The 120,269-nt window shown below is 35.2% G+C and overlaps 2 protein-coding genes across 8 annotated transcripts; both read right to left on the bottom strand.

The window, feature by feature from the left end:
* Window positions 1–3,561: 3,561 nt before the first annotated feature.
* Window positions 3,562–19,471, bottom strand: LOC120414123 (ribosome biogenesis protein BOP1 homolog). The gene is made up of 5 exons (XM_039575151.2): window positions 19,172–19,471; window positions 18,244–19,059; window positions 4,706–5,381; window positions 3,863–4,646; window positions 3,562–3,807 (listed from the first exon to the last, which is right to left on the bottom strand). The coding sequence occupies exons 1-5, from the start codon at window positions 19,325–19,327 to the stop codon at window positions 3,654–3,656; spliced, it is 2,586 nt and encodes an 861-aa protein (XP_039431085.1). The 5' UTR covers window positions 19,328–19,471; the 3' UTR covers window positions 3,562–3,653.
* A 7,066-nt stretch (window positions 19,472–26,537) lies between these two features.
* On the bottom strand, window positions 26,538–113,781 carry LOC120414139 (uncharacterized). 7 transcript variants are annotated; one of them, XM_052710183.1, is made up of 9 exons: window positions 113,778–113,781; window positions 62,880–63,057; window positions 48,612–48,954; window positions 48,206–48,552; window positions 48,070–48,147; window positions 47,729–47,776; window positions 31,228–31,365; window positions 27,335–27,431; window positions 26,538–27,237 (listed from the first exon to the last, which is right to left on the bottom strand). In XM_052710183.1, the coding sequence occupies exons 2-9, from the start codon at window positions 63,049–63,051 to the stop codon at window positions 27,084–27,086; spliced, it is 1,377 nt and encodes a 458-aa protein (XP_052566143.1). In that variant the 5' UTR covers window positions 63,052–63,057; window positions 113,778–113,781; the 3' UTR covers window positions 26,538–27,083. The 7 variants fall into 7 exon arrangements, with proteins under 7 accessions (XP_052566143.1, XP_039431109.1, XP_039431108.1 ...); XM_039575175.2 differs by lacking the exon at window positions 113,778–113,781 and adding an exon at window positions 89,250–89,394 and having other exon boundaries at window positions 62,880–63,509; XM_039575174.2 differs by lacking the exon at window positions 113,778–113,781 and adding an exon at window positions 63,948–64,169 and having other exon boundaries at window positions 62,880–63,574.
* Between the last annotated feature and the right edge of the window lie 6,488 nt (window positions 113,782–120,269).

The raw sequence follows: 120,269 nt of genomic DNA, 5'->3' as shown, positions 1-120,269 counted from the left end.
GATCCGGACATAGTTTACATGCATTTAAGTGAGATCCGGCATCAAAAAGTACATAAATATCACTTAAGTGGTCATAACTTGAGACAGGGTTGCCAGATCTTCAATCATTTGGACTCATTGGAAAGGTCTTTTGATTACCTATCCGAATCCGATGGGTTGAATGATGGATCCGGACATAGTTTACATACATTTAAGAGCGAGTCCACGAACAGGGCATACCCCTTTGTATGGGACGTCGTTTGGACCTCACCAATCTGCCTGAAATTTTCAGGGGTTGTTTGTACATATAAAACTAGCATCTGGCCAAAATATGAGCACTCTAGGTCAACGGGAAGTGGGGCAAATCGGGACACAAAGTTTGAAGGTTCAAAAACGTAAAAAATCTTAAAAAGGCTATAACTTAGGCAAAATTCAATTTAATTTCGAAATTCAAAATGCATCTTAAAGGGCTTTAAAAATGCAACAAAATGCAGGATAGAGCATTCCAATTGGTTAATTCTAATAGGAGTTATTGGCATTTTAGTGAAAAAAATAGCATAATTTTCAAACTCAAATAAAAAAGTGTTCCATCCAGATATCAACTCGGATCGACCTGCTGCTTGTAGGGGACATCTGGAACTACCATCTGAGACTGAGACCGGGTTGGGTAAGGCAGTTTAACATATTGAATAGACACTTTTACTTTTTGTGAATTTTTTGCTCGGGGCACCCCTTAGATCCCATTTTATGGTGATAATTTTATCATATTCGTGTTCCTGAGACAATTTCACAATAGAAAAATACTTAAAAATGTATATTATCATCCATTTTAACCCATTAAAAAATGAAAGATAAAAAAAATTATGAAGCTGCTTTTTTTTGGTGTCATCTAGTATCCTTGGAAACGAACTTGATTTTCAATAAATGTGAATCAAAGTTTTTTTTTAACTTTCATTTTTTAAAGAGTTAAAATGGATGAAAACAAACATTTTTATGCATGTTTCTAATGTGAAATTGTCTCAGGAACACGATTATGATAAAATTATCACCAGAAAATGGGATCTAAGGGGTCCCCCGAGCAAAAATTTACTACCAAAAAATTCACTAAAAGTAAAAGTGTCTATTTGATATGTTAAACTGCCTTACCCAAAGCGGTCTCAGTCTCAGATGGTAGTCCCAGATGTCCCCTACAAGCAGCAGGTCGATCCGAGTTGATATCTGGATGGAACACTTTTTTATTTGAGTTTGAAAATTATGCTATTTTTTCACTAAAATGCCAATAACTCCTATTAGAATTAACCAATTGGAATGCTCTATCCTGCATTTTGTTGCATTTTTGAAGCCCTTTAAGATGCATTTTGAATTTTGAACTTAAATTGAATTTTGCCTAAGTTATAGCCTTTTTAAGATTTTTTACGTTTTTGAACCTTCAAACTTTGTGTCCCGATTTGCCCCACTTCCCGTTGACCTAGAGTGCTCATATTTTGGCTAGATACTAGTTTTATATGTACAAACAACCCCTGAAAATTTCAGGCAGATTGGTGAGGTCGATGCGAGATGGGTATGCTTTGCTCGTGGACTCGCTCTTAAGTGAGATCCGGCATTCAAAAAGTACATCAATATCACTTAAGTGGTCATAACTTGAGACAGGGTTGCCAGAACTTCAATGTTTTGGACTCGTTGGAAAGGTCTTTTGATAACCTAACCAACGATGGGTTGGGTGATGGATCTGGACAAAGTTTACATGCATTTACGTGAGATCCGATTCGCAACTCTGACACTTTTTTATACGTAACTTTTGAACTACTTATCGGATCTTCAAACAATTCAATAGTGCAGTATGGGACACCATACCGGATCGAATGAAACTTATTTGACTCAAATCGGATCAGCCAGTGCCGAGAAAACTTGGCAAGAATTTTGAGCACCAAGGGGAATACGCACACACATACACACACACACACACACACACAGACATTTGTTCAGTTTTCGATTCTGAGTCGATAGGTATACGTGAATATAGGTCTACGAGCTGTTTTTCAAAAGTTCATTTTTCGAGCAGGATTATAGCCTTACCTCAGTGAGGAAGGCAAAACAGGAAAATTTATGTTTTCTAATTCTCACCAAAACGACCCACCATTTTCTAATGTCGATATTTCAGCAACTAATGGTCCGATTTTCAATGTTAATGTAAGGTATGCACTTCGGAAGAAACCGGTCAAGAAAAAAAATCAAATGGGCAGCAGCGGTAGCGAAAGCAAGCCAGAGAGGGTGAAGAAAAGCCTCAAGAAAACGTTCCCTCTCTTTTGTCCTGCCGTTCGTAAAGCTGTTTCTTGACCCCTTTCCTTCCGATCTGCAGACTAGCCTTAAAATATGAAACGTTCGTGAAATTCAAGAATAACATTTCAAAAGGGCCAAGCATTCAATATTACGCATTTTTGAAATTTGAATCTTGATTAAAACAAATTAAATTATTCAATTTTCCTGTTTTTAAATCTTTGCATGGCAATATCTCAGCAACAAAATGTCGCATCAACATAAAAGTTAAATTTTCTCAACTATTCAAAAATATTTTGTTTCGAAAGTGAGCGAAAATGGGCGATAAATTTTAAAAAAAGAATAACTACGACTTTTTTCAAAAAAGCCTTAAATGGCCAATTCGATTTTACATCGAAAAAAAAAAGTTGAACATTTTTTGCGACCGATATTTTGATTGTTTGACAAAAAAAAATTGCCTCCTGATTTTTTGGGTTAACTTTAAAGGAAAGGGGCCGACATAAATTTGAAAAATATTGGCAACGGCCCAATGATTGAAAAAGTCATAACTCGGTCAATGTTTTTTTTTGCCCGTTCTGGAAATTTCGGAAAAGTTGACATTTGATTTCCCCTAAAACATATCAGAAAATGAAAAAAAAAAATGAAAATTGAGTTTTATTGACAAAAAACTAAAAATCAAAAATCACCAACATTTTTCTACCGTGTATCATTTTTTTTAGTGTAGTCCATATCCATACCTACAACTTTGCCGGAGACACCAAATCGATCAAAAAATTTATTCAGAAGCTACAAATTTATATATGGGTATGGACAGCTACCAAATTTGTATGGACAAACTAATTATGCAAGATGGCTTCTTTGGGCATACCGAAAGCACAAAAAAAATCAGCCGGATTAAAAAATACAAAAAAAATTAATTGCAAAAAAGACCGATTTCGTAGAGAATTGCTCATTTACAACTTTATTCTTTCGCATGAAATCCACTAAAAACAAATTCTGACGATTGAAGCATGTTCAGGGAGCAAACATAAATAATACTTTGACGAAACTAAAGCGTTTACGGACATCAACTTCAAAAATGTCGAGTTGTGTTGAAGAGAAAATGTTCTAATTTGAACTAAATTCATTCAAAAAAAAATCCCCGGTTTCACCGTCTTTTCCACGACCTTCTTCCTCACTCAGTCGTCGAAAAACTTACGGACCACCATCACTTTACGTTATTCAGTTCTCATCCAAGAAACATACACTTCTGCTTTGCCCATCGGGATTGATTTCTCCAAGCAATACAAACACATTTTGACCTTTCTTTAAATGAATATATTTTTTCAAACATTTTATTTGAACCACCTTAATAATCTTCCTCTCTACACCAAACATTCGCGTAGACTGTGCCCACCTTACGTGTACAACCGCACCGTATTGTCTGCCCCGGACGAAAACAGCCACGGCTGCGTCGGGTGAAACACCACATCGAACGCACCAAAATCGTTGACCCGCTCGTGGTTCTCCAGCCGCCGCAACGGCACAATCAGCGCGTTCTGCATCAGGTCACTGTGGAAATTGATCGGATTAATAAAGATTTCGAAATGATGGTAGGTGAACTCACTTGTAAACCATTCCGTGGGACACGATCACGCTGCGATCGTCGCTGGCCGATGCGAACAGTGGGTAGCGCTGGTGGAAGGCCACGTTCCGGATGGCGGAAAAGTGCAGCTTGAGCTGTTGGTAGGGTCGCGTCGACAGGTCCAGATCGAACCACATCATCTTCTTCTCGTAGGTGGCGACCAGGAGGTTGTCGCCTTTCGGGTGGATCGCCATGCTCGAGATCCACTTGCAGCTGGGGAAGAGCTTCTTGAGCAGTTCCTGCTTGACCAGGTCGTACACGCGGATGTGGCGCTGGGTCGCTACGAAGAGACACGGCTTTACCGGGTGGAACAGGACGCACTGGATGAGGCCTTTGCTCTTGGAGAAGGGGAATTGGGAGCGTCGCTTGGACAGCTGGTGGATCAACACCGATCGGTTCTGGGCTTCCGGCATCACGGTGGCGAAGTAATCGCCCCGGCCGTGCCACGTGACTTGCTTAATCTCGCGGAAGTGGTTGATCACGATCCGGACGCCGGCCTTCTGCTCCTCCTCGGCCACATCGACCCACTGGACGGCTGTGCTGATGCGCTCGTTGTCCACCACTTCGTGCTTGGGGGCTTCCGCCAGCAGATCGTCGGTCTTTTTCGACAGCAGGCAGTCGCCGACGTGCGGGTTGATCAGCAGCGTGCGCTTGCCGGAGGCCAATGCGATGAGGGATATTTTGATGTTCGGACACCACGCCACCGAGCGGACCACGTCCCCGGTGGGGATGGTTTTGATGCAACGCGCCGTCGAGACTTCCCAAACTGGAATTAAAAGCATACACTTTAACGTCAGAAGTTTTACAAGATTAAGCAATACTCACTCTTGATGGTCTTATCGTCTGACCCGGTCACCAGGTACTCGCCCTTCGGCTCGATGCTGATCGTGCGGATCATGTCGGTGTGGCCGCGGTACACCAGGTTCTGCAGCGTCGGGAACGGCTGCAGGTCCTTGGGCGAGGGCAGCTTCGGAATCAAATACTCCGGCCCGACGGTGACGCGCGTTCGCTTCCCACGCGGACACAGATAAAGATCCAGACAGCGCAGGAAGCGCTCCCGAACGTACTGCGCGTAGTACGGCACCTCCCGCAGCGAGTTGAACTTTTGCGGAATGTAGTGCAGCTTGCGGCGCCACGGTTCCTCCTCGTGGCTGTTCCACTCGGCCAGCTCGCGCTCGTTGAACAGATACTCGGGCGGTGGGTTGTACGATTCGGCGTGCCCCGGCAGGGGTCGCTTCGGGGCCACCACGTGGTCGTGGATGCGTCGGATGTCCTCCTTGCCGTGGTCGCTGTCCCACACCATGTAGAACTTGGGACCCTTGGCGGCGGCGGCCAGCCGTTCCGTTTCGGCGCGGGTTTTGACCCAGCCCATCTTGAGGGCGTGCACGAGGCGGCCGATCTTTTGCTTTTCCGACTTGCTCGGCAGGAAGGACCGCTTGTGGTCGGGGATGTTCCGGATGGGCATCTTCTCGACCTCGGACGTGAACCACTCGATCCAGGGCTGGAAAAGGGAAAGGGGAAGTTGACGTGTTAAGATTCATCTCAAGAAATATTTGTAATCTAGCAGTCATGGATCTAAGCGTCATCCATATCAAACTCAATGCAGAGTTTGAACGAGGAAGTACCTCTTCAATTCGCAATTTCGCAATTTTCGCAATTTTCAGTGTAAGAACGTGCCTTGGCCGATCTTATGCACTAGGTTTCCGACGAACACGCACTGCCCTTACACCAGGGATGCCAGATACACAGATTTGTCTGTTGAGGTTGCACAGACTTTTAAAAAACTTCATTAAATTATTATTTTGTAATCTTTTTTGTCGAAACTTATTTCGTTAGTCTTCAAATGCCTAAAAACGCAATTTCTGATGGATATCAATGACTGTGAATTGATATATTTGAATTTTAGACAAATTCACTACATACACAGACTTTTTTACGAAACGAAACTATTGGCACTACGCCCCCCGGGGCATGGCCTTCCTCTAACGTGGGATTTCTGCTCCAGCGCCTCTGACGAGACAGGAGAAACCGGGACCGACGTTTTACTTCACCATCCGATAGAAGCTCAGTGGATAAGGCGGGAATCGAACCCGCGTCTCATAGCATCATCGGGATCGGCAGCCGAAGCCGCTACCCCTGCGCCACTTTTTTACAGACATTTTAAAAAAACAAGTGGCATCCCTGCCTTACACCTACATCTCACCCTTGCTCTGAGTCAGTACGAGAAGCACGCTAGAACACGCTTTGAGTGTTCGTGCCAGGCATGCACACCTTCTTTTCCGGTTACGCATTTTAACTCGGCCGGGGGTGGTACATTAAGTAGGGTTTGATCATGGTGTCGATCCAAATCCCAAAATAAAATTCCCTGACTTTTCCCTGACCTCTCCAGACCATCAATTTTTTTTTATTTTCTATTTTTTACTAACATATTGTTTGGAGTTTCATGCATTTTCCATTTTGAATATTGCAAGTTTAAAATATTGAACAAAATCAACGACTTTTTTATTTTGATTTTTTTAACCATGAATTCTACAAAAACTTAAAAACTTTTTGTTTATTTTGTCAATATTTTTTTTGGGTCCAATAATAAATATATGAAACACAATAGCTAAGAGGCCTTAAAAAAATATTGAAATAATTACAATTGTTGCGAATTTCAAATTGCGATTAGTTAGTTTCACTTCATTTCCTAAAGAAAATTTAAAGTTAAAAGTTTTCAAAAAAACAATTGAAAATTTGAATTAAAGTAAGAAGTCATGTTTAATTTTAAAATTGTTGCCTTTTGCGGAATATTCAAACGAATTAGGCCGATGTCATTTTTGATTGTGTTTTTATTAAAAAAAACTAAAGGTTTTGGAGACAAAAGCTTTAAAAAAGTATGTAATTTTGTAGAACTTTAAGAAAGATTAAAACAAAACTGAAAAACTAAGAAAATGTACAATTAAATAAAAAAAATCAAGTAAATGTTAACGGTTTTTTAAAAGATCTAGGTCTTTTTCAACAAGGATTGTATTTAAAGTAAACGGTTTTCTGGAAAACATCTTCTCAAAAAATTTAAAAAACTTTTTTTTTTGCTGTAAATTAAAAAAAAAATGGTTTCTACCTTGACCAGAACCTATAGACGATCATTTACACAATCAATACATTTTTTAAAAATAAAAACAAAATACAACCTGCTCGAACATTTCAAAAAGTCATTATTTATCAAACATAGATATTTGGGTGTTTTGGAATAGATTCCAAATTTAAGCTCGATCTGACCACGGGAACTCCTCCTTGTAACCCCTTGAATGTTGTTTGGGGAAAATATGTAAAATGTAGTTGTACAATCCCTATGAAATCTCGGATGCTGGAAACAGACGTGCATTGACTCAATAGCAAAAATCAACAACAACAAAAAACAACTCTTCCGAAGAGACCATATTTTATAAATTCTTGAACTCTCAAATTCCTTTATTCAGAATTGTTAAGGAGAAACCCAAAACCCAATCCGAGCAAAATCCGCTACATTTTATGAAATATAATTTTGCGACAAACAGACAAAAGAGTTTCATAATAAATTCAATTTTGTAATCTCAGAACGCAGAATCTTGAAACGCTGAAAATGTATTTTTGCTAGGATTAGGTAAACTAGAGGAAAAAGCCAAAACAAACATTTTGGAAAAAAAAAATCAAAAATTACAACATTTTGAAATAAAGATCTAAAAACTCAATGAAGTCTTAATAAAACAAATAATAAAATTTCAAAATTGTAATAAATTCTCGATCTTGAGGTTTTAAATTTAAGATACAGTTCATACTCGATGATCTTACCAAAGCGTAGCTTAGAAAAATCGAAGCAAATTTTCCTACATCATCTTCATAAAATATTAGAAGAATTTAAGAATTTCGTTTCGTTTTCGTTTTCGTTTTACGGAGCAAGGTGGGGGACGCGGCCTCAAGTCAGTCCAAGTCCGGTTTCTTGTGGAAAAAAGGGTAGTGGCCGAACTAGTATTGCATACCAAATGAACACCACCGGAAGATATAGGGGATCGGGAGGGGGGAGGTGAAAGAAAATTAGTGTTGATGTGAGTAGTAAGAACTTGGATGATTTGAGCAGTTACGGTAATCTAAGTTTAACACTGAATAAAGAAAATTTGAAATTGCGATTCAAAGTAAGAAGGCCCGGAATAAATTAAATTATTAGTTAATTAAATAAGAAAATGTAACTAATCGGAGATCTATACAAAAGAAACCTATGATGTATTCCAAATTTAAAGGAAATAAAAAATACTAGAGAAAAAAAGATGAAAACTAACTGCCGACGTCCGTCAATAGTCTTGTCGTACATTACAACTAGAAACAGATCTGCCAATGAAATGTTACACTTCGTTCAAATCAACTAATCATTTAAGTCCAACTATTCATCGACGGAAAACTATCTAACTTTAATCAACAACCTTTACTAAACTGTCTGAAAGTAAATTTAATCTCAAATCCCCGAATGTTTTATTATAACGCCAAATAAGGTAAAGGATCTTGTTTTTAAACCAGTCTTGCCGCTTCCAAAAACCAATAAACATAAATGAACAGTTCATAAGTTGAACACTAGTAATTAAGACGACTATTTCATGCCATTCATTTCATTAGGGCATAGAGCTTTGCAAACAAGAGTGCATCTCTATTATACCTTATGTAAACTGTCATTTGAGTGAAGGAGACACACTCCTGTTCACAAAACCCATGCGCCCTTTTGAAATGTTAGGCTCCATTTGATCGTCAAGGCTCCAGTAGACCCTCGATTCGCAACAATGGTCGATACAACCATAATCCGAAAACCGTTAGTTCAACAGATTAACGAATTTTGTCCGATATCATCGCACTATTGATTGACCGAGACTCTATGGAAATTTTGACATCAAAATGCTACGTAATAATATTTTTTTTAAATAAATTTCAATATCTATTCTATCCTACAATGCCTAGAAGAGGCCTCTGTTTCTGTTGTGAGTAAGCGCTGGTTTCAGAGTTCATTTTTCAATTTAAAAGGGGCGGGAGACGACTAATTTGCTTCATGAACTCCTACTCGGCCTTGGGACCACCTCTTAAGACACTGATGGCTCCTAGCTAAGAATTAAACCTAGACACAGCGTCGAGGCCCGCTTCGCATGGCAAAAATGTTGGCTGGGGGGAAGTGATATTATCACGAAATTTTATTTTAAAGCCAACATTGCTAACGGCGTCGAGGTCCTTACTCATGCCCAAGGATCTTCATAAAATATTAGAAGAATTTAAGAATTTAAGAATTTAAGAATTTAAGAATTTAAGAATTTAAGAATTTAAGAATTTAAGAATTTAAGAATTTAAGAATTTATGAATTTAAGAATTTAAGAATTAAAGAATTTAAGAATTTAAGAATTTAAGAATTTAAGAATTTAAGAATTTAAGAATTTAAGAATTTAAGAATTTAAGAATTTAAGAGTTTAAGAATTTAAGAATTTAAGAATTTAAGAATTTAAGAATTTGAAAATAATATTTTTTTGTTCTCTAGATTGTTCTTATTTTATTTTATTTTTTTGAATATTGATATTTTTGTTTTCAGATTTTATTAATTTTTGATTGAAAAATTTCGGATCTTTTAATTTCTTTTTTAATATGAATTTATTTTTTTGGGTTTTTTAATACTATTTTTTTATTTTTTCCTAATTTCTGAATAATCCAATTTTGAAAGTTGGAGCTGTAATTTTTGAATGTTTTGATTTTTTATTTTTCTTCAAGAATGTTCAAATTTGAAAAAAGATATTTCTTCTGGTTGAATCCCATCTAAAATTCAAAGGCGGAGAAGCTTCTGTTACATCCAATCAATTTGGGAAAGAAGCACAGTACACCCACTGGAACATGCCCAATAATAATTTTTGTTACTTCCAAATGTCTGTATCTTCAGGAAAAGTTTGAAATATGATTAAGATTCACAAGATTAAAATTGAATGTATCCAGTATAAAAGAACAATAAATAAGGATAAAAAACATTACTCAAAACTTTAAAGAAATTAAATATTCAGAGTCAGTATGTTTAAAAATAAGTTGACTGTAGTCCGTAAAAACCCTGTTTTTTCCATAAATTTTTGTTTTATTTCTTTAATTCTTGAATTTAATTCTTTAATTTTTAATTCCATTTCACCATCACTATTTTGCTTACATTTTAGATTACACAAATTTAGACTACTTTGGATCATTTTTAAATCATAGTCCAGTTTAATTTTGAGAAAAATAAAAATTTAGATAACGAATACTTAAGTGAAATTTTGGAAAATTTTCTAACTTTATAATTTTTGTAAGAATTTTAGAATAAGAATCTAAAAAATTAAGAAATCAACAATTCCAAAATATCAACACTTCAAAATTTTAAAAATTTAGAATCTTTATGCTTTAGAATTTTAGATATTTTTTAATTTTAAAATCTGGAGTTTTTTTTTGAAAAGGTCCAATAAACCAAATATTCAGTTTTTGCTTTTTGGGTTTTTTTTAATACCCCTGACTCAAGGCGGTTTCAAAAACACCCAAAAAGCAAAAACTGGAAATTTGGTTTATTGGACCTTTAAAAAAAAAAAAACTCCAGAAATGTTCGATTTTTTTAACTTTGGATTTTTTAAATCATTAAATTTTTCTGACAAAATGTATGATTTTCTCTATGGTCCCTATATGCTAAGCAAACAACCAATTTTCGAACAAATCTCTGAGGATGGTGGGACAGCTGCCTCATATTTTCCCACCCTGTGTGCGCTAGTAATTTGTATTTTTCAGTTGAACGGAAATCCAAATCAAATCCAAATTATTTGATTTTCAAACCTAAACATTGCAAACAAGTTATGCGCTTTTCATCGTGACCCTTTTCTTAAGCATTTTTTATATTGAGTTCTGCGTTCCTTCCGGACTGACCAATTTAAAAATTAAATATTATCAATGTTGCAAAGTTTTACCTGGAAGACATTCAAATACATCATCAAGGGCGAATTTTTAAAAAGAAATGAAATTTTGTAGTAATATTTTTAAGATCATCGAAATTCCCTGACCCAGCATAAAATTCCCTGACTTTTCCTGACTTTTCCAGGTCAAATAAAATTCCCTGACAATTCCAGGTTTTCCCTGACTTTTCCAGAAATCGACACCATGTTGATGTAAGTATAAGCGCCTAACCATTTAAAGTGTGCCTATCAATTTTCATTAAAGCAAAAACTGCTATATTTTTAGTTTGAATTCAAAAACTAATTGTTATTTACTGTGTATTGTTTTCTCCTGAAATCTTCCCTATTGTTGAGTCTGTTTATCTGTTGCTATTTCTTTTGTCGCGGTGTTTTGTTACAATTTTTGGTCCTAAGCATGTTATAAAAGTTTACCAAAAATACAATAGAAAATATTTGTGTTTATCCTTTAACCATTCCATAAATTGAGTAAGGGCTCAAACCTCACTTGTTTGAAAAAAGGGTGAAGATTGAGAACAATAGACAGTAGGGTGGGTACGTTTTTCAAAAAGTTCTCCGATCAAGTTTTAGTATGGTTCCCCTTATAGGGCATGCCCATAGGGACTTTCATGCCAAATATCAGCTCATTTGGTTGTAAACTGGCTGCGCGCATCAGGGTTAAAGTTTACATGGAAATTACTATGGGAAATTAGAACTTTTTGTTCAAACGCTCCTACAGGTCTAGGAAATTAACGCGCCAACTTCTGGTATGGTCAGGTCTATGGAGAATGGTCTGGAGAACAATTTCCCGAAGAGAGCATATGGATTCGTTGTCCCTAGACCTGGCGCATCGGCAAACCATCCGATGTCTCCAGAATCAACGGTTTTCTCTGAAAATGCATCAAATTTTCCTTAGCATGCTATGAAAGTTTGATGAACACCGCGACGCCATATGTCAGACAGCTCCCACGCACGATGCGCGCAGCCAGTTTACAACCAAATGAGCTGATATTTGGCATGAAAGTCCCTATGGGCATGCCCTATAAGGGGAACCATACTAAAATTTGATCGGAGAACTTTTTGAAAAACGTACCCACCCTAATAGACAGTAAAAGAGAATTTATTTTATAAAAATCAAGTATCAATAGTAAGAGAATGATGAGCGTATTTTGAAGAATAAAAATGAGAAGCTAGATGTATTAGATGTAAAATTAGACAATAGTTAATAAATAGAGATACAAAACAAGCTTAGATTAAAGTAATGATAATTTATAGGACAGATAAAGAATTATGCAAATAAATAAATTCGCAATAAAATCAAAAAATATTAGGCGAATGATAAATAGACTTGATATTACTAGTACATTAAGGAAAAGTATATTTTTAAGGAAAAAAAAACGAAACAATGTTTGTTACAGCTGTATCAATTGATAGAAAAGAGTGGAAAAGCTTTGAAAGATAAGCGAATCAAAAGTTAGTAAAATAAAAATCAAATGTTGGATATTAAATAGAAGAATCAGTGAAGAATTGGGAATCAGAAGAGCAAAATAAAAATAGGAGATAGGTGGTAGCTGAGAATGAAGAGAAGAGAAACCCCGTTGTGCGATGTTTCAGGTACATCCACAGCAGTTGACTCAACATACTGCGAATCAAAACAATACCGTCTACAATCACAAATTACTTCCCTTTCCCACATTGTCGCGCCCCTTTCTTTTAGTCGTATCGACTCTGACCCGCGGTGGTCAAAGGTTTACGATCCGTTTCCACAGGCCGCCAGCTAGGTCATCATGAAAACCAAGCCAACGTGGAGGTAAGAAAATAGTACACTTTCAAGTAACCAGAGCTATACTGTTCTGATCAAGATAATTCGGATGATCTAACAGAACTACGGATGTAGTTAGTTACGCTCCTTCCAGGATGTTCCTTACGTGGACGTCAACCGAAGAGCACGCAACAAAGTCAGTGCCATTGCATGCTCTTAGGTATCAATCCTTGGCCTGCATTAGGAAATTAAGAAATTACGAAATAAAGAAATTAGGAAGCTAGGAAATTAGGAAGTTAGGAAATTAAGAAATATGGATGTAAGGAAATTTGGTAAGAAATTAGGAAATAAGAAAATTTGGAAATTAGGAAATTTGGTATTATATAAATTAAGAAGTGAGTAAATTAGAAAGTTAGGAAATTTGGTAATAAGGAAATTCAGAAATTAGAAATTAAAAATTAAATTTGGAAATTAAGAAGCTAGGAAATTTGGTGTTATAGAAATTAAGAAATTAGTAAATTAGAAAGTTAGGAAATAAGGAAGCTAGGAAATTTTGTAATTAGGAAATTGGGGAATTAAGAATTGAGGAAATTTGGTAATTAGAAAATTTAGAAATATGGATGTAAGTAAATTGGAAATTAGGTAAGGCGTCATCCATAAAGTATGTCATGCTCTAGGGGGGGGGGGGGGTCTGAACAAGTGTGGCATTGCGTGTTGTAAGTAAAGGAAAAGCGTGACAAGGGGGGGGGGGTAAATTTTGGCTGATTTTAGCGTGACGTACTTTATGGATGAAGCCTAATTAAAAAAAGGTGCAGTGGTAATCCTACAGGCATAACCATCATGACGAAGAACTTCGGACACAAAAGTAAATGAAATTTTTATAGTTTTTTAATATTTACGTTTCTTTGCCACAAAATCAATCACGAAATAGTTATTTCGTAAGATCTATTATTTTTGCTCAAAGATGGTCTCATGGTATTTTGACGTTTGATAACGTTTAAAACCTTCAAACGCTTCTTCAACTAATCATAATGGCAAAATTTTCGGGCCAGTTGATATGAAATCATTTCATCAATTCTCTGTTTCGGCACTTTCGGCAATGAACAATTTTCAAGTAATATTTTGCAAACAATAAAATTTATTACAAAGAGTAATTCAGAACCATGTGTTAAAGACACATCACACAAACCCTAGAGTTTGATACCCATATTGCCCCAAATCTTATGGTTCCGCAAATGTCCCCTTATCGGAACATCCCCGGGGCCTCCGGCCACTCCAGGTGGTGGCCACTACTGCCAAAATGTCAAATTTTATGTCCAGTATCAAAATCCCTAAAGTTTGATACCCATTTTCCCCCAACTCTTATGGTTCCGCAAATGTCCCCTTATCGGAACATCCCCAGGGCCTGCGGCCACTCCAGGTGGTGGCCACTACTGCCAAAATGTCAAATTTCATGTCCAGTATCAAAATCCCTTAAGTTTGATACCCATATTGCCCCAACTCTTATGGTTCCGCAAATGTCCCCCTATCAGAACAACCCCGGGGCCTCCAGCCACTCCAGGTGGCGGCCACTACTGCCAAAATGTCAAATTTCATGTCCAGTATCAAAATCCCTTAAGTTTGATACCCATATTGCCCCCACTCTTATGGTTCCGGAAATGTTCCCTTATCGGAACATCCCCGGGGCCTGCGGCCACTCCAGGTGGTGGCCACTACTGCCAAAATGTCAAATTTCATGTCCAGTATCAAAATCCCTAAAGTTTGATACCCATATTGCCCCCACTCTTATGGTTCCGGAAATGTTCCCTTATCGGAACATCCCCGGGGCCTGCGGCCACTCCAGGTGGTGGCCACTACTGCCAAAATGTCAAATTTCATGTCCAGTATCAAAATCCCTTAAGTTTGATACCCATATTGCCCCAACTCTTATGGTTCCGCAAATGTCCCCCTATCAGAACAACCCCGGGGCCTCCAGCCACTCCAGGTGGCGGCCACTACTGCCAAAATGTCAAATTTCATGTCCAGTATCAAAATCCCTTAAGTTTGATACCCATATTGCCCCCACTCTTATGGTTCCGCAAATGTCCCCTTATCGGAATATCCCCGGGGCCTGCGGCCACTCGAGGTGGTGGCCTCTACTGCCAAAATGTCAAATTTCATGTCCAGTATCAAAATCCCGAAAGTTTGATACCCATATTGCCCCCACTCTTATGGTTCCGCAAATGTCCCCTTATCGGAATATCCCCGGAGCCTGCGGCCACTCCAGGTGGTGGCCTCTACTGCCAAAATGTCAAATTTCATGTCCAGTATCAAAATCCCTAAAGTTTGATACCCATATTGCCCCCACTCTTATGGTTCCGCAAATGTCCCCTTATCGGAACATCCCCGGGGCCTGCGGCCACTCCAGGTGGTGGCCACTACTGCCAAAATGTCAAATTTCATGTCCAGTATCAAAATCCCTAAAGTTTGATACCCATATTGCCCCCACTCTTATGGTTCCGGAAATGTTCCCTTATCGGAACATCCCCGGGGCCTGCGGCCACTCCAGGTGGTGGCCACTACTGCCAAAATGTCAAATTTCATGTCCAGTATCAAAATCCCTAAAGTTTGATACCCATATTGCCCCCACTCTTATGGTTCCGCAAATGTCCCCTTATCGGAACATCCCCGGGGCCTGCGGCCACTCCAGGTGGTGGCCACTACTGCCAAAATGTCAAATTTCATGTCCAGTATCAAAATCCCTAAAGTTTGATACCCATATTGCCCCCACTCTTATGGTTCCGGAAATGTTCCCTTATCGGAACATCCCCGGGGCCTGCGGCCACTCCAGGTGGTGGCCACTACTGCCAAAATGTCAAATTTCATGTCCAGTATCAAAATCCCTAAAGTTTGATACCCATATTGCCCCCACTCTTATGGTTCCGCAAATGTCCCCTTATCGGAACATCCCCGGGGCCTGCGGCCACTCCAGGTGGTGGCCACTACTGCCAAAATGTCAAATTTCATGTCCAGTATCAAAATCCCTAAAGTTTGATACCCATATTGCCCCCACTCTTATGGTTCCGGAAATGTTCCCTTATCGGAACATCCCCGGGGCCTGCGGCCACTCCAGGTGGTGGCCACTACTGCCAAAATGTCAAATTTCATGTCCAGTATCAAAATCCCTAAAGTTTGATACCCATATTGCCCCCACTCTTATGGTTCCGCAAATGTCCCCTTATCGGAACATCCCCGGGGCCTGCGGCCACTCCAGGTGGTGGTCACTACTGCCAAAATGTCAAATTTCATGTCCAGTATCAAAATCCCTAAAGTTTGATACCCATATTGCCCCCACTCTTATGGTTCCGCAAATGTCCCCTTATCGGAACATCCCCGGGGCCTGCGGCCACTCCAGGTGGTGGCCACTACTGCCAAAATGTCAAATTTCATGTCCAGTATCAAAAAACCTAAAGTTTGATACCCATATTGCCCCCACTCTTATGGTTCCGCAAATGTCCCCTTATCGGAACATCCCCGGGGCCTCCAGCCACTCCAAATGGTGGCCACTACTGCCGAACTGTCAAATTTGTCAAAGAGATAGCAGCTTTCTGTGTAGCTGTGGATTCCGTCACCCCTCGCGTCCTTCCTTGGTTCTGTGCCTCCATGGCAACACGATGCACGAAATCCGGCCGCTTCCTCAACCCGGATGGTAAGGACAGGTTTGATAAAGGATCACGAGCAGCAGCTACCTCGAGGTGTGAAATCCGTCACCGGTTTGGGGGAGCGGGGTGAAGGCAGCTCGCCGAGCTGTGAAATCCGTCACCCCGCGCGTCCTTCCTTGGTTCCGTCCCGCAAAATCTCCATGGCAACGTCGTCCGATCGTGGATTCCTCGTGGCTGGTTTCCTCCTCGGTCCCGCATCAGCATCAGCAGGAGCTCCTTCCAGGTCGGCGTCCAAAATTGATTTGCCTTGATTTTGGATCGGCACCTCCTTTTATATCAAATCGTTTTGGCGTTTGGCGAAGCAGCAGCACAAAAGGAAAAAATCGCCAAATTGTGTCAAGGCCAAACGCAGGCAAGGCATTGGGGGCGGAGTCAAGAGAGAGTGTGTGCGTGTGTATGTTGTGTGCGTGCTTGCTTGCTGTGTGGAAGCAGTTTTATTAATTTAAACTCAGTTTTTAAGTGCTTTAACTAAATTTCATGGCCATTAATTAGGTATAGTAAGAATGCGTGAAATCTCCCCTTTCGTTTGGTGGGTACCACTTTTACGTGTGTTGAACAGGAGCTGAGATATTAATGTTACAAATCTTGCAGTCGCGTTTATTTTCTTTTCGTTACATTTCGCTCCGCGAAATTTTGGATTGCTACCCTGTATAGAGCCCTAAGACGAAGTTCTTCGTCAAAATAGGAGATTAGAAAATTTGGAAATCAGGAAGTTGGGAAATAAGGATGCTAGAAAATTAAGAATTAAGAAATTAACACTGGAACGCCCAACGCATGTCCAACTTACACGGACGCCCAAGCCTCCCAAAAAAGAAGGAACGGTAACTTCAACTCGCTGGTTCTCGGGCATAACTCAACCAATCGGGACGATTCTTGTTTCCAGAGATTTGTAAGAATGTCTAGATGATCCTAATTTTTTTGGAATTTTGAGTTTTTTCAATTTTTGAAAAATTAGAGTTTTTGAATGTTAAAATTTCGGGTTTTTCGTAAATGTTAAATGTTATTGAATTTCTTTATTTCAGATTTTTTAAGCTTTTGAAATTTTGACTTGTAATTTCTGAAATTTTTCAGGTTTCGAATATTTTGAGCTATTGAATTGATAAATTCTTTGATCTCGACTTTAATAAAAAAAATTCAATTCTGCATAATTTTTATTTTGAATTTACAAAATAAAGATTTAAAAAAAAGTTGGAATTTCCTTCATATTTTTTTTTGTTATTTGATATTTCTGAAATGTTTATTTTTCCATATTTTCGAATTTTTATTTTTGAATCATTTGTATTGTTGAATTTCAGATTATTATCGAATTTTTCAGTAAGAAAATAGATATTTGTATGATTATTGTCAAGTTTATTTTCACTCCGGTTTATTTCATTTAGGTCCCGTCATGCTGGATTAATCGGACAGTGCAGTGAACTCAAAATCCAAAGGTCGCTGGTTGATACTAGCAAAAGTTGGCGACACGTGGGCCAACAGCAATAAAGACAACTCCTATGTTTTACCCCGTTTCGATCTGCCCTTTTAATTTCAAGATTCTGCATTTTGAGATTCGCCGTGATTTTCTATTATTCTTGACCCTTTTCTTGACCGTTTCTTGGGCGTTTTATTTATATGGAGTTTTGCGTTCCTTCCGATCTGCATATCAGCCTTATACAAGAAATATTTTTAACTTTTTAGCGAAGGTGACTTAAAAAGCTTGGCAAGGTTTCAGTTCGATAGAGTTATCTACGTGCGCATGTATTGCGTGTACGTACACGAAAAAGATTGAGGTTAAATTTTGTACCAGCCAGCAAAACAAATGGTGCGCTAGTGTTTGTGAGATCGCCCTTAGATAACTCTATAGCCAAAAAAGATTTAGTAAAAAATGGTCCCAATGTTTAGCCAAGACACCCACCATCAGATAAGTTTAACATTATAAAACTTTAAAATAATGTTGATTTTTAAACAATCGCAACTCACCTCATAATCATTGTACTGCTGATCCGGATTCCGCCCGGCCATGATCCGCTTAATCAGCCCCACGTCCTCGTCGCTCAGCACCACGTTCTGCCCCGTCTGAGGATCCTTGACGGTGCGCCAAAAGTTCGGATCTTCCATGCGCTTCAGGAACTCGTCGATCGTGTCCATCTTGGGCGGCTTTATCAACCGGTTCCCGTCCCAGTCGTACCCGATGTGTTTGTACTCGTCGTACCAGTGCATCGGAATGTTCCCCACCGTGTTGCGGATGTCCTCCTCGTCCGAGGTGTCCCCGCCGGCGTACTCGTCGCTGTTTTTAAGCCTCCCGGTCTTACGTTCCGGCGGGAAGCTTCCCACGCCGCGCGTTTTCTTCTCCCCGTCCGGGCCGAGCACGCTGTCCAGCGCGGCTAGCTTCTGGTCCTCTTTAGCTGCCGCCTCCAGCAGCTTCTTAGTCTCCACATCGTCCTCCTCTTCCGATTCAACCTCCGGAGCCTGATTCTTCCCTGCCTTTGATCCTTCCTTTATCGCCCGTGGCTTCTCCGGTTCCGCGAGGTCCTCCTCAAACTCCAAATCGCCCTCATCGTCATCTTCCTCTTCTTCTTCACTCTCCCCCTCGTCCTCTTCCGGCGAGCTGTCACTGTTAACGTCGTCGGCGGAATCTTCCTCCTCCTCCTCGCCGTCCGCCTCTTGGTCGTCCTCCTCAAAGTCGGAATCGCTCTCGATGTTCAGACCCTGAACTTCCCCGTCCGAGGCGTCCCCCTCCCCCTCGGAGTCGGAACTGTCCCCGTCGTCGTTGTTGATGTTGGCGAGAAGATTTTCCTGAAGAAACAGTCGGAAGATTGAGGTTAGGTTCGTTGCGAGAATGTAAACAAAGCAGTATTTTGAATTTCTACACTAAAATTAAAGCCTTTTAAAGCAAATTTGACCTCACCTCATCGGACTCGTAGTAATCGCTGGCACTCTGGTCGGAATCGGCTTCCGGTTGCTTGGTGGAGCGACCATTCGTCGCTGGTTTGTCCTGTGCTGTCGGTGGCTGTGGGGCGGCGGCCACCTTTCGCTTGGTAGCCTTCGACTTGTTTGCTACCATTTTTACAGCACAATCGTACAGTTTTTGTGCACTTAATTTCACGGGAAAAATTAAAACCGAACACACGTGCGAAACCGCCGCGGAACGAAGCAAAGCAAAAACAACGTGCGTGAACGCGAGCGCAGCGAAGAATGTTTTGAGTTTTGCTTTTGACTGCCTGCCTGCATGCGGTAAGAAATGTCAACACAAATGAAGCGTTGACACGATTGCCCCGGTGCTGAAACGATGTGGGAGCATTAGCTTTGAAAGCTTCATGGAAGGAGCGTTAGCGAAAGCTTTATAGGGGATTGAAATGTTACAACAGCAAACTTTTGGGCGTGTGTGAAATGTTTCAGACCGGTTTGAAAGTTGTGATCAAAAGCATTTCGATTTTTGGTTGTGTCGGTTAAAATTTATTTTGATAACTGAATTTTGTACAAATCAGAAAATAATTCGTTTAAAATAAAAAATGCTCTAAAAAAATAAATTAAATGAACAGGAGATGGAATAATGCGAATGTCCACAGATGAACCCAAATCCAACATTGACCTTGATTGGGCGCTTTGCATTTGAATTTTAAATGGGATTTAAGCCACAAAAAGGTGCTGTTTTTTTTTCAAAAATACATACAGTGAAACCTCTTTTTACGTGATGCGTTACTTTTTTCTAATTTGTCGATTTCTCTGGAACGACACAACAATTTGCCAATTTGTAGATTTTGTTCAGATCTACAAAACGCTATTTGAAGCTTGCAAAAATATTTTATGGTTGAAGAGAAATCTACGAAACAAAAAGCGTAACGCCACCGCGTAAAAAAAGGATTCTCTGTATCATGTTTTGAGAAACTTGTCCACCAAAGCGTTTATTTTATTGGTTTAAGAGGCAGTATTTGTAAATTTTGCTCGGTTTGTTCTAGAGGTCGTATCGAGGTGCTCCGATTTGGATGAAACTTTCAGCGTTTGTTTGTCTATACATGAGATAAACTCATGCCAAATATGAGCCCTCTACGACAAAGGGAAGTGGGGTAAAACGGGCTTTGAAGTTTGAGGTCCAAAAAACCTAAAAAATCTTTAAATTGCTCGCATTTCCGTAAAACTTCATCAATTCCAACTCTCTTAGATGCATTCGAAAGGTCTTTTAAAGCACTTCAAAATGTGCCATAGACATCCAGGATTAGTTCGTTTTTTCTCTTAGCTTTTGCAAATTACTGTCAAAAATGGATTTTTTTAAAACCTTAATATCTTTTTGCAACAGCCTCCAACACCCATACTCCCATAGGTCAAAAGATAGGTAATTACATGGACTATAAGCCTACGGTGTTAACTTTTTAGCCAATCGCAGTTTTTCTCATAGTTTTTAGATTTTTCTAGAACAAACATTTTACAACGTTAGTTTTTGCCGTGTAGGCCGCCATAGCGGCACTTTTTGGTACCAATTTTGTCATATTCGGAATCCTCGGACAATTTCACGTAAGTTAGAAGTATTGAAGTTGTAAATTTGATTTAAAAAATAATTAAATAAAACATTTTTGAAAAAAGAAATAGATCTTATTTACCCTATGATCAATACGTCAAATGCTGTATCAAGTAGGCGAAAACCTGTTTCACCCCTAATCCAACTAATTGTTAAAAAATATTTCAATTCATTCTAAATGGCATTTTTTCCAATCAAATTTACAATTCCTTTTGAAGTGCTTCAAAAGACCTTTCGAATGCATCTAAGAGAGTTGGAATTGATGAAGTTTTACGGAAATGCGAGCAATTTTAAGATTTTTTAGGTTTTTTGGACCTCAAACTTCAAAGCCCGTTTTACCCCACTTCCCTTTGTCATAGAGGGCTCATATTTGGCATGAGTTCATCTCATGTATAGACAAACAAACGCTGAAAGTTTCAACCAAATCGGAGCACCTAAATACGACCTGTTACACATTGGTGAAAAACTCGCTCTTAACCCCTTTCAGGCCTGATGGGTCATACATGACCCAAATATGAAAATTTCCAAAACTAGCCTATAATTTTCTCTGGCTGCCCATTTAAAAAAAAAATGGCCGGTTCCTTCCGAAGTGCGTATACCGCTTTAAGCCATACTTGTGTGAAGTTACTATCCTAAGCTGAGATGTTTACTACAGTTAAGGGGTTACATACATGTAAATCGTCAAAAATGTCAGAGGTTGGTATGAGCACACATTTAAACTTTTTTTTAAATCTTTTTGCAGGGCATTAAAATGTACATTTTCATCTATAAACAAAATAAATATGAAGAAATTTGGATGTACCATTGCCGAGCTATAGCTATTTTAAGTTAGCATGCATGCATATTAGCTTATACTACAGCAGTTGTTATAGAGCTGATTTGTTTTCATCCTAGCTGTTTTATGACTGATTAGCTGTAGAAAGCTGGGGACCATCCATAAACCACGTGGACACTTTTTTGGGAATCTCAACTCTCCCCCCCCCCTTCGTGGACAATTCTTCATACAAAAAAATCTTTTTTGTATGGAGCGTGGACAATCGCTTAACACCCCCCCCCCCCCCCCTAAAGTGTCCAAGTGGTTTATGGATGGTCCCCTGATAAACAGCACCTTTATGATTTCTCTTAGTGCTGGATGGTTACTTGGGCAGTTTCAAAAAACGGGTGCCACGATATCTCAACACTGCTTTGACCAAATCAGCTCAAAATTTTAGTGAAGACTCGTTGAACCGGTCCTGTGTGCATGACGAAGGCCGATTTTCAAATACTTCATTTCAAAAAAAAGATAAAAATATTTTTTTGTTTTTCAAATAAAAAAACATCAGTTTTTGATTTTTGTATTTTTTCAAAATCGGGCTTCGTCATGCACACGGGATATGTCTTGGGAGTCTTCACCCCAAATTTCAGCCAAATATGTCTATCCCATCTTTAGATATCGTGGCACCCGTAAATCAACTCGGTGTTTAGAGAAAAACGTTCACAAAGTTTGACAGTTCGCTTTGCGCATGGCAAAATACTTAAACTTAAATCTCGACTTAAATCGTCTCTTACTCAGTTCAGTGCACGAAGTGACGAAATATATTCATGAATCTTTCAGTAGTGATTGAAAATCATCTTTTTGGTGAATTTAGTGAATTTTCTGTAAAATGAAATTTTGCGATTGGCTACATGTACAGTATGTAAAAAAAGTATTTACACCCCTTGGGCACTATGCACATTTTGCGATGAAACATGTAAAAAAATTAAAGTTTGACAGGAACCTAGTACTACGTTTTGTTCAGAAACTCATGCCAAACATTTTGCTACAAAAAGCTCATGAAAAGATGATTTCTATAAAAAGTTATATAACAAATACTATTACGAAAATAAAAAAGGTGCAAAAAAAGTTTGTACACCTTTCGAAAAATAAACATAAATAATGTTATTTGTTGACAAATCACCACAAATCCAGTCTCCCAACTCCAAATAGGCATCTTTGGCTGATTAAAAAAATAATTTGGATTGAATATAAATTTTACTAACTACTTAGTATAAAAGTTTATATAACTCTGGAAATTCTATATAAAACTTATCTAAACTTAATTTTGCAAACTTTTAATTCAAATAAATGTCAATATATTACCATAGAATTGCTAAATAAACATTTTGGAGTGGGTATAACACCGTTTTGGGGGTCTTTGTATCGCTAGAATAGATTTTTCGTTGGAATTTCGTACCAACCCGGAATTACGTCGTCGGAAAATCCGCCGGCATCTGAACCGGTCCACAATTCACAAGTCAACCTATGTGGCATCGGAAAGGGCATAAAATTTCCGATCTTTTGATACCCATACATCCAGGTTTTCTATAAAACCCACGTTTTTAAATACCTAAGCAAAAACGTTGTTATGGTTTCGTTTGAGCAACTTCCCAAAAATGTATGGAATTTCGTGATTTTTGTTCTCGTGGATCAAACTTACTTTTTGCCCAGGTATTTAAAAACGTAGGTTTTAAAGAAAACCTAGATGTATGGGTATCAAAAGATCGGAAATTTTATGCCCTTTCCGATTCCACATTGGTTGGCTTTTTAATCGTGGACCGGTTCGGATGCCGGCGGATTTTCCTACGACGAAATTCCGGGTTGGTACGAAATTCCAACGAAAAATCTATTCTATCGATACAAATACCCCCAAAACGGTGTTATACCCACTCCAAAATGTTTATTTAGCAATTCTATGGTAATATATTGACATTTAGTTGAATTAAAAGTTTGCAAAATTTAGTTTAGATAAGTTTTATATAAAATTTTCAGAGTTATATAAACTTTTATACTAAGTAGTTAGTAAACTTTATATTCAATCCAAATTATTTTTTTAATCAGTCAAGGATGCCTATTTGGAGTTGGGAGACTAGATTTGTGGTGATTTGTCAACAAATAACATTATTTATGTTTATTTTTCGAAAGGTGTACAAACTTTTTTTGCACTTTTTTTATTTTCGTAATAGTATTTGTTATATAACTTTTTATAAAAATAATCTTTTCATGAGCTTTTTGTAGCAAAATGTTTGGCATGAGTTTCTGAACAAAACGTAGTACTAGGTTTCTGTCAAACTTTAAATTTTTTACATGTTTTATCACAAAATGTGTTTCTTTGATTACTCTAAAACTATACAATATTTTTACAATGTTTTTGAAGCTAATTGTAGATTGGAACAAGATGAACGAATCGCTTCAAAAAGACTTCAAAAATATTGTGTGGTGTTTGAGAAATCGACGAAATACAAAGCGTAAATGTACCTTTTAACAGCTCATTAATTCAAAGTTGGGAACAGAGTTTGCGGGTGCTTAAAGAATCGATTAAATCTACTGAAGGATATTTAGCAGTTACAAAATAAACTTCGAAATAAATATTTCTGAATTCTAGTTTTTTCAAGCTGGATTTTTTTCATATATTTTGAATGTACCGTCAGCCAGGGTAATTTCGGTCTGAGGGGTGAGATTGGGTCATACAAATTTTTAGCATTTTGAATGACCCAATCTCACCACCAGACCCAATGTCACCTCTGATGACGGTATACATAGTAGTAGTTTAAATATCCCAGTCAAATCGATTGGAGGTTCGAGCCAAAATTCTCACTAGGATATTTCGAAAGTACAGTCATCCCTCATATTCGAAACAGTTTACAGATCGGCAAATGTTCAACAAATCATGGAAAATCGATAATTGAACATAATGATTTGCTTTTACCTTCATGTGAAAGTTTTTCTTGCGATCTTTCGATTGATGTATAGACCGGCTGTATAGTTTTACGTTTTATATCATGTTTTTAAAAAAAAACACTGACCCTTGAAATCCACAAATTCAGAACACTTTTTTCTTACAATGTAAACAAACTTTTTTTTTCTCTCCAGGAGTACTTATTTTTTACAAAATAATGACTTCACACTCTGAAACCAATAAAACTCATGCTGGTCTGAAAACATTTTTTGTGAAAATATCAGTTAAATTCTGGTGTTCCACAATTGTGGGAGGCACAATAACATCCCACAATCATGGAACAGGCATTTGGAGGGAGTGTTTCGCTGTTTCGGATACAATAGTCTTGAAAGTCAGGTTTTTGATTAACAAGTACTACTTTTACTAGTGAAATAGCAAGAGAATGTCCAAATAAAGGTCCTAAAAATAGTACATGGAGAAAAAAAGAGTTCCCGAAATCGTGAACAAGCGTTCATGAAAATGCGAAACACGAACTCAATGTTCAAATCCCACGATACGTTTATGAAAAACACGGAGTTCACACACACTACCAAACATTTGTTTTGATAGTGTGCGTGAGCGCCGTGTAGAAAGTGACAGTTCATCACTTTTTAGTTTGACTTTGACTAAACCAACGGGGTACAATCTAAAAAAGTGTCAAACGAAAAAGTGACCAACCACCGGAGGTTGAGTGTATCTGATGTCCCCGATCAAACACCTTTGGATAGTCTAAGTTGGACTATAATACTTTTTTTGAACAAAACTTCTATAAAAAAACATTTTCGGAATTTTAGGTTTTATAAGATTGGGTTCTTTTTGAATACTTTACGAAAGTTATACTTTACAAACAATTACTTTATAAACTCCAAAGTTTTCAAAAACCTTCATTTTTTCGAAAAAAATAAACTGAAATTTAGACTCATTATCAAAAATACGCAACTTTGCAAATTTTCCAAAAAAATATTGTTAATTTCGAAATGTATGAAAAATTCTTAATTCATTGATACCCATAAACAAATCAAATAAATGTTAGACTTCATTAAAAAAAAATGAAAAAAAAAATGAAAACATTGTCATATTTTAACATTGAAAATCGGAACATTAGTTGCTGAGATATCGATACTAGAAAATAGTGGGTTGTTTGGGTGAGACTTAGAAAACATCAATTTTTCTGTTTTTAAATCTTCGCATGGCAATATTTCAGCAACTAAGCGTCGTATCAACAAAGTTCAAAAAAATAAAATACAGAGAATTTTCTCAGCTTTTCAATTTTTTTTCAAGAGTTGACAAACATCGGCACTAATAACTGCGACTATGTTCAAAAAAGTTACATAAAAATGGCTGTAACTTGAAAACGGTGCACTTTTTAAGAATTTCACCAAGGTACTTTTTGATTGCAAATTCAAATTTTACTTAGAAAATTGAAGTTGCAAAAATTTTTGCGACCGATATTTCGATTTTTTTTAAATCAGTATTGATTCAATAATTCATAACTCGATCGAAGATTTTTGCCCGTTCTGGAAATTTCTGAAAAGTTGGCATTTGATGTCCCCTAAAGCATATAAAAATATTAAAGATAGGGTTTTTTTGCAAAACAAGTTTTAGTGACAAAAAGTGAAATTAAAATTTTTTCAGTGTAGTTCTTATCCATACCTACAACTTTGCCCAAGACACCAAATCGATCAAAAAATTCCTTTCATAGATACAGATTTTTTAATTTTTATGTATCATTTTTGTATGGATAGCTGCCAAATTTGTATGGAAAGTTATATGGACAAACTAATGATGCAAAATGGCTTCTTTGGGTATATCGAAGGCATCATAAAAGTTTCAGCAGATTTAAAAAATACAAAAATTAAAATTAAAGAAAAAAAGTCCTATTTCGTAGATAAATGCTCATTTACCAAAAAAAATGCATTCATTCTGATTTTTGGAACTGCAAAAAAAAAAAACATTTCATTGGTCATGAAAGGGTGTTCTTTTCATTGATACCGCATTACAACCCTTTTTTGTTTTTAAAATGTTTTTATTTTATTTCTCGTAACAGTTAGAAAAAAAAGTATAACAAATTGAAGATTCACATAAAAGATTATCGCCTCGAAGTAAACGCTGTGTCATTAAACAAATGTCTTAGTGTTGATTCATTTCCACCATGTCCGCCGATCTTCGATCTTATCGTTACATTTTCTACATCATTTCCGTTCGTCAACCATATTGATTTGATATTCGCTTGCGAAGGCCGGTTGCCTAGCTTATTCTAACAAAAACGAGAGAGAGAGAGAACATATTTACAAAATCTGTCTTTGCACACTCCTAACGCTTATCTCCACTGCAGTAACACACATTTAGTAGATTTTGGAGGGGAATTTAGCATCATTTTAGAATATAGTAGTAAGTACATTTGAGGGGAAAAGAAAAAAGCGCCACAAAATGTACAATTTTCTTCTTTCTCTCAGTTTAACACCTAAAGATCTTGATTATCATTCGTTAAATTGTATAATTATTATCATTAATTTCTTCTTCCGCAAGCTTTGGCGTGGTCATCAACGGCATATCGAAAAAAAGGAAGCTTATCGTCCAATGTTGATCGGTTCGTCGGCCATTCCCAGCTCCTCGGTGGCGGCCTTGTTGCCCTTCTTCTTCTTCGAGTACCACATGAAGGCTAGCCCGGCGTACAGATTGGACAGAAACACGGACCAGGCCAGGTAGAAGCCGTAACCGTAGCTTTAAAAGAAGAAAAAAAGGAAGAAGCAGGATAAAATTGGTTAGTTGTGTCAATCCGATTGTGGCTACTGATGTCGTCGGCCAGGCGGTGCAATACCTGTATTTGGCACCCTTCGGGAAAGTGTAAGATATGTTTTCCTTCTCGTACTCGACGGACGCTATCAGCACCTGAATCACGACGATACTGGTGGCAGCTAATGGGGGCAGTGAAAGGAAATAAGAAATGTGCTTGATTAGAATGTGGTAATGCACGTTACATAATTCACGTTAGAGCTTTTGCCTTCCTCATATTTATGTTTCTTGTTGTTATACAATAAATCGATATGACATTCCGAAGAAATTTCACTATAATAGCGATCTTTCATGATAGGTAGGCTAAGTGACTTTTCACTCTTTGTTGTTTTTTTTTTTTAAATATATGATTTATAACATAAGGGGAGGGTGGAGAGACTTGATCCCCGGGGACACTTGATCCCAAGCCTGTATCTCGTCAGCATGTGGGTAAAACATTTTTATTTTTTGTATTTTTTCATTTGACTTAAACTCTGTGGGGGCCTTCTCTATGACCAAATAAGCTATTTTGCGTCATTGGTTCACTCATACAAGTCTCCATACAATTTTGGCAGCTGTCCATACAAAAATGGTACGTAAATATTCAAACAGCTGTTATTGATCCTTGCACTGTAACTTGGATTTGGCCCGCACTTTTCTCTCGCACTTGTGGCAACAAGAATTGGAAAAACTAGGCAACCAGTAGTTGTTTATTTACTTTTCCAGTCGCATTTTCCACCAAACTGGACATTCGCACTTTAAAACTGCGATTGACAGCTAGAAAACATCAGCTCGCTTTGATCATTTTTCAGGAAATTTAAAATTTTCCAAGGCAGTTTGACAAGTCGCAATAGTGCGATCGATAGCAATAATTTAGTGCGAAGTCCAAGTTAGTGGGAATTGCGCAATACTTTTGAGTGAATTTTCTGATCAATTTGGTGTCTTGGGCAAAATTGTAGGTATTGTTGAGGACTTTTAAGAAAAAAATAGGTACACGGAAAAAATTGCAGATTTTTTAGTCAACTTTTTTTTCACTAAAACTCAATTTCCCAAAAAACGTATTTTTTTGATTTTTGATATTTTTTGATATGTTTTAGGGGACAAAAATCCGCAACTTTTGAGCCATAGAGAAACATGGTCAAAAAATATGTCGCCGAGTTATGAATTTTTGAAAAAACAGTGATTTTTCGAAAAAAAATGAAGTTTCATGCAAAAACAAGTTTGACATTATTTTTTAATACAAAATTGAATTTGCAATCGAAAAGTACTTTATAGATTTTTTGATTTTTTAAATTTTATCTTTGTTCTAGAAAATTGTGCGAATTTGACTAAAATTCATTGTAGAAAAAAGTGAAAAAAAATCAAAAATGCTTAGATTGAGTTACACACATTTTTCTAAAAAGTGCTGCCAAAAACCTCCAAGAGATCTTTTTTTTTGTTTTGATATGTATAGAAAACACACAAAAAATATTTAAAAACATATTTTTTATACATGAATTGTTTGAAAATTTATCAACTCCAAAACCCTTACGCGTTTGACGATAAATTTATCGTCATACTTTTTTTGTATAATCAATTGTTTACAAAAGTGCTTTTAGGGAGACTTGATTCCTACATTTTTACAGTCACTGGAATCAGCCTCAAGATTAATTAATTGGGCTTTTCGACATAGTTTCCTTTAGTATAGTTGAACATAATTTACTGCAGTTTGAACCATTTTTCAAAAGTTTTGTAAACAAAAATTACCAGTTTTTGTAAACATACTCAATTTTGGTCAAAAAAATAATATTTTATGTTTTTAAATATTCTACATACTAAACTTGTTATATTTTGAACACAAACGTACAGGTTTTATGTGAAATTGCTGTAACTTATAGAAAATTAAAAGTTTGGATGATTAAGAAACATTTTGCTTAAAATTTCTTCAAAATGTTGAAAGGGGGATTAAGTTACCCCTAAAAATTAAAAATCAAAAATATATTTTTAAAACGCTTGGCATGATTCGAAGAGTTCATCTGATGAAATACTCTTATCAGCTTAACATATTAAGGAACGCATATTGAATTTTAATGTTTTTTTAGTTAATGATATCAGGTTATTTAATTTCAATCTACAAAAACAATTACAATACAATTTAAACCAAAACAAAAAAATAAATCAAACAAACACATTTTTGAAAGTTATCTTTGTTTTTACTTCTTAAAACCAAGATATATGATTTTTTCAACACTGTTTTATTTATTTGCTAACTTGAACCCATTTAATAACAGATTTTGTATGAAACTTGATTTGAAAATTTTTTTTAAATTTTTATCAAACATTAGTTCCGGCCCGATATTGTTTCAAAAAAAACAAAAAATGGCCCGCAGGGCCAAAAGGTTGGGCTCCCCTGCCCTAAAATATATCAGAAATAAAAATAAAATAAATATAGTGTTTTTTGCAAATCAAGTTTTAGTGACAAGAAGTGAAATTAAAAAAAATCAGTCTAGTCTTTATCCATACCTACAACTTTGCCGAAGACAACAAATCGATCAAAAAAAAAAAAAATTTGAATTTTCATGCATCATTTTTATATGGGCAGCTGCCAAATTTGTATGGAAAATTATATGGACATACTAATGATGGAAAATGGCTTCTTTGGGCATACCAAAGGCACCAAAATAGTTTCAGCCGGATAAAAAAAAAAAAATAAAATTTAATAAGACCGATTTTGTAGAGTTGCTCTGTTGCTCTGTTGCATGTTTTAATGAAAATCAAATTTGCAATCGAAAAATACTTGACAGATTTTTTGATAATGTGCACCGGTTTCAAGACATTTAACTGAAAAATTGCAGTCTTTGATTTGTTTAAATAGTGAATTGTTGAATTGTCAGTCTTGATTCCAAAATTGAAAAAAATCTAAAGGATTAGAAAATATCACTAATGTTTAATTTTTTTTAACATTGAAAATAGGACCACAAGTTTCTAAGATATTGATACTAAATAATAAAAGGATTTTTGGATGAGACTTATAAAACCATTTTTTTTTTCTTTTTCTTTCTCTATTATTTGCTGATATTGGAACATTTTCTCAACTTTCCAATGAAAACAATTTCAATCATGAACACTATTTTGAGCATTCGAAATACTGGAAATTTTCAGTTAAAATTAAACTTTAAGTGGATATATCTTGAAAACGTGCACTTCATCGAAAAATCAAGCACTTTCGATCGCAAATTTTATTGTAAACAAACAACTAAATTGAAAAAATGGAGTAAAATTTCAATTATTAAAAAAAAACATTTTTTGTTTAAATCATGACTCCGCTTCAAAATTGTTCGTGCTCCTCTCTGGCTCAATGGTTGTGGTTTCTTGTCCCTTAAAACAAATAAACAAAATCAATAATTCTGAATTATGGATTCTGAAAAAAATGTTTTGTGTGGGAAAAGTCAACTTAAAATTCGGCATTTTTTCCCGTGTACCATTTTTATAACAGTACAACTTTGCCGAAGACACCAAATCGATCAGAAAATTACAGTAAAGATACAGATTTTTGAATATTTACGTACCATTTTTGTATGGATAGCTGCCAAAGTTAAATGGATGACACAAAATGTCTTCTTTGGTCCCCAAAAAGTTTGAGCCAATTCAAAAAATTGTAAACAAAGTCAATTTTCTGTTTTGGTGGAGAATTGTTCACATACATTTAAATAAATATGTGCAATCGAATAAAACTCTCGATTCCTAAGCATATTTGATAGGGATGATAACATATTATTTTTCAATGAGGTTGTCTTCCAAACTGCTTGCCCCTACTGACCTACTTAAAATTCCACTAATAAGCCAGCAAAGATCACCTGAAGTCTCCTCTCTCGCTCTCTCTCTCTCTCAATGAAAATAAAACCCACCCCGAAATGCACTCCTACCACAGTGGACGCGGTGTGCTTTAGAGATACTCACCCGAGATGAAATGGATGCCACCTGCTAATCGCTTGAACATGTAGCGCGGGTTCAAGAACGTGTAGACGGAAAAGACGAAGCCCATCACCATGATGAAGAGCGTGATGCAGGCGAACGATGCTTCCGTGCGGCTGTAATCTGAGAAGGTGGAAGGTTTCAACGGGGGCGGGGGAGGGGGAAAACAAACATTTGAAAACATTAGCGAAACAAAAGAAACGATCCTCTCGTATACTACTAATAGTATGGTGTTGCTCGTGTGTGTGTACGGGTGTGTGTGTGTGTGTGATGAGAAACCAAAGTCTGAGACACTTAGCGAATTTGAAGGGGGACGATGCAATGTTTAGTTTAGAGTAAATAAAACGGGAGGAGGGACCTATTTCTGGTTACACACATCTACAAGGTAAACAGAACTTTTTTTTTTAAACAAAATTATGAAGAAAGAAACATTCCAAACTTCAAGCTTAATTTGCAACATTTTGCAGCAAATAAAATCATAAAATAATTTACACATCATCACAGATATCTAGAGTGTTTTTTGAAAAGGTCCTATAAGCTATTGTGTCCTATATGTTTATAGGACCCCTTAAAAAAACTTTGGATATGCTACTGACATTTTATCTTAAACTTAATTTTTTATTGAAAATTCAGCAATCTAAGCTCAAATTTTAGCCCAATTTATCTCTATTAAAAAAAACAAATGCAAGCTTAAATCCTTAAATAAGAGTTTTAAATACTTTGCAAAAATAATAATTAAAAAATATCGTTTGGTCAAAAACTGTAGGGTGGCCAACTCGTAAAAAAACAAAAAAAGGGAAACAGTGATACAAAGTTAGTTCTCTGGTTTTTTCGGCAAATTATTTTTTTAAATGTAAAAACAAAAACTTTAAAAATCAAAAACTTTCATTGATGAAAAATGAAATTTTGATACAATTTACCATTTTCAGTGCAAAAATGGAACATTGGTACAATTGTCTGTTCTTTTCAATAGACTTATTTAAAATTTAAAAAAAACCACGATAATCATTTCAAAACGGGTACAAAGTTCAATTACAAATTCAGACATTGTTTGTCATGTAACTATTTTTTTCTCAACATCTTTGACGAACAAACCAAATTGATTAGAAAATTATTTCTTAGAAATAAATTCTATAAATTTACATACCCATTTTGCATGACTTGCCCGCAAATACGTATGGAAATTGAAAACTATTGAAGCAAAGTGGCTTCTAATGAGACAAAAACCACGATAATGAAAAAAGTTCCATATATAAAATGTGAAAACATACGGAATTGCTCTTCAAAAAAATTGAATTAATCGGCAATTTTGATTACGATTTCATGTTATAGCCATTATTAAAAAAAAAAAAACTAAAATTAGCTCGAAATTTAAATTTTTATCAAGATTTCATTCGATACAATTATCGTCAATAATATTAACGTCTAACAAAAACGATTATCGTTACCGTTATCCTCAAGACGATAACAATAATTTAACAAACGATGGAAAAAATTTATGCATTGTTTTTCAAATATTTTTTTTGGAAAATACTCAAGTTTTCATAAAAACTGTATTTTTTTTCGAAAATACTCAAATTTTTATAATTTGCAACATGGGTACCAAATAGAGTGTCTAATTTCCCGGGGTTACAAAATTCCCGGGAAACGATAAATTTTCCGGGAAATCCCGGGAATTCCCGGGAAATTTTAAATCAACCGAAAATTGATCTTTTCCTGCTTCTGATTGATATTTTGCTACAAAATTATATAGAACAGCAACTTTAATGTTCAAAATGAGTGTGTAAGTCAATTAATGGCTGGACTGGTTTTAAAAATCATACAAGTTCATAAAAAAATGAAATTTTCTAATTTCAGTGGATTTTTCAGTAGATTTTTTTTTGTGAGAAGTATTATTTTTTAAATCAAATTTTGAATCAGTGAGTAAAATCCATGCTTTTCAACCATAAAAAAGCTTTTAAATTTGTCTCTGTTACCATTTCAAGGGAATATGTTTTAGAATAACGTTTACTGATAAAGCAAAAAAATAAAATCATGCAGAAAATATGTTTTTCATGGCAAATAACTTGTTCTAGACCGTAATTTTATCAGCAAAACTCATTTTAACGATTTTTAGGCAAAATTTTGAATTTTTATCAATTTCACCTAAAATTTATATGCATATCGTTAAAAAGCTTATAAACTAAGTTAAGAAAATTTACATATTGATTTTTTTCTTCTTAAAAACTTATCAGCAACCTTAGTGATTGTGTAAAATTTGAACACTTTAAATCTGATTTTAACTACAAAAACTTTGTACAAAGTCACCCCAAAATGCTAAACACAATTTTCAACGCCACTATTTTTCAAATACTTTTAAAATACATTTTTTTCCAACAATAGTGCATGGACCTTGTGTGGCCTTGTGTACATGTTTTACAAAATAATAATCTTGAGACAAACCTTACCAGTTGGAAAAATATATAAAATATAACAGAACGAAATCCTATCATTGTTACCTCGTTTCACAATAAATATTATCTGAAATACTCCTCAAAAGAACCTGATTTTTTTCTTTTAAGTTCAATATGCACAGTAGATTAAAATGAATAAATTAAGTATGGTTCTCTCATTATGTCTTTTTTTTTAATTTTAAAAAAATTGGGACCATAAGTAAGGAAAATGTATACTTCCGCTTGAATTTGGAGAATTTCGGGAAGTATTATTTTTCGGGAAATTCCTGGAATTCCCGGGATTTTTTTCCCCGTGACGGGAAATTGGACGCTCTAGTACCAAACGAAGCAAAATTATGAAAGCATTTTCACTTTAAATATTTTTTTAATATTAAAATTTCCATAATTCGTATTCAAACTATATTGAAATTAGCATAATTCTTAATCATGGTATCAAAAATAAAAACTAACTTAATCCACCTACGTGGTTGGATCCTTCCTCACTTATTTCCAACAATGGCTGATGTGATGGAATTGTACAAACATTTCATCTATTTTTTAGATCCGGAATAAAAAAGTACATAAATGTCACTTAAGTGACCATAGCTCGTGACAGGGTTGCCAGATCTTCAATGTTTTGAACTCGTTGGGAAGGTTTTTTGATAATTTAAGCAACGATGGGTTGGATGGTGGATCCGGACATAATTTACATACATTTATTGAGATCCGGCTTCCAAAAAGTACATCAATATCACTTAAGTAGGCATATCTCGAGACAGGGTTGCCAGATTTTCAATGTTTTGGACTCGTTGGAAAGGTCTTTTGATAACCTAACCAACGATGGGTCAGATGTTGGATTCGGACCTAGTTTACATACATTTAAGTGAGATCCGGATATATGTGAAAACACATTTTTATACATAACTTTTGAACTACTTATCGAAACTTCAATCTGTATAAAACTCGATCTATGGGACCCTAAATCAAGTCGAATGCAACAGGTTCGGTCAAATCGGTTCAGCCAGTGCCGAGAAACATGAGCTAGTTTGTTGGTCACATACATACATACACACACACACACACACACAGACATTTGTTCAGTTTTCGATTCTGACTCGATATGTATACATGAAGGTGGGTCTACGACGTTTTTATACGAAGTTCATTTTTAGAGCAGGATTATAGCCTTACCTCAGTGAGGAAGGCAAAAAATACGGTGTTTTGTGAAAATTTGAGTTTTTACGGGAAAAAATTAAAAATGTAAAAATGCATATAAAATTTCGTTTTGTTCGAAAATTCGAGTACTTTAAAAAAAAAACGGTATTTTGTGAAAATGAGTAATCTTAACAAAAAAAAAAAAATTCTTTAATACCGTCAGTGGGGGTGACATTGGGTCTGGGGGGTGAGATTGGGTCAAAGTGTTTTTTTTACAGATTTTACCATTTCTTAGATTCTTCTCAATGAAACTGAATTCTGTTAAAAGGGTTGTGTAGGGGACATCTTAAGATGACTTCGCTGAAAAAATCTCGTTCCTAGAGCAAATTCTGTTATTTTTACAGCTGTCTAAAGTTGAGGGACGTTTTTGGCCAAAAATGACCTCTTGAAAAATCATTTTTCTAAATTTTTTGTTGGGATTGCTCGAAAACTACTCAAATGTTTGAAAATCTCCACTTCAAACATTGTAGCATGTCAATACGATTCCTTCGAACAAGAAACACTGTTGGATGACTTGTTTTTACCATATCGTTGTATTTGAGCATCATTTTAGTTTCATTTGACCCAAAGTCACCCCCTCTAAGGGGTGAGATTGGGTCAATTTTCAAACTATTGGCATTTAAGGTAGTGTTCATCAAAATCCACCATATTTTGGGAAAATGTTAGTAAACTATCTAAGAACAAATCTACGTTGAAAGATTTTCGATGTTATTTAAATTGTTTTTGTTATAAAGTAATTACGAGAGGTGTATCGTTTTTTGACCCATAGTCACCCCCACTGACGGTACATTTAAAATTTCGCTTGATTCAGTACCCATAGTGCGAATTATACAAAATTCAGTTATTTTCGAAAAACATACGGTATTTTGATATTTTTTTTCGAGTATTTATACTTTGATCATCAATTATGATTAGATTAATTTAATTTCAGAAATATATTAAAAACAAGTTCTTGTCGATAAGATTATCGCCGATAGAATTATTGAAATAACGTTAACGATATCGATAGATCCTGACAAAAGCGATAGAGTTATCGTTATCGTTATCGAATCATGATAATTTTATCGTTAACAACCTTGATTTTATCTATTTGAAAAACTTTTATTCTTTACTTGTATTCTGTAGAACAAAGTTTAGCTGAATATAAAATGACCTGTTTCTCGAGAAAATTGTGACACCATAATTATAAAAACCCGATTTAATCCCACCTGGGGTGAGATAGAGCCTTTCTTACTAAAGAATATAACAATGATAGAACTTCTTTCAGTTCATAACATCGACTTTGGTTATTTATAACGTCAGCACAAAAGAATATGACGAAAGCAAAGTATTATAAATGATATGTTTTCCAAAAGAAATAAAAAACGCAATTTTCACCAAAAGAATATGGGGTAATTCTCCGCCAACTCACACAGCAGTTGCCCCGACCCCCCTTCGATTTGCGTGAAACTTTGTCCTAAGGGGTAACTTTTGTCCCTGATCACGAATCCGAGGTCCGTTTTTTGATATCTCGTGACGGAGGGGCGGTACGACCCCTTCCATTTTTGAACATGCGAAAAAAGAGGTGTTTTTCAAAAATTTGCAGCCTAAAACGGTGATGAGATAGAAATTTGGAGTCAAAGGGACTTTTATGTAAAATTAAACGCCCGATTTGATGGCGTACTCAGAACTCTGAAAAAACGTATTTTTCATCGAAAAAAACACTAAAAAAGTTTTAAAAATTCTCCCATTTTCCGTTACTCGACTGTAAAAAATTTTGGGACATGTCATTTTATGGGAAATTTAATGTTCTTTCCGAATCTACATTGACCCAGAAGGGTCATTTTTTCATTTAGAACAAAATTTTTCATTTTAAAATTTCGTGTTTTTTCTAACTTTTCAGGGTTATTTTTTAGAGTGTAACAATGTTGTAAAAACTTGTAGAGCAGACAATTACAAAAATTTTGATATATAGACTTAAGGGGTTTGCTTATAAACATCACGAGTTATCGCGATTTTACGAAAAAAAGTTTTGAAAAAGTTAGTTTTTAAGCGTTTCTCTTTGTTTTTTTTTTCGTAAAATCGCGATAACTCGTGATGTTTATAAGCAAACCCCTTAAGTCTATATATCAAAATTTTTGTAATTGTCTGCTCTACAAGTTTTTACAACATTGTTACACTCTAAAAAATAACCCTGAAAAGTTAGAAAAAACACGAAATTTTAAAATGAAAAATTTTGTTCTAAATGAAAAAATGACCCTTCTGGGTCAATGTAGATTCGGAAAGAACATTAAATTTCCCATAAAATGACATGTTCCAAAAATTTTTACAGTCAAGTAACGGAAAATGGGAGAATTTTTAAAACTTTTTTAGTGTTTTTTTTCGATGAAAAATACGTTTATTCGGAATTCTGAGTACGCCATCAAATCGGGCGTCTAGTTTTACATAAAAGTCCCTTTGACACCAAATTTTTATCTCGTCACCGTTTCAGGCTGCAAATTATTGAAAAACACCTCTTTTTTTTGCATGTTCAAAAATGGAAGGGGTCGTACCACCCCTCCGTCACGAGATATCAAAAATCGGACCTCGGATTCGTGACCAGGGACAAAAGTTACCTCTTAGGACAAAGTTTCACGCAAATCGAAGGGGGGTCGGGGCAACTTTTCCCGATTTCGTGTGAGTTGGTAGAGCATTACCCTATGTTTAACCGTACATATCAAGAATGTGACATTTTCAGAAAACGTTATTTGAGTTGTCTCTTACAAAACCCTTTAAACAGGATCAAGTTTCATTGAAAAGACTGAGGAATTGCAAAGTCCATAAAAAATCATTTTGAACTAATTTCACCCCAGGGACAGGGCAAAAGAAACCGAAAAGCTACGATATCTTTCATGTTGAAGGAAAAATCGGTAGACAAGCTACTATAAACGAGTATAAGTCGAGCCAAAACATATATGCGCCAGCATTCTCGCGCCAGTATTCGAAGCTCAACTTGACAACTTGTCGACTTGGCGACGAAGCGTCGAAAATCGATGCAGTGTGATTTTTTGACGATTTTTCCGATTGAAATTCATGCTGAATCGACATATTTACGAAGATGGAAATGACGTCCAGCCTTAAAGTAAAACCTATACCTTTCTTTAGTAAGAAAGGCAAAAAACATTTTACCCCATGATTATAAAAAAAGAAAGAAAAAAAACTCGTTGATTTTATAAAATCTCCATTTATCTTGCTTTTTCACACCTTTGAAAATAGGTTTCTATTTTGTATGTTCATTTTATTGCCAATAAGTTTCTGCAAAAAATAGCAAAATTGTGAATAATTTATTTACACAATTACACAATTTTTACACAATTTTTAAATGGTTCTTAAAATTGAGTCAAAGTGGTGATGCTGAAAAATTATTTTGAACGCAGGGATTTTACTTTCAGTTTATTGCAAGCCTATATTCATTGAAACTAGTAAGCCTTAAAAAAAGAAAAATTGCAGCAATCTAACTAGTCCAAATTAGGTCCCTCCCTCCTTTAAAATAGCTTCATTTACGTTAAAATCTTCTGTACCATGCGTCGAGTGCTCAAAGTACAAGAGTAGAGAATTGTGCGATATTGTATTTATAGAAACCACCTCAAGTCCCGCGTTGAGCAGTTGTTTGTATTAATGAGCTTTCAACGGCTGATTGACGGATTTGCTCGGCGCTGTCTACGGTCTTGGCGGGGGAAGTAGTTCTCCAATCGTGACAGACAATAAGTCATAATTTTGGCTAATCTGTGGCAGGCTGCCACGGCGGGCGGTATGTAAGGGTACACAAATCGATGGGGGGATTTGTTTGGAGGTTAGTTTTGAGCAGCAGAGTTGTAAGCGGTGAAGTTTGATACTTGTCTTGTTGGATAAGCCAGCAGGGGATTCTGGGGGAATTAGTTTGCGGAAAGCCTTAACTTCTTACAGTCTGGATAGAAAGAAAGCAAAATAAGGTCACACACTTAATTAATTTGACTTGGAATAGGGTTCTAAATCACACACTTACATGAAAAAGCAAAACACTTAAACTGCTGTTAGTGATAATTTACAACAAACATTCCGACGATAAAAAAAACTCGGAAAGACAAAAAACACAGAATTTCAAACCGATCATTCCACACTTGACAGTTAATTTATAACGTCGACGGTGCTCCGGAAAACGCGACATGGAAAATCCAAACGTCCTAACAAACACACCGACCGGGACATGTGTGTTAGAAAGAGAATTATGGGTCCGGGAGTCCGTAAACGTCACCAAACGACGACAACGAAGGGGTGATTGTGGGGGGAACTGTGGGGGAATTTATGGCCGTCACCAGGTTAACGTGCCAGCCAGTGGAGGGCGGAAATAGAATTTTATTCACACAATTACCGGCGGCCCGATGAAGTTGGCTTGGAATGTTGTTACCTCGAGCGATTTGAAAACAGATTTTTTTAATTTTCAATTTATTGATTTGGATGAACCATGCATTCTCTATGTCGAAAAAAGCTATTTTGAATCATTAGTTTTTTCATACAAAAACTCACACAAAATAGGTATGCGAATGTATGAAATTCTGGAATTTTCAGATCGTTTTTATGTCTTCGCCAAGTTGTGGATTTAATTTTGTATCACTAAAAGTTTAGTTCCCAAAATACGCTTTTTCGAATTTGTTTTGATATGTTTTCGGGGACTGAAATTGACATCTTCTGAGTCATAGTGCTTGATTGTGCAAAATCAGGTTTAGGAGTAATGATTTTTTTTTTTGGAAAATCGTGTTTTTTTAAATATCAAAAAGCTGGACAAAAAATATGACAAATCATTTAGAGCGAAATCAAATTTGCAATCGAAAAGCATTGCGCTTTTTTGGATAAATTGTACCATTTTCAAGTTATGGCTACTATTAAGTTGAAATTTTCAATTTCTTTCCGTTTTTATGCATTTTAAACATACTTCTTGAAAGAAAAGCCCACATGAAATAATATTGCTGAAAAGCTGAAAAAGTGGCCTACAATTTTATCCATGGAAATTTTAAAATCGGGCAATTAGTTTCTGAGATAAAGCCTCATAAAAAAATCGAATCGATGAAAGTGCATTTCTTTAACTGTCACCTAATTAGTCTTCAGTATCTCGGAAGCTTATGGTCCGACTTCCAATGTTAAAAATAAAGTTAAAAAATAAGCGAAATATATAAAAATTTCATAAGTCTATGCTTTCTAAATATCTAATTATATATTTGCAGACCTTTTCAAATGTAATGCTTGATTTTAAACCTTTGAACTTTGTTTTATTGAGGAGATAACACAATTTCACAAATGTTTCATTGATTTTAATAGGAAAAAAATTTAACCTATTCAGATTTCATTGTAATGTAATGATATATAAAGCATTATGCGATAGTAAATATTGCTATATTATTTTTTATCATGGTAGGTATTTACAACAAAATTTATTCTTTAAGAAACTGTATGTTAGCAACAAGGAGTCCTATTAAAAATCTTAAATTCTAGTTTTTTTTTCTAAAGGGTTACTTTTTTAAATATTTTTTGGTTCTTGAGTATTTTTCAATAACTCTGACTTAATGCGGTTTCAAAAACATCCAAAAAGCGACAAATGCAATTTAAAAAAAAGTCAATTAATCCACTTTTAGATGGTTGGTGCCTTCCTCTGATTAGTACAGTATACAGTGATTTCGTATAATTTTCGACTTCAAAAAACTGCAGACTTTTGGTTAATCAAATACTGACACCACCTTGTTGTAAATGGCATCCCTCTTCCCAGGCGTGCCCAACGTCCGGCCCTCGAGCCGGATCCGGCCCGTGCATCCATTTTATCCGGCACGCGACGGCTTTTCAACATTGTACTATGACCGGCCCTTAAGGCTGTTCATGCAACATTCAATAAATAAATTGAGTGTCTATTTAAAAATAATAAGCTTTAGATTCAATTTTTAAATATAACAACAAAAATTTAATTATGAATATTAAGTTGTTGTTGTTTTTTTGCTTTTGCAATAAAATGTTGCTTTGAATACAAAGAGACGAGTTGTTCCTTTTAATTCCGCTATATATTTTTAATATCTTGACAGATACGTATTTCGCCTACTACTTGCAGACTTCATCAGTGTCCTGTTCTCGACCACAAAAACCACAAATGTTGCTTATTAAACGTATTATTTTGATTTTGCATTTGAATTTTTATGAAATTCAAATATTCTTTGTGTTTAAATTTAATTTTTTTTTCGTTATTGATCATTTCTGAATCAATTATTAAACTGCAAATGGCGCAAGAAAACAAAATTATCCATTTTGAAAAAAATGTGAAATATATGAAAAAACTTGGATTGTTTTAAAAAGGTACTAAAAGCAAAATGAAATTATTCTTTTTTGAGAAACATGATTAAAATTGTTTGTTATTTTAAATAAATCAGTTAAACAACTTTTCAGCAATAAAGTTTAGTTCGAAAAAGGCCCAAAAACTCAAATTAATCAATAATCATACTGAAAATAAAGAACGCTGCAAACAATTTTAAAATATTAAAAATGTCTAATAAATGAGTCAAAAAATCAGGGAGCAAAAAAATTGTTTTATAAGCTTCAATAGTTTAAGTAATATGAAGAATAATGAATTAAAAACTATTCTTTATTTATTTTACTACACTTTTGAAATTTTGAGTATGTTTAAAATCATTTTTTCATTTTTTTTTTGTAAAATACTTGAATAAAGATACACAACAACGCAAGGTTATAAATTTCGTTTCGATAAACTTTATCATGCCTTATTGATTATTTTTATTTTTTGCTTTGTATAAGAAATTAAATAAGGTACCTAAAAATAGCTTGCAACGGCCAATAAAATTTGAAGGCTTTTTTAAAGCCACTGATATTCGGTTATTATTTGCAATCGACAAAAACTATCACAATACCATTTGAAACTAATGAAAATAAATCAAATAAACTTATTTTTTTTAATTGCGAAAATAAATTATTTTTTGAAAATAACAGCAAAATGTTTATTCAGATCGGCATGCGTAAAAATGGGTTTCAAATTTATTGACTGTTTATATTTTCCAAAAATTATGATTAACACATTTTTGCTCCACTTTCAGATTCTACACCATTCTAAACAAGTAGAAAGTATGTCTTTTTTGGTACTCTAAAATGTACCACCATAGTTTTGGGAAATGTGATGATGAAGAGTTACAAACAAAATATCATGTTTTAACGTGTAACTATTTTTTCGATCAAAAATCCATTCTCAAATAAGTATGGAGACTTGTATAGAGAAACTTATGATGAATATGACTACTTTTGACGTAGGGAATGCATGAACAAAGTTTCATGCACATAAAAAAAATACAAAATTTAAAATCTCGAAAACTTTGCGAATTTACAAGAATATAATATTATGAGGCAGTATGCATTCTGAGAAGTTGACTGTCCACAATTACACAGTTATTATTATATTAAATTGAGAAATATGTATTTTACAAACAAGGATATAAAAAAGGATTTTTTGTATTTTTGGCAACGATAAAATGAAACATTCCTATTATAAAAACTAACTTAATCCACCTATGTGGTTGATGCCTTCCTCACTTTTTACCAACACTGGGTAATATGAGTGGTTTGGACACATATTTCAGCTAGTTTTTTAGGTCCAGAAAAATAAGTACACAGATATAACTTAAATTGTCATAACTCGAGACAGGGTTGCCAGATTTTCAATTATGTGGACTCGATGGAAAGGTCTCTTAATTACCTAATCAACGATGGGTCGTATGATGGTTCCGGACATCGTTTACATACATTTAACTGAGATCCGGCTTCAAAAAATACATAAATATCACTTAAGTGGTAATAACTCGAGGCAGGGTTGCCAGATCTACAATTATGTGGACTCGTTGGAAAGGTCTCTTGATAACCTAACCAACGATGGGTCGGATGATGGATCCGGACATCGTTTACATGCATTTAAGTGAGATCCGGCTTCAAAAAAGTACATAAACATCACTTAAGTGGTCATAACTCAAGGCAGGGTTGCCAGATTTTCAATTATGTGAAGTCGTTGGAAAGGTCTCTTGATAACCTAACCAATGATGGGTCGGATGATGGATCCGGACATCGTTTACATGCATTTAAGTGAGATCCGGCTTAAAAAAAGTACATAAATATCACTTAAGTGGTAGTAACTCGAGACAGGGTTGCCAGATTTTCAATTATGTGAAATCGTTAGAAAGGTCTCTCGATTACCTAACCAACGATGGGTCGGATGATGGATCCGGACATCGATTACATGCATTTAAGTGAGATCCGGCTTCAAAAAAGTACATAAATATCACTTAAGTGGTAGTAACTCGAGACAGGGTTGCCAAATTTTCAATTATGTGAACTCGTTGGAAAGGTCTCTCGATTATCTAATCAATGATGGGTCGGATGATGGATCCGGACTTCGTTTACATGCATTTAAGTGAGATCCGGATATATGTGAAAACACATTTTTATACATAACTTTTGAACTACTTATCGAAACTTCAAACAATTCAATAGCGATGTATGGGACCCTAAACCAAGTCGAATGCAACTGGTTCGATCAAAATCGGTTCAGCCAGTGCTGAGAAAACTTGGCAAGATTTTTGAACACATACATACATACACACACACACACATACACACACACACACATACACACACACAGACATTTGTTCAGTTTTCGATTCTGAGTCGATATGTATATATGAAGGTGGGTCTTCGAGCTTTTAATAAAAAGTTCATTTTTAGAGCAGGATTATAGCCTTACCTCAGTGAGGAAGGCAAAAAGAAGTGTTTCATCAACAATGATATCAAAAATAGAAGTTTTTTTTATCAAATATTTGACTTTAATTTTCGTTTTATGATTTTCAAAACATTAAAACTTTTGCAAAAACCATACAAAATACGGTTGGGTTTTTATTAATCTTGATTCCAAAATCAGCCAAAATTTACTCACATAACTTTGCATTTATGTGTTTATTTTTGAATTGTAAGATAATTTCAAGTCAAGTAATTTTTGTTTTGTTTAAACGTTTTCCAAATTTCCGAAAATGCTCTAATTTCAAAAGTTTTACAAACCCATTCAGTTTCATCTAAATTAGCAGCAATTCCCCACGAAAACAGCATAGAAAAAACAAATGCGCTCGGATTGGGTTCAAAATTTTTTTAAGGGTTCCCTGGCCGAAATAATTAGACCCATTTTTTTTTGTTTGGCCATTACGGTGACCTACGTCGCGTTAGGGTGGTGCACAAAATTGCCATTTTCGTCAATTTTCGCAAAAACCACTTTTTATCGAAAAAATCATAACTCCTCGCCATTTCAACCGCTTTCAATTGTCTTACACGCAAATGAAAGGTGATAAGTTGGCCTTTTCAAGAAAAATAGTAAGAAGTTTCAAAAATCTAGCCTTACATATGAAAGGGCGTATGAAACATTACAATGCCGTTTTGACGGTGTCTGGACCAAAGAGCCTATGTCTGGAAATATTTTTATCGGATTCCCCGTACGTAACATACAGAAAATGGGAGCAGTTCATTAATCACCAAAATTTTCGTAATAGAAACTTTTGGTACCCAGACATGTAGTGGTCATCGCTGAAATTTTAAAGTAATCGAAGTTTTAGTAAAAAAAGTAGATTTTTTGCCGATTTCGTCATTTCCCCGTTTTTGCACGTGGTGCGTCGAAAAACACGGATTTTATTTTCAAAAAATCATATCTCGGAATCCTATTAATGACACCTCCCATTTTTTAGTATGTTACGTACGGAGAATCCGATAAAAATATTTCCAGACATAGGATCTTTGGTGCAGACACCGTCAAAACGGCATTTTAATGTTTCATACGCCATTTTCATATGTAAGGCTACACTTTTGAAACTTCTTACTATTTTTCTTTGAAAGGCCAACTTATCACCATTCATTTGCGTATAAGACAATTGAAATCGGTTGAAATGGCGAGGAGTTATGATTTTTCAAAAAAGTGTTTTTTTTTGCGAAAATCGACGAAAATTGCCATTTTTTGGATTACCCTAACATGGCGTTGGTCACCCTAATGGCCAAACCAAAAAATAAGGGCCGAATTATTTCGGCCAGGAAACCCTCAAAACAATTTTGAGCCCGATTCGAGCACTTTTGTTTCTTTTTTCATGCTGTTTTCGTGGGGAATTGCTGTTAGATTGTTTAAATATTCTACTCCCAAACACTTGCTTACGTTTTCCAAACTGACCCAATTTTCCACGATCCATCAAGATTTATTGCGAAACACAACAATTAACAAAGCCAACAACCACGCCGCCACCACCTAAGCACTGTTTAGATTCGCAAACCCAAAACAGTCATTAATCATTCCGGGTTTGTCGTTTGGCACCAGGTCCCAGCTTTGCGCTAACATTATTATTATTATCAAGATTTTTGTTTTTTTTTTTTCGTTTGTCCGTGACTTTTTGCCATGGTGAGAGATGTGTTTGTAGTAGAGCAGCTCTCTAGGATTTCGGTCATTCGATTTTTTTTGTATTTTTTAATCCGACTGAAACTTTTTTGGTGCCTTCGGTATGCCCAAAGAAGCCATTTTGCATCATTAGTTTGTCCATATAATTTTCCATACAAATTCGGCAGCTGTCCATACAAAAATGATGTATGAAAATTCAAAAATCTGTATCTATTGAAGGATTTTTTTGATCGATTTGGTGTCTTCGGCAAAGTTGTAGGTATGGATACGGACTACACTGGAAAAAAATAATACACGGTAAAAAAAATTTGGTGATTTTTTTATTTAACTTTTTATCACTAAAACTTGATTTACAAAAAAACACTATTTTTAATTTTTTTTATTTTTTGATATGTTTTAGAAGGCATAAAATGCCAACTTTTCAGAAATTTCCAGGTTGTGCAAAAAATCACTGACCGAGTTATGAATTTTTTAATCAATACTGATTTTTTCAAAAAATCGAAATTTTGGTCGTAAAAATTTTTCAACTTCATTTTTCGATGTAAAATCAAATTTGCAATCAAAAAGTACTTTACTGAAATTTTGATAAAGTGCACCGTTTTCAAGTTATAGCCATATTTAAGTGACTTTTTTGAAAATAGTCGCAGTTTTTCATTTTTTTAAATTAGTGCACATGTTTGCCCAGTTTTGAAAAAATATTTTTGAAAAGCTGAGAAAATTCTCTATATTTTGCTTATTTGGACTTTGTTGATACGACCTTTAGTTGCTGAGATATTGCAATGCAAAGGTTTAAAAACAGGAAAATTGATGTTTTCTAAGTTTCACCCAAACAACCCACCATTTTCTATCGTCAATATCTCAGCAACTAATGGTCCGATTTTCAATGTTAATATATGAAACATTTGTGAAATTTTCCGATCTCTTCGAAAAAAATATTTTTGGAATTTTCAAATCAAGACTAACATTTCACAAAGGCCAAACATTCAATATTACGCCCTTTTAAAATGTTTGTCTTGATTTGAAAATTCCAAAAATATTTTTTTCGAAAAGATCGGAAAATTTGACAATTGTTTCATATATTAACATTGAAAATCGGACCATTAGTTGCTGAGATATTGACGATAGAAAATGGTGGGTTGTTTGGGTGAAACTTAGAAAACATCAATTTTCCTGTTTTTAAACCTTTGCATTGCAATATCTCAGCAACTAAAGGTCGTATCAACATAGTCCGAATAAGCAAAATATAGAGAATTTTCTCAGCTTTTCAAAAATATTTTTTTCAAAACTGGGCAAACATGTGCACTAATTTAAAAAAATGAAAAACTGCGACTATTTTCAAAAAAGTCACTTAAATATTGCTATAACTTGAAAACGGTGCACTTTATCAAAATTTTAGTAAAGTACTTTTTGATTGCAAATTTGATTTTACATCGAAAAATGAAGTTGAAAAATTTTTACGACCAAAATTTCGATTTTTTGAAAAAATCAGTATTGATTAAAAAATTCATAACTCGGTCAGTAATTTTTTGCACAACCTAAAAATTTCTGAAAAGTTGGCATTTTATGTCTTCTAAAACATATCAAAAAATAAAAAAAATTAAAAATAGTGTTTTTTTGTAAATCAAGTTTTAGTGATAAAAAGTTAAATAAAAAAATCACCAAATTTTTTTTTACCGTGTATTATTTTTTCCAGTGTAGTCCGTATCCATACCTACAACTTTGCCGAAGACACCAAATCGATCAAAAAATTCCTTCAAAAGATACAGATTTTTGAATTTTCATACATCATTTTTGTATGGACAGCTGCCGAATTTGTATGGAAAATTATATGGACAAACTAATGATGCAAAATGGCTTCTTTGGGCATACCGAAGGCACCAAAAAAGTTTCAGCCGGATTAAAAAATACAAAAATTAAAATTGAAGAAAAAAGACCGATTTCGTAGAGAATTGCTCAGTAATCAGTTCAATTTGATTTCGGGGGCAAATAGCATGAGTAGACATCGAAGAGGGGGTGGGAATTCAAGTACAAATTGAGCGTGTGAAATCTCCCCGTGAAAATAATGGACATTCTAAGTATAGATTTGTTTATGTTTACTGAGGCAGTAGTAGACAAACGCAGTTGTGTAGGGGGAAATGGCACCACCGGACCTTGTGTGCAGATAAATTTAGCGTGTAACTGTACTCGTTACATTTGGTGTAATTTGCTCAGTTTCATATGAGCATTTTTGGTACTGACTCAAGCTACTAGTAAAACGAAAACTACATAAATTCACCGAAATTTAATTTGAACAGCATTCTTAACTGCAAAACTACAATTACACAAAAAGAGCCACGACGTTTAAGGGTTAACCGGATGCAGTTCTAATGTGGAAATGTCCTACCTTCGGACTCAAACTCATCAGACCATGGATCATGATGACGACCTTCTCCTTTAATTTGGTTTCCAATTCGATGAGGTGGTGCGCAAAGGTTTGAGCAGGGTGCGGATAATTTTGTAGATTGTGTTTGCCAATATTTGGTGTTGTGATGTTCAAGCAGAATGGAGTGGGGGAAAGGTTCGAAAAATTGGAAAAAAACCAAAATGCGTTATTGACAAACAAAGATTCGCTTTGTACACACAGGTTGTTATTTGGTTCAAGGATAATATCTTAGAATAACGCCAAAGGTCATGCGTTTATTCACTCCGATGGTGTTGTAGATCTTATGAACAGATGATGCTTACCTAGAATTTCGTCGTCTATGGACGGGTCCTGGCGAATGGTTTCCTCGGTCGGGAAGAGATCGTGCAGTTTACATTTTTCTGTGAAAGAAAACAAAATCCTGCAAATACCTCTTTAAGCCCCTCTCACGGTACTTACTGAACGGAACGTACTCGTATCCGGACGCGATGCGACCCTTCTTCGGCGGGAGCGGCGGCTGGATGATGTACTTGGTCCCGTCCGGACTCTGGATGAACGGATCGATGGCCATCGCCTTGGAGAAGGCCCACAGCAGGTAGATGACGCCGGCCTTGGTTTCCCACTCGTCAAACAGGGCATCCCGCAGGGGTTGCGGCACCAGCACAGTCACTTCCGTCGAGTTGATCGTGAGCGTTGTGAGGGCACCGGCCACGCCCACCCGCTCCTTGAGCGATCCCACGTCGGTCGGATCCAGCATCATGAGCGGGGGATTCTTGAGCTTTTGCACCGAAACCGATTCCTGTTGGCTGTGAGGAGAGAGTCTTGTAATTTTCTAAATTATCTAGTCCGCCCAACCTGGTGTTACCTGTGCCGTGCCGTCAGCTCGTGGTACACGCCCTTGAGCGCCTCGAACCGGGCCTTATCGTCGAGGATCCAGGCCGAAAAGAGGTGCCGCCGGAAGTTGTCGTCGATGTCGGTCAGGTTGTCCACGCGCAGCTCCGTCGCGCCAAAGTCCCGGATGTAGTCCTCCTTGGCGAGCGTCGTCCGCATGTTGGCGATCCGGTCCTCCCGGATGTACGACAGGGTGGTGAAGTTCCGCGTCGCGTTCGACTGGGGCAGGATGGTGGGCGTCACGCCGTACCGGCAGATCTTCCACAGCCCCGAGTGGGACGATTTGAAGTAGCGTCTGGTTTCCGGTATGAAGATTCCTGTCCGCGCAGAAAGAGACAGGAAAAGTATGCGTTAGAATGGAATTAACTCGACTACACAGCTCAACATTGTGAAACAAATTTGAAGTTCAACAAAATCACTGAAAAAATAATCGCATCAGGCGTATCCATTAATATAATCATGTTTTATTATATTTAAGTAATTTTCTATAGTTTATTTATTTTGTTTTCTTTAATATGACGAAAAATTGACGATGAATTCCATACGTCAAAAGAAAAAATAAATAAATTGTATTTCCATAAAAGTCTCCATCGAATTTTGCGGGTTGATTATACAAAATGGCCGTATGAAAATTCAAAAATTTGGTCCGGTTGGTAGCATGAAAAGGTCAATAATTAGCTGTCTGAAATAGAGGTGGGCAAAAAAAAACGAGCCGCTCAAAGAGCCGATTCTCCGAAAAGAGCGAATGAACCGTGGCTCACAAAAAAAGAACCGCGGTTCTTTTTTTAAACTTCGGTCTTTTGAAAGAACCGGTCCAAGATGGCATGATTTTTTATATAAATATAATTTATTGAATTTCCAAAAAATGTAGCATTAAATTTGTTTTTGAGAATTGAAAACCCTTCAAAATTGGTCTGAAAAATCAGGGGGCAAAAAAATATTTTTCCAAAAAACATTAAAATTTCCATGAAAATTGAAGTCAAATCAACTGAAAACAATCTAAAATGCATTTTTCTGCATTGATAATCACATTAAGCATGTTTTTTTTGCGGTGCTGTACATTGGAATTTCATAAAAATTCAAAACATTTTTAAACAAGCGTTTAAAAATGTTTTGAATTTTTATGAAATTCCAATGTACAGCACCGCAAAAAAATTATTTTTCGCAAAAAAATAAAATTTTCGTCAATACTCAGATATTTTGGAAACTAATGATGGCAAAACAACTGGACAGGTGTATAATGCATTCTAAAACACTTTTTTATGAAAATGTTGAAACCAGGGCTCGTAATTTAAATTTTTATAATTTTTTTATTTTTTGCCCAATTCTTGCAGAAATAAACGCTATTTTAAAATTAATAGCATTTTTTCTAGATTTAAGTTTGGATGCGATTCAATTACTCGAATATTTAGGTTCGAGTAGAAATCTTGACATAGAAACCGCCAAGACCCATGGTTTTCAAGGACATCTTCTCGTTTTCAGTTTTAATTTTTTTATCAAATAATTTGTAAAAGTCCAGTGTGAAATAACTTATAAAATCACAACGACTCTAAAAAAAAACATTTTCATAAAAAAATTGAAAAAGAGCGAAAGAGCCGTTCAAAAGAGCGGCTCTTTTTTATGAGCGAACGAAAATGAGCGGCTCCTAAAAAAGAGCGGTTTTGCCCACCTCTAGTCTGAAATGATGATAAGATGGAAATTTTGTGTCAAAGAAATTTTTATGTAAAATTGAAAGCCCGATGTGGTGGCGTACTCAGAATTCCTAAAAAACGTATTTTTCATCAAAAAGCTTCAAAATACAAGTTTTAAAAACACTGCCATTTGACATTACTTAACTGTAAATTAAATGCACTTTTTGAATCTGCACTAACCCAAAAGGGTGTTTTTTTCATTTAGAACTTTTTTTTTCAGTTCGCGTTTTTTCTAACTTTGCAGGGTTATTTTTTAGAGTGTAACAATGTTCTAAAAAGTTGTAGAGGAGATAATTAAAAAATATTTGATATATCAACATAAGGGGATTGTTTATAAACATCACGAGTTATCGCGATTTTAAGAAAAAAAGTTTTGAAAAAGTTACGTTTTGCGTTTATCTGTGTTTCGTCTTCCGTGTCTGTCGCGGGTGACTATGTACGGCCATGATCGACGACGACCAACTTTTTCAAAACTTTTTTTTTCGTAAAATCGCAATAACTCGTGATGTTGATTGGCAAAACCCTTATGTTTATGTATCAAAATTTTGTAATTGTAAACATGTCATGCCGGGACCCGTGGTGTAGGGGTAAGCGTGGTTACCTCTCACCCAGTCGGTTTGGGTTCGATCCCAGAAGGTCCCGGTGGCATTTTTCGATGCGAGATTTGTCTGACCACGCCTTCCATCGGATGGGGAAGTAAATGTTGGTCCCTGTCTAACCTAGAGGTGTTAGGTCGATAGCTCAGTCCAGGTGCAGAAGTCATCTCCCTGGGTCCTGCCTCGGTGGAGTCGCTGGTAGGCAGTTGGACTAACAATCCAAAGGTCGTCAGTTCGAATCCCGGGGTGGATGGAAGCTTAGGCGTAAAAAGAGGTTTGCAATTGCCTAAACAATCAAGCCTTCGGACACATAGTTTCGAGTAGGAATCTCGCAATCGAGAACACCAAGGCAATGCTGTAGAGCGAATTTGATTGAAACCTAAGGCTTGATTTAAATTATTGTTGTCAAAAAGAGCAAAATATTTCACACAAGTCTTCCTTTCAACATTGTTGATTGAATCAATACAAACTAAGTTCAAACCTGGTAGTACGACCAATTTCCAAATCTGAAACTTGGTGTAAAGCTATAGAAAATGTAGTATTTCAAACATTTTAAATTTTATCATCGATCGTATTTATCGAAGTTGATTGAATGGTTACCACATTAAAACTTTATTCTGTTCGGAGTTCTCAACAGTTGTGCATTGTTTCAATTTAATTCTTGAAAGAATCGTATTAGCTAGTCGAATTCCCACATGGCGGTTTATTATTTACATCGTTCGAAAGAACCCAATTGATTGGCTTATTTGTCGCCATTAATTGGCCATGTTTGTTTATGCAATCCACCATGAGTATAAACAAACAATTTGAGATGCAAAACAGTGTGCACTCGATATTGAAATGCACAAATAGTTTTCATAATGAGTTTTGTTTCAATGAATATTCCCTTGGTAATTGAATTGCTTTGTTCATGCCCATGAGTTTGCATCAATGATGACAAATTGATTGAGTTCTAATTTTAGCTGCTTGTTCAAGTTTGAAAAATTGTTTATTTAACGGCAGCACACCTTTTACTGGCTAATGAAATATATTTTAAACATAGTCAGGGAATAACCAAACGCACGATTAAAACATCCCTCGCGGTGGTCATTAAATTTACTGATCGAATCAATCTCTCTGTTTGTTTATATTTTAAATAAACCTCAAATGATGACGACTGCCGTCGAGGCGGCACCCAACTTCCGTCCACCAGATTTTGTTGCTGAAAAGCAAAGCAAATTATGCACAATTTTAAATTTAATCAAACTGAGCAAAAAATGAATCAACCAGCTGTTGGAAACAGACTACAAAAGTGTATTTTCCCCAGCGGGAGTGAACGAATGTCTCGCCCGGATCATATGAAATTTCAGTTTGGCGATCACCATTTTTTGTCTGTTTATTTGAAATCTTTCACAATTTGACGTGATGTTGGATAAACTGACCGGATTTGTGATTGAACGAGGATGCACGAGCCAGCACAAAGTGGTTTATTTGCTTTTGTGGTTTTGTTCAAAGATAGTATTCTGCAGTTCATCGCACTTATTAATTTTATTGAAATTGTTTTATTCCGAATCTGATTTAGTTTTTCATTTGATCTTATTGAATAAAAAATAGAAGATAAATATCAAAAAATTCAATATGGATGTTAATACTCAAAATTTTAAAATTTCCCATCATCGGTCAAGAGATTTCATTGCCTAAACAATAAGACACTTATATTTTTATTCGACCACTAGCGTGGTCTGAAATAATGGCCTAATTAGGATGGATACTTACACTAAATTTCCAAAAAAATGCAAAAAAAAATCGAGAAGTTCGTTTACAAACACTTTTTTTCTTTTTAAACCATTAAAATTTAAAGTTTTTAAAACTCACAGGTGTTATCAGCGTTGTAGGACCTTTTTCAAAATGAACTCTAGATCAGTTAAACTTTTTTAAACATGCAATGTAACCTTACACAAAAAATCTGTAGCAATTTCATTAATAAAAAGAAAAACTTTTCATGCTTGAAAGAACTTAAAAAATCATCAATAACAGAAACAAATATTATTATTGAAAAAATCGAAAAAACAACAATATTTAAAATACTCTTTTTTTTGTTTCCCTCAAACGACTGCTAAGAATATTTCGAATATTTAAAACACTCAAAAAAGAAACGATTGTTTGGATAATGCGAAAACTTAGCATAAATGTTTCAATTAAATTGTTACATACGGTTTTCGGATTCGGTAGACCTAGTTCTAAGAACTATTTTCTTTAAAATTTTCTTCAATAAGAAGCCCATGTTTAAATAAATTACTCATGACCAAAAACAGCAAACTAACATAAGACTACGTGTCAAGATTTCGAGCAAATATGATTTAAAACGATTGTTTAACAAAAAATACTGACGTGGTGCTGTATTAATTTTAAACTGATGTTTATTAGTTTTGGTAAATTATTAATCCCTGATTTTATAAATTTTTGTTAAAGATTATCATGAGGCTTAGTGATTTTTCACGCTCAAAAATTGCAAATTTCACAGGGACCTCAATTTCAAAACACCAAATTTCACGCAAATTTCGCGGAACGTGAAAAATGTTAAAATAACTCTGAAATCTTATGTTTGAATCACAGAAACTATTTTTCATGCTTTATTATATATTAATGTTCAATAAACAAAAAAATCATTCATAAATTTAAACGTGACACAAAAAAATCTCCTAATTTCAAAAAAAAATCCTCCTAGTTTATGGATGAGCTGTATATATATTTTGAAATAAAATGTAGGGCATGCGTATTCTCATTTATTGAACTGCTATTTTTTTATTATTCGACTTATAAAGTTAAAAAGTTTTCGCTGATTAGCTTCATTTTATTGAATTTCATATTTAAGCAAGATTTAACATTCTTGTCCAGCAAAAATGAGTGAAATAATTTGTTTTTTTTTTTTTGCGACATTCAGCACATAAACTTTTTTTTTAAGTTTTCATCTCCCTTTTCAAAATTAAAATTTTAAATCAAAAGTAAAAAATTAAGTTATTTGTAACGAAATTTTAACTCAAAATGAAAACAAACACAAAAAAGAAGTATTTTTTTAAACTTGATTTGATTTGATTTGACTTGAGTTGATTTCATAGCTTTCATTTTATTTTGAATAAAACAAAGCATGATTCTTTTAACTTCCTTTGAAACTATACCATTCAAAGCAGTAAAATTGTTATTACAGTGAATGAAAATATTACTAAACTAAGTAAGTTTCTAAAAACACTGAACAATCTGAACAATTCTTTAAATGGTTCATATCAAGCTTTTCAATTGAAAACTAATAAATTTTACTTAAATAGTCCGTATGGGTGAAATATGTATTATGTTGTTATTTTGAAAAACAAAAGTGATTTGAGAAAATTGATAAATTTCACGAATTTAACGCCGTCCACGAAATCGTCAAAAATCACTAACCCTATGTTAGTAATTGAACAAGGGTATTCACTTACCAAATTCTACAGTAGTTCATAAGATTGTGTTTATTATTATTTGTGTTAGAAAAATCATTTTGAGAAAAATCATTACAGTTTCACACAAACATAAAATTTCACGAGATTTTGCGGAAAAAGCCAAATTTCACGGATTTCACGCTGTCCGCGAAGTCGTGAAATTTCACTGACCCTAATTAAATATCATTGTTAAAAAAATATCTCATTAACGTCAATCATGCTATTGAGCTAAATTGAGTAAGGAAATGCTATTTTGCGTAATTTTCAATATCTCAAACCTTAAACGCGATATAAATTTTGAGATTTTTAACAAAATCCTTAAAAACTTCTAACATTATTCACCCTCATCATATAAAATGTAGTACCAATCATATAGTTCTTTCTTGACACAAAATTGCGACAACTGGAAAAAGGGAATTTTAGCCAGAGGCCGTTTTGTTACTCTTGTAGGCACGTCTCTTATTTACAAATTTGATTATAACTCGGAAATTTGTAAAGATTACAAATAATCCGTAAATAATTAAATACGACGATAAGTAAGTTAATAGGTTATCTTCTTTAAATGAAGTGTGTCTCAATTTGTTGATTGTTTATTCCCCCAGTTAAACATACTTAAATTCTTTAATGAATATTACCAGCCAATTTCGACTCGGCTTACACCACCATCCGGCTCAAACTCTGTTTACCCGTGCCCGTGTCTAAATAACACTCACAAAACGAGCACAAATCGAACAATGATATTCGAGAATGTTTCAAAACAACCGCCATTTCTGCCAGCCAACGACGGTCAGTAACGTTTCAAATTCGCAAGTGAGACTCTCAAGTGACAGGGCCAAAAAACAAACTGTCTGTAAATATTTTGCGACACTTGGTCCCATTTGTCTCCGCTCATTAATTACCACGATTTTCCGCCAAATGTTTGATGCCACGGCGCGCCTTTGTAACTGAGATCCGAAAGCTTCCCGGAAATTCCAAGAAAAATCGTAAAAGTTTTGACACTTGCAAAATGCCATTATGTTTGGGGCAAGTGTCCTAATTTTGACATAGATCTCAAATTTTTATTGCCACTTTGATGACTCAACAGGAAAACATGCACAAAAGTGCAAAATTCGACAGACAAAAGGGTACTTTCGCTTTATTTTTAACGACAATCGGCGCAAAAATAAAGATCCTCTCTTATTTTCATCTTTCATCAACACATAAAAGTGTCCCATGTGTTGGTAACGACTTTTCTTCCGTTTCTTTTTGTCAAGTGAGAGCGAGTCTCGTGACGTGAAAATGTGTGAGAAGAAAGTTTCACTCATTTGCGGCGTGAGTATCTTTTTAATTGTTTTAAGCTGTTGTTGTTGTTTGTTGTCTGTTGGTGGTGTTTGTGTGCAGTTTTGACAGCTCGTGCAACGCGCTCAAGATAATTTGATGTGAGTGAGCGTGAATTTGAGAGATCGAGCGAAGGAAAATGGGGCGAGGAAGTGAATAACTCAAATTGGCTAGGTGACAAGTGAGACAAAGTTGTGATTGGGACCAGAAATACCTTCTAAATTTTCGTATTTTTATGTTAAATTAAATAATGAATTAAACTGTCAACCGTCAGTAAATTTGGAAAAAACTTTCTCAATTCGCCCTTAATTCACGGTACTAAACATCAACTGTGAATAGCATCGCTAATAGAGATGCAACCAGCAGCAAGTGTGCAACCACGCGAATCATGTGGATATATGAAGTGCGCGTGGTCAAATTAAATTATTCCGGCTGTGCGTCTTCTGCTTCTTCTTTCTTTTTATTTTCATCATGGCAACAGCGTTTTTCACCTCACGTTGGCGCGCGCTCCCGGAAAATCTGTTTATACCAGCAAACGTTTCATTCTGAGCTGCCGCCAAAAATGCGGTACCAGCCGCCCACCGGTGTTTGAGAGAATATTTTGGAAGTCAGAAAAAAAATCTCAGAAATTGTACAATTTCTGATAATTAAAATTTTCTGATAAGGTGAAGCCGTCAATCAGTTTAAAGAAAAATTGATCATCAGTCTAAAATGCCCTTGATTAAGTTTAATTGAACAAATGTCTATATCAAAATGAATCAGCATATGCGGGATGTACTCTTCTTTAAGGCAAGAAATTTTAGCTCTAGATCAAATGTGTCTCAAAATTTATAGAGTTTTGTGATCATATACCTCTTGTTTGACAATGATCGATAAATGACGATTTTCATAACTTCACAAGGAATAGGAATATCGTTACCAAAAAATATAAACACTATTGAAAACAATTCGTAGAAGGAATTTTGTCAAAATATTTTCAGTGAAGCAAAATTTTATATCTTCGAATGAAATTGTTTGGCAATGATGGAAGTCGTCACCTTACAGCAATGTTCTATTGAAGGTAGATATTAGGGGTGCAAGAAAACATGATTTTTCAAATGTTAATTTACACATTTGCTAACAAACCATTCGTATTTTTTCTCTGATGATATATTACTAAATTTCTTTTACTGTGCAGGCCTTCTCATAATTTATTTTTATTTAAAATTTTTCCCTTTCAATATGGTTGGAGATCGGTGTCTCCCATCTTCTAGACTTTAGAAAACAAAATTTTAAACAAAATTTTGTTATTTTTGAAGAAATTTTAAACAGCAAAAAGTGTTTTTGAAAATCAACTTTTCTTTAAATTTTATTTTATTCAAACGATCAAAGTCCATGTAACCCAAGTCATTTCGCATCGCTGGTTTTTCTATACTACACTGGGCAAAACTCCCACAGCGCATCGAAGTGTTTCGCATATGATCTGGCCCTGCTGTACAGAGTATTCAAATATAAATCGCAAAACACTTGAAATTTCGGTGATTGGCTATGAAATAATTTCAATAGCCAAACCATTTGAATTTCAAATTGTGTTGAAAAATAATAGTACTTACATATATTATATATTATAGTTCTCGCTTGCTAGTCGTGCACGCTCTCACTGCGCCGGCCGACCAGTTGAAAACGGGCTAGTTTTTTGTGCTACTCGCTCTAGCCTCGCTTCTAGCCTTCGATAAGATAAAAGTCGCGCTAAAATCAATCAGTGTTCCACGTGGAAAACCACGTTGACTTTGAATAGTGCCTATTTGGGTATATCTTAAGATCAATTTCAAGTGGTTTCCTCATCACTTTGAATAGTTTAAGACAGTGCTTCATAAGATTTTTCGTGCTTGTCATAAAAAATGCAACTTTTGCTACCAAAAAAAAATTTAGGTCATCGCTTTAATTTTTAAATTATTGCAGTTTTAGATAAAAAAGGAATTTTTTACCCATTTTCGTCATTTTCCCGTTTTTGCGCGTGGCACTTTGAGAAACCAAGTTTTTATGTTCAAAAAATCGTATCTCCGAATCGTGTTAAACGTAATTCTCTACCAACTCACACGAAATCGGGAAAAGTTGCCCGACCCCTCTTAGAATTTGTGTGAAACTTGGTCACAAGGGTAACTTTTGTCCCTGATCACGAATCCGAGGTACGTTTTTTGATATCTTGTGACGGAGCGGCGGTACGACCCCTTCCATTTTTGAACATACGAAAAAAGAGGTGTTTTTTAATCATTTGCAGTCTGAAACGGTGATGAGATAGAAATTTGGTATCAAAGGAACTTTTATGTAAAATTTTACGCCCGATTTGAAAGCGTTCTCAAAATTCCTAAAAACGTTTTTTTCATCGAAAAAACTAAAAAAAATATTTTTAAAACCTCTGCCATTTTCCTAATTTTGGAACATGTAATTTAATATACTTTTCGAATCTGCATTAACCCAGGAGGGTCATTTTTCATTTAGAACAAAATTTTCAATTTAAAAACTAATGATGTAGCATTGTTACAAACGAACTTATGAACAATTTTGCAGAAAAAAGTATGACATTTTATCCATTTACAGTAATGTTATGTCTATTTTAGTTAGAAAAATTCTGCAAATTTTCAAAATTCTTCGATATTTAACTCATTCCTGTTATAAACAGCTACTATGATCATACTCAGAAGAATGTAACAAAAACTATAATTTGGTGGTCATTCAGGGGCTGGTTACGGTGGGATACTTAGCTCAAATACCAATTATGAGCTTGATTGAACTTAACAGGAGCTGACGTTTTTCATTTGAATTATTGATAAGATTTAACCTGTAGAAAATACGTTTTTTCAAAAATAAAATGTAGAACGCCAGCTCCTGTTAAGTTTAATCAAGCTCATATTTGGAATTTGAGCTCAGTATGCCCACCGTAACCAGCCCCTGAATGACCACCAAATTATAATTTTTGTTACATTCTTCTGAGTATGATCATAGTAGCTGTTTATAACAGGAATGAGTTAAATATCGAAGAATTTGGAAAATTGGCAGAATTTTTCCCACTAAAATAGACATAACTTTACTGTAAATCAGTGTTTCTTAACCGGTGAGGAATTTCCCCCTGGGGGGAAATTTGACCATTCTTGGGGGGGAATGAGAATGCAATAGAAATGCAATGCCTTTTAACGAGCTTGCAAAAATAATCCATATCTGAAACATTCTTTGAAGCTATCGAATTGGAAAGAAAATTTCAACTTTTAAAATATTAATCCTTTAGGTTTTTATGCAATTTTAAAAATAAGCAGATTTAATAACATAGAATGGATTTTTGAAACACACTTTTTTCAGTTTTTGTTCTATTTTTAAGAGATTGTACAAACTCTCCTAAAATTTAACAGTTCATTGAAAAATAAAATTCAACTTAAAAATTCCGTAAGTTTTCGCATTGCATTTGAGGGGGGAATGCAATCAAACCATCCACATTAACGACCCCCGGGTCTTTTGTGGTCTCTATTGCAAGTTTCTGCTCGAACCTAGGAGTCCGAAGGCTTGAATGGGGAGAGCACTCAAACCTCTTTTTACTCCAAGGAACCTTCCACCCCAGTGTTTGAACTGACGACCTTTGGATTGCGAGTCCAACCGCCGCCAACGATTCCACCGGAGTAGGCTTGGTTTGGTGTGTTGTTTGTACTTATGGCATGGAGACAACTCCTACACCTGGAATGACTTAACGGCCTAACAACCAAGGCCGGGACCGACATTTTACTTCCTTATCCGATGGAAGGTTGCAGCAGATGGGAATCGAACCCAGAATCATCCGCTTACAAAGCGGACAGCGTAACCATTCGGCCACGCACTGCCACGGGGGAATGCAGTTCATGGAAATTTGCCAAGGGGGGAATGGAACGAAAAAGGTTGAGAAACACTGCTGTAAATGGATAAAATGTCATACTTTTTTTCTGCAAAATTGTTCATAATTTCGTTTGCAACAATGCTACAACATTAGTTATTGAATTCAGACATGACAGTTTATTTACAAGAGCAAATTAAAAATATATTTTTAGAAATAACATTATTATACACCTCCTGATGACACTGGGACTCAAGTAATAGATCGATTAACGGTGTACTATGTCAGGAATATATTTTGTGAACTAAAATTTGATATCTAGATGAAAATGTACAACTTTGTCCAGAGATAAACCGAATTTTTAGACGTATTTTTGAGTTTTTAGGTGATATATTAGGTTTTTGAACTTCAAATCGAGATAAAATCAGTTTTCCCCGACAGAATATTTTGGGAGTTGATTTTTCTGACTCAGAATAGTCCCCCCAACAACCTCCAGAAGGAATTTGCTAGGTGCATGCAAGTTGCATAATAATCCCCTTCTTACCCACCGTGAGATAAACATAAGGGGTTTGCTTATAACCACCACGAGTTTCGCGATTTTACGATTTTTTTTTGAAAGAGTTGGTCGTCGTTGAACATGGCCGTTCATGGTAACCCGCGACAGAAACGGACGACAAAACAAAGAACAAAAAAAAAGTTTTTTCAAAACTTTTTTCGTAAAATCGCGATAACTCGGCATCTTTTCACGATTTCGTGTGAGTTGGTACAGAATCAACCCTAAATCACTCTAAAGTAGTTTCTAATTATAAATTTCTTAAATTGTAAAAATACTGCCTATACTGATGTTTCGAGATGTTTTTGAAGAAAAGTGCAATTATTTAATATTCTTTTTGCAATTCCCCCGTGAAACTACTTACTTTTTCTGTCATTCTTGAACGATGAAATAGCCTACTTTTCTGTACCAAAAATATCAGAATCGAATAGCAACACTTTTCAAAATAAATGCTGAAAAGTTCTACTTTTCAGCACTCAAATGGGTGCTGAAAAGTTGAACTTTTCAGCACTTGTTTCGAAAAGTAACACTTTTCAACACTTTTTTGATTTAAACGATTTATTGACAAAATACATGAAAATTTGACATAAAATTTCACTCAGTGTGTGTTTTTTGGAATTGCAAAAAATGTTGTATGGAACTCGTTGCAAAACTTGATTTTTTCAGCACTCTTCGTATTTATCCAACTCGGTGAACCTCGTTGGATAAATGTACGACTCGTGCTGAAAAAATCCTCTTTTTGCAACTTGTTGCATAAACTACTATTTCAGATTGCTTATTCAAAAAGGCCATTTGATGTTCAGTTTTCTCATCATTTCGCCACTTGCCGGAAATAAAACTGAGGCGATATTTTTCCCTATACATTTTTGTGTTTTTTAATTACAAACTTTAACGTTTAAAAACGATCTCTAAACCTCAACCGAACTTGCACAAAATTAGCACAGATTAGTATTTTTGCCTAAGGGATCGGGCTACTTTAGTTTTTCCACGATTTCAAATTTTCTTGTCACCCTAATGTTCCCCTTAATTTATGAAATTCTTCAATTTTGTTCATAAAATTTGAAGATCTAAAAAAATGTTAAATTAATCTGAAAAGTGTATGAAAAACCCAATTTTCTTTCTTCTGCAGGGTTCGCTTGTGCCATCCAAAGTAAGAAGTGAGATTTTCATTGGAAATTTAATGCTCTACATTTTTGCATGAAAAACATTTTGTTACTTACTTTAGGCTTGGTGGAATCAGTGGGTTTATTCTAACCTAGTTCTTTCAAAATCGGCACCGATGCACAGTGGGCGAAATGGAACCCAAAATCGGACTTAATTGAACGCGGCTGATTTCCTGGTATGAAATAGTGTTTCTTATGTAAAAAATCCGGGGAATCGATTGGTGATGGTTTCATTCACCGTACGAAACGGCAAAGAGTCCATTTTGCCCCAAATCCCCATTTTTTTACATTTTTTCTTGAAAATCGGTCTGTATTTAGAGCGGAAGCTTTATGCGGCCATCCAAAATGCACTTAACTTATGTGAAAATGTCCCAGGAATCCAGTAAAAATAACCACTTGCTCCGCAAAAATCATCTATGGTCCATTTAACCCCAATTTCGCTATAAAAGCATTTTAGGCCATTTTCAAATGTTAGGTCAGATTTTAAAAATCTGAAAATATTTTTATCGTAAAGATCAGACAATTTTACATCAGAAAGACAATTTGCACTTGATAGTTTAACACATTTATGTTGATCAAAATAAAAATTATGTAAAAGGCAGTTTATTCTGCGTTTGAGAAAATTGGCCCAAAACTGATTCTTCAATCTTTTTATTTAGTTTAATTTCTACATCAACATAAATGTGTCAAACAATCAAGTGCAAATCGTCATTCTTATGTAAAATTGTCTGATCTTTACGATAAAAATATTTTCAGATTTTTAAATCTGACCTAACATTTGAAAACGGCCTAAAATGCTTTTATAGCGAAATTGGGGTTAAATGGACCATAGATGATTTTTGCGGAGCAAGTGGTTATTTTTACTGGATTCCTGGGACATTTTCACATAAGTTAAGTGCATTTTGGATGGCCGCATAAAGCTTCCGCTCTAAATACAGACCGATTTTCAAGAAAAAATGTAAAAAATGGGGTATTTGGGCAAAATGGACCCTTTGCCGTTTCGTGCGGTGAATGAAACCATCACCAATCGATTCCCCGGATTTTTTTTACATAAGAAACACTATTTTTCATACCAGGGAATCAACCGCGTTCAATTAAGTCCGATTTTGGGTTCCATTTCGCCCACTGTGCGATGCTTAAAAAACTTTAAAACCCGTTTTCCGCTCGAGGAACAGGGGGTCATTTTCTCTGGGCACCCTCATAACCATGAATCAATTTCAGTAAAAAAATGCCACTAGCAAGACCACAGACCAATTTTTGGTTTAGAATCGATAGGATTTTTCTTTATCAATTCATCAAACTTTTTACTTAATGGTTAACCCTATTTTTACACTTACTCATTAAAAAATTGCTTCGTTTAATTTTTGTGAAGCTTTTGTGCTTTTGTGTATCAGACGTTGAAGCAACATGTTTATCCAAAATTTTACAAAACAAATACTTGAAATCTTGGAAACGTTATCGGCTTAACAAAATATCTGCTCAAATTTCCTTTAATTAAAAAGCCGATTAAATCACAAGAAAAGCTCCCCTAAATTAATTAAATTTACCACCACCACCGCACAATTCCGATCAAAAACCGTGCACGGCAGTTGCATCGCAAACCACCATCCATCCTTGGTCGTGTCTTACCTTGACCACCTGTCACCAGGAACCAGCGATCGGTGGAGATGGCAATGATCCACACTATCACGGCGACGCCGACGAGCAGGGTGCAGCCGAGCAGGATCCGCCGCTGCCGGTAGAACTCCTCCATCAGCGGCTTCCGCTCCTCCTCCTGCCGCCCAATCGACGAGGTGGACATCTTTTTCTTTTCTTCTTGCTTCCTCTCCGATAGACAAGACAGTGACAAATTCGAGCGAGCTCTATTTACACACTTCTCACTTGTTACTTGTTCACTGTTTGAAGAACGTTTTCCTTCGTTTTCCTCTTAAACGATTGAATTTTCCTGGCAAATTGCTGATTGCACACTTCCAATGTGATTATTATCTTTTTTCTCTCTATCTGTGGTTGTTTGGTCGATTTTTCTTTCGCAGATTTTCCGCAGCTTTTTCCTCTTTCTTAGGTTGCACTTGTTACACACTTTGTATGATGCACTTATTTTTAAAACAATTCGAATTAATCTGCGCTATCACAAACACACTCACACTCTAACTAACTGAATCGGGTGGCAAATTGAGAGTCACATTTTCATTTCATTTTTTTCTGTGTGTTTTCCTTTTCGTTAATTTTAATGCGACGCGCTGGCTTTTGTCTGGCAAACTGTCGAAGAAGAATTCGGCTGGGGTTAAAAAGCTGGCTTCACGGGGAGGGAAAATCAAAGGTGGCTGCGGATAAACCACCGGGAAAATTGATGAAACTGCAAGCGATTTTTTGCACGTTCATTCTTCTATTTACGACTGCGAGCGCGAAAATTGCTATAAAAATAACATCTTCTAGGACAATGCACTTTTTTACACTCGTGAATTCTCATGAAATTTGAATTTTTAGCAATTTTTAGGGGAAACTTTCCCCCTAGAATAACATCAAACACCTCAAATAAATCAAGCCGGAAAAGTAAACAACCGACAAAAATCCACTTCCTGAACGCACTTTTCACACTTCACACTCGCCAACAAGTGCCAAAAAGGAAATGGAAAACCCCCCTCTCAACAAAAGAGATAAAAAAGAGAAAAAAACCCCTTCGGCAAAAAAAAAAACCTCTTCACAAAACGATCACCACCGACGACCGACTACTGCGACCGACGCCATCTGTCACGCACGCACGCACGAAACGCACTGAACGCGGAAAATTCGCTCGCGCGTCTTATCGGCCAAAGGCGAAGGAAAACTCTGATTTTCCTCTGGCTTTCGTCGGCTCGCTCTCTCGGAGAGTGATGGGGCGCGCAGCACGATTATCTTCTTGGCCGCTGGCTGCCTGTCTGGCCCAGATTTGAGACTGAAAATAGAGGTTCCCGTGTCCCACGAACGTTACGTGAACGACGCGAAGAAAAGCGGTTGGTCACTTTGGCCGATCCCAGCTCTTTTTGTCTTCGTCAACCACAATATCGTGTTGTCGTCGTCGTCGGCGTGGTCAACAATGGGTACGCGAATGAGGGAAGATGACCCTTGCGGGACTGAGATTCGAAATGAAAATAATCATATTATAGTTTAAAAACTGACCAATTTTTAGCGAAAGTACACCAAAAAGTTTCACTTTTTTTGATTTCAATAAGCAATAAATAGAGAACGCAATGTAAACAATAACAAACGCGTTTTGTTTGACCAATCTGTGCGTTGTCGAGAAGTTAGGTTGAATTTGGTTGCCTGGATCCCGAGTTTTAATTAAAAAAAAGTTAACGATAGTCGGGCTTGCACGTGTGTCAAACGCGTTCCGAACTGAAATTCCTTTGGCCAGTTGTCGCACTTACATCACTTTTTAGTGTGTGTCAAGATAGCACGACAAGATTGAAACTTCTTTCATATGAAAAGTGACAACAATGTACGGAGTTTTTTCGATTTTGTTTGAGCATCTCAGGATTGAAATCGAATTTTGAGGGTCAAAAGATGTGGCATTTTTTTTATTCATAACTTATTTTTATTATGTCCTTTTAGGTGCTACGACCAGGTTGGGACCGAGGATCGGTATAAAATCTAATATATAATAAAAAAAATAAATCTCCTTACAACACGCAGAAAAATAAGGCATATTTGAATCAACAAAACGTTTTGTTGATTTGAAAATCATTATTTTTCTTGAATCAACGCTAAACGTCAAAGCAGCTTTTTCGAAACAACAAAAGACTTTTGTGGAATTGAGAAAATCAAGGTTTGTTTCAACGCAAAATCAGCGTTGATTATATTCAACAAACATTTTGTTGATTCAAACCTCGTACAGGCTGATTCTACAAAACATTTTTCTGCGTGAATCCATACTTGGAAATCATGTAGCTGACGAGGGTTACTTGGTCCAAGCGGGTCTTGCAGGTCTTGAACCTGCCGATGTATTCGGAGAAAATGCCCCACAGCTCAGCCGAACTGTAGAGCACCTCCCCGGCTTCCTTCTCCGTGGCTCCACCGTCTCGGGAGCCACCTTGGCTACTTCCTGCGGGTCGAGGGCAACCCTTCGATTTTCCAACCGGAACTGCGCCCGACAGGGGAGGGAACTGCGCCGGCGTGAACGCCGGAACTGCTGGACTCTGCTTCTCCACCTTCTTTGCCGGCGGTTTCGGTTTCGGCGCCTGCTGACGCCTCCGGATGAAGTCCGCACGCTTGAGGCAGCTGCAGTCAGTGGCTTCGTGGGCTCCAGAGCAGTTGGCACACGCTTCGGGTCGGCTTCTTGGACTTTGCACTCGTCCGTCTTGTGGGGTCACCCACAGTTGTTGCAGCTCCCCTTGAGGTGGCAGTTTCTGGTCCCATGGCCCAGCTGCAAGCAGTTCCTGCACTTGCAGAGAGCTTCTTCAGATTGGTGTATCCCTTGGGGAAGACCACAATGTACGGAGTTTCGTCCACGGTGGACTTTTCCTTCCGCTTGATGACATGCACCTCCAGCGCGTCCAGCTTGAGATCCCTCTTCAGCAGGTACTTGACCTCGTCCGATTTCAGTTCATCAGGCAAACCACGAAGAACTACCCGATGATTTCGTTCGCTTCGCCGTTCGTGGGTGTAGAATTCCACTTTCTTCTTCTTGAGGAGCTCTTGCAACATGTCAAAATCTTTGAAAGAGAAGCAGGTCACCTTGGTTCCAAATCTGGTTAGTATGTAAATCGGATTGAAACCAAATTTACAAGCTTGTAAAAATCCGTGGTGCTCTTCACCACCAAAGGTGGTTGCTTTTGTTTACCTGCCGACTGGCCGGGTGGTGAAACCGCCGGGGCGTCTCCTCCTCCTGCTGGGCTGGCATTGTTGTTGTTTTCGTTTTCCGCTAGCGGGCTGAACTTGTTGTTATTGAGCACATTCTGCTCCACTTTTCCTTCTCCGACGACTGCTCCGGTGATCTCAGGGGTCTTCTTCCGCTTTCGATTTTCGGGGATGAGTTGGAAATCATCCGTCTCGGAGGTCTCTTCCACCTCCATCCGTCAAACAACTCGAGGCACGATGCCTTTAGCGCGTACGCCACATACGTCTACTCTCTCGAAGCTGTCGGAGCCAAGTGAAAGATGAGGCATTGTGAGCCGCACAAAATGGCGATCTTAACTCAATTTGGCCCAATATGCACGTGAGACAAGAAAGCACGGCAGCGACGATATGTTAGTACTAGACTGCTAGTGTACAATGCGTTTTCAAACTATTCATTCGTTGAATTATTGAAACAATGTCTTGTAATTTAATTTTTAAGAAAAAAAATCAACATGAAAATATACTTCAGCAAGGAATTTGAAAAAGTCTGGAAAAATTAAATCATCTCAACTATAACATTTGTTTGAACGTGGTTTGCCACATTTTCATTTTGCGGGAAGCAAAGTTCCTTCACGTTTTTTCATCTTTTCAAGTAGCAACATATCAATAATCCAGGTAAATATTTTTTTCTTGAACTTTTACGTTTTTTCAACAACCTATCCCTTAATTCAAATATGCAATAGTCTGGATTTGATTTAAAAAATGTTTATATACGCATTAAACAATGTGTTCTTAATACTTTAATAAGAATTTTTCAATGAAAATTTCATTTTTGGTCAATATATTTAATTGTCCCCTCATTTTAGGGGAATGTTTACGGTTGGGAGACAACAAATTGAAATAAAATTTGCAAAATATTTGTTTGCCTTTCTTACAAACGATAGGTTTAAGGTTTGCTTTTGGAAAAACGTATATTTTTCAGAAATCTAAAAAAAATCGTGTCCGGCGAGGAATAGTCCCAGAAATAAAATCATATTACTAATTTGAAGGTTATGATACGCTCTTTAAAATTTGTGTCTTCCATCATTGGAAAACCACTCGTAAAACTCAAAAATTCTATATTTCAAATTTGTAGCCGTGGGGTCAGAGACGAACAATTTATTTTTCGATTAACAATTTTCGACCAGTAAATGTGGTCAAAGCCATTTTTAGAGGTATTTTTTGGACAATTTTACAGATGACACTATCAAATTAAAAGAATTCAGTTTCAAACAAAAAGCCATTCGGAAACATGCGCCATAAACTACTTGGGCCCAAAATTTGAAGCTTTTCCAAAAAGTATTTCCAGAGATATAGCCATATTAGTGTTTTTCGTCTTATTTTATTTTGTTTTATCTTTTCCCATTAAATTTTTGGTTTTATACAAAATCATATACTGAACATCAAATTCGAAGTCCCGGCTCGTTCTCGCTCGAAAGATCGACAAGTCGTCAAGTCGAAGCATGAACGCCAGCACATTTATGCTTGCGCGTTTTACGCTGTGCGTAAAAGTGTTCTTTCTGGCTTCTCATCATAGATCGACAAAGTGCAATATCGATACATATTTTTTTAAGTTAATCATAGACTAACATTAAAGACTGGGTACCCTTTATTTTTTTTTCTAATAATATCAATCCAATAAGTTTTTTTTAGTTAAATATAATTATCTTGCGACCCATAGCGTACTTCTGAAATTAAATAAAAAATTGCATTCGAGGACTCGAAAAGATTCGAAGCTTTAGGTCAAATTCTCACTGGGTAGTATCACTATGTTTCTGATAATTCAATTGCACCAATATATTTTTCGGTGAATAGCGTAATGGGAGGATAGCATGTAGGTTTCTTTCAAAAGCTTTACAACACAATTTTGGTTACTTTTTGAGAATCGAATTGGATGGAAATATGACCAAATCCTCAATGTGTCAAACATGTGAGAATTTCCCCTGTTCTTTTAAAAGTCATGAATATCTGAATATAAAGGCAATCTTTAATCGGATTTTTGAATTCATTTAAATCAAGTTAAATAAAAATAAACGTTACTTAATCCACCCTTAGGTGGTTGGCGCCTTCCTCACCTTTGAAGGGTGCTATCCAAAATGCAAAAAAGTGCGTAAATAACACTTAAGTGCTTATAACTGTTGATAGGGTTGTCAGATCTTCAATGTTTTGGACGCGTTAGAAAGGTCTTTTGAATACCCATCCTACGATAGGTCGCATGAGAGATCCGGACAACGTTTTCATCAACATATCTGAGATCCGGCCTACAAAAAGTACATAAATAACTCTGAAGTGTTTATAACTTTTGATAGGGTTGTCAGACCTTCAATGTTTTGAAAGCGTTGGAAAGCTCTTTTGAATACCTATCCAACGATAGGTCGCATGAGAGATCCGGACAACGTTTTCATCAACATATCTGAGATCCGGCCGGAATTTAATTCTGAGTCGATAGGTATACATAAAGGTGGGTCTAGGACGTCAAATTAAGAAGTTTAATTTTCAAGTGATTTTATAGCCTTTCGTCAGTAAGGTGAGGAAGGCAAAAAGTTTTTTATAAAATACTTTTCCTAAAATTTGATGTTCAATACCAACAGTTTGAGAAACAGCATCTAACTCCATCGTGCCTGCAATATCAGCACTTTACCTCATAAAAAACGTTTTCAACTAAAATCGAGTGATATATAGCTCAATAAGAAGTTAGCAAGCAGATTTCTATGAATAGTTTTACAAAATAAGTTGTTTAAAAGTGAGTGCATAACCCCCCCCCCCCCCCACAAAATTCTTTGTGTAAATATGGGTATTCGGCGCCGTCGCTCCGTGCCATACTTTCATACACTTAGGAGCCCAGGGCGGCGAAGTCCTTGTTGATAAAAAGGAAGACACTAGTGGTTGGTACTAGCAATGGTGGCCGACAGCTATAAAGTCAACTTCGTTTTTTTTCGTGCTAAAGTGCTAAAAAGTGCAAAAATGTCTCAGGGCAAGAAAAAGAGCCGGTCCTCACCAGTAGGATCGGCAGATTTGAAGAAGCTAAAGAATGCCGAAGCGCTACCTGCAAAGCCAGGCAGTTTGAGCAAGGTCGCTCAAAATTCGTCTGGAAACCAGTTCGCTAACCTCCCTGTGGACGTGAGCGAGAAGGAAGAATTTGAACGACGGGAAAAGTTGCCACCCCTCCGAGGCCTGTACGACATGGATGTGAGTGTGTTGAAAGAAGAGCTCAAAACTCTTAAGTTGAACGTGAGACACAACAAGGACATCAAGTATCGCGATCAACTGTACCTGGTTCATTTCGAGAAAGGATCGACAACGCCGTCTGAGCTGAAGGCAGTTCGGGCAATTTTCAACATCATCGTGACTTGGTAACGTTATCGTCCAGTGCACCGTAACGTGACGCAATGTTCGAACTGCTTGCAGTTTGGACATGGTGGAAGGAACTGTTTCATCATGAGTCATTGTGCAAATGCTTCAATTGCGGTGGCGACCATTCCACCAAGAATCGAAGCTGCCCAAAACGAGCTGAGTTTGTAAAAATTCGGCAGCAAGCGACGACGAGGCACCAACCAAATCGTCGCAAAACACCACCAACTTTCACGGACGGAGGATTTATCTTAAAATACAGTTCGTATTTTACTCGTTCTAATGATTTTGTATATTTCAATGAATTTACTTTTTTAGTTTTAAGTTAGGATTAGTTGTTAGAGTGATTTTTTCTTTTTATTACCCAAATGTATTCGATTAAATGCAAAAATGTAAAACAATTTGAAATAAATGTATGAATGTGAACAGTAATAATAAAACGAAAAATACAACAAAGATGAAGAGCATTTAGCCATACCACTTAAAATGTAAATGAAATGTAATTATTATAAGAAAGTTCAATAAAGACATATTTAATTTGAAAACAAAAATTGTGAAGACATGAAAAATGGGCAAAATTCATGGAGAATAGATCTGATGCTAGTTATTTAGTTCTGTAGTTTTCGTCGAAATCGTACATAATTTTCATATTGGTTCTGTTAAAAATGAGAAAAATTGTAAATAAGTCATTCCTTGACAACTGAATAAATGTTTGGACTCAACCGTCAACGATTTTGAAAAAAAAAAACTTGAAGGAAAAGTTCTTCTATCAATAGATAACAGAAATCCCATGTTTGGTGTTAATTGGACCATCCCTCTTGTAATGGCATCGCCCTCTTTTTGACGATTTTCTGATTATTTTTTTTCTATTACTCGTAACCAAATCAAATCACTTTCTGCTGGTTCTGGAAATTGTCCAAGGAATTCAATAATAGTAAAATTTTAACCCTCATTTACAATTTATATTATAAACTTTATAATTGGAATCGTGATTTCGACTAATTTCCATGTTTGTCTTTTTTTTTTAAATTTTACGTGAGGACAGGGTTGTTAAAATATCAAAGTATCAGCTCTCAGCAACTACAATTATCTCGCCTGAATATTCATGCCTCAAATACAACTGCTCTTCTCTCTTCATTGAAACTCTCAGCGCCGAACATAGCCGAACACGTTTTCTTGTTTACCCACTCGCGATTGACATTTTCCTTTTCTCTCTCATTCCCGCTTCCACGATCATGCTACCGCAACAGCGTTTAACCATAAAAGCCGCCACAAAACCAATTTCGCAAACGCAGTTTAACAGGACGTCATGCGTGGTCGGCTCCTAATCGCCATCTCGCGTTCTCTCATTGCAGTTTTCGGAGAGATTGAGAGACTCAGCGGTGAGAGCGCATAGTCGAGGAAAAGGGGAGGAGTGAAAGAGAGAGAATGACATCGCTGGAAATCACGAGACACAAGAAGAGATCTCACAAGCTACAGTGACGGCCGCTATACTCTCGGATATTTTTGGTGCAGAGATAATCTATTGATAGCTTTTTTATCACTCATTTGCAACACTGCGTGAGGATCTTTGAAAAATAAACATAATGATTGTTGGGAAACAGCCCTTCATAAATAAAATCTTTGAATATATTTGAATATAAATGTAATCAAAGATCAGAACAAGCTTAAGAAAAACACTCCTATTTTTTTGCGAATAAAATCAAACAGTTGACGTTTTTTTTCTATTTTCCCATTGTAAGAACGATGTTCCAATTTTTCCAAACTATTCAGATGATGAATTTATGAGTTTCCTTTTCCTGTTCCGTCGAGTGAAAATAGCTATTTCATCATTTGATTTTTTTTCTCTTGAAAGCGTGAACAGATATTTTTTTTGGTGAAGACATTTCCATTGCTGATCACTATCAAGTTATTGGTTTTTCTTCTTAGTTGAAAATTTAAAAAAATAATGAGGTTTTTTTTCAGTAAAAAGGAACTCAAAGGGTTAGTGCAAGAAAAAGCGAGAATGCGCCAGAGAAGAATGTTTTCTGAGACTGAAAGGCAGAGAGAGACAAAGTGAGAGAGCGGACGCGCGCGAAACTGTTTTCTTAGGTCGTTAAACACCGGACCGGGATCGTGGTGTTTTGTGAAATAACTTGGCTTGGTCGGGGAGGAAAAGATAACACCGGGGTAAATGGGGTTAATTTTGTTAAATTTATAATTTCGACTTTTTTGTAACTTTTCAGGTAAATTTCTGCAAAAAAATAAAAATGGTGCAAAGAAGTTTTATAAATACGAAATCTACTAGCTTTACCCCAAATGATCCAATGTTCATCCGTCTCGAAAGGATTCTCAGCCAAGAAAAGTCGAAGACCATGCCAATAGATGACCGATAGTGCACGCAGAGGGGATTGCTTTTGCAGCTTTTGATGAAAGAATTTTGCGCTTTGTGGTTCCCACTCCCCCCAGGACCACAACCTGTGCGATTCGAATTCCTTTGAGCCAAATGAAAAAGGATTGATGATCTTCTTGATAGTAGTTTTAAATTAAATTTTAAATTGAAGATTGTCGTTTTGATGCTTCATGTTTCATATTTTTTCTCCAAAATACCAAAAGTAAACAAGAATGGTTACCAACGCAGCGTTCTCCGGAAAAAAGAAACATTAAAAATAGTCAAACAGGTAAAATAAACAAAGAATCCTTTCGTCTTCACACCTCAAACCACGTCAGTTTAGCCGTTTGCGCATCGGAAAACATTATTTTCGCAGTGTTATAAGTAAAACATAACATAGAGGGGGCACAAAAATAGAAATCAAACATGTGGTTTTCCCACCGTGTGTGCTGCGTGTGCACACGAGCTTCCTACAATATTTCCACGCTTATTTTTTTTCTCCGACTTTTCCGTCACGGGTAATGGCAAAAAATTAACGTGGAAACTCCCTTCCTCATGATAGGGTGATTTCATGTTATGTTGACTTAAGTTGGTGAAAAACGTTAAAGTATTATTAATGTAGATTTAGGTAAGTTCTATTTTTTATTCAGTTTAAAATTCTGTTGTTTGTACTTCTGTACCAATCCAGAAGATTTTTTCTCTGTTTAAACAGTTTCCCACCCTTTCTACTTCCCTTCCTCTACCCAAATGGTGACGGTAAATAGCGAAAATCTTTCAGTGAAAGTTAATTTCAACCAAACAACTCAATGTACCCCACCAACACATCCTCTAGGGTGAAAGGGGGCGTTGTGGGAAGCGTCCACCCGGGAAGTCCGTAAATATATCAATCAGAGATGCGTTAAAATTAAACAGAGTTTTGTGTGTTCATTTTTTCAGTTTTTTTCGTTTACTGCTGCAGCACAGTATGAAAGAAAATGCTTGGTTATGTTGTCACTCAGCATAGAAAGCAGCGGGTGATGCTGAGTCATGTTGAATGTCATTTTCTTAGAAATTAAGAGCGATATTTTTATTTCATTTAAATGTAAAAAATCGATTTTTTCAACAGATTGAAGCATTTTTTTGAAATGTTTTTCTTGGCAACATTTGTTTATTTTTAAATTATGTTGAATTTAATTATTTAAAATTATTTTCAGTAAGGTCAATATTAATTTTAATTACGCACCACTAGGGTGACAAAAAAAAAGAAAATTTTGGAAAATCTTTTAAGATACTTCCTAGTTCGATTCTTTAGCTAAAAAAAGAAACTGTGCCAATTTTGAGCCAAATCGGTTAAGGTTTAAGGGTCGCTTTTGGGCGTTGAAGTTTGTAGGGGAAAAATTGAAAAAAATAAAACTCCACCAAAAGGTGTCGTAAAATGTGTCGGATCAACAACTTTGTCGTGGACCGCATATCGACCCGAGTTAATCCTGACGAGTTCTTTGCGATTTAATGCAGACGTTTTTGTATGGAAAATCAAACTTTCACTTCTTAACCTCGAGCAGAAAGGAAGGGCAAAAACTTTAAATAAAAATTGAACCAGCCTTATATTTTTTTAATCCCTAGAGCCCTTTACTAAGGATGAAAATAAAGAAATATCGAGTTGGATAGTCGATAAAAGATCAAAAGAATTTATGTTTTTTTTCAAAGTTGCCTAGTAATTATTCAAAGTTAAACAAACAAACATTGATAATATTGATATGATAATCAAAAAAAAAACAACCTTTTAAAGAAACAGCAGTTTTGTTTTTCAAACAAACAAACAATAAACAGTTTTGTTCCTTTTCCTGAGCAATTATCCAAAAAATGAGCGATTTTTGCATTTTTTTTGTATTTTTTCCTTTAGATGGAACTTTGTGTGATCATAGATTGCATCATTTGTTTTTCCATACGAGTCCCCAAAATCTGTGACTGTGAGAAAGGATTTTCAAAGCAATTTGGTTTCTTTGGCAAAGTTGTAGCTATTCCTCAGAACCATATATTCAATACTATGCACTTTTAAAATATTAGTATTGGTTTGAAAAAAATTTAAATATTTTTTTTTCGAAAATTTCGGAAAATTTCACGAATGTTTCATATTTAATCATTGTAAATCGAACCATTAGTTGCTGAGATATCGACATTAGAAAACGATAGGTTGTTTGGATGAGACTTGGAAAACATCAATTTTCATGTTTTTTAACATTTGCATGGCAATATCTCAGCAACTAAGGGTCGTATCAACAAAGTTCAGAAAAGCAAAATGTAGAGAATTTTCAAAAATATTTTTTTTCCAAAGGTGGGCAAACATGTGCACTAATTTAAAAAAATGAAAAACTGCGACTATTTTCAAAAAAGTTACCTTAAAAATGGCTTTAACTTGAAAACGAAAATTTCAAATCAAAATTTCACTGAAGTGCTTTTTGATTGCAAATTTGATTTTACATCGGAAAATGGAGTTGAAAAATGTGCATGTGCATGTCACTAAAAAATTGCAACTATATTAAGTTATGCATAAAAAGGACTCATTTTTCAGTTTTAACCCTCTAATGCTCACATTTTTTAAAGAATCCCTTTATTTTTTGCTTGTTCAAGAGATCATTTTGAGAAAAATTTTGTGCTTCGAAAAACTATACATTTTTAGAATTATGTTTCTATTGTTTGATATTTAGTAGTATATTGCATTTATCTTGTTATGTTCAAGCATGTTTTTGAAAGTATTTGGCTTATCTGACCATCTCTTATCATTACCTCTTGCCTATTGATTTTTTTACGTCCACTTTTTCATTTTTTAACGTTTTTCAAAAAATGTGATTTTTTCGAAGAAAATGCCAACAATGTCGAATGAATTAAGACCACAATTGTGTCATAGTTCAGAAATGCATTTTTTGTCATCTGAAAAATATAAAAAAAACCTATATTTTGTGTGTACAGACGAATGACAAAACACGGGGTTTCTTTTAGAGTGTAACTATTTCTTTCTGAGTTGTCCACATTTATGTTGACACACATTTTCTGAAGGCAATGCAATCTTTTGTTTTTGAAAATATACTGATTAATTCGGTTAAACTATTGATTTAAGTCTATTTTAGTTTGTATGGAAATTCTGTGCACACTTGTGACCCGTAGTACAATTTTACTTTCGAAACACACTTGTGAAACGTGCTTTTCAGATTTTTGTTTACATTATTTACTGTATCTTTTAACTGGTGTAACCAAATTAGTTGAAACTTGGAGCGTTTGTTAAGCGATAGTATACGAACCGATTGCTTCAAAAAGTTTGGCTCTATCATTCATAGTTTTGAAATTATTTACCAACAAACTTTAAAATTCGATTTTCTCGAAAAGTACTAAATGGTCGTTGTCACAAGATAGCACACAACTGACGATGTATGGACGAACTAATGGTGCAAAATGTCTTCTTTGGTCATTGAAATTGTAAGGTAATCGTTGTCCGCAGTTTCAGTGAATTTCTCAACTGGAATTGAGTTATAAATATTCGTTGTGATGACGGTTTACTTGATTTATATTTAACAACTTTATGAGTTTATTGTTTGCTGTGCCAGCAATATTGAGTATTTTGCATGCAATGTAAATCAAAACTTGAATCCTCTGAGGTTGCAAATAAAATTGCAAAATTAAAACCCTTGCAAATAATTACAGTTTCATTCTTCTTCATGAGATATGACTTACGTTTTAATTGTTGCACATACACAAACACACGGAACAAGTGATGGCACCCCACAATTGAATTTTTCACAACATTTTTTATTTTCAAACCACTTTGGAGTTGGAGTTGAGGGGCGGTAGTGGTGGTGCATCCAAAAACCGCAACCACACTACACCACCCACGTGCGAATTTTCATCATACCAGCAATCAACGCGCGCGCCCGCCATCGCGCCCTGCACGAGTCCAACGCGCCTCCAAATGATGTGTGAGTGTGTGTATGTGTGGAGAAATGTTTATTAATTACGGCGATGACTATTAAAATTGCCTAATTGCTTCGCCACTAGCCGGTTCCGCGCGATTTCGCTCGTTCGCTCGGTACTTAGTCACAGTGAATAAAGAGTCTCGTGTCTAGTCGTATAACGGCTTAACTTAAAAATTGCAATGCGAAATTTTGCTATTTTGGAGGTTATTATTTTTTTTACATAATTCGTCTAGTTTTCAAAAATGAATGGAAAAACCTGGAAGTATTATCATGCTGTTTTGCCATGGAATTGCAGTTTAAACGATTTTTGGAGTAATTCCAACATAAATTGGCAACACATGTCGCTACCTAGTCCAACCCAGAAACTAAATCAATAGAATCGCGTTTAAAACACCGCTCAGCAGAAAAGTGGGTGGCTTTTTTTTGCTCCCTTCGACCTCATAACTCGGAGTTCGCCAATAGTTTGCGATGTCGCGCCATCCGGACGTCCGTCGCCACACGGCAGCTGGCGAAGGATTTACTTGGAGTTCAACTATTTCTGGACCCCGGGCTATGAATGAAACGTTTCACATTGCTCAGCCTGGCTGGGTGGAATCCATGCTGGGCTTGCTGCTGCTGCTTGTAATTGCCGAGTGACGGAGCGAAAAACGGTCATGTTTAAAATATAACGACGATTCCGTTCCGCAAAACGACGCCCGGCCAGCCAGCGAGAGCGGTTAGTGTGGCCAACACATGAAATTAATTTATCGTCTAAACACAGCGCTTCGAAGCCGGGACCAACCAGCAGAGATCATGATTCTGCGTCATCGTTATTTTGTGCAAACGGTCCTGGGGCCAAACATTAAATTGTGTTGGAAAAACTATTCACGCTTTCATGTGACCATTTATGTTTGGAGCATTGCCATCGCGCTGAGCGGCAACAGGTGGCGAATCAGGTGATTTCAGCTTATAAATCCATCAGGCCGGTTTGACATCGTGACACGGGATGGTTTGAATTAGTGTCACTAAACGACGTCTAAATCAATTGGGTAGGTAGTTTTATCGCACCAGCTGAAAGGAAAATATTTGGCAAGTAGATTGATGCGAAATAGGGGAAATATACCCTTTCTAATCAAACACCTATCTTCGTCATATGGAGAGTTTGATGCTCGATTAAAGCTCCAAAAATACTATTTAGGCTGTAAACTTACCAGCAACAGCACCGCCTCGAGTAAGCACGAAATGTATGCCACTTACTGGCCAAAAAGATCAAATTTAATGCACTTTTGATCATAATTTATATTTTGCGAGACCATTTCTCATCATTTTGGTGGCACACACATCCACACGCAAGATCAGAGGTTGACTGCTTAACGAAAGTCGCTATCAATATCTTTTCACTTGCGCTAAAGATTTCAAAGCGCTTAAGATATAAAATTGCTTCCAACTACCGGCAACATGTTCTTTTGACCGTTACTTAGTCACTCACTTGAAAAATAATCCCGAAACATTTAAATAATTAGCAAGCGCCATCAAAAAAACAAACGCGCTAAGTCTTTTGACGTTTCAATTTTGACCATCCATTCCAGTCGAAGGCTGAACAAAAGCGAGCGAGAAGCGAAGGCAAATAAAGAACAAAGGGTGGCCACCAACACCACCAGCAGCGCTTGTGGTGTTGCCAGGAAACTTTCTCTATAAATGCTACTTTTCGTGAGTGTTCGCTCAAAATTTCATCAATTTTGGCAGCACTATGCAGACCCAAACGAGCGTTGGAAGAAAAAAAAAAAAAGAATTAAGCTGAAAATAGAAAAATGGGCGTGGCCCAATGCACAAGACTGATTAGAATGCGTTTTTGAAATATTTTTTTAAAATGCTTGTAAAAGGAATAGCATAACTTTTAATAAAAGTGAAAATAAACAGAAATGTTCACAAAAAGTTGCTCTACTCGTTGGTGTACTTGGTTTTACTGAATTTCAAGGAACACTCCAGATTATCCAGCATCATTCAAACTTATTAGGCTTAAAATGGGTTTATTTCCCCTACTCCTCATTTAAATATCTTTAAAGCGAGCATTTAAACAAATATGGAAATGATAAACTAACTTTTGAAAAATCTACATTCGTAATCAGTTCATTTAATAACTTCAACAATACTTTTTTCCTGACAAAACGGTTTCTCGAAAAAAAAAATAAAAAATAAAAAAAATACAGTGAGACACTTTTGGATTTTAAACTTCAACGATTTTTGTATTTTTTTCATTAGCATGTTTTGAAGAGCTTTTCGTTGGATTTTCTTTCTTTTAATTTGTTGTAACATTGACCAAAATATGAGATCGATCTGACGTCTACAGCCAGAGTTATTCAACTGTCTCATTGTAGACGAACTTGCCAGGAACAATGAGACAGCTGGGGAACAATGAGACACTCTACGAAAATCAACATTTTTCTTGCAAAACATCATGTTTTTGTATTGTTCCATTGCAGGTGACTTGTTTTGAATATTTTCAAGCAATTTTGTAAACATGAAACTTTAGTTAACAAAAGTTATATTAAAAAGTATTCCAATTTTGTAAAGCCATATATTTTACCGAATAACTTTATATTTTTGGTTAAATGAAATTCAAACTCAATAAATATGCCAAAAATCACTTCCAATTCATGTTTTGAAAGATTTCCATAGATTTTGAAAAGTTTAATGAAGAATAATCAAAGTGTCTCTTGCATAAACTACTATTTCAAAGTTAATCATAGACTAACATTGAAGACTGAGTACTCTTAAAAAATTTCTAATAATGTGAATTAAATATGTTTTTTTTATTTAATTCAAAAAAAGGCATTCGAGATTAAGCCTTAAAAGACTCTAGGCTTTACGTCAAATTCTCACTGAGTAAATAATTCACAAATATTTCTGTCGGATTTCCTTCATTTTGTTTTGTATTTCACCTCTTGGTGATATTGAATCGGGTTTCCAATCTTGTATCACCGCCTTTCTGACCGCCATCTTGGATTTACAATTTCTAAATCACTTAAGCTTGACAATCAAAAATAAGACAACAATGTTTCGTGGTTTGATTATCTGAAGTGACATTTTTTCGAGGCCTCTGGATAATTGGGTAGATTAGTCATCAATAAGACACGGGGAACAATGATAAAATGGCTCTCACAAGATGTAGTTTCAACCAATGAGGCTCATATTTGGGGGAAAGATGTGTCTACTAGATACACGTCTGCCATAAAAGTGGCTGTGGTTATGGAGGATCCCTTGCAAAGTTATTCATACATGTTTGATTCTGGGGTTTAAAAGTAAATTATGACTGAAAATTACATTTTCGCTCATAGGCTGCCATTAACACCAAAACTAATATTTCTCCAAATTTCTTTCGTTATTTCACAGGGCATGAGTTGGGCTACAGTGTCCTTTTATTAGGTTTGACCAAAATTTAGAATATACCCAGGCTGTCTCATTGTTCCCCACTCTTTTCGGCCCATGGGTTTGTTTTCGGCCCATGGGTTTGTAGTTTATGCAACAAGTTGCAAAAAGAGGATTTTTTCAGCACGAGTCGTACATTTATCCAACGAGGTTCACCGAGTTGGATAAATACGAAGAGTGCTGAAAAAATCATGTTTTGCAACGAGTTCCATACAACATTTTTTGCAAATCCGAAAAACACCCATTGAGTGAAATTTTAAGTCAAATTTTCATGTATTTTGTCAATTAATCGTTTAAATCAAAAAATGTTGAAAAGTGTTACTTTTCGAAACAAGAGCTGAAAAGTTCAACTTTTCAGCACCCATTTCAGTGCTGAAAAGTAGAACTTTTCAGCATTTATTTTGAAAAGTGTTGCTATTCGATTCTGTTATTTTTGGTACAGAAAAGTAGGCTATTTCGTCGTTCAAGAATGACAGGAAAAGTAAGTAGTTTCACGACGGAATTGCAAAAAATATGTTTCGATATTGCACTTTGTCGATCTATTAAAATAAGCCAAAATTAGCACTTTCACGCGCTCGCGTTAATAAGCTGGCGTTTATGCTTCAACTTGACGACTTGGCGACTTGACGACTTGGCGACTTGACGACTTGGCGACTTGACGACTTGACGACTTTACGACTTGACAACTTGACGACTTGTCGATCTTTCGAGCGAGAACGAGCCTGGACTTCGAATTTTATGTTCAGTATATGAAACTGTAAAAAATCAACAATTTAATCAGAAAAATAGGTTAAAAATGAGACGTTAAACACTAATAAGGCAACAGCTCTATAATTTGAAATTTAGAAAAATATTCACATTTTGGGCACAAGCTGTTCATGGCGCATGTTTTCGAATGAATGTTTTATTTGTAAAATAGTCCAAAAATACATCTAAAAATGGTTTTGACCACATTTACCGGTCCAAAATTGTAAATCAAAAAATGGAATGCTCGCCTCCTAAAAATCTGAAATATTAAAATTGTGGGTTTTACGAGCGGTTTTCCAACGATCGAAGGCACAAATTTTTAAGAGCGGATACAGATATCGCAAAAGTATTTCAGAAAAATAGCTTTAAAAAATAAGGCTTTGAGTTCCGGGTTTCGGGCCAAAATTCAATCAATCATTTTTTTAAGATTTCTGAGTAAAGCGTTTTTCCAAAGCAAACATTAATCCTTTCTTTTTTTTAAGAGCGAGTCCACGAGCAAAGCATACCCATCTCGCCTCGACCTCACCAATCTGCCTGAAATTTTCTGGGTGTGTTTGTACATATAAAACTAGCATCTGCCCAAAATATGAGCACTCTACGTCAACGGGAAGTGGGGCAAATCGGGACACAAAGTTTTAAGGTTCAAAAACGTCAAAAACCGTAAAAAGGCGACTTCTGCAAAATTCAATTAAATTTCAAAATTCAAAATGCATTTGGAGGAGCTTAAAAAATGCAACAAAATGCAGGGTAGAGCATCCCAATTGGTTGAATCTAAAGGGAGTTATTGGCATTTTAGTGAAAAAATAGCACAATTTTCAAACTCAAAAAAAAGTGTTCCATCCAGATATCAACTCGGTTCGACCTGCAGCTTGTAGGGGACATCTGAGACTACCATTTGAGGATGAGAACGCTTTGGGTAAGGCAGTTTAACATATTAAATTGACACTTTTACTTTTAGTGTAAATTTTTGCTCGGGGGACCCCTTAGATCCCATTTTCTGGTAATAATTTTATCATATTCGTGTTCCTGAGACAATTTCACAATAAAAACATGCATAAAAATTTGTATTTTCATCCATTTTAGCCCTTTAAAAAATAAAAGTTAAAAAAAATTATTAAGCTGCTTTTTTCTGGTGTCATCTAGTATCCTTGGAAACGAGCATGATTTTCAATAAATGTGAATCAAAGATTTTTTTCAACTTTTAGTTTTTAAAGGGCTAAAATGGATCAAAATGGATCAGCAGCCAGATGCTAGTTTTATATGTACAAACAACCCCTGAAAATTTCAGGCAGATTGGTGAGGTCCAAACGACGTCCCATACAAAGGGGTATGCCCTGTTCGTGGACTCGCTCTTAAGTCATTTTTCATTCAATTCTGATCACTCTCAAGGAGCCATTACAATACCGCAAACAATGCCAGAGAGTTTTATTCTCACGCACAAAAGATCTATCGAAAAGTATCAATCAGAAAGCGTTCATCAGTGTGCCCTGAATAGCTGTCTCATTTCTCGTCAAGTGACACTCCGTTGCAGGACTGCATAACAATGAGCTCCGATCGTCGTCGTAAACAGTTGAGGGGGTTGTTCAAGCATTACACAATGCAAAATTTGAGATTTTTAAAAATACGATAAGGATTCAATTTTTCTGCAATTTGGCTCTGATTCGTGTTGCGTAACACGATTTATATTTTTAGTTGCACTAACTGAGATAATCAAAATCAAATCAAATTATTCGCTCTACAGCATTGCCTTGGCGTTCTCGATTGCGAGATTCCTACTCGAAACTAGGTGTCCAAAGGCTTGATTGTTGAGGCAATTGCAAACCTCTTTTTACACCTTAGCTTCCATCCACCCCGGGATTCGAACTGACGACCTTTGGATTGATGTTCCAACGGCCTACCAGCGACTCCACCAGGACAGGACCCAGGGAGACCGACTCCTACACCTGGACAGAGCTAACGACCTAACCTTTTTAGGTTAGTCCGGGACCAACATTTACTTCCCGTCCGACGGAAGGCGTGATCAGACAAATCTCGTCTCAAAATTTGCCACCGGGACCTTCTGGGACCGAACCCAGGCCGACTGGGTGAGAGGCAACCACGCTTACCCCTACACCACGGTCCCGGCTGAGACGGACTAACTGAGATAATAATTCTAATTATTTTATCGATTCTCTTTTCTCTTAAAGATATTACAACAAAATAAATTTAAAAAAAATATGATTTTTGGGAAATTTTGGAACAAAATTTGAAATTTTTGAACTATTGTTTGCTAATAGATATTAATTTAGGAATCCTGGAGAGATTTGTAATAGTTACGTAATATTTCAATGAACCCCGCCTATCACTCATGGAACAACGGTCCTGCATTGAATCCTTGATGCCGCCGCTCGGACTGAATGATGCTGACAAGTGTAGCTGCTGGGTCCTTATCGGTGACAACGGCCATTGATGCTATCACCCATCCGCCTTTATCTGAAGGATTGATACGCGTCGTGAAACAAATAAAACTCTCTCTCTCGATGATTGTTTCCCCTTGAATGGAGAGATCGGTTGCAGATTTTATTCATATAAACTTCATCAATGAAGGCAAGTTGTGTAATGTAGGGTGAACAGGGTGCAAGGAATGCAATAAAGTGTCAGAAGCAGGAGCATAAGAACTTTAAGGATCGTATGCATGGTGCTCTGAATAAGAAATTGTTACAAAATGTTCAACTTGTAGCTTACATCTTTTTTTAACAATAAAAAAACACATAAGGAGTTGGTGAGGTTAAAACTTCTTGAAAATCCGCAGTTGGAGTTGGATGTTGGATGTCGGAGTGTTTAAAACTACTGACAGCCGAAGTTCTAATCTGTTCAGTTTATGCATACCACCCTTCCAACTCAAAGAGAATAAAGTTCTGCATCTCTATTGTGAGGTTAGATTTGTTTGCTGAACGGGTATCAAGCTGGTAGTTCAACAAAAAAGTGAAACTGCTCGTGGTGAAAATCCTTTGCTTCTGGTTAAGTTAACACTGGCATCATTGCCAGAGAGGAAACAATGTGAAACAATGAACCATTTGAGTTTGTAGTGGTTGGCAAAGCTTTCTGAAGCAAACCCCAACATAGAAGTGCGAGCTGCAGTCGGGGTTAACTGGCAACAATTTCATAACCCACATCTTGAGATATTCAACTTCCAACTCAGCAGCAGCTCAATTGCATAATCCTGCAACAAGTGGGCGCAAAAGCCCACCCCAAACAAAGTACATTCACCACGCCACAATCCAGCACCCAGCATCACTCAGCAGTTCGGACTTCATGACTCTTCAACTTGGCCGGAAAAAGACCACCCTCGCGTCCGGGTTTCCGGTATCCGGGTATTTCTCCACTTTCTACTCTACTTTACTACCACCAGAGCAACGAGTGTGCTGAAAGTTTTCCACAAAAGCACATTGTGCAAAGTTTCTTGTGCCGGATTCCAAACCTCCCCGTCTCACTTGGAGTTATTTGTTCGGAAGCATTCAGCACAGTGAATCTCCGCAAAAGACGGTGGACGACGATGGCGAGGGTAGGAAATTCAAAGTAGTCGTGGCACGACTGTTGTCGTCATACCGCTGTAAAAGGACCATCCAGGCGGCTACATCCGGACCAAGGTTCCGGACCCGATTCATCACTCAAGGCCGGGGCATCGATTTCAGCGATGAGGTTGATTGTTGAACCAAGCTCGCGATGGATGTTTGAGCAGCGATTTCGATTTATGCTTCGGTTGACGCACAAGAAATCCATCGCTCGGAGAAGATTTGAACTGAATATTAACATCCCGTTTCGAGGAAGAGGGGAGCCAGCTAGCCAGCGGAAGTGTGCAAACAGCACAAAAAGTTATAAAGTGGATGAACTTTTTGAGCTGCAGCCGAGCTGCTGGACTGTGCATTAGCTGATGAGCTCTAACTTGGGTTCGGCATTATGTGGGAAAGTGCAGATTTATGGCTTTTTGCTCTAATTTGAATCGTATTTACTTAGCTACAATTAAATTTATCTAATGATTCAGTATTTGCATGCCACTTGGGGATGAAGTTTGAAATTGGTTGTTTTTCACCTTGCTTGCTTGCTAGCAAAAATATTATTTGGTTTTAGAAAATCGACGAAATATAAAGCGTAACGCCACCGCGTAAAAATAGATTTCTCTGTATGTATGTCATATTTATTTATTTCTTAGATATAGTCCAGCCTCGATTATCCGTAGGCGATTTTTTTACCCCTAAACTACTCCAATATTATTTAGGATTTGAAAATCCAAGATGTCAATCAACTATTAAAATTTAAAATGGGTTTCTGAAATTCGAATTTGATGTTAAAAATGAGAAAAATAAAAAAAAAATACGAAAAACATTTTTTTGTTTGTGACTCACACGACATTGGGAAAAGTTGCCCCGATCCCTCTTCGATTTGCGTGAAACTTTGTGCTAAGAGGTAACTTTTGTCCCTGTTAACGAATCCGAAGTCCGTTTTTTGATTTCTAGTGACGGAGGGCGGTACGACCCCTTCCATTTTTTAACATGTGTTTTTCAATAATTTGCAGCCTGAAACGGCGATGAGATAGAAATTTGGTGTCAAAGGGACTTTTATGTAAAATAAGATGCCCGATTTGATGGCGTACTCAGAATCATCGAAAAAAAAAACTTTAAAAAAGTTTACAAAATTTCCCATTTTCCGCTTCTCGACTGTACACATTTTTGAAATGTGTTATTTTAAGGGAAATTCAATGATCTTTTCGAATCTACATTGACCTAGAAGTTTCATTTTTTTATTTAGAACAAAATTTTTCATTTTAAAATGTCGTGTTTTTTCTAACTTTGCTGGGTTATTTTTTAGAGTGTAACATTGTTTAAAAAATTGTAGAGCAGACAATTACAAAAAAAATTATTTGCAAACATAAGGGTTTGTTTGTAACCATCACGAGTTATCGCGATTTTACGAAAAAAAAGGTTTGGAAAATTTGCCAGAATACCGGGAATTTCCGAAATTTCAAAATATTTAGGTGGTGCACTTGTATTAAAAACAAAACAATGAGGCAAAATTGATGTTTTGATTAAAGAGAAGGGTATCACCAGGGTTTATCCAAATGAACAATAAAAAACGAATCTCTTTCCAGTCTCTGAGAGAGTAACTTTGTGGATCGCCGATGTTTAAGAGGATTTTTTATTAACTTCGATTTTTTTTTCAATATATTTTACATTGCATTATAACAATAATACGAGAAAAAATACGAGAAATTACCATAAAAAATAGAATTTCTTTACAGTTAAAAAATCATTTAATTACATGCAAACATTCAAAACAATTCCCGAGCATGGGTAAATAACAAGGGAAATGCGTAATAATACCTTTCTTTGGTATCAATACCAAATTTTGGTATTCTTGGACCCTTTAAAATTTGTCTTAAGGATTATGCAAGAGCAAAATGTGGTATCATACCAATTTAAGGTATTGTTTTGATATTGCAAAATTGCAGAATTTGTCAATGATCGAACACCACATTTTGGTATTCTTTTGGTATTACAGTATTTTATCAAATTCCTCTGCAACTATGGGAAAATTTTGACCAATTTTGACAAAATAATTAATTTTGCGCTAAAATGATGTCTCAAAGCGAATGCTTTCATTCAAAACCGGAAATTTCAAACTTGATTTTAAACATTTTTGATATACCCCCTATAGAAATGACTTGAAATTGTGGAAAATTTTCTAAGTCAGGATGGCACATTTTGGTATTATTTTGGTATTGAAGTGTTTTATCAAATTCCTCTGAAACTATGGGAAAATTTTGACCAATTTTGACAAAATAATTAATTTTGCGCTAAAATGATGTCTCAAAGCGAATGCTTTCATTCAAAACTGGAAATTTCAAACTTGATTTTAAACATTTTTGATATACCCCCTACAGAAATGACTTGAAGGAGCGGCCGTGGCTGACTGGTTACGGTGTTCGCTTTCTAAGCGAATGGTCCTGGGTTCGATTCCCATCTGCTCCCAACGAGAAAGTATAGGAAGTATTAATCTTGAAACTCTAAACATGAACGAAAAATCAAAGTCGCCCGAGTCGGGGTTCGATCCCCCGTCCTTTGGATTGGTAAGCAAAAATGCTAACCACTAGGCCATCACGGCTTGGTGAGCGACGTCTGGAATTAGGAATACTGTTACTATCAAACTATATACGCGCTGGGTCCTTGTCCATTTGACAAGGGTTCGGAAGTTCTAAATAACGTTTGAACCCGATTGGTGCAAACGTTCTTCAGGGCGGGGCTTGTCGATAAAAGCTGAGGGACCTCGCGCTCGACTAGCCAGCGTAGAAATGGGTCTCCGAAGCTCGGCAGAGCTAACACCTTCCAAATGCCTATGCGAGTTATTTGCATGTATAGAATGTAGATCTAAAAATACATGGAAACAACTCAATTTGTAAGAAGCGACCGCGTGGTCCCGTTTGGTTGGTTGCACACACACACACACACACCCCCTACAGAAATGACTTGAAATTGTGGAAAATTTTCTAAGGCAGGATGGCACATTTTGGTATTATTTGAATATTGAAAGGTTTCATCAATTTTCTATGAAACTATGGGAAATTTGTTAAAAAAAATTTACGAGATAATTAATTTTGCGCTAAAATGACTTGAAACCCAAAAATGTTAAAGCTGATTTAAATTTTTTTTGTGATATACCCACTAATATTTTTTTCAAAAACGTTGAAATATCTCTAAGTCGGGATAACCAAATACTTTGAAAAACGAGTCAATCGACAGATTAATGAATTTTGGTGAATTTCAATTCAGTTTCATTTTAATTAGACTTATTTTCAATCTTGTTATTTTTCAGAAGCTTCAAGAACTTCAAGCACAGGCCGTTCATCAATGACAAATGCATTCGGTGTGGTGAAGAATATCACTAATAACAACATGGAATCATCAGGTGAGTAGATTTGGCTGTTGCATATGAATAATTTCCGTTTTTTCACTAACTGCAACTGCTGCACTAAAAATGGTATGAAAATACCAAATTTTGGTATTACTTGTTCAAATACCAGCGACCATAATGTGCCCTTGGTTGCCCAGTAATAGATGGTAAAATACCATGAAATCATACCAAAATCGTGTATGTGAAAGACCACAGAATTACCAAAATATGATTTTCCAAGGGCGCGGGAATACCTAAAAATAAAACCATGGCAATACCAAGTTTTGGTATTTAAGCAATGTTCAAAAATCCAGAAGACCTCAACTTGGTATTGAAATGGTTTTATTTTGAGGTATTATTTTACCCTTGGAATAACATGGTTTGGTATTGTTGTGCCCTTCCACATACAAGACTTTGGTATGATTTCATGGTATTTTACCATCTATTACTGGGCAACCAAGGGCACATTTTGGTCTCTGTTATTTGCCCAAGTAATACCAAAATTTGGTATTCCCGTGTTATTTACCCCTGCTCGGGTACCTGTCAACTCCAAACGATGCAGGAAAGGCATTACTTTAAACTATCAAAAAAGTAAAGCAAAAGAACGCCCCAAAAGGTGCACCAAAACATGAACCAGTTATTCGCTGTGCTCGTTTTATGTCCGCAAAACGAAAGGAAAACATTGGGAAAATAAATTCGCGCACCCTGGCGCGCTCTGTTTATTGTTATTTTTGGGTGCCACAATTTTCTCGCGGTTTTTCCGCTGCCAGTTTTTCCTCGGCGTGTTTTTTTTGCTACTGATTTAAAGGGAAGAATAAAAAGACAAGAGTAGGGTTTGAAAATGGGTTAGGCTTTGTTTAATAATAAGTTTGGTGAAAATTTTATTAGAATAGTTTGTGAGTAATTTTCAAACATTGATACAGGATTGAACCATGATCACAATTTCGCGTATTATTCACAAGGAAATTTCCCAACATTCTGAGAAAAAAAGTTACCGGTTGTTTGCCTTGAACGACTGTTTTATTCCTGTTTGTTTGTGATTTTCCAAAGCAAACAGAATTATCTTTTGAGAAAAGCGAAAATATTTCCTGTGGTGTGCTACACCGTGATTGCGGGGGCATGATTATTGTTTTATGCAAAATCGTTCCGTGGAAAGTTTGGCAATTTTAAAATCTTATGTGGGGGACACACGGCCAAAATGCAACCTATTTATTCTTGTGTTACATACTTTCTTCAGAAAACGAGAACGAGTGGCTAACAATTTGGGTCAATATTGATATTCCTGAAATTGCGTTCATATTTTTATGACACTTTTTTATGTTTGCATTAAAATGGCAAAAAGTTACATTTCTCACCAGCTTCAAACATTTTTTAAACATAATATCATAAATTTAAAATTTTAGCTTCTCATCAAACCTTAATCGGTTTTCCTTTAGTGGAATTGATCACAACCAAACACAAAGAACGTTGACCAAATTACGCTCCACTGCCGTTTAACCAGAAATGGCAATGGACTGAGGTGAACCAAAACAAAACACTCTGTCGTAAAGTGCCACTTGTTGGTTTATTGCCCCATCAGCGATCACTATGAGGGGGCAAAGGGAAGCATATTTGTCCGATTTGCAATTTTGAAAACAAAAATGATTTTGAGAGCAAATATGAAAACATTTAAAACTAATCAAATGAGACATTTATGCTATTAAAAACTGTCATAAATTGTGGCGTGTGGTTCACCGTACAACAATTTTCGCGAAACTTTAGCCGTCGTTGACAGATTATTTGGATTTTTCTATCCTTCTGGGATCATTCTCAGCTTTGAGTAAATAAGGATCTGCTTGTTTCATTTGATCCGGGCGTTGATGAACTAATAAAGCAAAGAAGGAAACCAAAATTTAGTACAGTCAAGACTCGATTATCCGATATTTTACCTTGCCTTCGGGTAATCAAAACTTCGGATAATCGAGTCACGAAAAAAAAAGATTTTTGTTGTTGTCTTATTTTTGATAATTTAGCCTTAGTATGACCCTCAAACTAGTTTTAAATGATTTAGAATTTATAAATCCAAGATGGCGGCCAAAATGGCGATGAGGAAATATTGAAAAAAAAAAATGCATTTTTGAATTTTACAGGCAATCGTCGAGGCTTCGGATAATCGAGTCTGGACTGTAAATGGAGATGGCTTGAATGAAGTTTCGTTGAATTACGAAAAACGCATAGAAAAAAATAAAATGAAGTATGGAAAAAAAAAGGCTAAAAACGACTAAAATTTCTTAACATTAATTCATAACACTGTCTTTAAATGCTTGTAGTTCTTATGCAAACAACACAATAAATGTTCCCGAAAGTCGTCTTACACAATTTTCCGAACAGGTAATAAATAACTCATAAACTCACACTTGAAGTGTCCACTTGAGCCAACACGACACGTAACGTAACAAAGTAACAGCAATGATTACACTTGTCGCCGTTTGAAACTTCCAATCTCCCTTTTCGTTTTCACTCTTTAAAAATTGCAATAAATCTTTCTCACATAATTAAGTATCGCCACCCACTCTTGAGTACAAACAATAAATATTTTTTGCTTGGATTTTCTTCACAATTTTAAATTAAGTTCTGAAAACATCGTATCGAATTTATCTTTTCAAGCAACTAATTCTGCTCTCTTTTTATCCTCATACGTTATTTTAATATCTTACTCTAGACTCTTTAACCGTCACACTTTTGAAACGACCCCCGATTGAAACAAACAAACATAACTTTGTGATGCACCGGGGTGCGGTTGTTGTAAAACAACATGTTTTAAAAAAAAAACTGACACTGTGCACAGACACACGTTTAACCGGCCGTAAAGTGAAAATACACCCGATTTTGACGACGACCACGACGGCAGAACCTTTGACGGTGGTGGACCGTTTGGGTCTGAGTTATGGAACTGTTGATAGCCGAACAAGGACGACGGTTGGCAACATAGCTGTGAGTGATGTTTAAAAAGGTGAGTGAAGTGGTACTCATTTTTATGTTTATTGAAGATGGGTGATTTTTTTTAATAATGTATTGTATTTTGTGAAATACTTTCAAATTGTCAAGAGTGAAATTTAAAACGAATTTATTTGTAACTATTTATTTCAAAGATCTCTTACAAATATATTTGTTTCATAATTTAATAGGAATACTCAATCAAATAAAAAGGCAATATCAACTTGTAAAATTAAAAAAAAAAAACATTCATAGTACACATTAAACCCAATTCAGAATGAAAAAAAAAAAGAAAGAAACAAGTCGTTAACTGCATACAGCGAAGCACTCACTGTGATGATGGGCTTTTCACGTGATAAATGCGCATGCGTACCTGTTGCTTTGCATCGTGAGTACCCGCCAGTGTTAGGGTGGCTGGCAGTAGAATTTTTTAGAATTTTTCAAAATAAAAATAAATAATTTTGTTTCATTTATTATGTTTTCAAGCATAAAAATATAAATAAGTCGACCGTTTTTAAATAATCTAAAAAAGTAAAAAAATGATCATTTTTTTATCTTTGTTATTCTTTGGATTTTAAATAAACTTCAATTTTTTATCCAATGTGATTCAATTTCAATGAATATTTTTTCATATGAAATACCTAGAAAAGCTTGAAAAATCTCTTTGAAAATGTCTAAAAAATCCGAAAATAAATTATATGATACCAGTCAATGTAAATTAAGATTATGTTTAAAACTCATGTTTTATATAAAACCTATTTTACAAATTATCTATAAGTTACTTTCGCCAACTGGGGTAAATCGGAACTACAGTCTAAAAATGTACAGGAGACTTTGAAGCAATACATTTGGAAATCGTTGTAATAATTGTTTTGTTTACATTCTATGCAGAAAATTGGCATAAATAGCTGTTTAATTCTTTACTTCTGTCCTGATTTGCCCGAGATTCCGGTGTTTGATGAAAGATAATTTAATATCATACATTTTGTCAAAATAAAAATCATCAGTATACTTAAATATAATAACCAGTTTTTAAAAAGTATATAAAATCTAATAGAAAATGTTTTAAAGGGCTAAATATTTTGAATCAGTAAGCCAAAGTTTTGTCAATTTTCCCTAATAAGCCAAATTCATGCTAATATATGAGCAACTCTCTACAAAATCGGCCGATTTCGACCATTTTTATTTTTTGTATTTTTTTATTTGGCTCAAACTTTGTGGGGGCCTTCCCTATGACCAAAGAAGCTATTTTGGGTCATTGGTTCACCCATACAATTTTGGCTGCTGTCGTTTCAAAAATGGTACGTAAATATTCAAACAGCTGTAAATAACTTTTGAGTGAATTTTCTGATCAATTTGGTGTCTTAGGCAAAGTTGTAGGTATTGTTGAGGACTATTGAGAAAAAATAGGTACACGGAAAAAAATTGCAGATCTTCAATGTCTCTTAGACAGTTTTATAGCAAATTTGCTGAACTTTTCAAAAAATATTTTTTGTTTTTAGTAATGGTCTTTCATGGTTACTATTTTTAAAAATAAAAAAAAAACTGCAAATGTTTCGCTAAAATCAAACACGGCGTGTTTTTTAGAACATACATTTCAAGCAAAAATAGTCATCATTACTGTAAAATGTGTCTTAAAGGAAATTTTCTCAGCTTTCCAATGCTTCTAAGAGCAAAATGTTTCATCGGGAAATTTCTGAGATATTGATTTTTAAAGTTATTTGTTCTCAATTCCTGTATTATTTATTGTAAACTTTGTAATAATTATTCTGGAAACTTGTCAAATGATGTTTTTCATGTGTCATTTACTCATCAAAATGAGCAAAATAAGGCAAGAAACAACTTTGGAGAAGGTTGCAAATCGCTAAATATTTTCAAAATTAGGTTTGACCGAGTTTTTGAATATATGAGATTTATTCAGAAATGAAAATCATAAAACCGTATTAAAAAATATGTTTTACAATATTCAAAAGATAATAACATAATGTTTGTGTACGAATATCACGTTTCTGCTCGAATTTAGCTTGAATTAAGCTGATAAAACCGATTTTTTTGTTGCAGGTTTGAGATTTGTTAGGATATCACTAGATTTTTATGAAAAAAATATCATATTTCCTTGACCAAACATTAATCAATTGCATGGATACAAAACATGTTATTTACACAAAATTGAATTAAAAATTACTGAGGCGAGCTTCAGGAGAAAAACTTTTCATGAGTATGAAATGATTTTTATATTTTTTATTTTTCATGAAATGATCAAGGAATCAGCAATATTATAGAAGTCTTATCTTATCTTTTTAAAACGTTTTGAAAATACTTTGATTTTTGTTTAAATAGTTTGGAATGGAATACTCTGTTTGATATTTTTTGTTAAATAATATTTTATTTTTGTTTAAACCAAAAAATGTATGTGGCAGTGTTTTCAACATTCAGAGATAAAACACACAAATTTTACTCCTACATTTAAATGCATTTTCAACAGTAAAACTTTTTTTCGTTATTTCATACACATGAGAATATGACTTTTGAACCTTGCAACAGTAAATGGTAGTTCATTTGCGATTTTTAATCATCTTTTGGATCCATGTTCCCGGTTCAAGTATGCTTTAAGAAGTTTCATATTTATTCATAAAAATCCATTAATAAACTTAACAATCTCAAACCCGCAAAAAATCGATTGAATCAGCTCAATAAGAGCAGACACGTGATATTTATACACAAAAATTGTGTAATTATCTTTTAATTCTTTTAAATAATATTTTTAAGAAGGTTTTATGATTTTCATTTTTGAATAAATCCCATAACTCGGTTAAACTTAATTTTAAAATATTTAGCGATTTGCAACCATCTCCAAAGTTGTTTCTTGCCTAATTTTGCACATTTTGATGAATAAATGACACATGAAAAACATCATTTGACAAGTTTCCAGAATAGTTATTACAAAGTTTACAATAAATAATACAGGAATTTAGAACAAATAATATAAAAAATAGATATCTCAGAAATTTCCCGATGAAACATTTCACTCTTAGAAGCATTGGAAAGCTGAGAAAATTTCCTATAAGACAAATTTGACAGTTGCGATGACTATTTTTTCTCCTTTATTTTGCCCAGAAAACACGCCGTGCAAACTTTTAGTGGCTATATCTTGGAAACAGAGCCTTTATCAAAAAAAAAATTAGTATTTTCGGTTAGAAATTCAATTTCGTAAATAAAAAATACGTATTTTGGAAAATTGAGTATTTGTGAAAAAAATTGATAAAAAATCCACAATTTTTTTCCGTGTACCTATTTCTTCTCAATAGGCCTCAACAATACCTTTAACTTTGCCGAATACACCGCTTTGATCAGAAAATTCACTCAATTGTTACAGCTGTTTGAATATTTACGCTCCATTTATGTTTGGACAGCAGCCAAAATTGTATGGAGACTTGTATAGGTGAACCAATGACACAAAAAAGCTTATTTTGTCATAGGGAAGGCCCCCACAAAGTTTGAGCCAAATCAAAAAATACTAATAAAATCCATTTCCTGTTTTGGTAGAGAATTGTTTACATGTAGAATACAAATTTTAATGCTTCAAAATTCTAATTGATTATTAAAGGTTCAACTGGTCATCTATTTCCACAACTAAATCTGAATTTTCAGACCATTTGGTTTTTTAGGGACAAATTATTTAAAAAAATGCGGTATTCAAAATTTCCCGGCTTTCGAAAAATCCCGTTATTTTTGTCCCTGGACTTCCTGGGACTCAGATCTCAAGCATGGCACAACATATTTTAAAATTTTCTTTTGTTGAATTTAGTAATTCCTTTTATTTTAATAAATGCAAACAAATTTGCAAAATTCATTCACATAAACATTTTTTATGCTTAAACCTAAAATATTTTTAAAAATAAAATACAAATGTTGGCTCTCTGGCTTCTGAGATCCGACTAAGATCTCCGTTTATGACCAACTTCCTGGTTGACTCAAATTCTTAGAAACATTTTCATTGTCGATTTTTCTTGGCCTAGGACTAAACTGGCTGGAAGTGATTACGATTTCTATTTTGAATGGCTTTTTCCTATTAATAATACACAGGTTGCAAAAAATCAATTAAGGGTGCACAGCAATTAACAAACTACCGAATCCAATCCAGTAACAATTTGATGGTAAAAATAGCAAAACTTTGCTGTAAATAATTTTGTAGACAGTACTTTTGAGATAAGAAATAAAACATTTCCATCGATAGTTCCCGCAGTTTTGAAGGTACTAGAATATAACACAAATCTTGGTGCAAAAAGCTCTGGTTGATGTGCACCGATATGTTTGGAAGGCTTAATATATGTAAATGAAAAAAAAACGAAGTTGACTTTATAGCTGTCGGCCACTATTGCTAGTAAACATTCTTCATACAACTAAATTAGGACCATTTACCTTATTTTTTCTTAACAAGAGCATTCCTGGAATGTTACTGGAAATTTCAAAGCCTCTCACGACTCGTGGGTGACGAGAGCGTGAGAACCCCCATTCCCCAGAGTTCCCAGTAGTCCACCAACAGGAAACATGCTGTGTGTCCAGAACTTGGCAGTCCTCTCGTCTATGCGCAACCAATTTGTCAATCCCTGTGGCGGTTCCCGACTTTTCCTCCGTTGCCACAAGGAATTAAATTCCGGTGTCGTACAGCCGGCGCTCGTCAAAACGGAAGCGAGTAACGATGATGAAGTGGTTGTTTTTCTTCCTGGCTGCTTAATTTTCCACCGGGAACACGAGGGGACAACAACCGGGGCCAGACACGAGAACGTGGTCACGTGGATTATGATGATTTATTGACTTGCGCTTGGTCAGGATTTGCATTTGCACCATCACCAAGAGCAAACTATAGGCTGGAATGCTTGATTTTGTACGGTGCAGGACGAAGAAATCGATGGATGGATGGTGGTGTGATTTATGGGTGAAATACGAAACATTCTTCTAGTTTTTAGTTTTTAGTTTTTAGTTTTTAGTTTTTAGTTTTTAGTTTTTAGTTTTTAGTTTTTAGTTTTTAGTTTTTAGTTTTTAGTTTTTAGTTTTTAGTTTTTAGTTTTTAGTTTTTAGTTTTTAGTTTTTAGTTTTAGTTTTTAGTTTTTAGTTTTTAGTTTTTAGTTTTTAGTTTTTAGTTTTTAGTTTTTAGTTTTTAGTTTTAGTTTTTTGTTTTTTGTTTTTAGTTTTTAGTTTTTTGTTTTTTGTTTTTTGTTTTTAGTTTTTAGTTTTTAGTTTTTAGTTTTTAGTTTTAGTTTTTTGTTTTTTGTTTTTTGTTTTTAGTTTTTAGTTTTTAGTTTTTAGTTTTTAGTTTTTAGTTTTTAGTTTTTAGTTTTTAGTTTTTAGTTTTTAGTTTTTAGTTTTTAGTTTTTAGTTTTTAGTTTTTAGTTTTTAGTTTTTAGTTTTAGTTTTTAGTTTTTATTTTTTATTTTTTAGTTTTTAGTTTTTAGTTTTTAGTTTTTAGTTTTTAGTTTTTAGTTTTTAGTTTTTAGTTTTTAGTTTTTAGTTTTTAGTTTTTAGTTTTTAGTTTTTAGTTTTTAGTTTTTAGTTTTTAGTTTTTAGTTTTTAGTTTTTATTTTTAGTTTTTAGTTTTTAGTTTTTAGTTTTTAGTTTTTAGTTCCCGGGCAGAAAGTCGCATCATGAAACGAACAAAAAAATAAGTTGAGTTGTTTTTGATATCATGGCATGTTTGATATTTGTTCCAAAAACTCTTAAAATGCGCGCCGAAATCTATGTTCCTTTCGATGTTTGTGGACCTTTTAGCATCAGTTGATAAATTTTCATTTTCTCATGATATTACCGGACTTAGAAAAAAATCGAAAGCCGAATTATTTTGGGACTTAGAAAAAAAATTGACCTCTTTATCATGAGATGATATTATTTTGTTTTATCATGTTTTCACTGGACTTAGCAAAATTTCGAAAGCCAAATTATTTTGGGACTTAGAAAAAAATTCGAAATCTTTATCATGAGATGATATTATTTTGTTTTATCTTGTTTTTGCTGGACTTAGCAGAATTTCGAAAGCCAAATTATTTTGGGACTTAGAAAAAATTTCGACCTCTTTATCATGAGATGATATTTTCTAGTTTTATCTTGTTTTTGTTGGACTTAGCAAAATTTTCACTCCTCGACAAAATTTCACTTTTCCGACACTTAGAATATTTTTGAAAACCCTGGATTATGAGATGATTTATAAAGTTAATTTTTTTTCAAGCGGGACTTAGCTAAAATGGCAGTTTTGTTAATGGACATTTTTATTGTGTTTTTTTTACTTTAATTTACTTTAAATACACTAGTTAAACTAATCACATTAAAAAGTATTTTACCGCATATAAAATTTCATCGCAAAGCGCAAAAATGAGCCCACGCGCTCGCTTACTCTCTCTTTTCTCTCTTTTTTCGTTCACTGCTCGCACGCAACGCGAGAGACATGTCGTGACAGGAATCGGCAATCGGCAGACAGACAGCTTTTGCGTTCGTGACGGGCTGGTTTGTTTACGTTTTCGCGCAGTAGTTTTCGGCGGATGAATTATAGTCCGCGAATCGCCGCGGGTTGTGAGTACGTTCTGTGACCGAGGGAGTGTGTGTTCGTTCGTTCCATGGCGTTCGGGAGCCGTGATATGTTGTGGTTAAGTGATTGTTTGTGTTTTTGTGGCTGGGGGCGAAGAAAAAGTTTCGCTCCGTGTTGACGGGTGCAAGGAAAGTTTCGGCCAAGCCGCTGCCCCAGAAAAGTAATCCTCTTGCCCAAGATGCTGCTGTGGATTAACGAGGAAAGGATTTTGGCGGTACACCAGGACAAGGACAAGGGTTTGTTTACGTTTTTGGTGCATTAGTTTTCCACTGATTAAGGTGAAGCCGTTGATCATTTTCAAAGAAAATTAATCATCATTATAAAATATTCTGTATTAAATAAAATTCAACGAATTTCAGCACCAAAAGGAATCAGCATGTGCCGGTTGTTGCCTTCTTGAAGCCACTGAAGGAATTTTTGATCTAAATCAATTGTGCTTCAAAATTTATATAATTTTGTGGCACAGTCATTGACGTCCTAGTTGGCAATCATTGATTAATGACGATTTCCATAACTTTACAAGGAGTGGGATAATCATTACCAAAAGGAATCAGCATGTGTAGAGCACTATTCTAAACAACTTGTAGAAGGAATTTTGTCAAAATATTGAAAGCGACGCAAAATTTATATCTTTGAACGAAAAATCATGACAATGATGGAAGTCTTCACGTTAACAACAGCCTGCGAATCGCCGCGGGTTGTAAGTGCGTATTTTGGCCGTGGGAATGTGCGTTCGTTGGTGTCGTTTTATGTGAGAGTTGCGAATTGTTGTTATTTATGTGAAAGTTGGTGTTTTTGTGGCTCTATGAAAAAAAAATTACGTTAGCTAAATCCTCCTGCCTACATGCCGCTGGTCATCGTTCCTCCTCCTCCTCCTCCTGCCGCTGCTGTTAAGACGTGGATTAACGCCGGAATGATTTTGGCGAATTTGACAGTTTTCGGTGGAGGAAAACAGCAGTGTCGATTTGTTTTGGTTTTTGTCGTCGGGTCATCAAAATCGCGATTTGTGGGGAAACCGTATTTGATCTGTGTGTTTTCGCGAGTGTGCGTGTGATTGTTTACGTTTCTGCATCATGGTGGTGATTGGGGACTGGACGTGACACTGTGACATTGTTTCTATCGTTTTGGAGTGTCAGCGACAGAAGGATGAACCTTCCTCTTGTGATTCCGGAGGAGGTGATTCAATTGAGTGGCTCGAAAGCAGTTTCACGGAGGAGGATGAGTCCACCTGAAGCGACTACAGATGTTGGTTCTACTAGTCAAGCCGACAAATATTTTTCGACGATTTTTTAAAATTCAGATAAGTATTGCTTGTTTTCTTTTTCTTTGTTTACTATTGAATTTTTAATTATTCCATAAATTTTGTTTGAGAATTGATGCTTTGTGTTTTATTTTCTCTTACAGATCTACTAACGGGCATTTTCTGGACATTCGGCTTCTAGAATTTTGTTTACTTTGACCAATCAGCTGCAAAAATGGATTGTGCTGCAATCATATGCTCTCTGGATGGATTGGATGAGGATTAACAAGGTATGTACGAGAATTATTATTTCAAAGTGAACCTATCACTTCAGTTTAGAAATTCTTTCAAACATTTCAATGTTTGTTTAGCAAAGTTCAGTTTTTCATTTTGTTATTTATGCTGATTTTGAATACACATTATTGACTTTTGACAGATTGATATAAAATTCTGAAAATAAATTATTTATTGATAAGGATTGCATATATTTTTTTGATTCTTTCCTTTAAAGACCATATTTTTGTTTATTTTTTTTTGTTTGGGAATTTTATAAATTTAAATGTTTGTATAAGACCGAGCCACGTTGCCCAGTTGTAACGCTTCCGCCTTGACAATATTTACAAATTTCTACACTTTCAAATAGGTTTGCTAGAATTTCAGGAAAATTTTCAGCGGCCAATGCAAATAAATTAGTGCATTATTGATTTGTTTAGTTCAATTGTACAGATTTTTCTTGACTTGGCTTTACAAAAAGTTTGATTTGTTTTAATATTGTTAGTAGTATGCAATTTTGGATGTTATTTTTTGTTGCCCCCTGATTTTTCGGGCAAACTTCGAAGGGAGGAGTGACAAAAACTTTAAATAAAATGTGTACCGTAAACTGGGGTGACTTTGATAGCCTGGGGTGACATTGATAGAAATTTGATTTGGCCACTAATTTTGATACATCCAATGTAACAGTCTCATTTATGCATACATGTTCGATAATAAGCTATCCATTGATGCTTACATACTCAAAATTCTCAAAAATGTTTAGATATTAATTTGACGAGCATTTGAAAAACCTATCAAAGTCACCCCGGGCTATCAAAGTCACCCCAGTTTACGGTACCAGCCTTACTTATTCACACTAAACTTTGAATTAATTCGAATTATACGGCAAATGATATGTATACAGCAATTCCCCACGAAATCAGCATGATTCGAAAAAAAAGTTCTCCGATCGGGCTCAAAATTTTTCTGGGGTATCCTTGGCCGAAATAATTCGACCCGTATTTTTTTGTTTGGCCATTAGGGTGATTTACGCCGTGTTAGGGTGGTTCGAAAAATGGCAATTTTCGTCGATTTTCGCAAAATCCAATTTTTTCAAAAAATCATATCTCCGCGCCATTTCATCCGATTTTAGCTGTCCTAGACGCAAATGAAAGGTGATTAGTTTGGCTATTTGGGAAAAATAGTAAGAAGTTTCAAAAATCTAGCTCAACATTTGAAAAGGTTGAATGAAAACATAAAATGCTGTTTTGAAGGTCTCGGGACCAAAGAGCCTATGTCTGAAAATATTTTTATCAGATTCCTCAGAAAATTTCACATAACATATCAAAAAATGGTGCAGTTATGTTTTCGATACACTGAGAAACGAATTTTTTAAAATAAAAACTGGGGTTTTCGACGCGCCACGCGCAAAAATGGGAAAATGACGAAAACGGGAAAAAATCAACTTTTTTCACTAAAACTGCGATACCTTAAAAATTTCAGCGATGACCTATACATGTTAAAATACCAAAATTTTCGTAATTAAAAGAGGCAACTTTTGGTCCCATGGTTTTCGTGGGGAGTTGCTGTTTACAAATATTTTAAAAAATTTAGATTGTCATTATGTTTAGTCTTCCAGCCGATTGTTTGCTAGAGTTTTTAATTTTAGGCTTATTTAATAAAAATAAATTTTACTAGAAAATCATATTATATCATTAAATTAATTTGTTTTATTGAAATACAATTGAAAAACAGTCTATATGAAACTTATATTTTCTTACTGTGTATTACGCTTTCTAAAGCAACCAAATTATTACAGAAAAAAACTATCTGGAAACATCACAACTTGTTATGATACTTTTATGTTTTTGTATGATATTTTTCGCCCAATATTTTTCCAGGAAAAAAAACTGGTCGGGATAATTTTATGTTTATGGATGATATTTTTCCGCACCATAGCATGATAATTTGAAGTTTCCAACACGAACTTAAGTTGATAATTTTTTGATATGCGTAGAGTAAATTATGTTCGCGTTTATGTTTGATTAACTCTTAACTGGAAGTTAACAGGTACTTGACATGTTTGTGTTTTTGCGAACATGACAAGTTTTCAGGAAGATGTAACTTTCTGCCCGGGTTTTTAGTTTTTAGTTTTTAGTTTTTAGTTTTTAGTTTTTAGTTTTTAGTTTTTAGTTTTTAGTTTTTAGTTTTTAGTTTTTAGTTTTTAGTTTTTAGTTTTTAGTTTTTAGTTTTTAGTTTTTAGTTTTTAGTTTTTAGTTTTTAGTTTTTAGTTTTTAGTTTTTAGTTTTTAGTTTTTAGTTTTTAGTTTTTAGTTTTTAGTTTTTAGTTTTTAGTTTTTAGTTTTTAGTTTTTAGTTTTTAGTTTTTAGTTTTTAGTTTTTAGTTTTTAGTTTTTAGTTTTTAGTTTTTAGTTTTTAGTTTTTAGTTTTTAGTTTTAAGTTTTTAGTTTTTAGTTTTTAGTTTTTAGTTTTTAGTTTTTAGTTTTTAGTTTTTAGTTTTTAGTTTTTAGTTTTTAGTTTTTAGTTTTTAGTTTTTAGTTTTTAGTTTTTAGTTTTTAGTTTTTAGTTTTTAGTTTTTAGTTTTTAGTTTTTAGTTTTTAGTTTTTAGTTTTTAGTTTTTAGTTTTTAGTTTTTAGTTTTTAGTTTTTAGTTTTTAGTTTTTAGTTTTTAGTTTTTAGTTTTTAGTTTTTAGTTTTTAGTTTTTAGTTTTTAGTTTTTAGTTTTTAGTTTTTAGTTTTTAGTTTTTAGTTTTTTAGTTTTTAGTTTTTTAGTTTTTAGTTTTTAGTTTTTAGTTTTTAGTTTTTAGTTTTTAGTTTTTAGTTTTTAGTTTTTAGTTTTTAGTTTTTAGTTTTTAGTTTTAGTTTTTAGTTTTTAGTTTTTAGTTTTTAGTTTTTAGTTTTTAGTTTTTAGTTTTTAGTTTTTAGTTTTTAGTTTTTTGTTTTTATTTTTAAGTTTTTAGTTTTTAGTTTTTAGTTTTTAGTTTTTAGTTTTTAGTTTTTAGTTTTTTAGTTTTTAGTTTTTAGTTTTTAGTTTTTAGTTTTTAGTTTTTAGTTTTTAGTTTTTAGTTTTTAGTTTTTAGTTTTTAGTTTTTAGTTTTTAGTTTTTAGTTTTTAGTTTTTAGTTTTTAGTTTTTAGTTTTTAGTTTTTAGTTTTTAGTTTTTAGTTTTTAGTTTTTAGTTTTTAGTTTTTAGTTTTTAGTTTTTAGTTTTTAGTTTTTAGTTTTTAGTTTTTATTTTAAACTCTTAATTTGAATTAATGATGACCGAGTTCCATTCTATTGAATCATAAAAAAAACCAAAATAAAAACTGGCCACCCTTCCCAGCTGAGTGCTACTCGATTTTCCCCTCCTTAAGCTTTCCAGTTGCTCGACATCCACGCCGACACATTTTCCCAACCGGCGCCTGGAAAATGCAGCTACCACATGGTCTGACTGGAAGGCTCTCTTTTCCTTTCTTTTCCTCTCTCTCTTGGCTGAGAATTCCAGGTTTTTCCGTTGGCTGGTTAGTTTATTCTTATCAATTTTATGTGTCCGCTCGAACTGCAGCAGTTGCCGAACCGAGGTCGTCGCGACAACATCGGAATTTTCCAACCGGCCTTTTCCGGACCAGGTGGAATGTACTATTGAAGGACTATTTGGTTTGGAGGTTGTGTTATTTGTGAATGGACCTGAAGTGAACTTTATGGAGAAAGGATTTTTTTTTGGTTAATGTGTCGTGCCGGAAAGGACATTATGTAACAATTAATATCAATTAAGGACTAATTGAATCAAATTAGCGGAAAGGAGGAAAAACAGTGACAAAAATTGTGGTTTATAGTGCAGTCCCAAAAGTTGCACCAAATTGGAACGAGTAAAATTTGCAATTTTGGATTAAATCTGTGCATTTCGGAATTCGGAAAACGGGAAAACTAAAGCAATTAATTCTGGCTGCAATCGCGTGGAATAAATTGCGGTTATTGTGGCTTGGTGGCTCCACTTCCGGAAGATAAAACCTCGGTTTTGTTTTAATCACTGCTTTAACACAATGCATCGCCCAACTGGGACACGGCCGGGGGAGCTGGTTGTGGGTTTGGAAGCGCGTTCAAAAGTGCAATTTAGTGTGTGAAATTGTGAGTGGCTTAATTGTGAAACGGTGGCGCTGAGGAAGGACCCTTGAAGAGAGTTTGAAGTGCGGTGCAGCAAGGTTGCCAGCAGACCAAGTTAGTGCAGTGGAATGAGAATTGGATGGGGGAAGAGAGCCCGAATGTTGTTTGGTGATTTATGATAATAAATATTGCATAATTTGTGCCGTGGCTGAGGCCGAACCTGGGACCGAATATCGGAATGTTTTCCGAGCTGATGATGGGGTGGTGTGGAAAAGCGTACAGCTGGCAAAAGCAGTGAAGGTGATGAGGTGAGTAGGGGAAGGGAAAAACAAGGACGAACGTCGAATATACATTATACTGTTTGCATCAATGAACACTGCATTGGGTGAATTTGTTACTTTTTTTTTGGGTGGATGTACGTTTTTGCATCGGTTGGCATAGTCTGTAGCTCATGTTTTATGCATTTTTTCGATCAATTTTTGAGATTAATATATACCAGTCTAATGTTTAAAAAATCCTTGATTTTTGATTAAATAAGATTTTTTTTAAAATATTTTTTATCGTCAAAGCTTGGATGGTGCGGTTACTTAAAGTGACATTTATGTTAGACACATTCCGGCGTTGCAACGCTACGATTTTTTTTCTTTTCGTAATATGTCTCGTATGAAACCAAATCCATTCCAACACTTTAATATTATTACAGTTTCAGATTAGAAGTAACTATGGAAAACTAATATTAAGTCAAACTTTTCATTTGCCACATCGATAACTCCGTGGCGTTGCATCGGAGTGAATTTTTGACTTCATATAAATTATACTCATGTTTTGGTTATGAAAATCATTTGTCATCTTAATCGATTGATGACTGAACCATTAAAAAACGAATATTTAATTTACTATCTGCTTGCCAACAATCAAAGTCAATTTTAAACGGTTTATTATTGTCTAAAGTTTTGGATTGGTTTTTGATCAACAATTTGGGAGAAAAATGAAGGCAGTCTAATTAAACTTTGTACGTCCTAGTTAATATTTTTAAATAAAATTTTGAAACATATTTGATAGAAAATGTGACTAATTTAAAGCTGAAGAATTTATGATCAAGCTTGACTATCAGATAACTTCCTAAAAATTTGCTTCAAAATCTTTGAAGATAAATCAAACGGTTGCCTCTGACAAAAAAGCATGAAAGCATTTCTTAGTGAAAAAAAAATCATCAAATAACGATGTCTCAGGATGTGATGAACATGAAACATTACCGAAATTAGAGAAAATATAATTGAATTTGCAATTAATGTCTAACTTTCATAAAGGTTTTAAAACACCTAATTGAAACCTTTTGAAAAAATGAGGCGTGAATTCAAACATTTAGATTTTTTTATTTGGAAAGATCAGAAAACCACTCTAAAAATAATCACTGACACTTCGTACTTGTATGCATCATATATTTATATTATGTATTTTTATATTTGCATCAAACTTTGTGGGAACCTTTTGTATGACCAAATGATACATTTAAAATTATCAGTTATTGATAGAAGTCCATGTAATAAGACTATTGAAATATTAATAAAATCTGTATCTTATGAACGGATACCCTTATCAATTTATTGCCTTTCGTAAAGTTTTAGATATTACTTAGGACTTTTTAGAAAAATAGATTGACTCTTTAAAAAATCTAATCCATTTTTAGTTCGACTAATCTCACATAAAAATTATTAATGCCTTTTTGGCAAAAAATGGCATCTTTTAAGTAAGTTATGGTACAAGTTTGTTTTAAAAACGTGGAAAATAGTCATATTTTATTTTAGTTTTAGATATCCAATTAAATTTGCATTCTTTAAATTTATAGCACCTTAATATTTATGTAAGTTAAACAATTTTTTTTAATTGTAAGAGTCATAATTAAATCCTAGAAGATACTAATTTCGAAAAGATCACAAATTATCCTACAATATTGCTTAAAAGATATTGAAGATTTGACAAATTGTTGCTAAGATACAGCCTTGGTAAATAAAATAATAAGGCAACATGATGTTTTTTCTACAGCACTTTCGATTTTTTTCTGAAATGACTTCTGCAGGTTTATAAAGCCACGTTTCTAACAAAAAACGTGTGCAAAATCGGCCGGGTGCGGTGGTGTAGTGGCTAGCGCGGTAGCTTCTCACCCCAGTAAGGCCTGGGTTCAATCCCAGATGGACCACGCCTTCTATCGGATGGGGAAGTAAAGCGTCGGTCCATTTGCGTAAAAGAGGTTTTGAGTGACTCACCACACAAAACCTTCCGACGCCTAGAAATGAGCAGAAACTTGCAACAGAGCCCACAAAAGACCCGGGGGTCGTTAAAGTGGATTGCTTTGCTTGGTGTGCAAAATCGGTGCAGGATATTAAAAGTGTTTTGACTTTTTTTCACGCTTTTTCAAAAATCTAATTTGTTGGAAAAATTAACAGCAGTGCAAACGAATTTTTAATTTTGATTTTTTGTATAAAAGTCGAACTTTAAAAAAATGGGTAATATTTTTTTAATAGAAGTCCTAAGATATCCACAAATTTGCTAAAGACACCAAATTGATCTGAAAATCCGAAATTGTCAAGGCACAGATTTTTTAATATTTGTATATCATTTTTGTTTAAAAATTATGAATAATGTCTTTTTGGTTTTTTTTGGTTTTAGAAAAACACTCATAAAGTTTCATCCAATTAAAAAACCGGAATTAAAATTACAAAAAAATCCTTATCCCTGAGCTCTCTTCTTACAAATCCATCTACTTTAATTTAGTCCTTTTATAATGTAGGACTTGAATTCAAATAATTTGAAATGTTTTATTCGGATTGATCACAGAGTAATAAATTGTTTACATTTGGAAGGTTGAATATTACCTTTACAATTCCATCATACAAGTGGTTAAATAAAACATTTTAAGAGGTAAAATTTCACATTTTTTTCTGACATAAAAATTGTAACCGTTGCTAGTCGATCTGGTGAGCGTGAGATTTATGCGCCACTCCCAAAGGGAGATCGCACGCCATGTTTGTTTGCCCGGTCGAGACTCTTTAGAAAGACGAGCCCATTTTGTACTGATCCTCATCGGAGGATTCAGGATCGAACCAGCTAGATCACCGAGAACTGCCACTAAACGAAACCGAGAATCCGTCACGCCAACCACAAGAAATTACCCAGACAACTTACTCCAGTGTGTTGCTTCCCATACCTAAAAGCTCATCATCGGCAGTGCCGCCACCTGCCACCAGGCAGCGCTTCGATCGTGGCAGTGCATTCGACGCCAAGCTCTGTCATTCAGAAAACAGAACGAAAAAAGACGACGAAAAGTGACATAACTCCAAATCAAATCAACTAAAGAAACTCCACAAGTAGGTTTTAAATAACAGTTAAACGAACGTTTTATTCATCAGGAAAAGATCTAGGGTAGTTTTATTTCATAAACTCCAAAAACAAAGTCGAGTTCTCTTGTGTTCGTTTGGTTAGCATGCTTTATATTTGTACAATAGTGTTAGTGGCCATCTTCGTGTTTTCTACCTTCTACCTACTTTGCGTGTGTGCGTTTGATCTTAATTCTGTCTGTTTCCCTAACCGTGCTCATGTGCTCTTCCCATCTTCCAGCAATCAGCTGATCAAATCGGCTACTGCTTCTTCAAATTGCGCGCGCGCGCGTCTTGATTTCAGGGGTCATCCACGTGTGGCGTAGAAACGCGTGGGATTAAAGTTCGCTCCTCAAACTTTGGACGCGTCCGAGAAAGCGGACTCGCGTCGGCCGCCTCAGCACTAGGCCGGCAGAAAACGTGCTACGTCAGCTAGGGACGTGCTTCTTCCACAAGTGCAAAAAGGAACGGACTCACCGAAAGATGATCTTGTTGCTGCTGTTGTTCTCTGCTGCTTGTGGCTGGTTGCTCAGCTCAGGGACGACACGTGGCCGTCAGCTGATGAACAGCTGACCGGAATGCGCGGGACTCGGCCTTACGGGGTGGCTCGGGCCGGTTCAGACGTTTCCCGGTTCCGCGGCTGTCAGTGTTCGGCAACCGGACAGGAAGCTCCGGCCTTAGGGTTGACTCCGGCCGGGACTAACGAACTCCGCTGTCCTCGTGTGGTGGTTCAGGGACCCTCCCTTCTTCACCGGGGCGATGTGGTGACGGATCGCCGCCTAGCGTGCGCTCACGCTCTTCGTCCTCGTGCTTCGCCTGGTGACGTGCGGTGACAACGAGAAGTGCGGTGTGCGGGGAACTTCGTCTCCGTTTTCCTCTGCTGCTTCTGCTGCTCGTGTGTTCGCGCTGCTGCTGGGCTGGTGCTGCTGCGGAATGGTTAGCGCTGTTGCTAACGGGCGGCCTTCTGTTCGAAGAAACTTTATGAGCACATGCACGGTACTCTATTGAGCACTTTACCTTCTAGCTCCTGATCGCACACTTCTAATCACTTTAGCTAGCGCACACACAAAATTACTAAACGGGAAACTAATGAAAGGACATTTAATTAGTTAACAAAAATGGAACACGTCACTATACTAAATTACATTTTGTAACAAAAATCCAAAAAGAAGTCGTGATACAAAACGCGCACTTCCACTCTCGTTGATAGCTGGGGACAAAGTGAACGAGCCCTGGAGTCCTCAGAATAGGGAAGGTCGCAACGGACGCTCAAGCGGTTTGACCGGAATTACGTCATTCCTTGAGATGCTCTCTGGGTAACTGCGTGCGACAGAAGTAGCGAACTCCCCATCCCTTTTTAGCAACTGTGTTCTCGGGTCTAGCTGTGGTGTTCTCTCACTGAGGTAGTTCAAGATCGGCTCATCTCTCTCAAGAGTCTCTCTCCGGGTCTTAAGGCAATCGGTCCAAAACAGGTTGAGTTACCGTGGTGAATACAACAGAAGTATTTTACAGAAGAGTGCAAGCGGAGCTTGACTCGTGGATTTTATTGCAAAATGTAAATAAATAACATTAAACATTGAAACAAATAAATAAATAATTTTGCCAAACAGGCCAACTGTTACAAAATATTACCCCTTCCGAGATGTTATATTACCATGATTATTTTACATTCTAACATTGAAAATTTGTCCGACAGTTCTTGAGATATCGTTATCTAAGTATTTAATGCATTGTAGATGACACTCAGAAAACATTCTTGGGGGACATCCATACACCACGTGGACACATTAGGAGTGTTAGCTCTGGTGGTTATTTTTTTGTATAAACCCGAGCAGACGGAAATAACTTGGGAATATTATTTTTTGATATTTGAAAATACTAGGCCAATAACATTTTTTGTTATTTATAACAAGATTTGTTATTCATAGTTATGATTTTTTTGTTATTGGGTTGTTATTGTAATAACAAAATAATAACATTTTTAGTTATTCTTCGAACAAATCTTTGTAATTATTTTTTGTTGTTTAAAACAACTAAACCGATCAACTTCCTACCCCATCCCATCTACCATGTCCTTAGCCCAAATTCCACCCCCCACCCCCTTCCCTCTTTCTTCCCCTCCTTAAAAAATAATAATTACTTGCCAAATTCACACTTACACACCCAACCTAAACTCATTCAGAGCGTTTGGTACGGTATGTCCACGCATCCTTCCTCCCTTGTTGATTCTGGGAAATGTGATCCGTTCTCAGAATCTGTCTCTGCGGTTAATGCAACGTAGTAGGCCTGGCCGCTTTAATGTTTTGCAATACATGTTCGGGGTTACTCGGATGTAATGCAATCATTAATACTGACAAGAAAGGATTTGGGGCGTAATCTAACCACAAGTTCTTCCAGGATGCTTTCTTCGGACTGGCTGCGCTTGTGTTCGATTAGATTAGATTAGATTAGATTTAACAACTAATCCGATCATCCCAATAACAGTTGGCGGTATTCATCCATAACAAGAAATGTTATTCCAAAGTTGTTTTGGATTTCAACCAATATCAGACCAATAACAAATTTTGTTATAATAACATAAATTGTTATTTATCCCTTATGTAAAAATGGGTTTTTTAAGAAGATCCCATATTAATTTCTGTTATTTTAACAGTATTTGTTATTTAAATGGCATGAATTTTGTTATTACCGTCTGCCCGGGAAGTATAAACAAATGTCCTGGTGGGGCCAAAGGGGGTCTCAAATTTTCAGAAAAGTGTCCACGTGGTTTATGGATGGCCCTTTGTTTTGTGTATCTCAGCAACCTTAAGTCCATCATCAATGTTTTTAAAGTAATTTTTTAGAAAATTATCTGATCCATTTGAAAATAAAGTCATATGATGGTCAAGCTTTATCATGATTTTTAAAAGGTAAAAAACACTTGATTTATAAACCATCACTTTAAACTGGATATTATTAAATATTTTGTTTTACCAAAATGCCAGAGAATTTATTTTTAATATAAGATTCGTTCTCTTACGTTTTGGAAATTTCAGATATTTTTTATAATGAAATTTGAATAATTGATTGCTACCTAGGCCATTACAATTTTTTTTGTTTCTTGGTTCTGCTCGGGCGTTGAGAATAAGCTTAATTTTAGAAAATAATTATTAAAAAAATCAAATAATAATAGTTTATGAACAAATCTGTTTCCGGTTTGTGTTCCCAAAATTTAAAATTTATTTAAAAAAAATGTGCCAAAATACAATAAATAAACGTTATGCAATTTGTTTTGAAAATTTTACAATCGAATGCATAAGTTTTTTTCAAAGATAACCTAAAATTTAGACAATCATTAAGCTGCCCATGTTCGCATAAATGTCCCATATGAAAAAACAGCATGCTGAGAAAAACGCATTTGAAGTTTGTCCCACACATAAGGCTACGTGTTAAGTTTTCGCGAAAAAACTGGATTTCCTCCTGATTTCTAGAAGAAAGCACTGCACTATGGGCCATCTCCATACAAACAGGCGGCCAAATTATTTTTTTGCTTTTTAAATGTTTTTTTGATACAAATTTAGGTAATTGTATGGTATTGAAATGATATACGTCGATTTTTATGACTTTTCATGTTTTTCAATAGTTGATTGTTTATAATAAATAGTCTTTTCATACATTTGCAAGTGAAACAGAATTGCATATATATTATATTGCAAGTTTATATTATTAAATTATGGATAAGCTCCCACCCCACTTTAAGGACACAACCCCTCCCTCCTCTTTCTTTCACCCCCCCCCCCCTCTCCTCCTCCCCACCAACAAATTTTTGTTAAGCGTAATAAATTCATTTTAAGTCAAATATTTATTATTTCCTGTTGTGAGTTACGGAAATTGCTTTCCGTATAATTGATCGACGCCACCAACATCGTCAGCATACCCGACAACAGTAACCCAAACTGCGAACAAAGCTAAACTTCGTTTACCTCGCCGCGTTTCAAGCAAGTAACTCGATTAATGCTCACTAAGCAAAACCGCAGTACCTCATGTGTGAGGTTCTGGGGGACTTTTCGACGACAATAAAATCAGAACGTTTCGGACCGTCAAACTCAACACTTTGGAGTAATTAATTTAGAGAAAATCACCCTTGCATAATGGGACCTTTATAACTTGTGTGTTTCTTTTTGTGAGTCCATGCCGTATAACTTGAGACCACCCCCCCCCCTCCCACCCTTATGGACATAAATTGCGAATATTTTAATTATTAAATCAAATAACAGAAAAATTAATTTTATCCACAATATTAAATATGAAGTAAAACGATAAAATACAAACCATATTCTTAAAATTCATTTGATTATAGAGTTTGTGACAGCTTCAGGATATGTTAATAGTAGTTTATGCAACAAGTTGCAAAAAGAAGTTTTTTTCAACACGAGTCGTACATTTATCCAACGAGGTTTACCGAGTTGGATAAATACGATGAGTGCTGAAAAAAACAAGTTTTGGAACGAGTTGCTTACAACATTTTTTGCAATTCCGAAAAACGCTTTTTGAATGGAATTTTATGTCAATTATTCATGTGTTAAGTAAACTCACCGTTCAAAACAAACAAATATTGAAAAATGTTACTTTTCGATACTAGTGCTGAAAAGTTCAACTTTTCAGCACCCATTTCAGTGCTGAAAAGTTGAACTTTTCAGCACTGGTGTTGAAAGGTATTAATTTTCCATTTTGTTATTTTTGGTAGGGAAAAGTAGGCCGTTTCGTTGCTCCAGAAGGACAGGAAAAGTTGACAGTTTCACAGCGGGATTGCAAAAAGGTACTTTTTATGATGTTTTGTACTAACCAACATAGAACTTAAATGTGGATCAGTTTCATGGATTGATCGCAGAAATTCATCATGCTAAGTCAATATTATACGAATACCTTATTTTGACTAAGGTACTCAATTTTAAATGTAGGCAACAGAAAATTCCAATAAAGTCATTTCGAACTTCTTGAAACCAGGTATTGATTTTTGAAGCGACGATGCCCACGAAGTAGGTAGCAAAGCAAGTGAAATAAACGGGCGCATATGTAGATTGCAGCAAATTTTGATAAAACGTAAATGTTAAAATGGCATATCTCCGAAAACGCAAAAAATCGCAGGCTGGAAATTTCAGCAATGTTAGATTATAATCCAATCTTTCAAGTGATCTTAGTTTCATTTTTAGCATCGGTTAGCAAAAAATGTACTCGATTAACAAACACAAAAAAATATGATTTGTCAAAACAATGCTCCAATTTTTCGATGAAAACTTCAGTTTTTGGTTTGGAAACAACATTTTATCTATTAATAGTTTCAAAGCTTATCTCATTACCTTTCCAACGATGTATATTTGTCCTAATAAAACATTTAAAATGGCTGAGCTATGTTAAAATTAAACAATCAGCCTTTTTTACGAAAAACGCTTGTTTTTTACTCCATTTTTTGACTTTCAGCTTGCGTATCTCCGTAATGAACAAACTTAGAGCTTTGAAAATTTGGATTTTTCTTAGTTAGAATGTTTACTTTCGAGAAAAAAATACCAAAAAATATTTGGAGAAGGTCACTTTTTTGAAACTTGGCCACCCAATGTACCATAGTGCACTGGATGTTATAGGCTTTTCTGAAAGAGCACACGATTTTGAACCAAACTGCATCATTAACTCAAAAACGATGAAAATTCATATGGGACATTTATGCGATTATGGGCAGTAAGCTGCTCATTGATCTTTTTGGGATACTTTGAATAGATTGGATGAAGACAAAAACTTGAAATGCCATTTACTGTCCTCAGGGATGCCATTGAGTCTGGGGGTGAAATTGAGTCATACAAAAATTCTGAAATTTGTGTGCCTTATCTCACCACTGTGATGACGGTCCATTTGTTTTATTGAAATTTTGAAAAATCTCGTTATTTTGATTTCATTTTGAATTTTTAAACATTATACTGTTTTTATGTTCAGTATTGAAAATATTGAACGCATTCTATTAGGGGTCGTGCATAAACCACGTGGTCTCCTTAGGGGGGGGGGAGGGGGTCCGAAATCCGACCGAAAAAAACCATGAAAAGCCATGGGGGGGAGGGGGGGGGGTCGACGGCTGACCACGTGGCCTTTAAAAAAAATCTTTTTTAAAAAAAACAAAAAAAAAACGCGCTTTAAATTTACTTATATGCATACATTTTTTGTTACACCTCAAAACCATATAATTATTGTGTTTAAAATTATTACTTATATTTCAATGTCATAATATTTTCCAATTCAATATTGAATTATATATTTTGGCAGATTCATATCAATACTTTGAGCCTGTAATTGAATGTACACTTTTTAATACTCATGTAACTACGTTTTGCAAAAGTTTAAAAGCTGTTAAAAAATAAAGTGACAGTATCCAAAGTTAATATACCCTAAAAAATGCGTACCAAAATGCTAACACAATTGCATTTTTTTGTTGATGGTATCAAGTAGCTAAAAATGTGCTTGCAAATTTGCATTGAAAGTAGATGTAGTCTTCGATAGTTCTATTTTGGAACAACTTAAAAAATAAATATTGCTGACAATTTTATAAGATTTTCATAACAAGGCAAAAAACTAAATATGTATTATAAATGAAGTGTCTAAAAATGATTCTCTGTGAAAAAAAAAAATAATCAAAATCTCAGATCTTAGCTAATTACCGTAGCTGGTCCTATAAGTGATCGAAGAATCTTAATCGAAAGATTTCCTTTTGACACTTAAAACAAACTCAAGATATCTTGTATCTCCTCTCTCATGCAATATTTTTTAAGTACAAAGAAACTAAAAACCCCAATTTCAGGATTATCGCGCAAAATTTCAGTTTCACTACTTCATTTGCAAGTGAAACGTCTAACATTAAAAAATAACCAGTAACGAAAAAACGAACGATACATACTTTAAGATTCACCAAAAAATTTGATGAACATTTTGGTCTAAAATATATTCCTTATTTCATGGGTTACACAATTCGGATTGTTATATTACATAACATTTCATAAAATACACGATTACTATCCATCGTCAAAGTTGTAGGTATTTTTTTTAGTTTTTTTATGTTAAAAGGGACCATCTCTTGAGCCAAAGAGAAACATGGGCAAACATATTAGGTTTTTAGAGAAAAAAACGAGCTTCAAGCAAACATTATTTTTATTTCTCAATTAATTTAAAGTTTGAAAAATAGGGGCCTTTCCTGAAAATATTAGTTTTTCTTTAAGCTGAGAAAATATACTATACCCTCAACTTCATATTTGAGATAAAACCACTCAAATGTATAGAAACATTAAAATAATAACTAAAAAGTTTTAAAGAGTCACTTAATTTTCAAATGCCGATATCAATTTGTGAAATAAATTTCAATTCAATGCCGTCAAGATCAACATAAATAAAATTCATTAAAAAAGATGGAACGGTACTTTCAACTCGCTTGAAAAATTATCTTATTTAATATTTTTTTGTATTTATTTTGAGGTAATATCTCCAACCAAAAGTTGGATCAAAAATTTTAAATCGTAGATAATTGCCTATTTAAACAACTGAAAAAAATGTAAAATAAATTCCAAATTTTAGTTCAATCTTTTTTAAATTTATCAAAACACGTAGTCGATAGCAAAATCAATTTAAAGTAAGAGTAAGACTTAAACAATTTGGATGGCCATGACTAAAAGAATGATTTTTAGCGCGTTGTCTACAACTTTTCCAAAGACACGAAATCGATTTTCGAGCAATTCTATACAAAATCGGTCTTTATTCTTAAATTTTAATTTTTTGATTTTTTTAATCCGTCTGAAACCTTTTTTTGGTGCCCAAGCTTTTTTGCATCATTAGTTTGTCCATATAGTTTTCCATACAAATTTGGCAGCAATGAAAATTAAAAAATCTGTATCTTTAGAAGAAATTTTTGGTCGATTTGGTGTCTTCGGCAAAGTTATAGTTATGGATAAGGACTACACTGAAAAAAATGATAAATGATAATTTACTTTGCTGATTTTTAATTTCACTTTTTGTCACTAATACATGATTTGCAAAAAAACGCTATTTTTATTTTTTTTAAATTTTGCCAATTTTTCAGAAATTTTCAGAACGGGCAAAAAATTGTTGTTTGAGTTATGAATTTTTGAATCAATACTGATTAAAAAAAATCGAAATATTGACCGCAACTTTATTTCAATTTTATTTTTCGATGTAAAATCAAATTTGCAATCTAAAAGTACCTTAGTGAAATTTTTATAAAGTGCACCGTTTTTAAGTTATAGCTATTTTTAGGTAACTTTTTTAAAAAAAATAAGTTGCAGTTATTAATTTAAAAAAAATTAGTGCCCCAGTTTGCCTAATTTCGAAAAAAAAAATATTTTTGATATGCTGAGAAAATTCTTTGTTGCTTTGTTTCTAAGATATTGCCATGCAAAGAATTTAAAACAGAAAAATGGATGTTTACTACCCAAACAACCCATAATTTTCTTATGTCGATATCTCAGCAACTAATGGTGCAATTTTCAATGTTTATAAAAAAAACTTTCGTGAAATTTTCCGATCTTTTCGAAATCAATATTTTCAAAAAAAAAATTAAGACTAAAATTTCAAAAGGTCGTAATATTGAATGTTTGTCCCTGTGTCTGATTCTTGTATGGAGAAAAAAAATGAACAGATCGACTTTTTTGGACACACTGAATCATTGGAATCAATCATGCTTAATTAAAAAGAAAAGTTGCTTTAGTTTGGATTTTTATGAATGTTTGGAATAAAATAAATATTAACTAGGAGCTTTCATAACTAGATATTTTCCTTAAAATAAAATGAAAATATTTTTTTCTTGAAACAAAACTTTTCTATTTAGTTAATTTCAATTTTAAGAAAATATTTTAAAGCGCATTTAAATTAAATCATGAATGCTGTTTATAAATCAAAATAGCTTTAATTCTTAAAGCATATTTATTCTGGATGCAATTAATTGCACTGCAATTCCATAATTTTGAATACATATGTTTTACTAAGTTGCTTGTTTTGTTGAGAGTATTTTTTACTTTCTGTACCATTTCAATAAATTGTTATACTGTTATTATTTACCTTAAACTTTGTGATATCATACTTTTTTCACACTTTTAAGTGAATTTCTGTTTTTTTATATATTATCAAATTGGTTTTAATGGTGTTACAGCACCTACACAAATTAAAATGTTTTCTGTTTGACCCAATGTCACCCCCTCTAAAGGGTGAGTTTTAGTTAATTTTAAAACGATTGGCATTTATGAACGGTGTGATTATACTAGCCATATTCTGGGAAAATGTTGGTAAATTCAGGAGCATTCCCCAACAATATTTATTTCGATATAATTTGAAATGTTTTTATTGAGTTAAAATAACAACAGTCCCGGGCGGAAAGTGAGTTGGTGGATATAACTTCGAACTATCTTGGCCTGTTTATTCGCATCTTGCTGTAAACACTTCGAGTTATGACGACTTTTGAAACCGACTGCGTATCATGGAAAGTATATTCCATGATCATACTGCATTATCTACAGTTGATATTGAGCTGTTAGTGGTAGTTTTTTTAGACTTAGCAAAAATTTCGAAAATTTTATTTTTTCCAAAATTTTACCCGAACATCATGAAATGATTATTTTGACTTTATTTCAAATTTATACTGGACTTAGCAAAATTTGCAGTCACTGACAGAATTTTCAATTTCCGACACTTCGAATAATCTTCATGAGCTGATATTTTAAAGCTTGATTTTATTTATGCTGGACTTTGAAATTTTTGCGTATATTTTTTAATTCTTTACTTTTTACAGGAAAAGCATTTTTTTGGGACTTAGAACATTTTCGGGAGTTTGGAAACATGATAAATTATTTTGATGTTAATTTTTGCTTTGAACCAAAATTTCGGAAAAATCGACGAAATTACAGAAATTTTTTGTCCGATTTTTACAAAAACATCAGTTTGTTCCTAAAATAATGTCCCTAACAAAACTTCTTCATTGAAATTTTGAAATTCGAAAGTTGGTTTTTAATAATTATTGATATACCCCCTACAAAAATCGTTCCGGCACTTAGAAAATTTACGGGATCCGTATCACGACAAGATTTTTGGTAGAATTTATTTGATTTCTTGGACTTAACAAATTTTGGCTTTTGGCCAGTAAAATTTCGGAAATATCGTCGAAATTACAGGAAATTTTCGTCTGATTTTTACAAAAACATCAGTTTGTTCCTAAAATAATGTCCCTAACAAAACGTCTTCATTGAAATTTTGAAATTCGAAAGTTGGTTTTTAATAATTATTGATATACCCCCTACAAAAATCGTTCCGGCACTTAGAAAATTTACGGGATCAGTATCACGATAAGATTTTTGGCAGATTTTTTTTATATTTTCAGGACTTTGCGAAATTTTTGCTCAGACCAGTTGAATATTTTTCAACATTTTTAAAAATTATTTTGATAAGAAACATTACCAGGCTTTTTGGAATTTTACTGTGGATTTTTGGACTTATGCAATTTTAGGAATATTTTCATAAACTTTTATTTTTAATTTAAAAAAATGGAATATAGAGACTTTGGATTTTTCGTGATTTGGAAAATTATTATGACATTTTGGCAATTCAACACTTTCTCCACAATTTTTTAATGAGTTTTTAAAGTAAAATAATGTTTCAACTTTGAAAAATCTTGTTTTGATGTAAGTGCGTATATTCCTGCAATATTACTCATATTTGTGAAGAGGAAGAAGGGGGGAGGGGGGGGAGGGGGTCTGAATTGTGGTGGGGTGCAATAAAAACCAATAAAATTATTTTTGGGATCAAAATCTACTTTATGAACTTGATATGATTTTTGGAAGATTTCAGTTGTTTGCTACTATAAACTCAACTTGATGTGGCATTGTTGGTCAAATAAACTCAACAAGATTTTTCGCAGATACGCCTCGAACAATTTATGTTCGTGGCCATGTTCGGTTATCTCTTAACCATACCCTGGGGTGAACTTGACTTGTTCGTGTTTTTACGAACATGGGTAGATTTTTCCAAGATGCAACTTTCTGCCCGGGGTAATATCGTTTTTTGACCAAAAGTCACCACCACTGACAGTACATCATTTGTGGATAAACATTTTTGAAATCTATACTTATTTTGTTTTTTTTTTTAAGATTTTTCACCTGGGAGGAAAAAGCCACGTGGTCATATAGGGGGGGGGGGGGTTTGGCGTGAAACCACGAAAAACCATGAGGGGGGAGGGGGGGGGTCAAAAATTCTCCAAAAAAAGGCCACGTGGTTTATGCACGACCCCTTATTTCCATGCGTCCTTTTTTTTAAACCCCTTTATTCAATCACCACTGATGCAGTCATAATTGAATCCGGCTACTCGCATAAAATCCATTACCCGATCCGGACATGACACCGTCGACGCGCCGGTCTGCCGGTCATGCAGGGGGTGTCTGGCAAAAAATCGACTCCCCACCATCTCTGTGATGGTTTCAAATTAGAGTGTACGTTGCACGGTCATCATTGGGGATGAAACTTCAAAGTGACTCGGATAGGCTCTCCGATGTCTGCGCTAGTGGAAATTGAGTGGATTTGGGGTGCAATTAATTGTGCAATAATACGATTGTCTCGCTTCTTTTGATGGGGCGGTGTGTACTTTGTACTTCAAATGGAATCCTTTTGTCGTTCAGTTGGCAGAACTGAAACTTGCTCTCGAAACCAAAGTTTGAAGCAAACCACGCACTACGTACTGGTTTCTGGCTTGAACGAGATATTTCACTCAACTGATTTGTGAGCTACTTGACCATGCTAAACCACCACTTGATCCTGAGAATGTGGAAAGTGGTTTTCCGACACTCTTGCGGCCAGTTAGAGAGACGATACTGGTTATGCAAACCAGGCTGCAAAATCAACTTACCGTGCAATGGTGCGACTTTTGCTGTAGGAAGTTTTCAGTTTCGGTGAGCATATTGCTTTTTATGACTATGGAGCTACCAAACCAAACCACTAAACTGAATGGTAACCCAATCTGCACAAAAAGAAAACGAATCCGTGGCATTTGCTCTTTCGACCTGGCCCCAACAAACCAACGACGCTGCTGAATGATGATGGCAGCGGGCAAAGACCACCGACGAGGACGTTACATCTTTTAAGGGATTTTCTAATTTTTGCCTGCCACATTGCCGTCCGACCATCTTTGTTTCACGTAACACGTTGACCGTCTTTGGGGTATTCGAGGGTGTAATGTGGGTCGACCGGAAGAAGGCCCCGGCAAAGTTATGAGAGAGGATGGTTCGTTAGGAAGCATTCTGCTGGTTGGATGGTAAACAGGCCTCACATCACAGTGGTGGAAGTGGACTGAGCCGGAAAACAACACTTTGGAACAAGCCATGAAGAAGCAATCAACACACATACGGGCTCCAGCGGTGGGGGTGTGAATATGAAAGGGTTGTTTTATGTTGAAATGAGATGGCTGGGAGCTTTCAATTTTTGGGTCCTACTGTAGGTCGATTGGGGTTTATTTTTCGGAAGGATGTGTGAACTTTGTTGATCGTTGGCTTGAGAATAGTTTGGATCATGGAATGGTTGGGGTTTAGATACTTAACATGGAACATATTTCAGGGAAACATTGTAATTGTGATATGCCTTGGTATAATCATGACTGTTGTCAACCAGTTACCAGTTACCAGTTTAATTTATCACTTTCTTCATAAAATTTTCTTAAAAATGTAACAATAATAGTTTTTTAATACTTTTCAAAGCAGGTTTGAAAATTTCATCCGTTTTTGAATTAATTAAAAGAAAAAAAATCATTAAACTACTTTTGGGTAATTCTCTACCAACTCACACAAAATCGAAGAAAGTTGCCCCGACCCCTCATCGATTTGCGTGAAACTTTGTCCTAAGGGGTAACTTTTGTCTCTGATCACGAATTCGAGGTCCATTTTTTAATATCTCGTGACGGAGGGGCGGTACAACCCCATTCATTTTTGAACCTGCGAAAAAAGAGGTGTTATTAAATAATTTGCAGCCGGAAACGGTGATGAGATGGAAATTTGGTGTCAAAAGTACTTTTAATGTAAATTAGACGCCCGATTTTATGGCGTACTTAAAATTCAGAAAAATAAAATATTTTTTCATCGAAAAACACAATTCTTTTGAAACTCAGCCATTTTCCGTTACTCAACTGTAAAAAATGTTGGAACTTGTCAATTCAAGTAGATTTTGTGTATTTGGTTCCTTTGCGGAGTTATTTTTTAGAGTGTAATAATGTTTCACAAAGTTTTGGAGCAGACAATAACAAAAATATTGATTTATAAACATAAAGGGTTTGCTTGAAATCATCACGAGCTATCGCGATTTTACGAAAAAAAAAGTCAAGGGTATTCGCGACAGACACTCTAAAAAAAAACCTGCAAAGTTACACAAAACACGAAATCAAAAAAATTAAAAAATTATCCTTCTGGGTTATTGCAGATTTGAAAAATACAGAACATTTTTCATATAATGACATGGTCCATAAAAAATTACAGTCGAGTATCGAAAAATTGCCGAATTTTTGAAACTTTTTTTGAATTTTTTCGATGAAAAATCCTTCATATTTTTAGAATTTCGAGCACGCCATCAAATCGGGCGTAAAATTTTACATAAAATTGGCTTTGATACCAAATTTTTCCAAGCATCATCATTTCTGGCTGCAAATTATTGAAAAACACGTCTTTTTCGAACGCTCAAAAATTGAAGGAGGCGTACCGCCTCTCCGTCAAGATTCTGTCAAGATTTTTGAGGAACTATTGAAAAATTTCTATTTTCAAAACTAGTGGATGAACTTTGTGTGGCCTATCCCAGTACATGTTTTAAAAATAATAATCTTGAGAAAACTTCAACAGTTGAAAAATATTACAAAATTTAAATCCTATTAATGTCATTTTGGTTTACGGTAATTGAAAAGTCGGCAATTTTTTTCCGTTTAACTTTTTTTTATATAGTCTTCATTAATACTAGGGCGTCCAATTTTCCCGGGTTTTGAATTTCCCGGGAAACAGGAAAAATATTTTTGAAATTCCGGGAATTCCCGGGGAAATTTTTGTAGCAGTCATAAAGTCTATGTTTCAAAAATATTTTAAATGGTTTCAAGCTTAAAATTAAAGAATTATCTCCATAATAATAATAATTGGTGACAATCTACACTTCAATAAGCAAGGACGACAGTTATCAAATAACTTAAAAGAAATTAAAAATGTAGGCTTTTGTAATTAAATTGTTCTTAAATCTAAGAGTTATTACAGAGATTTCAAAAAAATCTTTAGAAATAAAATGCTACCGATCAATTATTTTATATAAAACATATTTTACAAATTATCTTCAAGTTACTTCCACCAACTAGGGAAAATCAGAACTACAGGCTGAAAAGGTACAGGAGATTTCAGAGCAATAAATTTGGAAATCAGTGTAGGGGAGCTGGGGGTAAGACGGCCACCCCACTGTTTTAAAAAGTATACTAATGAATATTACTAAAATGTTCAGCAATACTGTTCCTCATGCTAAATAATGCATATGGAGTCACCTTTGCCAGAAATATTGTTTGAAATAGTATAAAAATGGCTCAAAATAAACAAATAATTTTTTCATGAATAACATCTTAGGCATTTTTGTTGAATAACAATATGTTTTTCTGTCTTCAAATATTTTTTCATGTTAAATTGAAGTTTTCCTTAGATTATGTCCCACGAAAAAGTTCAAAAAATGCGATGAACTGATTACAAAAAAAAGTTTAAAAAAATTATTTATTTGGGGGCAAGACGGCCACCTCCTCCGGGGGTAAGACGGCAACCCGTAATTTGTAGATTTTATTTGATATAGGTTATATTTTTGACGGTTTTGACT

Source organism: Culex pipiens, chromosome 3 (genome assembly GCF_016801865.2).
Source record: "Culex pipiens pallens isolate TS chromosome 3, TS_CPP_V2, whole genome shotgun sequence".
Classification (NCBI taxonomy): domain Eukaryota; kingdom Metazoa; phylum Arthropoda; class Insecta; order Diptera; family Culicidae; genus Culex; species Culex pipiens.
The sequence above is the reverse complement of the archived record's forward strand: the minus strand, read 5'-3'. Positions and strand labels throughout refer to the sequence as shown.

Excerpts from the sequence above, each read along its gene's own strand:
- LOC120414139 (XM_052710183.1), bottom strand. The coding sequence starts at position 63,051 with ATGTCCACCTCGTCGATTGGGCGGCAGGAGGAGGAGCGGAAGCCGCTG. Across the intron at positions 48,148-48,205 it reads ATACGAGTACGTTCCGTTCA|AAAAATGTAAACTGCACGAT; the intron begins GTAAGTACCGTG and ends TTTCTTTCACAG. Across the intron at positions 27,432-31,227 it reads TGGCATCCATTTCATCTCGG|CTGCCACCAGTATCGTCGTG; the intron begins GTGAGTATCTCT and ends TGCCCCCATTAG.
- LOC120414123 (XM_039575151.2), bottom strand. The coding sequence starts at position 19,327 with ATGGTAGCAAACAAGTCGAAGGCTACCAAGCGAAAGGTGGCCGCCGCC. Across the intron at positions 4,647-4,705 it reads AGACGATAAGACCATCAAGA|TTTGGGAAGTCTCGACGGCG; the intron begins GTGAGTATTGCT and ends TTTTAATTCCAG. Across the intron at positions 3,808-3,862 it reads TCCCACGGAATGGTTTACAA|TGACCTGATGCAGAACGCGC; the intron begins GTGAGTTCACCT and ends CAATTTCCACAG.